A 131,462-nucleotide genomic window follows, 5' to 3' on the forward strand; every position below is an offset into this window, starting at 1 on the left:
TCTCTCCAATTTCTCTCTACTTTGTTCTGCTCTCTCCTCTTCAAACTCGAAACCCATACAATTTCAGCACTTCCTTCCTCTCTATCTCATGTCAATTTGCTATGGATTCTGATGGACTTGTTATGGATTCTGATGGGGTTGCTATGGATTTGTGGGTTTCTATGTTGATCTGGGCGTGAGGGTTATGGGTTGATTTGGGCATGGTGGTGGGCTGGGAGCGGTTGATGGTGGGTTTGGATTAGCGTGGATCGGCGGGCTGCATTTGGATCGGTGGGCTGGGTTTGGATCGGCATGAGGGCTGGGCTTGCTGGTTATTTTTTTTGAATGGGTTTGCTAGTAATGGCTCTGATGGGTTTGAATTGGAGCTTTGATGGCTCCAATAATGATTTTTTTTTTTTTTTTGAATGGGTTGATCGTTGGGTTTGATGGTTTTTTTTTTTTAAATGTAATTTTGGTTTTGGTTTGATGGTGGTGACATTGCTTTAGGGTGGTGGTGTTGTTTGATGGTGGTTTAATTTGGTTTTGGTTTGACAGTGGTGGCGTTAAGCCCATGAGAGACCTTCCTTTTGTAATCTGTGTTTGTTTGAAAAACTGAATTACCCCCAAAAAAAAAACATTGTTATTTTGATATATTTTTTGGAAAAAAAAAATTTATTTAGTAAAAATGTCCAATAATTACACCTAAAAATTAAAATTAATCCATACAAATGCAGAATGGGCTGCATAAGTTCAATAATAAGCACACCCATGGCAACGACATAGACTTTTGTTAGTATGTATTTTTCTAATGACTAAGTTTGGCAACAAAATTAGTTGTAACCTCCTTCTCAAAAAAAAAAAGAAAAAAAAAAACAAACAAACAAAAAACTTAGTTGTAATCTAAGGACTACAAAGCTACTACTTCACTCAATATCTTTTTATTGGATATGAATTTTGGTAAATCAACTATTAGATTTTATTTTTTTTCATATATCCTTCATGCTTGCAAAATTTTCAAGAGATCAAAAATCAATAGTTATGTTATCAATCATATGTTTAAGTTCCAAAATTTTATAGTTTAACATTATACATAAAAAATGAGTTATGGATCAAATAATAAATAACATTTGATTGGCAAATTTGACATGTGTGTTAAGAATAATAATCCAACGATTAGATTTTCAAAATATGTGAAATTGTAGTCTTTGTCCATTTTAAAAATCCCTTGTTTTAATTTATATTTTCCAATTGCTTTTATAATCATTCAAAAACTTCCTCGTGGCGAGGAGAGAAAAAAAAATTGAAGGTAAAACCTCGCTTTTTTTATTTGTTCCCCTATGTAGGAATTTCATTCAATTTGTAGTAATGATAATCTTATCGAATATATATATATATATATATATATATATATATATATATATATGTATGTATGTATGTATGTATTTTGTTGGTGAGATAAACATATTAAGGAGATTCCTTGAATAGTTAATATACCATAGAGAGACGCATTTAACTCAACAGGCTTAAACCCAAAAAAAAACTTCGCCCAATAGGTATGAGTTCAACTATATTGTATTAACTTTTTTTTTTATCATAATTCAATGTGTGACTTCACTCACACGTGTATATCCAACAATATATACTTGCTAAATACAATATGTAAAGATCTACTTAAAATGTAGAAGAATTGAAAAATATTTCCTTTCTCAAAAAAAAAAAAAAAATGAAAAAAATTTCCATTTTTTATATCCCTATATTAAATTTATTTAATATATTATTAATTTTGGATAATAGCTCTTACATGTTCATGCAAATGACATTTAAATCCTTGCGAGTTCAGATCAATAATGCAAATCATCACTAATTCATGACATATTAACTCTCATAGAAGCACATAATCCTAAGAAAGAGACATTAATACAATAAAAAAGCCACTTAGCGGGTATAGATGTTTCAATCAAAAGTAACTATTTTAAACAACTTCCCAATTTTATATATATATATATATATATATATTTTTTTTTTTTTTTTTTTTTTTGAGAAATATTAAACCATATAGAATTTTTCCACCTTCAACTAAATGAATAGATTCATCTTTCTCTGATGTCATATTTTAATAAGATTGAGCAAATTTATTCTATTGGCTTCAAATTAAATGTCTCAACATAATTTGCTTAGTAGTTTATCATCTTCATAATCAAAGGTTTTAATATGCAACTTTCGCTAATAATTAGTCATTGCAAAACCGGTCAAAATTTGCCAACCCGACCCAACCCAAACACAAATTTGTTAAGCTAAACAAAAAACAAGTTGACCCATGATCTGACATGTATTTTAGGTCAACTCGATTCGACATGGCTAACCTGTTACCCAACCCATCTTTTTATAAATCAAAAAAAAAAAAAAATGTTTTGGTAAAAAAGTAATAAAATTAAGACATAGTTGGATTACTTGTTTGTTATGGGCTTTACACTACACAACGTCACAACCTAAACTCAAGGGACAAATATAATGCACATAAATTTTACATGAAAATGATACATATATGTCATATAATATATAATAGTGAGATATAGATCTTAGAAACTCTGGATGCGCCAACTAGCTACTATTTTCACTACTACCAGGTGGTTAAATTCACATTAATTAGGATAGTTCACTTTAGGTAAACTTTATTATCTAAGTTTCAGCACTAAATTTTTATTTCAAAAAAAATTCAAGAATTTTCAAATAAAAATAAAATTTATTTTAATTATTTTGACCATCTATCATTTATTAATATAATGAGTAATACTATAGAAACAAATTATTTTACAACATTTTTACAAAGGGTTTATGTGGCTTTAGCATTTTCTAAATAATTATTAGTAAGTAAAAATATAATATTAGCGGTAGACTTATATTAAAACTAGTAAGAATTTACTATATCAATAATTTGTAAAAATGTTGTAAAATAATTTGTGACCGTAGTATTACTCTAATATAATTAAACATACAAATTACATACTATCCTTACACCAAGAAACTCAATATATGTTTGCCTTTCAATTATTTAACCTCTATTAAAGTTTGAAGTGGCTCAATAAATTTTGAGAATATTTTTTAATATATAAAATTTTTTTTCATATATTATTTTAAATTAATATGAGCATCGCATAGGAATACTACTTATACTATTATTATCAAGAAGAGTATACATAATCACAAGAAGAGCATCGCATTGACAAGTTTTTAATTTTTAGTATTATTATTTTTTTAGAATTATGTATTATTGTTCATAAATAAATATTTATTATTCCTTAACATGTGAGTTGAACATTCATCAACAATTCCTTTTTTTTTTTTTCTTCTTCTTCTTTTTTTGAGAAACAAAAATTAACGTTCTAGATTACAATGGTTTTAGCTTTAGAAGATAGCACTAGGCATTTAAAATATGGGATATGATTATCTCCTTGTCTTTGTCTCTCCAGCAGAAGCTTGAATGGTGAATCTCATCCCACTGTGTAGAATAGCCTAGACTTCAAATCTTTTCCAACAACTTGCCTGCTGTGTTCTTTTCCTCTTCATCAATCACCAAGTATGGATTCCTCTCAATGGGCTTGAAGTTGAAGAAAATAAACACATAGAAAGCCAAGCTCGCAGCCTCTCTTCTCTTGAGGTATCCCTAACCATGCATATCTATAATTCATCAACATAATACCAAACCCCCACCACAGCCATGTAAAATTGCTTGAACAGTGGTAGATTTTCAAGATTCTTAGCTGCCTTGCCATCTTTTTTGGATGCTTCTCGTAAGCTTTTAATTTACCGACTTATTATTGGGAAGAAAAACTGCCCAACAACACAAGACATCAATCAAATAGACAAATATGGATCCATGTAAACCAATCGTTTGTTAATGGACCTTTTTCCTCCTATTTAAACAGCATAAGCTATATACTCCAGAACCTGTAATGGAAGTACAATTATCCAGTTCCTATAAGGACAATGACACTGAAAAGCAGTATACCCTTCAAGAACTAAAAATGCTCAAATGCTACATCCCAACCATGACAAGTACCAGTTTATTTCACGTATATATAGTCGGGGAAAAGCACATATGATCGCAAGTTCCTTGAAGAGAAGTAATGCACTCATAATTATATGGATTTTGTTAATAATTGTTTTTTTTTTCATGCATGTAAATTGTAAAGACCCATATAATGAAAAAACTTGTACATATGAGAAAGAAGAGAAAATAGAGCATTGACAAATTGGTTTCGCCGGTAGAAAGGAACGACTTTTCTTCATATAGTAAATTGTACATCTCAGTGTGGACGTACATTGACACTCAAATTCTGATTGGCAATTACCAAACATCAAAACATGGTCGGCAGGTTAATCAATGGTAGTGGAAACATAAATTTTAAATTTATTGATTCTAGTTCCAGTCAAACTTAAAAATGATTGATTTTACCTTTAGTGAAACTATTTTTTCCACTTATTATCTGTTTTCAAAAATAATTTTCTATTTTTGAGATTAAAAAACTTGTTTGGCAATTCAAAATGGACAGAAACTAAAAACTGTTCTCAAAACTCAATTTGTGAAGGAAACTGAAAATACACATTTAATTTAATGAATTTGTTTCATTTACTGAGTTAGCATTAAAGTTCAAATTCTAATAATAACATATTTTAGCATTTTCTATTTTTTTTTCAAAAAACTATCTTTTTAATTTCAACTAACCAAACATGTTTTTTATTTAAAAAATACAAGAAAATTATTTTTTCTTTATATTCCCAAAAGCAAGTTTTTGAAAATAGAAAACAAAAATTGTTACCAAACATAACCTAAGGTTTAAGGTAGTTTATTTTAGTCTCTATCAAACTTATAGTGATCGCATTTAATCCTCAAGGTGTCTAAGAGTGTGATGGCATGCTAGTTTTTAGTATGGTCATGCCATTGCTTCATGGGAGATACTTTACAAATGTTGGCAAAATGACTAAAAGCGACCACTTTAAATTATTGGGGATTACAAATGATTACTTTAAATTTTAATGACTAAAATCATTCATAGGTTAAATTATAGGAACTAATGATTTATTTTGCCTTTTAAAAAAAGTATGTGTGTGTGTGTGAGAGAGAGAGAGAGAGAGAGAGAAGAGAGAGATGGAAGCATTTCTTATTGGATATGCCCTAGTGCACTGGTATTTTTATTGTAAATAAATTCCTAGGCCAAAAAAGAAAATGGTCAGATGTTTATGACAGAGAAGCCGTGTTGGGCTAATCTTCCAACTTTACTAACAACTTGTAGTTTATAAGCCACTCAATGGATGTAATAGAACAAAAGTACTTGTGTAGCATAAGACGTTATTCAATGGACACCCCAAACACTTTCACAGCTTGAAATAGATACTGGAAAATTCACAGTTTGAGATATCTGGAATACAGGCTGTCTTTAAAAATCTAGCCTAAATTACTAATGAATTGTGTTCGTTCCAACTATATTTCAGAATGTGGAAACATAGTCTAGAACAGTACAAGATGGTTTAATATCTAAAAAAAAAAAAATCGTAATTCTTCAGAAGAATAAATGAGTTTGGGCATTTTTTACCAGTAATCTCCACATGAACAAGTTCCATTCCTAAAATGGTGGAACCTCCTGACATCTCTTAGAATGATCTCCCTGTCTACTATCTTAGATATAAACTTGGTTGCTATATGGCAGTCATTACAAACTCTAAGGTTCTTGGCAACCCTAATGGTAGTTCCAGGAGGGCTGTTAAGGATGCCAAAAGCTATTGCTAGTTTCTCACTGTGCCCACAGAGTATAGTTTCCTTCTCCTCCTCGTCAACGTTATGGAGTACACAAGAGGTATCAGGCACATAACCTACCTTTCGCATCCTTTCTGACAGGGTTTCAAGAAATCCATGGAGCAGCTTACTTTGTGGGTGTAATACATCCCCAGCCAAAAACTTATGAACCTCATCGCCCAACTCAATCCAGCTACACCCAGGTTCTTTTCTTACTCCCATTTCCTTCATCTTTTTTCGAATCTCCATTGCCTTTCCCCAGAGTCCGGCAGAAGAGTAGATATTAGACAGAAGAACATAGTGGCTAGCTACATTTGGCTCCAAGTGGAAGAGATTGTTTGCTGCAATCTCTCCAATTTCTACGTTATGGTGCATCCGACAAGCACCAAGCAAGCTGCTCCAGGCATCTTTTTTGTCAAACTCAGGAGGCATAGTATTGATAAGTTCAAATGCTTCTTCCACCCGACCAGCTCGACCAAGCAAGTCCACAACACAAGCATAGTGGTCTGGTGCAGGTTCAACCTTGTGGTCCTCTTTCATTTGATGGAACAAGTGTAAGCCTTCATTAACCATCCCTGAGTGACTACAAGCTGCAAAAACTGCAATAAATGTAACTTGAGTAGGCCTTAAAATGATGTTCTTTTCTCCTTCTGTGGCCAAATTTTTAAATAATTCAAAGGCTTCCTCCCCTTTCCCATGCATCCCGTAAGCCATGATGAGAACATTCCAGGTAATTACATTCTTGATGGGCATCCGATCAAAAACTCTCCTAGATAAGTTCAAGCAGCCGCATTTTCCATACATGTCAACTAGTGCACTACCAACTGCAACATCAGATGCCAATAAATGTCTGACAGCATAAGCATGGATCTCTTTCCCCTTTGCTAGTGCTGCAAGAACAGAGCAACCTGGCAGAACAGTCATTAGTGTAACTGAATTTGGTTTAAGAATCCTATATTCATCCACACAATCATCATCTCCGTATCTTTCCAGTTCTACCCTTTGCATCTGATTTAGAAGGTTGAGTGCATGATCATGGCGTCCACTAATAACATAACCAGTGATCAATGTGTTCCAAGACACTATATCTCTTTGCTCCATGCAGTTAAATATATATTTTGAAATTTCTATCTTCCCCATCCTGGAGTACATGTCCATAAGTGCATTCTGCACGTACTTATCCCTATCCAAACCCCTCTTTATTACATATCCATGCATACCTTCCGTGTCAGAGAACAGTTCACAGCTTACACAAGCTGGCAACACACTTGACATTGTGGTGGCATTTGGACGAATTCCATCAAGTGCTACCATTTGAAAGAAGAGGTTCAAGGCCTTCTCATCATGCTCATTTTGTGCATAACCGGTAATCATAGCATTAAAAATTGCAATATTCCGCTCTAAGATTCCATCAAAAACTCGGCGACCACTTTCAACTTGTTGACAGTTACAATACATGTCAACCAAAGCACAGCCCACAAAAGAATTCTCAACTAAATCAGTATTTTTCAATGCATAAGCATGAATTTCCTTCCCTCTGTCTAACATCTCCAAATGAGAGCAGGCAGGAAGTACGCTTGCAAAGGTGACCCCATCAGGTACAATTCCTTTGAGAACCATGAGACGCAAGAACAATAATGCCTTTAAAAATTGATCATTTTGAGATAATAAACTTATCATAGTATTCCATGAAACCAAATCACGGTCCTCAAATAACTCAAATAAAGATCTCGAGTAATCAACCTTTCCAAGCTTAGCATACATAGACATCAATGCATTGTTTGTATACGTTCTCCAATTACCCGTTCTCAAACTATAAGCATGAACTTGCTTACCAAGCCGCAAACCATCATGTTTATGCAAATTCGAACAAGCAAGAGCCACACTTACCAATGTAAACGAACTAGGCACCACATTCTCAAACAACATTAACCGAAATGCCTCCAAAGCAAGCTCCCACTCCTGAAACCGACACAAGGCAGAAATGGCAGAGTTCCAAGAAACTTGGTCCCTCTCAGTAATTCTCTCGAACACCTTGTATACGTCCCCGACATCCCCACATTTCCCATACAGATTAACAAGGGAATTGGCCACGGTAACCCAGGAGGAAGCGTACCCAAACTTGAAGACATGGGCATGGATCTGTTTCCCCAAATTCAAGTCCTGAAGACCCACCACGGCTTTGAGGACCGCCGGGAAAGCAAAGTTATCCGGTGGAATACCCAGTTGAGTCATTTGGATGTACGTTAAAATGGCTTCCAGAAAAAGATTGGACCGGGCTTGGAAGCGAAGGGATTCGACCCATGAGTCCTGAGAGCGTGATTCAGACAAGGGTTTTGCAGAGAAAGTGGTGGTGGTGGTGGTGGTGATGGGGGTGAGAGTAGTAGTGGTGAGAGGCTGAGAATGGACAGTGTGGCGGTCAGACTGGAGGGAAGGCAGTGTGAAACTACGTGAAGAGAATGGGAGAGTGAGAGGAGAAAGTGGTTGAATAGTGTAGCAAGACATCTGATTCTGGTACTGGTTGATGGTAGTTATTACAGTTGAGATGTTAACATACTAATTATTTTATGAGATTTTGGGCTTCACTTGAGATGCCATTAGTTTTTATGATGTGCTGGCAGTGTTGCAGTGTAGAGAGTCTAAAAATCATATCCTCTAGTTTGTTTGTTTGTTTGATATATATATAGATATATATACACACACCAATCATGAAGTAACTTTTTTGTTCTTGAAATTTGAAGTTGTTTTTATTATGGTATTTGGTAGGGCAATCATTTTTCAAATTTGATTTCATTATATTTAACTTTCTGTTCCTTTATATTTGAGTTTGTTTTCATATTGATATTGTTATCAATTTTTATTAGTAATTTGATGATTAAGTATCCTTTATGTTTTTTCTATTAAAAAAAATGTCATTTATGTTTGACTATTTCTTGAATTGTTGTAAAATGTTTTGTAAGTAAAAAAAAAAAAAAAAAAAAAAGCGTATTTTGGACAATCAAATTACTAACGAAAATGAAAAACATAGCTAAAATGAAACATAATCAAATATGAAAATTCATAATGAAATTGGCCTCAAACTTTTTCCATATACGTTTTAAGTGGAGGAGTGTCATTTTAATTATAAACTTTTTCCATTAAAAGTATTAGTTAATGTTATTGAGTTACAAGACACTTAACAATCATCTCCTCCATTTGGTTTAAATTGAAAAAAATACATTTCCAGTTGAGTTTTTTCATAAATTTAATGCATTTTATGGTTGGGCTTGATTTTTAAAATTTTCATTCTAATTGTTACGTGGCTATGTACTATGAATTTCCTATATCTCTTATTCTAGATTTACTCTCTGTGTTCTAATTAATTAATTAATTAATATTGTTTTTTTTTTTGGGGGGGGTTGAATTAGGGATTTGACTTTAAATTTTGTCTGCATCCAATAGAATCTTTAGAATTTATCAACTATTCTCTGGCATCGCAGCTTCGCAGTTACATCTTTTGCGTAATCTAGCCTTGTATCAAATTGACATTTGCTCCTCTCCAGCTCAACGATTGTGGGTGCAAGCGCATGTGACACAGCTTTTTTGGGTGCATCACAGTACATGTCATCATATTAACACAGAGGCAGCAACATCATACCGTTAGAGGCATGACATCAATCGAGCACATTTACATCCAAAGCATTGCATACAACCATTCATTATCTAGAGAAACAAGTTATCATGTCAAAAGATGTATATTCATACTCATATGCATGACTTACCTTTGCTTATCTTACTACATCACAGCACCTTGGCACTTACCCCACCATAAATAGCACTAAGCAACAAAAAAAAGCACTAGCTAATAAAAAAAGCTCATACAGTAGCATACCTTTGCATTGATCTTCAAAAGAACTTTGGTAAGATATTGTTCATTAATCCTTGCAGGAGCAATGCACTATGGAGCACCAGGAAGTTTTGATTGTATGTCATCACAACGCGCTAAGAAGTTCACTACATTTCAAAATGACTCCTCTCTCCCTCTTGCCTAATTTTACTACTTGGAATTCATATAGCACACATAATTTTATTTTTTCTTTTTCATTCTGGTTAATCTATATAAGTATTTGGTTATTGTCACCTACACACACACACACACGAACTCCTGGCCTAGTGACGCTTCTTATTGACAGCAACAATCTGCATGGAACTCACTGTTTTAGTTTTGGTCTAGGACCTTGAGTCTGAAGAAGATTCCTTCAAAAGCTTTCCACCTGCTCATACAATCTATCAACCACCTCCAATAGCTTCACTAACAGGCATCATTGGAGAGGTCAAAAGTCAATCTACGATGAGCGGGTTATATCATTAGTTTTTCTGTCAAGAGTTTCCATGCTAGAGTGATCTATATCGTCCAGTTGGAAATCTAACATGGCCATATCTATGAACAATCTCAATTCTCAAAGTGGATGCATGTAAATAAATCTGTCCAAATTGTCAAATATGCTCTCCAAAAATTTGTCAAAGTCAGATGTGCTGTCCAAAAAATACTGTCAAAGTTCTATCCACTAGATGTTATATAACAGTCAATATGTTGTCCAAAAACTGTGCAAAACACAAGGAAAGCAGCCAATATGGCATTTTTCAAAGGTTGTATTGAAACCTGCAAAATATGCCACCAAATATATAATGAGTGTATGGAAAAAATAACTAAAAAATTCCCAGTGGAACTCAAGTATATGAAACTCGAGTTCCATTATGACTGAATTTAATGGGAGTTCCATGAAAAATAAAAATAAAACAATGGAACTCGAGTATATGAAACTCGAGTTCCAAATATAGTACTCGAGTTCTATAGCAGCAAGTACGCAGGCAGAGATTTCAAAATTAATTACGGGGAATGCCATTCAAATGGATCGAACTTGAGTCTTTGACACTCGAGTTACAGTAGATATATTTACAAAATTGCCACTCAAATAGAAATCGAGTCTTTTTCCACTGGAAATTTTTTCCCCCTGTAGAACAATGCATAGCTCCCTGATATTCACAACCAAACATGATATCTTTCCAAAAGGCATTTCCTTATATATCCACTAGAAAAATCCCCCCCCCCCCTCCCCATGCAGGCAAACCAGAAACAGAAATGTATTTTGAGGAACTTGCTAAGAAGCTAAGAAACAAAGTCAAAGAAGCTGAGAATGTAAACCACAAACACTCATTGAGAGCCAGAGAAGCTGAGAATGTAAATGCACTTAAATTACATCAAAAGGCATTCTCAATAGGCACTAAACTATAGAAACTGTTATGCTTTCTGTATAAACATAGCTTTACAATGTAAATGCACTTAAATTACAGCAAAAGGCATTCTCAATATATCAACATTCTAAACATGTCCAACCAAGTTTAATTTGCAATTCTAATCGTACTACTCAAATCAAAAACTTCAAACAAGTACATTGGATAGAGAATAGTTAGATTACAAGTACATTCAACAAAAACCAAAAAGTTAATTGTGCCGAACAACGTAGTCAATTTTCCTAAGATCAGCGATCAGCACAACAAAAACATCATCCATGGAAGCATGCCTGAAAAACGTAGACTAATCATGTTAGGAGACAAGATGGTAAACATTAGGTAAACATAGAATGAACAACAATTATTTAACCGATCCAGAACTTTTTGCCATCTTTCACCTACCTAGTTTGGAACATGACCGCTTGTGGAAGCGCCATGGAACTGCGGACATTTTCTGCGGTTATGCCCGGAAGCATGACACAGTCCACATGTCTACTTAGGTTGACTCTCTATCAAATCTGCGTCCTCCGTCTGCCTTCCCGGTTCTCAATCCTTATTCTTCATTCCATCCATCTCACTCCTTATTCTTAACTTCACTAGTCGACCTTTGGCCCGCAACAATTTTAGATTAGGCAACCACTTTGGCCCCATGGGATCCCTCCACAATAACTCTGAATTAGGAACCACAAATGCGTGTGAATAAGTGTTAAGGGCATACTCCAAACTATAACATGGGTGAATATATGTGGTCGAATCAATGTTTAGCACATCACATACTCTAATTGCATGTGAACACAAGATCTTAATGTTTTGCCATTTCCCACAACTGCATGTTATTTCCAGTAACCGAACTTCATAACTGTGGTTTCCCCCTCTAATGCTATACATGTTGTGTGAAGTAACTACTTAATATATTGCATGTTCATTGATAAATGACCTGACATAGTGTTTCTCAAATTTACACCTATTTTCCAACCACATGGACATGGCATATGTACTCCATCTCTTACCCTCCAACAAATCATGAGTAATTTCTTTGTGCAAGTCGTGGAAATATGCAACAAGTTTGGACCAAGTGAACTCAACCATTGCGGCAATCGGAAGGCCCCGTGCATATTTCAGTACACCATTGAAGCACTCTGATATATTGGTTGTCATTGCCCCAAAACGTCTCCCACCATCATGTGACTGGGTCCACATATCCACAGACTCACTCATTAGGTATGTGTATGAAAGATAATCTTTTTCCCTGCGATCCTTCCCCGTCACCTTCTTGTTCTTCCTGATAGCCTCAATTTTCACCTGCTTAATGGACTCCATTATGTTATCTAATTTAACTGCCTAAGTAGTATATCCCGCTTTCAACCCCATTAACTTTAGAGTCAAGTTCTGAAAATGTGTGTTGAAGTTGCTAGCAACATATCAAAGATAATATCTATGAAATACCCGTGGTCTTCCATCTCTATCTGTAGGCCAGGCTGCAATGGCATTTTTGATACCAAGATGTTGGTTAGAAATTATGCAATTGCCTTCGTCAAGTATCACATCGCCAATCATATCTCTGAGGCATTGTAAAAACCACCTCTAACTGGACCCTGACTCACTATCCATAACAGCAAAGGCGAGAGGGAATACCTTGTTATTAGCATTGGTTGCCATTGCGACCAACAACTTTCCTTGATATTTTCCATACAAATGGATCCCATCAATACTAATAACTGGCTTGCAATATTTGAATCCATCAATGCATGGACCGAAAGACCAAAACACATAATGCAAAAATACAGTGTCATCTACATTGGTGGGTGTGGTACAATAGGACACTTGGGTATTCGAATCCTGATCAATATATGCCATTAACAACTTTTGCAACCTTTGGTAACACTTTTCTCAATTCCCAAATATCTTCCCAATCGCCTTTTGTTTTGCATCTCATACCTTATAGTAAGAAGGCTTATGACCATCATATTTCGACTCTATCATAGATCTGAGATGCTTAATTGGAGCAATGTGATCTTCACATAACTTCTTAAGGATATCTAATGCAATAAAATTAAAATTTATTATTCTACCATCATTTCAAAACCCAATCGGTATACACGTATTAGGACCCACATACACGGTGACCATCCATAGTCCATGGAGATTGGGCTTCATGACTACCACAACATACCACTTGCATGACTCATCGACGCATTTCGCACAAAGTTTGACCTTTGTCGACCTACTTATCATAAAATGTTTGTTTTCCTTGAGGACACAAATTGTTAATGCACGCTTCACTTCCACTTTATTGGCAAAAGTCAACCCTTTGCACAAATTCATCCCCTTTCTCCAAGTAGACACAAATGGTATCTCAATATTTGAAGAATCAACCATATTTGCCCAAGTATTTGCTAAAAATGACAAGGCAGGAGGTGCGTTGTAATACCCTGCATACTTTTATTTGAGGTTATTATTATTTTTGTTATTTTAAAGATAATTGATGGGCCATAGGTATTCTTTTTATTAGTAACTGCAGCCCACTAACCCATTGAGCCCACATCTCTAATAAAAAACTACAGGGTAGAGGAAGAGACGTGAGGGTTTTCATAGAAAGGGTTTTATCAAAGAGGCTAAGAGATTTTCCTTGGAGTTAGAGCACGTACAATTAAAGAGGCGATCAGATTTTTCAAGGTATGACTTCTCACCATTAGAAACAAAGAATTAAAAAAGTTAGAATCTTATCTTGGAATCAGTAGTGATGGGTAGATTGTTTAAAAGGGGGATTGTTTACATTATAAATCTAAATTCGTGTAAATGATTTTACGTTCTTCATTAGGTTATATACATATTAATTCGTAGATTGCAAATCCAAATTCAAGGACAACATGACTTTTACGTTTCCTGGTGGTTATATAGATTAGATTGGCTTAACGTTTTCTTTTACTTTGGGATTATAAAGCCACGGATTACATTTAAGAATAAAGCCACTGCGTGTATCTAGATAAAGCCATGGTTTACAAAACTTGCTAGAGTAAAGCCATGGGTCACACAGTTTGATCATGTACATGGCTTTTACGTTTCTTTGGGTTATATATATATCTATATATATTAAATCCTAGGGTCCCTACAGCTTGTATTCTAGAACAAAAGTCAAGATTAAAGCTTAAATAATGTGTAATGGTTTACTTTCTGTGGGGGCATATATGAAATCCTGAGTTTACAACATATTTTAGTTGCTGCCTCTACGGTTTGATAAAATCAAGGAAACATTTTGGTTAGAGATTCCTTGCTTTAGTGTTATTAATTAGTTCAGCAAAGTATTTACCTAGTGAGTTAGTTTGTATAATTCGATAAGTTTTATATTTTGTGAGGGATATTTAGTAATTTCCATGATTGATTATAGGTCCTATTTAAGAGTGTTTTGAGGCTTTTTGGAGGTTGTTTCGGCTGGACTTTCAGAGTGATTCAAGTACTGTAAGTAATTATGCATAATATGCACAAGTTTTATTCTTTAGGTTCTTAGAAGTCAAAAGTTTTCAAAAGTTATGTTTCTAAAGCTTACGTTTTCTAAAGTTTATCGAAAGCATTATTTTTATGTCATTGAAAGAGAAACTTCAACTTTTAGACAATGTTTTAAAGAGAAACTTCGGATTTTAAATGACGTTTTGAATGTCCCAATCTCTTTTAAAGGATGATTTCTAAACTAAACTATTTTCTAAAAATAATTAAGTGTCAAAGTAAGTTTTCTAAAAAGGTTCTTGTTCTTTAAATTTGTTAAAACCAAGTGATTTTAGTCATATTCCTATTCTCTAAATGGTATTTGAAATGTTTCTTTTAGCAAATTAAATTTTCAGATTTACTCAAGAATTGTAATATATTTATATAAACTCCTCAGTTTCTATTCGTTTCCCAAGAGAGTCAAGAATCCTTTGATTTATGTTCTATTCGATATTGTGATCTTTGAGACGCCTCTATATTTGAAAAGAAATTGTTAATATCAAGTAAATGGTTATATTTTGTATAAACTTTGCTTTGTGATATGTGACTCAAAATAAGTGTTTTTAGAATTGATCAGATATATCAGATATATGTATAAATCCGCTCACAGGATTGTATGTGAGAATATGTGTTGATCCCTCACCAGCAGGGGTTAGATGTTGGTATCCGCTCACAGGATTGTATGTGAGAATATGTGATGTGTGTATGTGAAACTGTGCTCTGATCAATTTTATGAATGTGATTTCAAATGATTTTAAGATGTGATTACAATTGTATTAAGTGATTCATTACATGTTTTGGAATAATTATTTTTGATATCATTGAATGAGTTTGTGAAAAATCAAAATACTCGTGCCTGGCTTGACTCTATTCCATTGTGTATTCTGTATAATTACTTACTGGATGTGTGGCTCACCCCATCAACTACTATTTTTTCAGATTAAAGTTTAGTTGGGTAGCAGAACCTTTGGATTGCTTCATAAGGTGCAAGGTAGAGCGTGGGAGTTTTAGGCAAAGTCAATAATACTGGAAGTCTTAAAAGATTATTAGTTATATTTTTTTTTGTGTTATTCCGCTTTAGATTTCACTGTATTTTGGAGATTATTCAAAATTTGTGGATGTTTGGATTTTGTAAGAGGTTTTATTTAAGAGTATTGTTTCTTTGGAGTTTTTAATTTATTTTGGATTAATTATGTTTAGTAAGTTATATTAGTTCAGCAAGTTTGTCATGTATCTAAATTCATGTTCCATGGATTTGGGTCGTGACAGTGTTGGTATCAGAGCCAGGTTCGGTAATCCCGTGTGGGCTCAGAGACACTACCCCACAAAGTGGGCCCTAACGAGGACGTTAGGGATTTAAGTGAGGGAGATTATGATGCCCCAATTTAATTGATTGTGTGATGTGTGTGGGTGTGTGATGAGTCCCACATCGGGTATTTACTGAGTAGATCTATGCTTTATTAACAACTACAAGGAGTCTCAATTGTGACTAGTCCTTTTGAGGTATAGCGCAGATGTGGCTAGCGCTTTTCCTTGGGTCGTTACATATGGTATCAGAGCCGGCCCGGTAACCCCGTATGGGCTTGGAGACACTACCCCACAAAGTGGGCCCTAACGAGGACGTTAGGGATTTAAATGGGGGAGATTGTGATGCCCCAATTTGATTGATTGTGTGATGTGTGTGGGTGTGTGATGAGTCCCACATCGGGTATTTACTGGGTAGATCTGGGCTTTATTAACAACTACAAGGAGCCTCAATTGTGACTAGTCCTTTTGAGGTATAGCGCAGATGTGGCTAGCGCTTTTCCTTGGGTCGTTACATGCGTAGGCAGGGATTGTATTCGTAATGTTTTGGACACTAATAACATTGTTTGAATCAAGTTCACTACGGTCAAATATCTCATCGTCATCACTGTCTCCCTTAATGTCCCTCTCAAAGTCCCCTTGTTCAATCCTCTCTTCATACTCATCTCTATCAACAAAATCTTCACCGTTAATGGCAATCTCATCAACATAGTCGTCGTCATCATCATTGTCATCATCATCGTCGTCATCATGAACATCATCATCCTCTACATGTATAAAATACTCATGTTGAGCATCCGAAACTGTAACCTGTAAACTTGTGGTTGTTTGTTAGATTTCCTCAATAGCAACTTCTACACGCGGCTCCAACTGTGTGTACAACTCAATACCACTTACTTCGGGCATTCTCTCCAACTTGTTAAACATGATCTTTACATGTTTGTCTACTTATATCATCATATACTTGTAGTTAATCTAGTGCTTCAGGACTTCATGTGGAAGACGGTAATTTGTATGTTGTGCACAGTAGGATTCACACACAATTCTTCCATAACTATCATCTTCAATTCTTCAAGGGTCTTTAACCTACGATCAATTTGGGTATAATAGCACTTTATACCCGGCCTTTCAAATGGCAATCCCTTATTCGCATTGGCATTCTTAAGTGAACTACCATGGTATAAGATTATATCAATTACAATCATTGTGACCCTGTTAGAGTCAAATTACTATGTTAGTTAGAAAATATTTTATGTAGTCAAACAACACAAAATACAAATACCAATTCATTAAAAGGGCATGAATTTCATTACACATTCGTTACACATTTCATACCCAAATCCTTTTTCGGTCATACTAAGACTACACATTTGATACCCAATATAAAAAAATAAATAAATAAAAAGCCAAATCCTTGTAAAAGTATACAACATTTTATCTAATTACATACCCAATAGAAAAAAAAAAGTCATTTCATTACACATTCAAATGGCATGAATTACATACCCATTTCATTACAATTCATTCGAAGGGCATGAATTTCAATACCCATTTCGTACCCAATACAATGATGAATAAAGTCAAAATTCTTGTAAGATCGTGAAGATAAGAGCCTAGAAATGATGAATAAATTTTGATAACAAAAACAATGCAAATAAATACTCAAAAAATTTACACTAAGAAAGCAAAGTTCTATAATTCACAATATTGGTATCATAGCTAAGTTATGTTAACTATCTACCAAATAAATAGTCAAACTCTTTAACCCACACCCAACTACAATGACAATCAAATGCAAACCCTTACCTGAGATGTAAATTTGTTGAGAGGGAGGAGCAGCGACAAAGAGGCAATGTGGTGTGAGATCAAAGGCAATGTAGTATGAGAAGTGTGAGTGTTATGGGTGAGGAGTGTTAGAGGCTGAGTGTTATGGGTGAGAGAGTGTAAGGAGTGTTAGAGGCTGTTATGGGTGAGAGAGTGACTTACTAATGCGTATCTGTGTTTTATAACATTTTGCCCAGCAAAAATCGAGTCTATAAGACTCGAGATCCAAGTATATTTTAATTAAATTTCAAGTCCTATAGACTCGAGATCTATATGGCATAATTGTATTTCCTAAAGGAAATCGAGTCTTAAAGACTCAGTTTTGTTTTGTAGAACTCGAGTCTTTAAGACTCGAGATCTATGTGGCATAATAGTGTCCAACTCAGCAACTAGAAAGCGAGTCTTTAAGCCTTGAGTTTTATATAGAGCTCGAGTTTCTAAAACTCGAGAGTCGAGATGCTAATTTCCAAATACCTTTCAAACGCATGTTATCTTACTATATTCTATCCCCTCACTAAGCTAGTCTCCAAACATCCCCCTCTCTCTCCTCTCTTCTTCCCCTCTCTCTCTTCCACCAAGGTTTTTCTCTCTCTGCCTCCCTCTCCCTGACGCTCCTCTTTGCTCTTTTCTCAACCCCGACTGTGCCTCCAGCACAGCCATTACTCCGCCTTGCCGGTTTTGACAAGAGTGGACTCGGTCTCGTCGGATTATCCCAAAATCCACAAATCTCTTTCCACCTCTACCACCCACACTCTGCTTTGAGCTCTTCTAAAAGCAGTAGAGGGTGTCAATTTCAATGGCTTGTTGTTTGTCTCTGTTGACGTCCGACCGTTAGGTTTTGGTTTGGGGTTTGGTTTGCATCGGTTCTTGGAGCATGCTACTTCGGTTGTTCTAGTCATTTCTCTAAGGTAGTTTTTCTAAAATTCATTTTCAAAAAATCTATTAAGTGGCTTTTTGCGCATATTTTTGGGTAATGGAAAATGTAATGGTTGCGGAATTATGCTTGTTATTGGTTCTAAGTTTGGAATTTTATGAGTTTTAATTAAAATCCAGTTCTTATATTGCCTGCACCTAATAAGATGCTTGGAACATATATATGGGAAAGGCCTAGTCTTCTTGGACAGATGAGGCTTACTTTTTCTGCAAACCATTGTAATTTCATGTAACTTTTGCCATATAGTCTACACCCCTTTGATTTTCTTAGCTCACTGGGTTTTATTTTGTAAGATGCTAGAGGACATTTACATGATAGTATGATACTGATAGAAACTCTTAAATTTCGAACTATACGGACTTAGAAGTTTCATTCCTTTTGCAATTTTTGGTGAAAACATTTCAAACATGCATGAACTATGGCACATTTTCAACCTCAATAAATTCCAACCCAACCCATATGTAGATGAAAGGTACCATATATAAACTGTTTATGAACTTTGCCACTATTTCAATTCAAGCATTGACATGATGTTCATATTGCATGTTTAATAATTTATTAGCATTTTTGTGAATATCATTATCAAGTGAAAGAGAGAGCCAATAATGCATTGGTGGTGTTCTTTCAAATCATAGAACAGATGAGATGATCTAGTCATTTGAAGCCTATAAGACTATAACATCTGAAGGGTAATTTTATTGTTGAATTTTGAAGGGTTATTATTAGGTTCCTAATGATGAAAGATCAAACCCTGTGGAGTTGCCTGTTTGAGTGTTTGACCAAAAAATGAATATTCAACACACTGAAAAATGCTTTTGTGGAAAAATTTTGACAACATATATTTCATCTCAGGTTGTTAAAAAAAGCATGCTTTAGATAGTTAGCAACTACATCCAACAAGAAAAAAGAAGAAACTAAATAGAGTTTTTAACTTGCATTTGGAGGTAATTATGCAAATTTGACTTTAAAGGCTTCTTGTAGACAAGTTGTTAAAAAAAATATGCTTTTATTGTCTTGAATGATCCAGATTGAGTGTCACTTGGTTGTACAAATTTTCAAGTTCAAAATTATACAAAATGGACTTTTTTGGATATTCACTTGTCCTGGCATCCCCAGAAACTACTATAGATGTAGACTATTGGCCATGAAATTTGTTTTTATAATGTCTAAATGAAATTAGTTCTTTAATCTTAGTCTTTATGTAGTTAATTTCTAGGCACTTTGGTTACATGTTTTTTATAACTTGCAGTACTTCCACGACTCGACTGACAACCATCATAGATCATTATTGTGCTTTGAAACTAATTTTCTTATGTTCATGATGGTTAGGACTTAGGAAATTTGTTGTTAATCGTTACCATACTTTAAAGACTTCACTCTTACCTGTTACCAACTTATCAACATAAATACATAATTTTTAGTTTTCATGACTATGAAGCTTTTAACTTGCATTCCTACTTCTCTTGTCCTTCAAAGATGGACAAGTTCTACACAAGCAAGTTTCAGAAATGTACCCTTGCTTCGCTCGGAGTTGAAGTTTCCAACAAGTTGATCTTCAAGCATGCAAGACTTTTTTCTCCCTCTTTTCTAATGGAAATATGTACTGTGATGGTCAAAAAGTTACTTATTATCAGCTATAATATTTTTACGACCTTGTAATCAAATTTTATTCTTCAATAAAATTCTTGTTATTATGGCTGAGCAAAGTGTACAATTCAATATAATTTTGTTTTTGTTTTCTTTTGAATCATTGGATGGTAGGGATGACTTTAAAATTTGATCATTCTCTTCATTCATTAAGAATTAATTTTTCTTTTGGTTTACGAAAGTGTAGTAAAAAATAGAAAAATATGAGAACAGAATTGAAAATTGCTGGCACCATCTATTTTAGGCAAATCTTTGCCTATGGATGTGTATATTTTATTAGAACTCTTGTTATTGTTATTATGTTGTAATCAAAGTTTACATTTCAATAGAATTTTGTTCATTCTTGGATCAAATTCTTTTCTATTGTACTTCCAAGTCAATCTCTAAATTCTATTTACTTGATGTGTTCATTTTGTTCTTTCATTATCACTCCTTGATTTGGTCATGAAATCCCCAACAGTAACAACATTAAGCATTCTATGGCAAAAAAACATAAGTAATTCATAACGAACTTTCTACAACTAATTTCGAAAAAAAAAAAATTTTAAGAGTCCCTTCTTTTCTGTATATAAGGTAATGGTTGCTCACAACCTCACAAATATATTGTTCATGCATAAGTACATTATTTTTTCATTAAAAAAAAGGACATTATTCTCTCTCTCTCTCACACACACAAAGTAAAGATTGACATGCTCTTTGTTATGCTCTTCATGTTATTTTAGGTGCTCTTCGTAACAATTTATGAAACAGATTTCCAAACAAAAAAGTTTTTCATCTCTCTTATTAAGGCATGAAATCATGCACTTTGAAGCGACTTCAACCACCTGGTGGATAACTGGCAACTTTTTCTTCTCCATGCAATAATCAAACATTGGAAAAGCACAAGTTGCAAGTCCATGAGGATGTATATATTCTTTGCTAACTTCATGACACCTCTCAAATGCATATACAAGGCAATCAATAAATTTTATTTTGGCAATATGAAATTCAAGGGGATCATTAAGAGTAGAGCCATGGTCATTAGCGTGTACATCAACAAGAGTGAGGATAACCCATATCATCATTGCCAACATAGATTTTTTCATAAATCTCCTACCCATAAATTTTCCAGTCACAGTAGAAATTTTTTTAACTTTTGAGTAATGACATAAAAATAATTAAGGGTTATACCCTTAGTCCTAAAATTCAATAGAATGATTACACAACATTGAAATAAATTCAATTTAATATATAAATTAATTTATTCTTTTAAAAAAAACCTGTTTACAAGCATATTAAGTGACTTCAAGTATAATTAAGTAATTTCATTTCATAATCATCATAAGGTATTTTTATAATTTTTATATAAACCTGTAATTCTTCACAAATGTCAACTATACTTGTATGGGTGCAAATGTCACAATACTATACTTTCAAGAACGTGATAAACAAATAGTATCAGAGTGTGTCGAGTTCAATTCATCTTACTACTCATTCATGAAAAGACATCATATATGGTAAGAACTATATGTGAAAATATGGGTAATAAAAAATTTATGGACAAGACAGTTGATTGAATAAAAAAATGGATTCTTACATGTTATGTAGAGAAATTCTTGCATACTTGTTTTCCTTAAGGGTCCGTTTGGTTGGAGGAAGGAAAAGTAGTAGGAGGATAGAAAAGTGCGAGAATAGAAAATATTTAGTTTTTTCTCGTGTGTGTTTGGTTGGAGGGATAGAAAAGTGGAAGGATGGAAAACTCTTTTGTTTGGTTGAAAAGAAAAGTGAGAGGATAGAAAAATGTAGTTTATATAAATTGACTATTATACCCTTATTACATAGTAGGTAAAATATAGATTTATTTGTACTCATTAAATAATATAAAATTTACCAACAATTATATTTTTCAATGAGAAGTGTTACGTCCACAATATTTTTCGCAATACTTTCACAACAAAATTTATGTGGAAAGTTGTTACTAGTTCTAATTTGAACCCACCACTGAAATTATTTTTTTATTCACCAATATTAACTAATAACAATCTGTTACTTAAAATTTATTGTGAAAATATTGTGATAACATTTCTCAATTAGGATTTTTTATTCTTCATATTATTTCTCCTTTCTCAGCCTTCATTTCATCCATACGTTTTTCTTTTCTTTCTTTCTTTTTTTTTTTTTTTTTTTCTCCTCCATCCACGTTTGTCCTTATCTCTTTATCTCCCCCTTCTTTTCTTTCTTTTTCTCCCTCATTCAAGAACGTTCCAGCTAGTGCTCTCATTCTCTCTCTCTCTCTCTCTCTCTCTCTCTCTCTCTCTCTCTCTTTTTTTGCTTTTATTGTTATGATTTGATTAATTTTAAAATTACGTTTTTGAGTTTGTATTCTGATAATTTGATTATGCTTGAGTTTAGAGTTATTTGAGAGAAAGATTGTTGTGTTTGTAGCTATGAGAGGAGAGAAAAAGAGGGCATTTGTGTAAAAGTGCTGTGAGAGTACTTTTCTCTCCAGCTTTTTCCTCCCGATTTGGGAGGATGAAAATTGTGGGCCTAGAAGAGAAAACTTTCTCTCGAGTTTTCCTTCCTCCCCATTTTACTTCTTTTGCCAAACAGTGGAAAACATTGTTTTTCACCCTATTTTCCTTCCTCTGTTTTCCATCATTCCTATTTTCACCCCAACCAAACACAGTGTAAGTTTTGCACCAATTAAGAGTGATTTTCCTTCTGGCTTTACATATTCTTGTGGGGTTATATGTCCAATCTAGAGATTGGATTTTATCTATATTATTTTATAAATAATAATAAAATAATAAATAATAAATAAAAAAAAGGATCGCAAGTGTAGTCACTGCCCCACACCACTTAAACCACTGCTTTGCGTTATGGCGTGGTCAGATCACATAGGCACTAATGAGACTTGCTACTACTTGAACACATAACTCTTAATCTAGCAAGTGTAATAGGTTAGAAAAGCTTCCTACCACTAGACAATCTCCCCAAATGATTTTATCTATATCAACATGTGTGTCCTAATTCACCTTATTTCATCTTCTAATAGTGAATTTGATCAAGTTTTTCTCTAGCCCATTTATTGGGAAAATTACGTTTTACCACCCTAAATTATACCTCCAATTACACTTTGGATCCTAAACTTTTCGAATGCACATTTTGCACCCTAAACTATGATTATTGTTACACTTTGCATCCTGATATTAGGTTTGTTGTTAACTTAGATGGAAAAATACGACACCACGTGAAAAGAACTAATTGCCCCTCTTCTCAATCCCTTAAAAATAATGAAAAAATTATACTTTATCACCCTAAATTATATTTCTAATTACACTTTGTACTTTAAACAAAGTGTAGTAAGGGTTATAGCTTATAGTGCGAAACGTGCATTTGAAAGTTTAGAGTGCAAATTGTAATATGAGGTATAGTTTAGGATGGTTTAAGTGTAATTTCTTTCCCATTTATTCTTCCTCTTCTTTTGTTATTGGGGTGTTATCCTATGGCTGCAATTAATCATTTTATTATCATAGACTATAGGATTAGGCCCATTATATATTTAGCCCACTTAGTAAAATATATATATTTTTTAAGAAACAAAAACACACTCTTACATGTAAGGGAACAAGAATGAAATTCTAATACAACGACACACCACAAACTCCACTCAAAAGTCATGGTAACTTTTAAACAAGGATAGGGAAAATTATACACACACTCTCTTAAACAATGTGGAATAATTACCTACCTTAATTTTTTTTAAGGAACAAACACACACAAGTAAAATACATGTATACTTTTTTGTTAAAAAATACACTAACTAAAGCTTATTAGACACACTTACCACACTTTCTTTTTGTGGACATTTCCATTTCTTTGTTCAACTAGATATATCTTAAGCTTTTTTGGTCTGTCTTGATTTGCAATAAACTTTCAAGGGAATGATTTTTCTAAATTTTTGCGTAGGAAGCACATCCTTGTGAAGATTGACACTAGAGTCTAATCTTGTGGGTTGTATGTTGAGTAAACCATTTTCATTGAGTCAAATATACCGTAAACCAGAATAATTTTGGGAAACACAGAAGTACTCGAATCATGAACATATGCTTACTGCTTAGCCAAAGAAAAGAAGAAAATAAAAAGAACCAAAAAGTTCAAGAAATTTTAGACAAGAAAAACCACACAGTGCTATTCTTTTTCTCTTCATCATCATCCATGTACGAACGTCTGGAAAAATCTTACGTACCAACTTGTCAGATGTCAAAAATAGCTGCAAACATACCACATACAAATCTAAAAATAATTCCAAGATCACTCAACGACAAACACCTGATGAGTTGATTGGTTGTTCCTTATCAACCATCAATTTCCCTCTTCTTATATTCAGAAGACTCTGCTTTCTCTCACTAATTCAGTTGACTTCCATAACTTTGTGTGGTATTCATAGTTGTTGAAACAGGTTGATATGGCACGAGAATATTACCAACTTGTAATAAAAAAAATAAAAATAAACTGAGAACAGAACAACACAATAAATGGACACAACAAATTCTTTCCTTTCTTTTCCATCCCAATGGATGTATCTTTTCCTTCCACTCCTTTAATAAAAAACTCACAACTCAGTAATGAAAGTAGTCTGATCAATGGCAAGATCCCCTATGGGCAGGAAAAGGCTGAAGCTTTCTCCAATGCTCTAGTTAATCAACAGAAACCAATTTCAAAATTCTAGAGGAAAAGGGAAATATCACCACCTTCAATTTGAACCAAAAGCTGGATTTTGTTTTCCTGGGTTCTGAATAACTTCTTCTAGAGAACATTGGTGGAAGAAAGCTTTGCTGTTCATTTTTTCCTTGCGAAATTATTTTCGAAGGGCAACAATACTTTTCTGCAGGGGGCACTCCTGATTTCCTGACACTGATGAACATAAAAACAAGAAATTCATACAAACAAGGGACTTGTTTATGATATAATTAAACAAGGTAACACATTTCTTTATAATTTTTTAATCAGAAAAATGAATTCCTGTACTTGTGCATACAAAGCTCCAAATTTATATTCGATTTTTTTTCCAATAGATATAAAACATATAATTGTCCAAAGACGCATTATGATTTTATGATAAGCTAACTATCCTTAAGAGATCAAGACTACATCAAAGACTAAATAAAATCCATGTTATGTAAGTGCCACAATACAAACAAGACTTATTAATTAATTCAACCTGATACCTTCTTCGTCTTGGGTGCATTGGTCACCACTAATGGCATGCAGTGAGAAACCTGGTGTTTCTTGCTTATCCATTTGCTCTAAATCCATAATGACGTCTCCATCTTCTTCTACAGTACAGCCACGATCACAGTGATTTCCCACTTGCTGTCCTCTTCCCTCTGAGCGATTCCTTGAAGCAGCAAGGTGTGCTTCTCTGTCCTTCCGTGTGGAAGAGCGTGCTCGAGCATGGCTTAAATCCCTGTGATTCTCTTAAGCATTTGTCGCCAACTTAGTCATGAGAGAACTAACATTTTGTTAAACTACACTCTTGTCCATCGTCATGCTCTGATACCACTTTGGTACACATTGGACCATGTCCTTGCCAATGGTGGCTAGTTTTGGATAGATTACAAAGACCAAAATAAGATAAGATTAATTTATGACAATCCTGACCTCCAACTACTAAAAAACTAATTATTTATCTATCTGACAATTATTAAAGAGTTACACTACTGGTTTTTATATTATATGCTACAATGTTCAAATTCAAAAAATATACTCATAAGTCAAAACAACCACATTACAGTTTAAGATAGAGTTTAGGATGGATGTATGGTGTAGGAAGGATGGATCAGAAATTGTTAGAAAAAGTTAGGACTGTTTGAAAGAAGTCAAAAGTTTTTTCCTGGTAAATTTATAGCTGAACTGAAATGGGATTGCAATTTTGATTCCTTAAATTTTGCTATTTAGCCGGCCATGGGTTCATATCACCAATTCTTAATGTCCATGATACATAAGATGTCATGTGTTCTTTTATCAATCCATCAGTTATAAAACTAATGAATGTAAAAAATAAATCTCTCTCTAACTCCAAGTTACCATCACATGGTGGAACTAATGTATGACCTCTACCCCCACCTCTTTTTGCTACAGCTTCTCTTATCTTATGACGAAGAAGGAAAGAGATTATTTTTTATTAAAACAAAAAAAAAAGGAATTTATTAAAATAATAATTTTATGTTACTAACCATCGCACTACTGTCATGCATATCCAAAATGCATGACCATAGAAATCAAATCCACACTAAATACATGTTCCATTACATTATTATTTAAATACGATTACTATAGAGAAAAGAAACAGCAAGAATAAAATGAACAAGGTGTACTGTACATAATCAACAATATGCAACAAGACAAAATGAAGTGCAGAAAGCTTCAAGCAAGAGCTTAAAAACCTCACTTGAAATAGCAAAGTCCACAGCAGCAACAAAAAGGCAGTGCAGAAGCCCATTTAAACCACAAGCCAGGTTAACATCAACACAACTGGTTTCCATTACATAATTCAACACACCCTTGCTTCCAAACATGGTAGCAGTCACGAGGGCTGTCTTCCCTTTAAATCCCATCATCTTTGACCCAATTCTCCTCCCATACCACAAGCTTCCCTCATTGATATAATGACATTCTTCTTCCATAGAACTTTTAAAACCAATTAAATCATCAAAGCCCAAGAATTCAAGAAATATTGAAATGATGTTGCTGTCTTGTTTCTCAAATTCACTGCCCATGATGAAACCTGTTTCAGAAGGTTTCCCCTTGGAACCACTGCTCATGGAAATCACACTATTCTCAGATCTTCACAGTCTCTCTCTACAACATTTGTAACAAATATAAGATTCACATATGCTGCTCCTGAATTTACAAAAAAGAGCAAAGAGCATATTAGAAAGAAAAAATTCACTCTTAGAAAATTACACAGAAACAAACAGACAGAGAAAGAGCTCCACTCCTATAAACAAATATTCAGCATTAGCCATATATTCATACAAATATCACCCACATTCAAGTCAATATTGTTATGGCCATGATGCTAACCAATGCTCCCAAAACCTTAAGGTGTTAGGAAGAGTCACATGAAAGTCTTTATTCAATGGCAGCAGAGCAAAACCCCACGTCTGAGTGCAGCGGGCGGGCGTGACCGCATGAGGGGCTTCACAGTGCATTGGTAGACTTGCACCAGTTGGTAGGGCTGTAAAGCATCAATGCCACGTGATCCCCAATAAGGCCACGTGACAACAAAACTTTAGGGTGATTGCTAAAAATTCCAACAGATATGAAACAGAACTTTGTCAAAATCACAACAAACACGACCAAACATTTTCTCATAGGAACCAAAAAATGAGATTCATTTTCTCATAGGAACCAAAACATGAGATTCAAAACATAGCTTACATCCTTTTATTTCATTTTCTTAGCAACCAACCAGGATGCTTTAATTATTAACAAAATAAAATGGAAAGCCCCATATCAAGTTGCTCTTTTCCCCATTAATTAATTCATTCATTATCTTCTTCTTTTTTTTTTTCTTTTTTTTTCTTTTTTTTTTTCTTATATGTTTTAATAGACAAAAATGATATTTAAAAAAAGAATCACTCTTCATAACAAATCAATCAAACAATAAATGCAGTACAGAGATTCCGAAAATAACTTTAAAATTCCCATACCATTAGAAACAATAGGAAAATTAAAGCAAACACAACAAAGCACAAACCATTTAATGTAAACACTATTGCAGTAAGATGTTCATAACTCAGATAATGAAAAGCACACCCCAAAATTAACCAACCAATAGACCATATACTATAATGTAGCATTATAAAAAGATGGAACTTTTAATAAGATAAAAAAATCCTAACAATTTTAAACTAGGAAGCAAACAACTGAAACATATTTGACAACATTAAAGCAGAATGTATCAAGCCAAAATAATGTGATGCAGGTGATTTTCACACCCATTAACCTTGCAGCAGACCAACACCCAACACAAAATCAAAAGGTGAAAGCAGGGTCATTTTCACTCACTAAATTGATAAACCATATGAAGCCAAGGCCATTGAAAAGTTAAAAGGTCAAAAAGTTACAAAAAAAATCATAATATCAAGTCTAGTTTTAAGTTCAGAAACCAAGATTTGAACATATGATTTTTATCTGTAGCAAAGTCCACAGTAGCAACAAAATGGAGTGCAGAAACCCGTCCAAACCAGAAGCCTAGTTAACATCAATATAACTGGTTTCCAGAATATAATTTAACACACCCTTGCTTTCAAACATGGTAGCAATCAGGAGGGCTATCTTCTCTTTAAATCCCATCATCTTTGACCCAATTCTCCTCCTATACCAAAAACTTACTTCATCAATATCATGACATTCTTCTTCCATAGGACTTTTGAAACCAATTAAATCATCAAGGCCCAATAATTCAAGAAAATTTGAAATGATGTTGCTGTCTTGTTTCTCAAATTCATTGCCCACAATGAAACCTGCTTTAGAAGGTTTCCACTTGGAACCACTGCACATGGAAATCACACACTTCTTAGACCTTCACACAGTCTCTCTCTACAAAATTTGTAACAAATATAAGATTCACAAATGCTGCCCCTGAATTTACAAAAAGAGCAAAGAGCATATTAGAAAGAAAAAATGTACACATAGAAAATTACACAAAAAAACACAGACAAAGAAAGAGCTCCACACTGATATTCATCTATAAAATATACTAACAGATAAACAAATATTCAAGTGTTAGCTACATATTCGATAAAAAAGCTTGACAATTTTAAACTAGAAAGCAAACAACAGAAACATATTTGACAACATTAAAGCAGAATGAATCAAGTCAAAATAATGTAATGCAGGCGATTGTCATCCCCATTAACCATGTAGCAGACCCACACGCAACACAAAATCAAATGCTGAAAGCATGGTCTTTTTCGCTCACTACATAACACAACAATGAAACTTTCTTTCAAAAATCCCGCATGAAATGAATTGATAAACTACATAGAGCCACTGCTAATGAGTGGTCAGGTTTTCTAGGTCAGGGGAGAGTGGGAGGCAGTGGAAAAGTGAGAGAGAACCAAACAAAGTATGAACATTTCCATTAAAGAAGAAATGACTTGTTGAAGGAGAAGAAACAATTTTTTTACTTTTCCTTTTCAACCTTTATTGGGAAAATTAAGAGGTCATTCTGGTAAATGACTTTTTATTTTTTGATTCATAGAGGATCCAAATTACCTGCCTTAGATGCAACCAATTTATTTTTCTCTCTCTTAAGACAAAAGTGAAAAGGTACTAAAAAAATCATGAGATCAAGCCTGGTTTTAAGTTCAGAAACCAAGATTTGAGCTTATGATTTCAGAACTCCCATAGACTGCCACATTGTTTGGAAACGATGACAATTTTAGTAACAATTATTTTTATTTTTAATGAAATTAGCAAGAAGACTCCCTCTTCAGCCATGATTGCCATGCTAGTGTAGAAGTATTACATGGAAGAATAAAGTGATTTTAAGCTATAAAACCTTGATTTCCCTATGCTTCATTAGCTGACTTGTTGCACAATTACAGAGCCCTAAAGTTTGAATAAGTACCAATTGGCTCTGTATATGAGATCAACTAAGATATTTGTCATCATAAAAAAACAGTATAGAATAAACAATTAAGCACATACCTAGGATGTGAGAAGTTTTTACCAATCGTCCCCCGTTCTTGCCGACACCCTTTCAAAAGTTTGCTTTGCTCTTCAAAAAATCTCTGCATATAGAAATAGTAATTAAATTTTCCAAAACATCAGAAGAAATAATAATAATAAAACACTATGCAGATGTTTTAAGCAAGTTATGGATAAATAACTAAAAACATCGATAATTAAGAATCTGAAGTGGTTGCACCCTACTGACAATGGAGATTCTAGTAATTATTTTCTAGCTGAAACTCCAAAAAGGCCTCCTTTTGATTCTGAGGCAATCTTATCTCATTTCTCTCTCTCTCTCTCTCTCTCTCTCTCTCTTTTATATTTTTTCTTCCTCTTCTTTTAAACTATCCTTTTTCCATTTGTTCTCCAGAGTTTATAACCATATCCAGCAATTAATTAAGCCCAATCTCAACCTTGAAATCCTTAAACCTAATTATTAGTGCAGTAAGATGCCTGATGTCAGTAATGACCAACTTGCAATCTCTTCTTCAAACAGTACAATCAAGTTTATGATACCCCGAAATCATTAGAAATGGTCTGTGGATTTATAGTGAAACAGATAAGAAAGAAGAAACAAGCAAGTTTAGAACACTAGGGACATTAAAAGAGGAGAAATACCTTTGGATGCTACCTAAAAGACACTGTAACATTAATCTTGCCTTAGATAGTATGCCCCTCCTTAATTCATCAGTTCAATAATTCAAAATATTTTCTTATACCCATATGAACCAAGCTATTACTGTAAACTATAAAATTTTAGTTTTGCCAATAGACACAATAGCTCAATATTTTTCTTCACATGCCAACTCTTGTTAACCAAGAGAAGGCTGAAACTGGGGTATCAACAGTGGTTCTAGCACACTGATGGAGTCAAAAAGCCATAGTTGTAACCCTAATAATGCTACAGCTGATCACACAGGGCAGGAGGAGGTTATTAATAGAAGTACACGGATCAAAAACATATTCTTAGCAACAACAAAAAAAAAAAAGGGACCAGTGCTCCTTTTTTGTCTTTATCATAACTGCAGACATGCCCATAAAATGGAACCCAGCAAGAAAAGAAATGTATATTTTAAATGAAACCCAGAAAAGATTTATAAAAAATTTCATATTTTTACATAAAAACAACTAAAATCAAAACAAATTAATCAAATCCAAAGTTCAAAGAAAATTAAAAAAAAAAAATATGTAGAGTTTTGCTTATATAATACTTACACTTTCTTCTTCCCATTTGAAATCCTGTTGTTCTTTCTGCAATTTCAGCATCAATCACACAATCAGAAACCCATATAATGAGGCCCAGGCTATATCTAGGCGAAGAAAAAGAAAAAGAAAAAGAAAACGTAAAGTTCTGTTATTTATTTATTTGTGTGGAAAAAGAAATTATAGAGTTTTTTAATTTTGGTTTTGCTTGTGCTTTCAAAATCTTGCATCTGGAATTACTGAAATTATAAAAGAAGTTTTTAAAATTTTAAAAATAAATAAATAAAATAAAATCAGAGAAGAGTGAAGAACATACCAGGGAAGCGTATGCAGTAGTTCAATATATTCTAAGATTTGGGATGTGAGAAATCTTATCCCAATCCTCTCCATTTTCATTCTCGCATCTTTGCTTTAATTGGGGACAGCCAGTGATGATATTCAGGGTATGTAAAGAGGTGAGGTGACTCATCCCTTCGGGAAGTGACGTCAGATTGGGACAGTTCCTAATCTGTAATGTCTCAAGAGAAGTTAGGTTTTTAAACCACTCCTCTGGCAGAGACTCCAACTCCTGTATATGCCACAACTCCAATTTCTTTAATTTGGAGAGAGGAGGGGAGAAGGAGGAGGAAGAGGAAGAGGACGGAAATGAAGAAGCCCTTCCTCCCCTATTATTCATCTCTATTGTCTCTTCCAACGCCTTCAAACTGCTATTCCATAAATAAAGCTTCTTTTCAAGATTTGGAAATAGCGGCATGCAAGTCATCTTAGGGCAATTCCAAAGATAAAAACAAGAAAGACGCGGAAAGGAGGGCAAGGGTATGTGATTAGTTGATGATGATGATGATGATATTGTTGATGTCGTTGTTGCCTCATTCCCCTTATCCACACTCCTCCACCATCCCTTTAGATTGAGGCAACCACCGATACGGAGATCCTCAAGGGATGGGAAAAATGTTGATGGTGATGCCAGTGAAGCAGATATCTCATCATTCATATCCCCGTCTGTCATGTACTCCAGACCATCCATATTCGAAATAATTAGTTGTCGGAGAGATGGGAGTTGATACAACGGTGGCAAATATTGGCACTTCTTACAATTGTATATTCTTAATTCAACGAGATTTGTTAAGAATGAAAGCCAACTAGAAAACCTCACACCCATGTACCCGTTCACGTTCAAAGATTTTAAACTTTGATGTGGTTGGAGGCCATCCATGGAATTTTCATCATCACAGGTATCTACGGCATCATCACCCTCCAAATTCCAGCTTAATTCCAACTCACTGAGATGCTGCTTCTCCTTCAAATTTGCAACCTTGAATTCTGAGGAAGCATCTTTCACCCATGCCAAATTTTTAATCTCTAATTTTCCTCTCAAGTCATTTAGCTTCTTTAATCCCGCTAGCCCACCGCAATGCTTGAAAGAACCTACAGAACCCTTACTCACAACAAATAAGGTTAATGTTTGAAGAGAAGTGATTTGCCCTAATCCACATGGCATATGAGTCAAATTCTCACAACCATCTATGTGAAGGTGCTTGAGGCTGACCAATTTCTGAATATCTACGGGTAACTCTCTAAGCTTTTTACATCTAGAGAGCTTTAATGTTTGCAAATTCACCAATTTAATAATACAACTAGGGAGAACCTCAATATCATTAGAGGAAAGATCAAGGTACTTTAGATGCATCAAAGTACCTAGAGTATTTGGCAACATCTTCATATTTAAACCATGTAGGTCTAACACACGCACGTATCTAAAAGTAGAAATAAGTTTTTTGAGAGTTGATTCTTCAATTGTTCCCTGATCATATTCCCACTTGTTATATGCCAATATAAATGTCCGTATCTTGTTTGCTTTAACCAACGTATTTAAATTCTCCTCAAAGAATGAAACATTGTAAAATGGAAACGATAGATGGTGTCCCGTTTCTTTCACATTTTTTGCACTGGTATCAACCAGTGTACAATCAGTCTCTGATACATATTGCGCAAGATCATGGATTAAATCATGCATTTTAAACCTACTAGTCATGCCTTCATCTTCTTCTACTTCTTGGAAGAAGGATCTCCAAAGTAGCTCCTTGAAGTAATCATTGGCAACATCCACTAATAGTAAGTTCTCATCTAGTGATTGGATAAACCCCTGTGCTATCCATAATTGTATCAATGTCAACTTATCAATCAAATAATCTTTGGGAAACAATGAACAATATGCGAAACAACATTTCAAATATGATGGGAGATGATCGTAACTCAATTTTAAAACCGGCATAATACCATCTTTCAACTTAGGTACCTTTGAGAGTTCAATATTCTTGATGTATGACCATTCAGCTTCTGTTTTTTTGTCATTTAAGACCCGTCCTATTATCTTTATAGCAAGAGGCACTCCCTTACATTTTTTTAGTATATCCATACCAATTGCTTTAAAGTTAGTACTGATGGTCTCTTGCTCTTCTTCAAATGCCATTCGCTTCAACAAAGCCCAAGATTGATCATCTGACAGGCCCTCTAGAGGATATTGTGAGATTGAGCTAGTAAGATCTGCAACCAATTTGGCCCGTGTAGTTATCACCACCTTACTTCCCCTTTTACCACCCAACAAAAGAGTTCTCAATTCATCCCATCTATCTTCATTCTCATTCCACACATCATCCAACACAAGTAAATACATCTTTTGATTGAGAATTTCGCGAAGTTTATTTTGCAAATGTTCCATTATAAGGCTTTTAGGTTTTTCATCAGTTGCAGATATAATTATATTTTCAACAATGGTTTTCACATCAAAGACCTCAGAAACACACACCCAGATTTTCAATTCAAAATGTGCCTTGACTGTCTCATCATTGTATACATATTGAGCAAGCGTGGTCTTCCCAAGCCCACCAATTCCTACTATGGATATGAACGAAACATTTTCTTTCGCATCAGAGTCTTGCAATAGACCTATGATGGCCTTCTTATCCTCCTTTCTCCCGATAACTTCTTTGTCACGTACAAACGAGTGAGTTTCCCTCTCCCTACTCACAGCCCGTGTCTCTAAAGGACGCTCTATCAATTGGAAATTGTGCCTATCACTCGCTATATCATTAAACCTCTCCCTCATAGCACTTAGTTTGCCAGCCATCTCATTACCAAAAACCAGTTGATTTGAACTAGAAAAGAAAGTGCGTACCTTCTTTGCAATTTTATGACCATCCATCACCTCTTGCTGCAACACATAAGTGGAGAACTCGCTCAACAAGTCATCCGCATCAAAAGCTGCATCTCTGAGCTTCATGAGCCAGTCCTTGACTTGGTGGTTCTTCACCTGCTGCTCCTCTGCATCTTCAAGTACAGCTTGAATTGTGAGAACAGTGTTGTTCATTTTTTCGAGCTCATCTTGGACACCCCTGATCGATCGAATCTTTTTGAGAGTGGAGGAGCCCAAGCTTTCAATGATCTTCTGGACAACGCCATAGAGGATTGCATCGGCCATTTGTTCTTGTTGGATGAAAGAAAATGTATCAAGCTTAGCTGATGAGTAGTTTGAGATATGAGAGGAGGAAGATTAAAGTGGCTGTGAAGAAGGAAGACTTGGCTAGTTATGTAAAGACGAAAGTCCACTTAAAAATTAACATATAAATGTGAACAACGGCTCCACCGCTCAATTATTACTTTATTTTTTGAAAAGCCGCTCAATTATTACTACTTTAACAGCAGCCCCACTCCTCAATAATGGTTTCTGTGAAGACAAAAGAAAAAAGCAAGAAGGCCCCAGTACTGCTCGATAATTGAGTGTATAGTCACTATCTTTGATCCAACGAAGGAAAATAAGAATGAAATACTGGGACATAAAAGCTAAGGAAAAGTCTTTCCACACCGAAAGTTTCACAGATATGACACCAATTTTATTTAATTCTTAAGTATTTTGGTAGGAATTTGAGAAATTTCAACATCAAAGTTGAATTTATTTCTGAGTCGCTCTTTGATCACATAAATGCAGGGAGTGGTTGGAATAATAATACATGATTTGTGTTTGATAAAATGCCTCAAAATTTTGTATTGTGTGGAATGTTGTGCTAAATGGTTTGTTTACTTATTGTAGGAATAATTTGAAACTGTTTTTTGAAATTAAATTAGTATAGAGAGGAGTAAATGTTTAAGTTGAAAACCCAAAATTGAAGTTTATGGTGTCAGATAAAACACTTTCAACCTCTTTCTATTTTCTCCATTAAATCCTATAAATTCTATCTTCACATATCTCTCTTCCATACTCAAAATAAATAAATACATAATTCACCTTTTTGTACGATCTTGGCCCATCACTCATAAACCAACCTATCATCTAGTTGATAACTAAAGCATAAGCATGGTAGAACTTATGTGTTCCATGATAATTAGGCTATTATGGCTTTGATGAGATAATTTTCTCTTTCCTCACTTACAAACACACAGACATATTCTCATTTTTCTTGGAATTTATTATATATATATATATATATTTGTCGCTAACATTCATTTTGTATTTGTTAGTATGTAATTGGAATTTGAATTAATCTGAACCTTTCAATGTCTTTTCATAATCCTCACTTTCTATCATTTTTAAATTCTAATAATGTCTCAACAAAATCAAGGAGGTGGAAGTGAATTTAAATTGCGGTACTACTATAGTATTATCATATCACTAATCAACTTATAAGTGTCTGTTTTATGACTGATAAAAATGAATTAATAAATTTTTTATACTAAACTCATTATTATCTTAAAAAAGTGATGAACTCAGGTGATACACTGGAAGAAAATCAGGGAAAATTTGTGCTTTCATTACCATTGTCATGTAAGTGGATGTCATTTTCTTTTTTTCTTTTTTTGGATTCGATTTATGTGCATATTTCACTTTAGTATATTTCTTTATGATTAATGCACAAATATGTATGCGTTTTTTTTTTTTTCCCCCTCATTCTCTGTCATTTTTTAGGTTTGAAATATTAGAAATAGGTAATAGGAGCATTTTACTATAAAAAAAGAAATAGCTAAGAGTTCTCTCTTATTATATTTTTCTTTCATGTATATATATATATATATATTTTTTTTTTTTCCTTTTCTTGCTTAAATAGGTAAGAGTTCTCATTCAATGAAAAATGAGTGTTTGTACATTTTATGGTTCTCTTTCTTTTCTTTTTCTTTTTTTGAGAAATCAGACTAGGAACAGGCTGGGGCTTTATTCATAAAACTCAATGAACATCAAATAATACTGAAGGGGCAATATCCTCAGGGACAATGTTTAATTGGCCTTTTTTGCTAGAGCATTAGCCACAATATTACCATTGTGTTTAACATGACAAAAATCTGAAAATTGAAAAACAGAGACTTGATATTGAACATCATCAATGATATTTCCAAATGGCAAAAAATTGGGATCCCCAAAAGTAATGGCTTGGATAACTATAAGTCGCCTTCAAAAGCCGGTTAATCTAATTTTCCAAGCAAATTGAACTGTCTGTTGACAAGCAAGTGCCTTCAATTCAACTACTGATTGAGATCAGGATTGGAAGAGATAAAGCTCCAATTACTTCCCCACTGCTATCTCTAATGATCACGCCAATACCTGCTGAGTTTGTTGCTTTAAAGATTGTACATCAAAGATGGTTTTATAATTTTCAGTTAGTTTAATTGATAAAGTTTTTTATTGTTATGGGTCTGTTTGGATTGAACTTATTTTGCTGAAACTGAAAACTGAAAATTGAAAACACTGTAGCAAAATAATTTTTAAATGTATAAATAGTGCTATGGGACCCATTTTTAATGAAAAAATTGATAAAAAGTAGAGTTTGTGGGACCCGTAAACAGTACACAAGAACACTGTTTATAGAAGACCGGTCAACCATTGTAGGCTGAATCAAAAAAAAAAAAACGCAACATTAGAAATGCAGACTTGAGATAATCTGAATCCAAACTCTCTCTATATGATGAAATTTCAATATATTTATTTTAAAAAAAATAAAGATTTGTTAACAAAAATAGAAGAAGAGGGGGGACTTTGAAAAATTATGAGGGGTCATTAAAAATTGCTCCTAAATTGATTAATTTTGTTAATAAAATAAAAAGGAAAGGTATAGTTTTGAAATACAGGTGCAAGACTGACACAAACATAAAGTCAATAACTCTATTCTACTATACTTAAGGCCCCATTCATTTATCTTTTCAATTGAATGCATTATGATCTCGGACCAAACTCCAGCAAATTCTGTACCAAATTGCTCAACCGACAGATCATTTAATAGTGTGGTCAAGTCAGTATGTGGTCCTCTTCTCATACCTTTCCTCTTTATCTCTTTTCCTTTCAGACTCTCAACGACCTATACGGCAAATAGAAGGAGACTGTTGTTGAATAATATTAGGAATTTTTTTTTTTGGTTAAAGGAAAAATATTTATTACCAATGGTTAAGCGGAGATTATTTAGTGCCGGTTTGGATACAGTTGAAAGTCAAGTCTACGTTTTGCATTTTACCTTTTTTTTTTTTTTTTTTCCTGCATCGTTTCTATTTTTGGGGGACAAGAATACTATTTACATACTGTTAAGCATTGTTTATATACTGTTTGATATTATTTATGGATTAAAAATAGGTCCCACGATACTATTTACACATTTAAAAATAATTTTGCTACAGTGTTTTCAGTTTTCAGTTTCAGCAACAATAAATTCAATCCAAACGGAACTTAAAAGCTAAGGTAAAGTCTTTCCACACCAAAAGTTTCGCAGACATGATGCCAATTTTACTTAATTCTAACTATTTTGGTAGGGATTTGGGAAAATTCTATCAATTTGGTGTGTGATTTTAAATTCATATTTTCACATTTTAAATAATATTATACATATTTTTACATACTTTTTCATTCACACATATTTCAAAAAACACCAAATAATAATATTCAAAACTACTTTACCACGCACTCCATCTCTCATATTTCTATCTTTTTGTCTCTATCTATAGTCTTTTCTTTCTTTTCTTAGTATTGATTCATGATCTTTTTATATAAGTTCAATCATTCATTTTAAGTCATATTTTTTAATCTACAATTATTTTAAGTCATTTTAAGTCATATTTTTTTTCTCAAAAAAAAAAAAAAAGTTATATTTTTTAATCTACTTGATTGATAGGACTACTTGATTGACAGGACGAGCACAACACGCTGAGTTTGGTCTTACACTTGCACAATCTGCGCACACTCCACAGCACTGATGCCACTGCACAGTGACAATGCACACTGCACAAAGCTTGATACTTGATAAAATGACAGGGCTTAGCACTGCATAGTCACAGTGCCGTTGAGTATATAATATTTTATAATTTAAAAAAAGTGGAAAACTATTTTAGGCCCCCACCAACACAGGCTACACAGCTACAAACTCCCTAATCCACCCACATGGGCCACACCCAACGTATACCCACTCAAATTAATAATATATTTTTTTATGCAAATTTTTACTTTATTAATTATTATTAGTTATTATATTAATTAATAATCTGATATATATTATATCAACTTATTTATATATATATTTTTTGTATTTGAACTTATTTATATTTTAGTAATACTAATTTATTAAATCATGTAATAAATAAAAATAAAAATATATTTTCAATAAGAATAAAAAATTAATTAATATTATTTAATTACTATTTAAATATAAAAATATTTCACTTAAAATTTTCACCTAAGTCTCCAAAGTTGTTAAGCCGGCCTTATTTCTTTCTTGATGCCAAATGCAGATAAGCATATATTAAACTTGTTTTCCCCTTTTGTTTTCTCTCTATCTCACACAAGCACTCTCTCACATCACACCCATATCTCAAAACCTATCTCTTTCTCTTTCTATATTCAGACCCATAACTTCAACTCATGCAAGCCGAATCTTGCATTTCGGCCGAAATTAACCGAAACAACCCAGAACACCCGAAACTTACCGAAACAGGTCGAAATTTGATCCGAGGTGGAACAAGGAGGGCAACTATTCCAATTTATATGCCGGTACGAAATTTTCCGGCCATTCCGGCCGGAATGGAACGAAATTAATAACAATAAATTAAACTACTCGTCAACAAGCAATTGCCTTCAATTCAACTACTAATTGAGAGCAAGATTGGAAGAGATAAAGCTCCAATTACTTCCCCTGTGCTATCTCTGATGATCACGTCAATACTTGCTGAGTTTGTTGCTTTAAAGACTACTACATCAAAGGTAGTTTTGTAATTTTTAGTTACTTTAATTGGTAAAGTCTTTTATCGCTATACGGTAAAATTTCAATATATTTATTAAAAAAATAAAGATTTGTTAACAAAAATAAAAGGAGAGGGAGGACTTTGAAAAATTATGAGCGGTCATTGAATTTTGACAAACCCACAATTATATTACATTTTTTTTTATATCCTCCATGCTTGCAAAACTTCAAGAAGATCAAAAATCAATAGCTTATGTCATCAATCAAGTGTTTAAATTTCGAGTTTTTGTAGTCTAAAATTATACACAAAAAATAAGTTTATGAATCAAATAGTAAATAACATCCGATTGACATGAAATTTGACATGCTTTTTAAGAACATAAAGAACATACAATTTAATGGTTAGATTTTCAAAATATGTAGCCAAATTAATTTGTTTAGTGAAAGTTGTAGTTTTCAGCTATAACTAAGTTTGTGGTCAAATTTTGTCCTCAAACTTTGTTCTTCTTAACAATAAATTGAGCCTTTACAAACAAAAAGAAAAATCCAAGAAAATTTTTATTTAACTAAAATTTTGAAAAAGATGTAACTTGCAGTATTGATAGTGAGATTATCATGTAATGAAATTTTTATTTAACTAAAATTTTGAAAAAGATGTAACTTGCAGCATTGATAGTGAGATTATCATGTAATGATTTCAAAATATATATATAACAAAAAAAAAACCGTAGAAGAAAATTGTAAGACTTCATGTATTTGAGTTTTTTTTTATTTTTTTTTGGTGGTTGTCAATATATGAATTTATCTTTTTATTAGATTTTGTTTAATTTAAGTTTCTTTATGACCACCCTGGAAAAAATTTATAAAGCTGCTGTAGGGCTGGGGAGCTTATGATCCGGCCCACGCTCTATCCGGGCTCAGGGCCCGTGTCGAGGAGGTAGTGTGCCGAGGACGAGTAATCAAAGGCCGAGGGGTTAAGGGAAACAGCCGAGGACGACCCTATTCTCGGCACTCCAGGACTTTGATGAGAAGAGCAACATCTTAGTGAAGGCTATCCCCAAACCGCCCCATAAGGGGATGTGAGTGGAATAGGGCCCATGTGGAGGTACGGTGCAAAATTGGTTCAAGGAAAATACGTCCCCTCCGCATTAAATGCACCTGCCAGCGTCCTAATCATGTTAATGAGAAAAGACGCTTGAACAGTGTAACTTCAATTATCGCAACTAACAAAAAGTAAGAGGGGACAGCTGGTGGGACGGTTACAGAAGTAAGCACCTGCCTGACCAACAAGTGGAGGGCTAAGATCAATCAAGAAGGACTATATAATGTAAAAGTTAGTGCACCAAAAGGGGGCTGGGAAAAATGACTAAAAACCAGAGCCTCCTAGCCCGCCTCCAGGAGAAAGACTCTTAGGGCGAAAACGACTTAACCATGTATGTACGTCACGAAGAACCCACCGTTTGATGACCAAGGCCTAGGCTTTCAAACCCACGCTCTATAAATGATATTGTTTGGGCCTTTTTACGTACGAACCCAACACTGTTACGGGTCGTTACAAATTGCGTCCTTACAATTGGCGCCGTCTGTGGGGAAGGCTTGTGTGTTGGCATAGGCGGTAGATCGAGACAGTTCCCTTATCATTTCTAGCGGCCGGTTGTAGTGTTCTAGCGTAAAGTTCCACTAGGGGCTATGTTTCTCCACTAGGGGCAACGCTTCGTAGCGTCAGCCGCACGGATGGTTCCAGGGGCTGGGCCGAGAAGCTAGTTCCCCTAAAACCAAGGTCCCATGCCATAGCTGAGGGGTTATTTCCCCCGACTACTTATGAAAAACTGAGTTTTGGACAGAACCAAGGTATTGCATGGTCCTCGGACTCAAACCTATGGGGAAACCAACTACTTGGACGAAAAACTGAGTTTTGGACAGAATCAAGGTATTGTATGGTCCTCGGACTCAAACCTATGGGGAAACCAATTACTTGGAAGAAAAACTGAGTTTTGGACAGAACCAAGGTATTGCATGGTCCTCGGACTCAAACCTATGGGGAAACCAACTACTTGGACGAAGAACTGAGTTTTGGACAGAACCAAGATATTGCATGGTCCTCGGACTCAAACCTATGGGGAAACCAACTACTTGGACGAAAAACTGAGTTTTGGACAGAATCAAGGTATTGCATGGTCCTCGGACTTAAACCTATGGGGAAACCAACTACTTGGAAGAAAAACTGAGTTTTGGACAGAACCAAGGTATTGCATGGTCCTCGGACTCAAACCTATGGGGAAACCAACTACTTATCAATATCAATCAAGTTTTGGACAGAACCAAGGTATTGCATGGTTCTCGGACTCAATCCTATGGGGAAACCAACTACTTATTAAAATCAAGTTCTGGACAGAACCAAGGTATTGCATGGTTCTCGGACTCAAACCTATGGGGAAACCAACTACTTAAAAAAAAAAACCTGGGCACAAAGCAGGACTTAGCGACTACACGTGACATCTATAATGATGCCTATATTTTCATTGAATGAGGGTTAGAAATGAGTCCAAGGCTCACCAGATGCAGGTAAGCTAGGGTTTTGAAACGTAATGTTAAATGTATTGCATGCACAAATATTTATACGTGTTAAGATAAATTAGCTCAAAATTCATAAACAATAGTAAGTATCGACAAGGGCAACTAAACAAGTAACCAAAAGGAAAGAGGAAGAAAAAGATTTCATATATATACACATGTTCAACAGGTTCAAACTACTAATGGATTACAAAGTTTTCAAAATGAAAAAGAAACAAGTTAATCGTTAAACTAAAAACAAATACGAAGCCTAGCCAGAGTCTCTACTTCTTTAGTTTTGCGTCGGCCACATCCTGGGAAGGCGGAATGGGATCAGCTTTGACGCCCTGGAGGATAGTCCTTTCTGGGGAAGGCTGAACAGGGTCAGTATTGGTACTCTTGGGGACCACAGCAAGGGGAATTGCCTGTGGGACCTGGGCAAGTATGGCTGGCTCCTCAGCATTAGGCAGCTGAGTGCCAACCACGGGCTCAGTAACCTCTTTGGGTGCCTCAGGATCCGTATGCTGAGATATCTCTATCACATCCTGAAGTTCTCCCTCTTTGAGCGTCTTGCTAGGTGAGCCGGCAACCTGTAAGTCTTCCGACTAAGTGACCCTTTCCTCGGGTTGGTCACCCATACCCACGAAGCTGGAGGAAGTGGCCTCATGGATGGCTGTAGGGTAGAATATATTCTCCGCCTTCCACAAATCGGATGAAGCATTCACCCCAGCTTGCTTCAATGCCTCTTCCTAAACCTGGGAGCAGTAAAGCCTACATACTCCGGGAATCTGGGCTTTAAGAATGGCTTGGGTTTCAGCTACCCCCGCATTATAACCATCACCCTCAGCCGTTTCCTTGGCAACCTCAACCTCATTTCTGGCAAACTCAGCCTCCTGCTTGGCCCTTACGGTTTCGTCACGGGCATACTCCGCCACACCTTTGTCATGCTTGACCGCGGCCAGCTTTTTACCTAAATCCTTGATCAGGTCTTTAGCTATTTGCAACTGATCCTCGGCTTCTAGTAGGCGTTTTGTTTGATCCTCAGCCTGTTTTTGGGCGCTAGCTAAGCCCGCCGAGGCGCTCTCCCTTTCACGGATAGCGACTGTTAGGTCAGCTTTGGCCTTGGTGAGGTCATCCTCAGAAGCTTAGAGAGTCTTCGCGGCCGTTAAGCACTTGGTGCGTTCATTCTCGGCCGCCTTACTCTTATTATTCACCTCTTCCTCCATCCTATAGGTGGCCTGGAGCGCCTGGCAAGGGAGATGAATGTATAGTTAATGACAAATCAGGAGCGAGAGTTAATAAAGTTTTAGGTTTCAAGAAACCTTACCATGCCCAAGTACCTCTTAGTACTGAGGAAGACCTCCTGCATCCTCATTTTCCTCAGTCCATCCATGTCAGTGGGAAGTAGCATGGTTCTCCCTAGTGCGTCTGCCACGTAGCCACCCTCGCCATCTCCAAGGTCCCTCATGGATGCAGTTTCCAGTAATGAACCCCCGTGAAGCATTGGGGCAGGAAGCCAGGCGCTTGGCGAGGACTGGGCCTCAATCCCCTTTCCCTTGCCTTGAGAGGATTGGACTTCAGTTTCTTTACCCTTGCTTTGGTGTCCAATCTTCAGTTGTTTTGCGCGCGGAGCCTCCTCCTTCTCCTTAGAAGGTTGGGATTTTCCCCCGTCCATGGTTTCCTTACCCTTGGGGCTCCTCTTTCTCTTTGAATCAGTGCCTTCCGGCCGAGGAGGCAGAGTTGGTTGGGAGGTAGCAGGAAGTTTGGGGCGAGGGGATTGTGGCTGTGACTTGGTGGAAGATGACCTAGTCTAGACAATCTGGGGCTGAGGTGGTGGGGAAGGAGCATTGGGTTGTGGCGTTCCCTGCGTATCCTTCCCAGGTTGACCCTCGAGGAGTTCGAGTAGGGGGGTTGGGGGCTTTCTCTTGAGTCCCATCTCGACTTGAGAAGAGGTGCCTACTGACGACAATTCCGCCTCAGACAAGGCTGGGTCACCTATATCACCAGAAGGATCCTCGGATTGGTGGGTTACGTCAAATACCCCAAAACCTTCCTCGGGCCGGTCTAGCTCGCCTTCGTCCTCTGCTACTTGATGAGACGAGGAGGGGCCCACCGGTGGGATGTTCTCGGGGACAGATGGTTCCTGGGAGATTAAAAATCCTGTCTCGACCACGGTAATTTTCGGAAGCCAAGGACGGCTGGTGCTAATCACGTGCCTTGCGTCCGCAAATGACTTCTGAGTAGGAGGGTACCCTAGTATTTTGTGAGCTGCTCGGACTTGACCATCTCCGTCATTTACAAAAACTGCCGCTTGTAAGACAGTCTCCAAGTTCGCCCGGTTGACTAAGTGAAAATGTCGTTGGTAGGCGTGTGGATCTACAAAAAGAAAAACACGTATGCATGGTTAGTTACCGAACAACATCAAATTAGAATGGTGTAAAGGCTCATCGCCCTTCCATTCCCAGTACCCCACCTGGTTCTCCTTCTACTATGAGGCACGGATCGCCATCGTGCCATTCACCAGAGACGATAAGGAAATCCTTGTTTAATCCCTTGTTGGAGTCAGGAAGGCATTGGATTAATCGAACCCTTTCGTCCCTCATCTTCATGTAGTAGGATTTCCCCTTCAAGTTTTGGAGATTATAGCACCAGTTCACATCATGGTGGGTTAGTCTTAACCCCATCTTCTCATTTAAAGCGTCCACGCAACCCAGAATCCTAAAAACGTTGCCGGCGCACTGGGTGGGGGCTAATCGGAAATGCCTGAGGTAACCCCTCGTTACCGGCCCCATAGGGATTCTCATACCCCCCTCTACAAAGGCAAGGACGGGAATTACTACCGCACCCGTTTCCCTCTTATAGTGCCACTCCCCCATCTTACAATGCCTCAGACTTACGTTGGGAGGAATCCTATAATCGACAATGAACTTATTCATCGCCTCTTCAGTATCAACTAATTTCCTCAGTCTCAATTTAGCCATCTCTATGATTTACTAAACAAACCCAACCCGTGACGGGAGAAGAAAGGGAACCAAAGAAAAATAAACCCAGAAAAGAAAAAGCACGAGTTAATGGAGGTAGGGAACTTACATAAAAGAGGAAAGGCACTTCGGATAGGCTTTTTGTGCTAGAGATAGACTTGAATTTGGACGAAAGTTCAGATGAACCCAGAATATACGCGCTAGAACTCTTAAATGCAAAACTGAAGAGACAGATCCGTTCCAAAAAATCTCTTATACTTTCTAGGGTAACTACCCAAATTTTCCCGCCCATAAAGACCAAGGGATCACCACCGTTCGATCTTCATCATGCCATAGAACGTGGGAAATACAAAGCCGCCCGTATTTAATGAGGCCACGTTTCGCCTTCCAAGAGCTCTAGGAACGTGTCTCGGGCAGATAAAAAGTCTCGGGAACCGATAGGTGACAAGGATGGATAGACATTGGCAGATATCTGATGTCATCAAAACCCTCCTATCCATCCGAAAAGTCGGATAGCAGGATTTTGAGGGGCTATTGTAGGGCCGAGGAGCTTATGATCCGGCTCACACTCTATCCGGGCTCAGGGCCCGTATCGAGGAGGTAGTGTGCCGAGGACGAGTGATCAAAGGCCGAGGGGTTAAGGGGAACAGCCGAGGACGACCCTATTCTCGGCACTCCAGGACTTCGATGAGAAGAGCAACATCTTAGTGAAGGCTATCCCCAAACCGCCCCATGAAGGGGATGTGAGTGGAATAGGGCCCACGTGGAGGTACGGTGCAAAATTGGTTCAAGGAAAATACGTCCCCTTCGCATTAAATGCACCTGCTAGCATCCTGATTATGTTAATGAGAAAAGACGCTTGGACGGTGTAACTTTGATTATCGCAACTAACAGAAAGTAAGAGGGGACAGCTGGTGGGACGGGTACAGAAGTAAGCATCTGCCTGACCAACAAGTGGAGGGCTAAGATCAATCAAGAAGGACTATATAATGTAAAAGTTAGTGCACCAAAAGGGGGCTGGGAAAAATGGCTAAAAACCAGAGCCTCCCAGCCCTCCTCCAGGAGAAAGACTCTTAGGACGAAAACGACTTAACCATGTATGTACGCCACGAAGAACCCACCGTTTGGTGACCAAGGCCTAGCCTTTCAAACCCACGCTCTATAAATGATATTGTTTGAGCATTTTTACGTACGAACCCAACACTGTTACGGGTCGTTACAAATCGCGTCCTTATAGCTGTCATTGTACATATACACTTAGATTAGACTATAGTAGAATTTCTATCTTTATAAAAAAATAATAATTATAAATCATTTAGGGAAAGTTTTTATATCACTTATATGTGAAATTGAATAAGCTATCAAAACATGAATTTTTTTTTTCCCATAAAAATTTTTTTATAAATGGTTCATTAACAAATACCCTTAAGGCATTCGTTAACTTTTCCCTTTATATATAGGGAAATGCTAACGGATGCTTAGAACAATGGTTAACAAACTACTTAAAAGAAGTTTTTATGGGGAAAAAAATAATTAATATTTTGACAATTTTTTTCATTTTCCATAAAAGTAATATCAAAACTTTTCTAAAATAAATTGTTAACCATTACCCTAAATATACCCATTAGTTTAGGGACATTAAATACAATTGTATTGTTAAGGAAGAAGTGCAATTTGCCCAAAAAAATGCTCGGTATTATCAAAACCCCCCTATCCAACCAAGGGGTCGGACAGCATGGTTTTGAGGGGCTATTGTGGGGCCCGACAACAGATGGGCCAGATCCACCTGTTCACAGGAAGACTTAAGGCCTAAGCCGAAGAAGGTAGTAGTCCAAGCCCAATAACGCAAAGCACCAATGGGCCAGAGAAGCCGCCGAGGAGGGTACAGCCCTCGGCTGGCCCAGAGCTACACTAAGAAAATGGGCAAAAGCGGCATAGGGGTAATCTTGTAAGAAATCTAAAATATCTAGGAAAGGCTGCCCATACTACCTACACTAGACAGAGCTTTGCATCTCACAGAGTCGTGTTTCTTTAACTTACTCAACCACTCCCAACAACTCGGGTCTGAAACTGATGGGACAAGTATCAGTCTTGGAAAGTTCGACCCTACACGTGGACGAAGGAAATTGAATGCATGCCAATATAAAAGGAGAATATGCAACCTAAAGGAGGAGGTCCAGTCCTTTCGGAGAAAAGGGCCAAAAGGGTGAATGCCTCTAAATCATGCATGAACAACTTAACAAAACAACTGCCGAGTAATCACGACCTAGCCTTTCGAACCCACTCTCTACAAATGATATTGTCTGGGCCCATTCACGTACGGACCCAACTACGGCTGCGGTCCGTTTCGGAACGTGACCCTACAATTGGCGCCGTTTGTGGGGAGGCTTACGCGTGAGCTCGAGCGGCGATGGAGTTGAGTTTCTGTGGAACAAGGGTCTACGTAGACACCCTCATGACCGGCGACACCTTATCGTTGTTCCGATACAGGTTCTCACCAGGGGCTACGCCTCATAATGCCAGAGGCATGGGAAGTCTAGGGGCTTCAAGCATCAAGATCGCTTCCCCCGCTTTATTCGATGAACTAACACCTCTAAGAAACGAATAAACGAACAACGAAATGCAAGTTTTGGACAGAACCAAGGCCTTGCATGGTCCTCGGACGCAAGCCTCTGGGGAAACCAACTATTTACAAAAAGAATACAAGTTTTGGACAGAACCAAGGCCTTGCATGGTCCTCGGACTCAAGCCTCTGGGGAAACCAACTACTTATAAAAGAATACAAGTTTTGGACAGAACCAAGGCCTTGCATGGTCCTTCGACCCAAGCCTCTGGGGAAACCAACTACTTACAAAAAGAATACAAGTTTTGGACAGAACCAAGGCCTTGCATGGTCCTCGGACCCAAGCCTCTAGGGAAACCAACTACTTACAAAAAGAATACAAGTTTTGGACAGAACCAAGGCCTTGCATGGTCCTCGGACCCAAGCCTCTGGGGAAACCAACTACTTACAAAAAGAATACAAGTTTTGGACAAAACCAAGGCCTTGCATGGTCCTTCGACCCAAGCCTCTGGGGAAACCAACTACTTACAAAAAGAATACAAGTTTGGACAGAACCAAGGCCTTGCATGGTCCTCGGACCCAAGCCTCTGGGGAAACCAACTACTTACAAAAAGAATACAAGTTTTGGACAGAACCAAGGCCTTGCATGGTCCTCGGACCCAAGCCTCTGGGGAAACCAACTACTTACAAAAAGAATACAAGTTTTGGACAGAACCAAGGCCTTGCATGGTCCTCGGACCCAAGCCTCTGGGGAAACCAACTACTTACAAAAAGAATACAAGTTTTGGACAGAACCAAGGCCTTGCATGGTCCTCGGACCCAAGCCTCTGGGGAAACCAACTACTTACAAAAAGAATACAAGTTTTGGACAGAACCAAGGCCTTGCATGGTCCTCGGACCCAAGCCTCTGGGGAAACCAACTACTTACAAAAAGAATACAAGTTTTGGACAGAACCAAGGCCTTGCGTGGTCCTTCGACCCAAGCCTCTGGGGAAACCAACTACTTACAAAAAGAATACAAGTTTTGGACAAAACCAAGGCCTTGCATGGTCCTTCGACCCAAGCCTCTGGGGAAACCAACTACTTACAAAAAGAATACAAGTTTTGGACAGAACCAAGGCCTTGCATGGTCCTCGGACCCAAGCCTCTGGGGAAACCAACTACTTACAAAGAAAACTACGTTACGTGGATCTTAGAACCTCCCCGAGGAAAACTTTCCATTAACAATTGGGTTGACTCCTGATCTGCCCGAACACTCTAGTCTGCCCTTGGACCCTCAACGCCAAAAGGGCCAATACGAAATGGAGTAACATGTTTCCAAAAACATGATCGAAGTCGCTCGATGCTCGGTCACCCCCTCAAGTGAATTATTTGGAGTTCATCGTTTCTCTGACAGCATTCTCGCACATATCACAGGACGTTCAACTGTTACCTCGGTTAGTTTCCTAAATTTAACTTACTATCAATTATTATTATGCCTGGTAGTATAGATAAATTAGAACAAGTTAGAACGAGTTAGAACGAGTTGAATCGTGTCTCAATGGGCTCCTGCCCTAAGTATCACTGAGGTAAAGCACATACAGGGAGTACACTCATTCACGAGGTGGTGTGCCAAAAGAACAATACCCAAAACAAGTATATAAATTTCTATTTTTATTACAACGAAGCAATAGTACAGTGTACGATGAAAAGCTGGAATCAGCCTACATCAGAGCTTACTACATAGGTACTACATAAGCAAGAAAAAGAAAAATACAAGAAAGCTGGAGAAAGCCGAGGAGGTATGTCGGAGGATAGGTTGGCTACAGCTCCGAGACCCTACTCTTCCCCCGCGCTCTTACATGCCCATAACTCAGGCAGCCAAAGAAACCCCACTTGAGCCTGACACCGTTGAAGGAAAGGTGCCGGGAGCGGGAAGCTGAGGGGCTTTCTCTAAATATTCGCCTACTACGTGGTAGAGGCGATAATGGCGGAGAATCTTTCTTCTGACATACTAAAGTTCTGACATGAACAGAACCTGCTTCTGATTTTGGCTAAAAGAGGGAGAGGCACTCTTCCCCCTCGGTCGAGATGGAGTACTCTCCTGAACTTGTGCTTCTTGTGCCCATACCTTACTGATATAAGCCTCATGAGGACACGGCGCTTCTGCGGCGGAGAGAGTTCTTTCTTCCCAACCCTCGCCTTCAACATGTTACGCCAAGAAAGGAGAGCTCCGGATATGGGAAGTGTGATGTGGGAGAAAACTAAAAGGGTTGGTGTATATATATAGCAACCCTCTCTCCCTCCTATTTATTTGAAAAGACAAGATGATGGCAATCAACTTACGCGGCGTCCCAAGGAGCGCTACAGACAAAGTGGTTTTGGCTCAACTTCCAACGTCAACTGCAGCCACGAGACTCAAGGAGCCTCGTAAAGGCGCGTCTCGATCCTTGGGGCGTCAGAGAAGTACTGCATGGCCAGAGGTTGCAGAAATATCTCTTGATTCGCGGATCAATTGAAATTCACGGCCCAGGCCCGCTTTGCGTGAAGGCCCAGGGACACCCTGTCTAGCGCCTCGGGAAATGCTTGATGAAAGGGAGAATCTGAACTCAAAGTCTTGGACAGAACCTAAGGCTTGCCTGGTCCTCGGACTCAAGCTAAAAGGGAAAACCAAGTACTGGTGCAGACATTGGTCTTAGACAGAACCTAAGGCTTGCATGGTCCTCGGACTCAAGCTAAAAGGGAAAACCAAGTACTGATAAGGACACTAGTCTTGGACGGAACCTAAGGCTTGCCTGGTCCTCGGACTCAAGCTAAAAGGGAAAACCAAGTACTGGTGCAGACATTGGTCTTGGACAGAACCTAAGGCTTGCATGGTCCTCGGACTCAAGCTAAAAGGGAAAACCAAGTACTGGTGCAGACATTGGTCTTGGACAGAACCTAAGGCTTGCATGGTCCTCGGACTCAAGCTAAAAGGGAAAACCAAGTACTGATAAGGACACTAGTCTTGGACAGAACCTAAGGCTTGCATGGTCCTCGGACTCAAGCTAAAAGGGAAGACCAAGTACTGATAAAGACACAAGTCTCGGACTCAAGCCTAAGGGAAAAACCAAGTACATAAGGTAAAATGCATAAGTCCTAAACAAAACCCAGGTTTTGCAAAGTCCTCGGACTCAGGCTCCTTGGGAAATCAGCTGCTCGAATGAAGAAATTTCTCGGCTTAAATACTGAAAAGGGTTAAGGCTCGCGTGTCATGGAGATGGCAAAATAACCTAATGATCGTCCACCTACGGAGGCCGTTCATCCGGTGGGTAACATGTCCTCGGATAACTGCTTCTTACACCTTATCGAGCATTTAGTACCCATCACGGCTAATTTTAAGATAAGTCTTATTCCTCACTGGTCGGATTGTTATGTTGAATAATGATTTTGTTAAAGTTATCATGGCATCTTTTTATCAACGATTACTTTGGCCTTAGTTATAATTGATTCAAATGCTATACTATTATGCCGAGCAGCGGTTTCACATTTATTAGAATATATAAACGAGACATACGAAATAGAGTAACAATAACTTTTATTAATATGAAAAATTGTTACAACGTACAAAGAAGGGCTTAAACAAGCCTATACAAAAAAAAAAAAAAAAAAAAAAAAAAAATGAATTGCTAAAGCAGTAACAGCATCCGTAATACAAATAAGTAAATCATCAGGCGTCTTCTGAACTCGCCTTCAAAGTCTCTCTGAAATCTTTGCCTCAGTACTGCTCATATCAGGAGAAGAACCTTATACAAAAATAATGAAGGAGAAGGAAGAAGAATTAGAACACATGGAAGCACTTCAGCAAACTCTTGTCGCTGAAGAATGCAAGGGAAAAAGAAGATGGAGGACATGAGCGGGAAGGAGGAGAAGAAGAGGGAAGCAATGAAAAGAAAGTAAAAGGAGCAAAAGAGGGAAAAGGGGAGCCATATTAGGTATGCTCATGAGAGAGCGGATGGAGATGACAAGGGAGGTTTTCGACTCAGTCACACCAGAAATGGGGTGTGACGAATCCCTGCTTCGGATTTTGGCTAAAAGAATGGGGAGGCAAATCTTGAGCCTCCGTCATCCTTGCCCCGACCGAGCCATCTCAAGTTTTGTTAGGACATGACGTTTCTGGGAAAGGAAGGTTTTGTTCATGGCGGATTACTGTAGGGGATGTATTATTGAATATTAAGTAACCGGATGGAGGAAATGAATTCTGAGAAGAGCCTGAGGGATTCAGATATAAGAGAATCACCTTTTGTCCTCTCTCTTTATATAGGGGAGGGGGACAAGGGTACGTAACGCGTTCTGATATCCCAGGAAATCCCCGAATAAATGTGCGTCCGTTTCGTTCCTCCACGTTATCAGTAACCGTTTGATTTAGGAGGCCTCGTAAAAGGAAGATATTAAAGGCACACTACGAATAACCAAACGGTATAAACGCATCACGCGCAAATCGAGGGAAACATCTCGTAGACCGGCGCATTCCTTGGGGAGGTGAAAAGTCGCCGACGTTGATCAAGGGCCGAATTTAATGAGCCGCTATAAATGCTCGGTATTATCAAAACCCCCCTATCCAACCAAGGGGTCGGACAGCATGGTTTTGAGGGGCTATTGTGGGGCCCGACAACAGATGGGCCAGATCCACCTGTTCACAGGAAGACTTAAGGCCCAAGCCGAAGAAGGTAGTAGTCCAAGCCCAATAACGCAAAGCACCAATGGGCCAGAGAAGCCGCCGAGGAGGGTACAGCCCTCGGCTGGCCCAGAGCTACACTAAGAAAAGGGGCAAAAGCGGCATAGGGGTAATCTTGTAAGAAATCTAAAATATTTAGGAAAGGCTGCCCATACTACCTACCCTAGACAGAGCTTTGCATCTCACAGAGTCGTGTTTCTTTAACTTACTCAACCACTCCCAACAACTTGGGTCTGAAACTGATGGGACAAGTATCAGTCTTGGAAAGTTCGACCCTACACGTGGACGAAGGAAATTGAATGCATGCCAATATAAAAGGAGAATATGCAACCTAAAGGAGGAGGTCTAGTCCTTTCGGAGAAAAGGGCCAAAAGGGTGAATGCCTCTAAATCATGCATGAACAACTTAACAAAACAACTGCCGAGTAATCACGACCTAGCCTTTCGAACCCACTCTCTACAAATGATATTGTCTGGGCCCATTCACGTACGGACCCAACTACGGCTGCGGTCCGTTTCGGAACGTGACCTTACATAAAGATTATATTAGTTTATTTATATTATACATTAAAAATAATATCAATTTCAATAATCATAGTATTATATTATATACATTATTAATATATTTATTAATTTGATGACAAATAATAAAAAACAAGTAGAGGAAGGGTCAAACTTGAGAGTATTTGCTTTTGCTTTTGAAAATAACTTGAAGTGTACTGCAAACCATATAGGTGTGGCACTTGAAGCAAATTGTAATCTCAAAACTGTAATAAAAAAAAAAAAAAAAATGTTAAAATGCAAAACTGATCCTCTAAATTTTGCCTTTTGTTATTTCAGTCATCTAAGTTTGAGTTTTGTCATTTTAGTCCTATAAGTTTCAAGTATAGTCAATGTAGTCCTCCGTTAGTTTTCTGTTAAATGTTACCGTTAACTTACTTTTTTTTTTTTTTTTTTTCAAAAAACTGATATATGTTATTTAAAATTTTTTATCCAACCCACCGAAAATATAAAAAATCATCCCACCCCCACAGTGAAACGTCCATACTAATGGTTGAAATCAATGCCCAGTTTTCACAAATTTCATTTTTGATCTATTTTTAAGCCCTAAGATATAGCAGCAATATCCTTTCCCAAGAAAATTAATTTGCAGCATAGTGCTTACAGAGACAGCTAGCATCTTCAATTGATACATTGATAATAATCCTAACTAAAGAAGGAACAGCAAAGCAATACAAAAGAAAAAATAGTCGGTGGAATGTTGACTCAGTAGAGCAGCAAGAAAATTACAAAGGAAGATAACAGAAACGAAATAACATATGCAAAACTGAGTTTTATTCTTTGGAGGCTGGATTTTCTTGTCTATTCCTATGGCTTGGATGGCCTGCACATTAGTGCTCTCTTCTCCCTCTCAGTCTCTCTTTCTCTCTTTCCCCCTCTGTCCCTCAAATTTCTCAGGTCAAGGGCTGCTAGGGTACGTTGGGGGTGAAGATGATTTTTTATATTCAGTGGGCTAGGGGAACGACGTCGTTCCCTGAGCCCTTTAGTTTTTTTTTTTTTTTTTTTTTTTTTTTTACATAACGTTTTTCAGTGTTTTGAAATTAAAAAAAAAAAATCCAAAACAGTATCGTTTTGGTAAGTTAGCGGCAACACTTTACCGAAGGCTAACGGAGGACTGAATTGACTATTCTTAAAACTTAGAAGACTGAAATGACAAAACTCAAACTTAGAAGATTGAAATGACAAAAGATGAAACTTAGAGGATCAGTTCTGTATTTTGACCAAAAAAAAAAAAATCTTACCTTGGGACTTGGACGGTGGACTTCAAATCTTGCATATTGGGACGGTGGGATGAAGAGTAAAGTAGGAAAAAAATAAAATAGCAAACCAGACCAAAGAATTGAGAGAGGAGAGAGAAAGAGAGTGAAAAACTCATCTATGAGGATGTGATATGGTTGGTGACAGCGTGTTGCCTATTTGCCAAGATGCAAATATGTTGGAGATTCATCTGCAAAGCGGTGGTGTAATTTATTGAGGATGAAGAAAAGACTTTCCCACCGTAAACTCCAAAGTAAGTCAGGGAGGTTTTCCAACAAGTATGGAGCAAAAACTAGAATTTTTTTTCTTCTTTTCTTTCACAATTTTTTTTTGATAGCCACTAATACGATTGTAATCCTATTTATGAATGTAAATACTTTCTTATAAAATCAAATTAATATTATTTATAAATGTGTATAAACACCGAATAGTTGTGACTTTTTCATTTTTTAATAGGTAATTTTTCGATTGATAGGTACATTTTCATCCAATAAGCACATTTTCAATCAATAAACACCTTTTCATTTAATAAATATTTTTTTGGTCATAGCACATTTTCAGTCATTAGGCACATTTTCAATCAATAGACACTTTTTGGCATATATATAAAACACAAATTAAACTAGAGACGCAACATTGCTTTCTTCTACCTAAGTAATAAAACTTTGTGTTATTTCTTTCATGATCATTTTTTTTTTTTTTTAATTTCATGCATTTTTGCTTACTACTCGATTTTTTTTTTTTTTTTTCACTTGAAACTCATTCAGTAGTTATTCCCATGCATCACAAGGTTAGCGATTAATTAGCCTAATATTAAAAATAGGGTCATGCTAACAAGTGCTCTTAGGACATTGGTTAATAATTCATTTTAGGAAAGTTTTGACACCACTTTTATGGGAAATGAAAAAAACTGTCAAAACATTAATTGTTTTTTTCTTTTCCCATAAAAACTTTCTTTAAATAGATTATTAACCAATGCCCTTCGTTAGCATTTCCCTTAAAAATATAACTAAAAAGTAAAATCCCACAAAAAGGCCATGCATCAATCTCAACAAACTAATAAGAAAAAAAAAATTTTAACATTCAATTTTTTTTTTTTTGGGTAGAAGAAATGAAGATCTTATTTACTTATAAACAGTGTTCATACATTAACAGCTATAGCCAGCCGTCGGGCACACAATCAATTACTCCCTAGGCTGAGCATATCCCTTGCATAACATGAATACACAAAAGTAGGGCAAGTGTCATTTATAGTCAAAACTTGCTGTTGGTGGTTTCCCCGTTTCGTGAGACAATCGGCACACTCATTTACTTCACAGTAGATGTGGTGCACCCGAACCTACCATGCTTGCGCCATAAGGCTCCTGAAATCACTACAACCAGCGAGACATATTACTTGTGCTACTACTAATAATTTTTCTTTTTTACTCTCTCTTCTCTCTCTCCTCTCCCCGCTAAATCACTCTTTTCTCACCTGACTCTCTGTCTCTCTCTCCCACATGCATTGATCAACATCAATAGGTGGTGGTGGTACTAAGTTTGGGTCGTGATCTAGTGGTGGTGGGTGTTTGAATTGGCAATGGCAAATCTGGGTGTCTGAAGGTTGATTTTTGTGGGTTTGTGTTGATATTTGTTTGCTTTGTCGGTGGGTGATGAGTTTAGTTTGATTTGTAAGATGGTTACTGGGTTTGTGTTTGTGGTTTGATTTTTGCAGTAGGAGTGGCGGTTTCCCAAGTGGGTGCTATGGTTGCTAGTGCATGGTGGGTTGACGTGCTTCGACATGTTCGCAAATCGAAATTTGTGGGTTGATTCATTGGTCGATTCTTGTGGTCATTCTCGCATATCAAAATTTATGGGTTGATTACTTGGTTTGGGTTAATTCTTTGGTTGATTTTTATGGGTTGATTTGTTTGGTTTGGATTGATTTTTGTGTAGTTGGGGTTGTGTTTGTTATGGGTTGGGCAATGTTTAAGGGAGTTTTAATTAATCTGGGTTTGATTTTTTTTTTTCTTTGAGGCCGAATCTGGGTTTGTTATTTGTTCTTCGTCAGCCTTCTTCTGCACCCCTTTCACCTTAAAGGCCTGCAATTTGGAATAGTTATAGTATGCAACACCCAAGAAAGCAAGCCCATACCCAAAAAAATTAAGGGGTGTTGTGTCCCTACTAATAGACCAAGAAAACGCAATCAATAACCAATCTTTCACCACACCAGCCACATTTATGGTCAAAGCCCAAGTCTTTCCCACAAACAAAAACAATACATCAAGATTCAAAGCAACAGCACATAGAGAATATCAGTATACGATGTTTGTTTAGAGCATTTACAGTAAAAATTTCAACATTCACAGTAAAAATTTAAAATTTTTTAGTAAAACTATTTTATTTATTTTACTGACCCACGTTACAATACACTGCATCAAAACTTCTATTTTTCGCATTATCTAAACACTATTTATTTTTTATACATTTCTCTCTTTCCCTTTCATTTTTTTTTTCTCTATTTCTTCTTCTCTTTCGTCTGAAGCAAACCCACAGCACAGCCCCACATCCATAATCCCAAACCCACAGCCCCACCTCCACAAACCCACAACCAACCACCACCATGCTCCGACCGGCCATCCTCCACAAACCCACAACCCCACACTTACCACACCTCCACAAACCCACGCTCCGGCCATCCTTTCTCGGCAGCCATTGTTCCGGCCATCTTCATCTCTTTTGATTTTTACTCAGACCCAAACCCAAAATCTCAAGGTTTTCCTCTTGGGGTGAAAGAAAAAAGTGACAGAAAGCAAGCTGGTGAAAGAAAAAGAGAGAAGAAAATGAGACCGGTGAAACCCACTGAAACCAGACCACCAAAACCCACGAATTCCTGCAACTGGTGCCCACGCAGAACGCAACCATGCCTTGTTGCGCCACCATCTCAGCATTTGGCGGAGCGAGACCAAGATCAAAGAGAGAGGGAGAGTCAGAAAGAGGAGAGAGTGTCTGAGTAGCGAGAGAGACCAAGATCAAAAAGAAAGGGAGAGGAGAGAGAAGATAGAAGAGACTTGAGATAAAAGAGACGTTGGGAATAAAAAAATGTTTTTAATGTTTACCTTCATGCTACAGTGAGCTGTTATCTATAACAGCTCACTGTAGCTAAAAGCAAAAGTATAACATTGCAACTTTGTTGTAGGCATGTTTTTATAGTTTGAGATGTTAAATTAGCTTTTTAGCAATTTTAACAGCTTGCTGTAAGTGCTCTTATAGAATTTTAGAGAGATAAAATATAATATTTAAATAAAATAAAAAATAAAGTATTAAGTTTGATGTGTGTGCATACAAAATATAGACCATTAGATTAGAAAAAATAGAGTTTTTTGGGTTACTTTAACTGAAAGCTGATGTGAATGCTTTTAAAGTGGCATTAAATCAACTTTCAAATATAGCATATTCACATGATTCTATTGCACTACAATATTGTTCATCATCCAAATGTGGTTGTTCATAAACAATGGCAAAGCATCAAGATTTGACTTGAAAGGGGGCAAAATTTATGCATGACACGCATTTTTCTTTCTTTTTACCCCTAATATTTTTTTTATAGGCTACGAACCAAGACATTGATAAAATTTATTCATTTATATTATTTTAAATGAAATTTAAAAAATAAGAGAAATAATATGTATTAAATATGTCTATAAGAAAAAATTTGACCAAAGAAAAGGAGGAAAACTCAATTTATATGTCAATTATAAAGGAAAAGTCTAAGACCGCATAATTTTTCACAACTTCTTACCACAACTATAACGCGGCAGAGTGTGATTGGTAAAAAAAAGTAGTTTCAAGTGTAAGTAATGGTTAATCATTCACAATCTGCCACGTCAAAGTTGCAGTTGTGACAAAAAAATTGTAAAATAATTTATAATCTTAAAACTACTCTAATTATAAACGAGGGGTAAACTTTTTTTGGTGGGCCCAGAGGATAATTTCCCCCCTACCCTCAACACGATAAGAACACAATAGAGGTTTGGGCCGTGTGATAATGTGTGGAAAGTTTTTACAAAAAAATTTGGCGATTTTGGCCCTTTAGCATTTATTTTTAAAATATTTAGGCTCGAAACACTGTTTGGGAAATATATAGCAATATACCACTTTTTTAGGTACTCGAGCTTGCCACGCTCGAGTACCATGTTTTTTTAATCCACTATTGCCCCATATTCAAGGAGCCCTATAGTGGCGTTTTTAAGCCCTATAGTGACGTTTTCGGGCCCTATAGCGGCGTTTTTAAGCCCCCATACCAGGTTTAGGGGCCCTATAGTGACGTTTTCGGGCCCTATAGCGGCGTTTTCCTGCAAAATTTTTTTTATAAGTCCCCATAACAGGTTCAAGGGGCCCTATAGTGGCGTTTTTAAGCCTATAGCGACGTTTTCCTGCAAAATTTTTTTATAAGTCCCCATAACAGGTTCAAGGGGCCCTATAGTGACGTTTTTAAGCCCTATAGTGACGTTTTTGGTCCCTATAGCGGCGTTTTCCTGCAAATTTTTTTTATAAGGCCCCATAACAGGTTCAAGGGGCCCTATAGTGGTGTTTTTTGGCCCGAAAACGTCACTATAGGGCTTAAAAACGCCACTATAGGGTTCCTTGAATATGGGGCGATAGTGGATTAAAAAAACATGGTACTCGAGCTTGGCAAGCTCGAGTACCTAAAAAAGTGGTATATTGCTATATATTTCCCAAACAGTGTTTCGGGCCTAAATATTTTAAAAATGAATGCTAATGGGCCAAAATCGCCAAAAAATTTACCATAAAATGCTATACAACTTTTTTCACTTCATTTTCTTAATCAATCGAAAATAATTTTAGTTTGGCCAAGTTTTTACAACGAAGTTAGCACCCAAAAATGCTAAAAAAATATTTTACAACAAAAAAATAGAGTTGTAAATTCACCATAGATTTGTTAGAAAATATTCATTTTCTAGTATTAGTAAAATTCTCTATAAAAACTTATCCCTATCATTCTAGGAAACACAAAAAAGATTACCTGACCTTATACATGAAAAGATACCAAACGCTCTATTGTTCGTAGTGGTTTATGTTTTTTATGCTGTCAAATGCAATATCGCTCTTTACTTTTGCAACATGAAAAATTATCTTATGAGATAGTCTTAAAAGACATCTCTCTTACAATATTACACGTTGTTAGCGAGCTTTAAGTTTGCTTTGAAATGCAAGATTTGGGAATTTTTTTATACGGATTTAATTAATTGAAGAAAATGTACAGGCTGTGCTCATATATACAAGAAACAAAGTATATGGAAAGGAAAAATAACTGAATAACTAATCTTCCTAACAGACTAACAACCATAACCGTAAACCCGACTATCTACAAGACTACAAAGGCTCAATCATATATTTTACACTAGATAATCCACTTATGTGAGACAAATGATAATTCAATCTAAGGTGCATGTAGTTTACTAATATTTTGTAACACAAGTAATGCTAAGGACACATAAAAATGTACAACTTTGTGTCACAACTCGCTATATGGCGAGTTGTAAGTGGTGGGAGTATGTCCCCACATGACCCATCATCACACATTCACCAATCACAACTCATCACGTGGCAAGTTGTAGCAAAAAGTTGTGCATTTCTATGTCCCTAACATTACTCTTTTGTAACACCCCACTAAAAAAAAAAAGTCTCCTCGGGTAATCAACTTCCTTCCTCCGGTCATTGTTCTCCTGCCAGCTCATCTATATCAAATCCTGTGATTTATAAGTCATTGTTTTCAAGGTAAAAATGCAACCATTCTTCCAATTACATCTATGGGATCCTTTGGATGTTGTCATTTCTTGATTATTATTGTAAGTACTTCAAGAATTTGGTGACTGATGAAACATTGGGGGGTCTGGGTTTTGTTCAATTTATTTGGGGGCTTTTGCTTTGATGAGATGATTTGATTGTCTAATTTACTGACAGCTATTTGAGGCAGGGATGGACCCAGGATTTTAACTAGCGGGGGCTAGAGTATAAAGAAGAAAAAAAACTCCAAATAGGCATCTATATAGTATTAAAAAATTATAAATACTCAAAATCATTGTCTCTAAACACATTAAGATGCAATTATTTACCAACGAAGACAAACAAAAATAAAATAATGTTTTTTCTAATACTAGGCTGGCTAAGATTTCTTTTTTTGCTTGAAGTTAAGAGTATTCACAGTGGTGGTACTAAAATTTTTAGTTTTTAGCACCTCCAAAAGCTACTTTATCTATTTTACTACCTCACTTTACAATACACCCAATATCAAATGTTCTATTTTTTTACCACTTCATTTAAAATAATATAAACAACTCATTAAAATAATAAAGGAAGCGAGAGAATTTGAGTTTTTTGATTGAAGGAAGAGATAAAATCGTATTAAAATATTATATTTTATTTTTAATGACTTGCTACAATTAATTGGTATTTATACCAGTTTACTATAATTGCAAAAAATTAGTTTTAGCTTCTCCAATAACACATGATTTTTTAGTTCTTTGGTGGTAAAATAGTTTTTTTTTTTTTTTTTTTTTGCTAAAATAAAAGCACCATTGTGAATGTTTTTATTGTTTTTGTTATGTTTTTTTATTGGATAGTTGCTATTTAGGTGAGGCTAGTTAGGCTTATTGAGGAGAAGGAGAGCCTAAGGTTTTGGAAAGGGGCCCAACTATAAAAATAAAACATATTATAACTATAAGAAAATGGACCCAGGGGGGGCCCGAGCCCCCACCTAGGTCCATCCCTAATTTAAGGGTTGCTTTCCTAGAGCAACCATATGAGTTTTGTTGTTTCATGTGTTGAGATGAGTTGGTTTTAAAGTGTGTTCCTTTGCATTTGAGATGGTTTTGACATACATGGATGTGAGCATGCGCTTGTTGTATGTCAAGTGTTTTATAAAGTACTTCCATGAGTTATGTGGTTGGATTGCTTGACTTGTTGTTGTAATAATTGTCATATGAGGTTATGGGTCGCATTCCTAGTTTTCAATATGTTCTAACACCATTTTATGATTAGGATAACACTTGATCATGTGGTATGGTTTTGAATGTAGCTAAACTATAGTATTTGCATATTTGTTGGTTTATCCACTAGCCTAAACTTCTGGTATTTATATTTAATACCATTGATGAAATGGTTTGTTTAGGATCAATACATAACATGCCTAGAATACAAGGAATGATTTTTCATGTCAAAATACTATTGTTTGGTCATATTTGACTATTTTACAAGATTATTGTACAATGCTATCATTATTTTAAAGTTCTACACAAGTAGTGCTTAATAATCTATATCTATATATATCTAAAAGTTGAAGCGTAGCATTTATTGTTGCTACGCTCCTGTTGAGCCATATCAATAACCACATCATCCATCCATTTCCAACGTTCTCTCTCTATTTCTTCTTTTTTAATTCTTTTTTTTTCTCTTATTAATTTCTCAACTTAATGTTATACTTTCACCAACATTTCCCCTCCCTTTTATCTTTTCATCCCTCCACTACTATCTATCTTAATATCACTTTTCCTCAATCTCTTTATCTTCCTTTATTTTTTACTTTTCTTATTCCACTCTTACTATAAATTTACAATTCTCAATTTCATTCTATACATAGTTTTCCTACTCTCTTAAGGTTATTTCTCTCTCTTAATTTTTTTTTTAAATTTTTTGGTGGATTTTTTTTATTATTTTTCTTGCATCTCTACTTTAAGTTTATAAGTTTTTGTATTATTTGAAACTCTACTTTGCGTTGATGTGATTAAGTTATGTTTTTAAGTTGTTATCTTTTTTCTTCTCTTTGATTTCATAGATATTATCCTATTGCATTATATATATAAAGATAGTATATAAGAATATAATGATATTTTATTACATAACATAACTTGACTTGGATAATTTGGTATTTATTTTAATATTTTTGCTTTTTTCTTTTTTTTCTTCTCATATTATTTTCTCACATTCTCTCTTGAGACGTGGTTATTCTCTCTCTCTCTCTCTCTCTTCATTTTTTTTTAAATTCTTTCTTACAACTCTTCTTTATTGAAGAATCATTGTAATTTTTAAAACTTTATATTGGGTTCATACATTTTGGTGTTACACTTTTTAGTTTCCCATTACAAGTAGCATATTTTTCTCTCTTATAGTTTTGGTTTGATTTTTGTTTGAGTGAATACTTGATTATTTTGGAAGTAAGAATTTGAATTTATATCAAAACACAATCTTGGCTATGTTAATAACAGATTGGCATTCGGTCCACTTCATCAATTCGGTTCGATTCGATCTACTTCAGTCCACTTTTGTTAATGTTGGTCCAATTCGGTCTACTTCAGTCTACTTCAATTCAATTAGGTCCATTCAGACTACTTCAGTCAATTCAGTCCAATTCGGTCTATTTAGTCCAATTCAGTCTATATTGGTCAATTCGGTCCTGTTCGGTCAATTCGGTCCAATACGGTCCATTCAGTCCACTTCGATCTATTCGGTCCATACGGTCAACCTAGGTCTATTTGGTCCAATTTGACCAATTCGGTCCAGTTAGGTCTATTAGGTCCAATTTGGTCCATACTGTCCACTTAGGTCTATTCGGTCCAATTTGGTCCATTTCGTCTATTTAGTTCTTTTTTTTTTTTTTTTTGATAAGAAACTTGGATAACTTTTCAATTGACCGAAACAGAGAACATGTTTGTTACATCTTTGAGCACTTGGTCAACAATATTAGGTGGAATGTCTTCCACCCAAATCTTACACGTTGATAGAGTTTTGGCCATTTTAGCCATCAAATGAGCTGCTTCATTTCCACACCTACGAACATGAGAAGCAGACCACGCCTTAAAATAACTAAGACTATGCAAAGATCCCTCAACAACTTTCTGCACAGGCCACGGGCAAGACTCAAAATTCTGCAGAGCTTTTATGACTACTTGAGAATCCCCTTCAATTATGATTTCCCTTAAGCCCAACTCCCCTGCTAATTGGATACCTTCCTGTACAGCCAAAGCCTCTGCCTCCAAAGCCTTCAGCGGCAGCTCCACCCGCTTGCTCATTGCACCCATCAACAGCCCCTCTTCATTCCTTATGACCACCCCCACTCCGCAACTTCCAGACTCCTTAAAAACAGCCCCATCCACATTTATTTTATACCAGCCACACCTAGGAGGAGACCAATGAGACTTTGGTAATTTAGAAGGCTCTTTCAGGCAGAGATTTTCCTGCCTAAATTCCTTTATATATTCTGCTACGTCTTTTATAATTCGGCCTGCATCTTTACATTGCCCCCCATGTTTGAGAGCATTTCTGTGGTTCCATATGCTCCAAGCTGTGACTGCAAAAGTCTCCCAGTCAATATCGGGTTTCCTCTCTCTAATTTCCCACACTAAATCAAGGAACACTTGTGTCTGGTTGGGTATTGCAGGGAGCTTAAGTCTTGAAGCACCCCAAACATCAGCAGCCACCTTACACCCCCATAAGACATGCCCCACAGATTCACACATCCCACACTGTTCACAGTCATCCTCAATGAGAATTCCCTTAGCTCTCAATCGATGTTTTGTTGGAAGTATGTCTCTACAGGATCTCCACATAAATTGCTTTATTTTGTTTGGGCATTTTAACTTCCAAATCAAATTCCATAAGGATCTCATCTTATCACTTTTTGAGGCACTTCCTGCATTCGCATTGTGGCCACTCACCTTCAAGCATTTTTGAGCAACCTTGTATGCACTTTTAACTGAAAACCTCCCATTGGCTGTCCATGCCCAAATTAAAGAGTCCTTCAACAAGCGCGGACTGATGGAAATTCCAAGGATTGTATCGGCTTCATGAGGGAGGAAAGAGCTTCTTACTTTGCTTATATCCCACGATCTAGTCTCCTTATCCAGCAGCCAGGCAACCTTGCATGATTCCAAGCTGATCCTCGGGCTAATAACTTTAAAGGAATCCGGAGTGGGCAACCACCTATCCTTCCAAATATCAATTTGCTCACCATTCCCAACCACCCACCTTGATCCTGAAAGCACAACATCCTTCGCTGCAAAAATGCTACGCCAAGCATATGATGGGCGTTTTCCTAGTACAGCCTCCTTAAAAGGCCTATCCGCAAAATATCTTGCTTTGAATACCCGGTGCACTAAGGAGTTAGAATTCTGTTGGATTCTCCATCCTTGCTTTGCGAGAAGAGCAAGGTTGAAAGCTCTTAAATCTCTAAAACCCATGCCCCCTTCTTCTTTGGGAATACAGAGCTTCTCCCATGCTATCCACGCCAGTTTTCTCTCCTTATCTTTCTGCCCCCACCAAAAGCTGCTCATCATAGAATTTAACTCCCTACAAAGTGAATCCGTCAACTTGAAACAACTCATCGTGTATGTGGGGGTGGCTTGGGCGACGGCTTTGATTAAGATCTCCCTTCCGGCACTTGATAGCAATTTCCCTTTCCATCCCGCTATTTTCTTGCCCACTTGATCCTTAATGCGGTTAAAAGCCTTCCGCTTTCCCTTTCCCACTAGTGGTGGCAAACCGAGATACTTTTCATGATGTTGGATGATTTGGGCCCCAAAAATCTGCTTAATTTGTTCTTGCACCTCTCTCTTTGTGTTCTTGTTGAAAAATAAGGAAGTTTTGTCCTTATTTAGTTTTTGCCCCGACTCACCCTCATAATCCTCCAAGACTTTAAGGATTCTTCTACCCTCCTCTACATTTGCCCTACAAAAGACAATACTGTCGTCCGCAAAGAATAGATGGGATATTTGGGGCGCTCCTCTGCAAACTGAGATTCCCCGAATGTTTCCATGCTCTTCCTCCTTTCTTAGCATTGCAGACAATCCCTCCGCACACAACAAGAACAAATACGGAGAAATTGGATCCCCTTGTCGAAGCCCTCTTGAAGGAACAATGTTTCCTTTTGCTTCCCCATTAATTAGCACTGAGTAAGAAACTGTACTAATACACATCAGCACCAAAGAAATCCATCTCTCATTAAAACCCAATTTTCGCATAATCACCTCCAGGTACCGCCATTCCACCCTATCATATGCTTTGCTCATATCGAGCTTCAGTGCCATCAGAGCCTCCTTGCCTTTCCTCTTTCCATTGATACAGTGCATCGTTTCAAACGCCACAAGGACATTGTCCGTTATTTGCCTCCCTGGAACAAAAGCACTCTGAGATTCATTAATAACCTCGGCAAGAATTTTCTTTAGCCGATTAGCTAGCACCTTGGAAATTATCTTATAGCTAACATTGCATAAGCTAATAGGGCGAAATTCAGAAATTTTTTGGGGGGACTTAACTTTAGGGATGAGACAAATAAAAGTTTCATTCAGACCAGGGGGCATCACCCCCGTATTAAGAGTATGCAACACACAATCAATGACATTTGTACCAACTACATCCCAGTATTTTTGATAAAAAATTGGGGACATACCGTCTGGGCCAGGAGACTTAGTAGGGTGCATTTGCTGAAGTGCATTCCAAACCTCCTCTGCTCTGAAGTTGGCTGTCAACGTTGCATTCATTACCGGGGTCACTTTGGGCTGGATAGCACTTAGGCTTGCTTCAAAATCAACAGGCTCGTTTGACTTGAAAATGGAACCAAAATACTCCAGAATGATGCCCTCAATGTTTCCTGGGTCAACCTGCCATCTCCCATCCGTGTCCATCAGCCCCACAATACCGTTTCTTTTACGTCTCTGACTTGCAGTGGCATGGAAAAATTTTGTGTTTCGATCCCCCCACTTCATCCACATAGTCCTAGACCTTTGGTTCCACATTATTTCCTCCCTTGTCAATATTTCATTAATCTCCCCTTTTAGCTGCTGAGTTTCCTCTGCCTTTTCGTGAAGGTTGTTCATAGATTCCAAGTGTTGGAGTTGTTCTCTCTTTTGCCTCAGTAATTGGTTCACATTGCCAAATTCTCTCCAATTCCAACTCTTTAACCTTTCCTTACAATTCCTCAATCTATCAACCAGATGAGCATTAGTCAAATTCCCCCCAAAGTCCCACGACGACTCCACAACTTCCCGGCATCTAGTATCTCTCGTCCACATGGCTTCAAACATAAACCTCTTTTTTTGAGGTCTCCTAATCTGATCCCTTTTCAAGCTTAACTTAATGAGGCAATGATCCGATATAGACATCGAAGAGTGAAACACTCTTGCATCCGGGAATCTCAGCATCCACCCCTCATTGGCTACAGCCCTGTCTAGCCTAAGTTTGGTCCTATCTCCCCCAAAACGTCCGTTACACCATGTGTATTTCTGCCCAATAAAACCAAGATCAATTAAGCCGCATCTATTCAAACAATCCCTGAAATCCGCCATTTGTTTTGCCTCTCTCACAGTACCACCCAACTTCTCATTAGAATATAGAATCTCATTAAAATCTCCCAAAACCACCCAAGGCAAATTGCATTGTATACTAAGTGAATCGAGTAAGTGCCAAGAGATGTACCTTTTATTGGTTTCCGGATGACCATAGAAGCCAGTGACACGCCATGGCTCAGAGGATGGTGACTCACGGACAACCACATCAATATGCGAATTCGAGCAGCTCTTAAAATCAATCATAGAACCTTCCTTCCACAATAAAGCCAAGCCGCCGCTTCTTCCGTCACTGGGAACAATAATCCCCTGAGTATAATTAAGTTTACGTTGCACACCTTTTATTCGATTGACGCCAGCCTTTGTTTCTGCTAGAAAGACCAACGTTGGGTCAGTTGCCTTCACTTTGTCGGTGAGGATTCGAACCGCCAGGTTTGACCCTAAGCCCCGGCAGTTCCAAGCTAAGAGCGTCATTTGGCTCGGCGGTGCTGCCTCGCAGCCACCGCCACACCGCCATCCATTGTGTTTTCATCTTCTGAGACAACAAGTTTATTTTTCCCCTTTCTCCGTTTCAGTTCCAGAGCATTTGGGTCTAACTCTATTAATGGTGTTGGGCACTCCCTTTTTTGTTTTGTTGGGCTTTTATTTTTCTTTGGAGCATCAGACTTAATCTCTCTTGCCAACCTTTTCCAATGCTTGGATATTGGGCCCATTTTTTCAGCAACCCAGCCCACATTTTCTTCAAAGCTCATTGCCATAGGGCCCATTTCGCTCTCAGATATCACCTCCTCCAAACCGGGTTGAGTGGGAATTTTGTTTGGCGCCAGATTGAATTTAAAGGGAGGCATAGTCTTGTCCGCATCAGCTTTTTCCCACTGCATTGCCATCTTCATGTCAGGTTGAGTTGATTGGATTCCTAGGCTATCATCCCCTAACTTAGCTTCCTTTTCCTCTGCTTTCTCTAGACTCCCATTGACCTTTCCCAAATCGTGTACAACACTCCCCAACCCCTTTGGGCTGTCAGAACATTGGGAAATCTCCCTTTGGGCATTGTGATTCACGCCTGGAACTGAACGCTCCAGCTCACCAATCTGCCCCTGTTCAGCTCCGGCCATCCTTCTATGCTCCACTACCTTAACCGCTGCATTATCGGCATACTTCTGCCGGTGTACCTGACCTCTCCCCTGACCGGAATGGGCCGTGTCCCCTCCATACTTCTTCCATGGATCACCCCTTAACCAAGTCCCATACTGTAGGCTTCCTTCCTCTTTCCCTTCATTTACCAATTGCTCCTTTGGACATTCCTTTATGGCATGGTCAAGCCTTCCACACCTGTAACAAAAATTTGGTAACCTTTCATACTTGAAGATTACCCATCTGTTCTCACCTCCTTCAATTTTTATCTTCTTCCCACGGATGAGTTTCTTTGTGATATCAACATTCACACGTACCCTCAAGCATCTCCCCCATTGGACACCTGAATCCGATACATCAACATCCAGCACTTCCCCTATTGTAGACCCGATTGCCCAACCCGTTTCCTTTGTTCTGCTCTTGAGAGGCAGATTGAAAATCTGCACCCAAAACGGACAATGCTTCATCTCAATATCCCTTGGAACGAGCTCCCCCTCGAATTCCTTCATGACAATCAGCTGTTTTTCAAAGCTCCAGGGACACATTTCAAGTACCTTTTGTTTATCCTTTCCATCACCGAACTCCACAAGGAAAATTTCTTCATCTATTTCCGAAATTTGCAATCCCCTGTTCGGCTTCCAGAGCATTCTCAAGTTCTTCCTCAGTGTGTCTAGATTTAAACTCCTCATGGTCAGAATCTTCATAACTATACAGTTTTTTCCCACTGCTTTCGCTGCCTCTGTACAACTACTCCCTAGTTCTATACCCTCATCTTCCTCTTCTGTAACCTTAAGTTTACTCCACAGTTGTTCCAGCTCATCAGCCATTTGATCTGCTATCACGCACAGTAACGAACACTACACCAAACACAACTAGAAGACTTACAGACACGAGACCAGACCTCACGTTGGGAGGTCACTAAACTCCTGTAAGAGAAATACTACAGGACGAACTCTGCTACCAAATATCCAGAGAACATGAGAGCACCTTTACTTTTTCTTTTTCTATTTTTTAGAAATCAGGTTTCAAAAAGACTTTTTTCGTCTATTTAGTTCTATTCGGTCCAATATGGTGCATTCGGTCCACCTAGGTCTATTCAGTCCAATTTGGTTAATTCGGTTCAGTTACGTCTATTCAGTCCAATTTGGTCCATACGGTCCACTTGGCCAATTCGGTCCAGTTAGGTCTATTCAGTCCATTTTGGTCCATACGGTCCACTTAGGTCTATTCGGTCCAATTTGGTTCATTTGGTCCACCTAGGTCTATTCCGTCCAACTTGGCCAATTCAGTCCAGTTAGGTCTATTCGGTCCAATTTGGTCCATACGGTCCACTTGGCCAATTTGGTCCAGTTAGGTCTATTCAGTCAATTCAGTTCAATTTGGTCTACTTTGGTCAATTCAGTTCTATTCAATTCATTCGGTCCAATCCGGTCCATACGGTCCATTCGGTCCACTTCGATCTATTCGGTCCAATTTGGTCAATTCAGTCCAGTTAGAGCATCTCCAACAGTCACTCTATCTCTATTTTTAGCAGAGAAAATGCTACTGTTCACACTCCAACAGCTTCTCTAAACACACAGATTCTCCAAAAAAAATTTTGAAGTTGCTACAGTACTTCTCTTAATTTAGAGAACACTGTAGCAACTCCAAATCAATTTTTCAGCTTAAAAAATTATCCCAGCTACTATTATATTAATTCTTTCTCTCTCCTCAGAATTTCTCTTTTTCTCATTCTCTCCGTTTCTCACATAATCCAAACACAAAATACAAAACAAAATCCAATTCTTAAAATAAAGTTGAATCAAAAGAAGCAAATATGAAAAAAGAAAAAAAGAAAAAAAGAACAAGTCGATCTGACCAGCCTGGTGGTGGGGAGGACGACAAGCGGCGGTGGGGCAGCGGACGTGGTAGTGTTGCATGTGAATGCTGATCTCCACTGGCTTTGTCCTTTCGGCGGCCTCGATCTCCACCGGCGATGGGGCAGCGGACGAGCTTTCTTTCTTTTTCCCGATTTGACCCAGCCTGGTGGTGGGGAGGACAACGAGCGGCGGTGGGACGACGAGCTTTCTTTCTTTCTTTTCTACCGATCTGACCCAACCTCTCTCTCTCTCTCTCTCTCTGATGTGAAGCAAATGTGAGATGCTAGAATGTTCTTGAGGTGAAAACGAAAATAAAAGAAGGGGAGCTGGACACTTGTGTGGAGGAGAAAAACAAGAAAAAGGAAAAAGAAAAAAAAAAAGAAGAAAAGAAACGTGTCTGGATGAAACTGAAATGAAAGGAAGAAAAATAAAATAAAAAATTCTAACATAATATTTTCACAATATTTTTACAATAAATTTTAAGTAACAGATTGTTATTAGTTAATATTGAAAAGTAAAAAAAAAAAAATTCTGTGGTGGGTTCAAATTAGAACTAGTAACAACTTTCCACATAAATTTTGTTGTAAACGTATTCTGTAAAATGTTGTGAACATAACACTTTTCATTGAAAAATATAATTGTTAAAAAAAGAATAAATGATGATTAAAAAATGAATAAACAATGTATGAAGAAATAATATTTAAATGAGATAGAGAATGGGATAGAGAATCTGTTGGAAAGTGTATTTGAAAAAGTAGGTAGATAAAAGTTAAATGTCACTGTTCATTTTTCAAATAATACAAAAATTTGGAGAAGCTACTAGAGATGCCCTTACACACACATATTTGTTTATTTATTTATTTCATTATTTTTTACTTGAATGTATAATCAACCTCTGCAATTCATGTAAAAGTAATGATGTCAAAATAAATGAGTAACTACCATAAATATTAGATTCGTGTATGTAAATATATATATATATATATATATATATATATATATATATATATTTATATAGATAATATTTGGATTTAAAATAGGTACTCTCAACTTAAACATGTCTTTTCTTTGTATGCAAGTGTACAAAAATGAACCGAAGTGGACCAAAATGAATCGAAGTGGTCTAAATGGATCGAAGTGAACACAAATGGACCAAATGGAACAAAGTGGACCGAATGGACAAAATAGAACCGAATGGGAACAAGGAGGATGGAATAGGACCAAAAGTGAACTGAATAGGTTAGAGTGGACTAATGTGGACCAAGTAGGAACAAATAGGACCGAATAGGACCATAGTGGACCCAATAGGACTAATGTCGATTAAATTGGACCAAGTGGACAAATTGGACGGAATAGGACCAATTTGAATTGAATAGAACCAAAGTGGGCAGAATGGACCAACGTGGACCGAAAAGGACCGATGTGGACCGAATAATACTTTTGAATATTTACCTCTCTTTTTTTTTTCTTTTTCTTTTTTTTTTTTGCTTTTTTAGTGCTCATATTTATAATTTCTAATGTTTATATTTTTTATATTTTTTTAATTCAAAACTTAAGGGTTTAGCCCAGATATAATAAAATCTCATACTTTTCAACCCAAAAATTAAGAATTTTTTTTTTTTTGAGCTAAACTTGAAAAGACAACCTACAAAAGAATCAATTTAAGTCCCAATTTGTCCAAAATGGACCGAAATTGACCGAGTAGACCAAATTGGACCGAATGGGACCAAAGTGGACTGAAGTGGACCTAATTGAACTGAATAACAATTGTTTAATTTTTAGGGAGAAAAAAATTATACATCATATTACAATTACAATTAAAAAATAATTATTTATTCCCACACATCGCGTGGGTCTGCTACTGGTTCATGATAATTACCATAGATTGAATCTAGAACTCTAACATGGTTAGAATGAAAGCTAACACATGTAGATGTAAGGCTAATCAAGTCTCAATACATTTGGGTTAGTATTAAAATTATAATGATTTTCTTTTTGGGATCCTAAATCTGTCAAAGAGAAATTCAAGTCAGCCACAATATATAAAATTTATTTTGAGCTGGTACATATTATACATACATTATCTTATCCCTATTTAGTTTCAAGCTAATTGGAAAACTCTACGTGAGCCAAATGAGTTTTGCAAAAGACCTGACTTGTTGCATAGTGAATCTTAAAGTATGATGAAATTTTGAGCTTTTTTGGAATTTATTCCAAGCTTTGGTTGAGTGGATTGGCTTGTAATTTCGCATGTACTATATTCTTTGATTTGTGTATTATTTGGTTGATTTTTATTATGGCTTGGTTTGATCATCTAGTACCAAAAATAAATTCATGAGACTTGCTACCTCCATTTTAAGGTGATGTGTTTTGTGTTTATTCTATTAAATGCACATTGCTTGCCATGAGGCATTTACATTCTTTGGTAGCCTTATGATCCTTTGGATCCCTTGTATGCTTGTTTGATATCCTCTGGGAATAGATGCCTTGGCATACTTAAGTTAGGCTTTAGGGCCTCAATTTGATCTTAGAGATCTTTCCAATTTATGGAGACAATGTGGTGGTGTTCTTGTGTTTCTAGGTTTCAAGATTCATGGTGATGGTGTTCTTGCCTCCTTTTCGTCTTCAACAATCTTAAAGTATGGATTCCCTTCAATTGGCTTAAAGTTATAGAAAATAAACACATAGAAAGCCAAGCTCGCAGCCTCATTTGCGGCATCCCTAACCCATGCATATCTATAATTCATCATCAGTTCAATTGCCAGAACTCCAATCCTCGTAAAATACAAAGTACCCCACCACAGCCGTGTAGAACTGCTTGAATAGTATTAGTTTTTCAAGATTCTTAGCTGCATTGCCATCTTTTTTGGATGCTTCTCGTAAGCTTTTAGTTGAAGAACTTATTGGGAAAAATACCGCACAACAACACAAGATATCAATCAAATAGATAAATAGGATCCATGTAAACCAATCCTTTGTAATGGGACCTATTTCCACCAAAACAAACATAAGCTATATTCTCCAAAACTTGTAATGGAAGTACAATCATTAAAACCTTCTTATCGCGCTCTTGTATGTAAGGTTTCAACAAGAACCATCCATTGCCTATGAGGACAATAACAGTGAAAAGCAAGAATATCCTTGAAGAACTGAAAATTGTCAAATGCTACATCCCAACCATGAGAAGTACCAGTTTTTTTCACATCCACATCGTCTTGGAAAGCACATATGATTGCAAGCGCCTTGAAGAGAAGTAATGCACCCATAATTATATGGATTTTAATAATAATTGATCTTTGTTTGATGCATGTGAAGACCCATATAATGAAAAAACTTGTATATATGAGAAAGAAGAGAAAATAGAGCATTGGTAAATTGGTTTCGCCGGCAGAAAGGAAATCCTTTTCACCATGTTTCAAATTGTACATCTCAATATGGATATCCATTGAAAGTTCAAACTCTGTTTGGCAATTACCAAACATCAAAACATAGTCGCTAGGTTCGTAATGGAGGTGGCAAAATTATAAGTTGATGAGTTGGTGGTGAGCTTTTCAAATGTGAATAAAACTTTCCCATAATTACCCGACAAATTGCAGAAATCTTTGTTGAACAAGGACTCGTTGAAGATTGTGGACCGGGATGATCTTTCGGAAACTAAAAATCCGATGGAAGAAGGGTTCAGTTGTGCTGTGTGATTCTTTGATTTCCAAGAGATATCTTTTAGTGAAATGGAGGTGTGGCCATCTTGAAAGAAACCGAATTCATGAATCCAGATAAATTTTCTGTAGTCATTGATAATGTGTGCGTTCATGATGTCAGAGACCGCAAAGGGAATGCTTGAAATTATGAGTAATGCATATGAGAGTTGAAGCAAAGTATGATGGTTTAGAGGAAAGAAGTTGAAGTTTTCCATAGAGTGGATATGGGATTGAAACTTCAAATGTGAAAATTGGTATCCAAAGCAAGAGATCGAATTTCTTATGCTGCATGCATAAGTTGGTTCAAACTTAAAGCAATAATTTGCAAAGGGCTGTGTGTGGTTGGATATGAATGGCTCATAATTGTTGTAACTTGTAACAGCAAAAGAGAAAAATGGTTTGCCATAGATTTAGAAGAGTGCTGTAACTTGTAACAGAAAAAGAGAAAAATGGTTTGCCTTAGATTTAGAAGAGTGACAGAACAAACTTAGGACATCGATCAATTGTCCTCAGTGAAAGTTAGTGTAATTTACATTTTTTTTTTGCTTTTATTTTCTTGATAAGTAACATTTTGTTTTTGGTTTTATAAGGTCTAACAAAATTACAACACCTTAATGGTTGAGTTGGATTAGAAATTTCTTAATCTAGATTGACTGGAATGAAAAATACTCCAAACTAACCCAACTTGACCTACGCATACCACTACCTCATTATATCTCTATCTTTATCTTACCTAATTACCGATGACAAAATATGATAACGAATGGGGTAAATTACGAAAATCACTATTTCAGTTTCATGGAATGACACTCTTCCAAACTTTACTTTTCATAAGATGTTAACATATCATGTTTATTTTTCATTTACCAAATTTTAAATCCCAAATCAATCCTATATATATAGCACATGTCATTTCTTTTTCAATAAAAACTTCATAAACATTAATATAAACATATACATATACATATACATTAAATTTTTTATATGCTAAATTGAAATTACACCATCTAACTTTAATTTTAATACTGCTCCAAACGCAATTGAGATTTTGAATAGAGTAATGCTGCAGTCACAAACTATTTCACAATATTTTTACAAACTGTTGATGTGGAAAGCTTTTTATTGGTTTTGAACTAGGCCCACCATTAACATCATCTTTTTATAAAAAGAAATAATGGAGTAGTCAACGTTAACATTGAATGAGAAACAACTGTCATTATTGGAGAGTCCCCAATAATGGACATGATCCATAGGGCGTCGGTAGTAATTATGCAAGTCCAAGTCCCTAATATCTCGATTATAAGACCTACAATGATCAAACCAATGACATTCAAAATAAAAAAACATATTTTTTAGATCTTTTTTTTTTTTTTTTTTTTTTTTGAGTTTGTCAATTTCAAAGTCATCAAGGCAATGGCCATGCCATTGAGGATGGTCATTACCACCGTCACTAAAGAGTCCCCAATAATAGACGTTGTCTATAGGACGTCATCAGTAACTATGCAAGTCCAAGTCCCTAAAATCTCGATTATAAGATCTGCAATGATCGAACCAATGACATTCAAAATCACAATCTTTTTTTTGAGTCTATCAATTTCAAAGTCATCAAGGCAAAGGCCATGCCACTATGGATGGCCATTACCACCATCATTGTACCTTTTATATTTTCTTTTCATATAGAAATGATCAAATTCAAGTGAAGAGAAGAAATAATTTTTTATTTGTTTTTCTCTCTTTGTATAAAATTAGTAGTGGAAAATTATATACATAATAGATATATTTACAAGTCTTTTTTTTTTTTTTAATTCTTGACTCTCTTGTTAATGATATCAATCCAAGGCCATTAACTTTGAACCAAAAACAAAAAACACAAAACGTCCCAACTTACTAAAAATTAGTAATTGAGGTTCTTAATTACCCATTTTACTGTCATACATACATACACACACACGAATTTGACCCATTATATATAATAGATATATTTAAATTTTTAGCTTTATTCAATTCCATTATGAAAAATATAAAGTGACAAAAGAACTCTATCAATCCAAATTCAAGCGATATTATCACTAGCCAACATTATTCAAAGATTATGTGTAGTAATGAATTGAATAATATAACCCTTCTTCTACCCTTATAGATCATATAAATATTAATAATATAACTTGAAATAGTTGTTCTTCAATCTATTGCAAAGTTATCCATAGTTATAGAGTCAAATAATAATTTTAATCACACTAGAACTAATTTGAATAATTACTGTTAGCAAAGCGCTATGGTTTGCGCGTGATTAATCATTACAATTTGAAGGTGAGCTAACAAATTGTAGGTAATATATTATTTTTTATAAAAGATTTATACACATAACCTAATCTAATCTATAATATTTATAAAACCGAAAACATTTGACTTTGGGTTGACCTAAAAATATTTTGTCATATAAGATTTTATGTGCTCACAATTTTACATGTAAATATTTAACATATATTTTTCCATTAGACTTAAATTTTATTTTATATTTAAACTCTCAATTAAATGATAAAATAAATAGTTCAATGTATAAATACAATCATAATAAATATCTATTAATATATATATATATATATATATATATATAATAGCTTTACATAAAAGAACAATAACAATAAATTCCATAATTATCTTTTCTCAATTCCCAAATATCTTCCCAATCGCCCTTTTGTTTTGCATCTCATACATTATAGTAAGAAGGCTTATGGCCATCATATTTCGACTCTATCATAGATCTGAGATGCTTAATTGGGGCAGTGTGATCCTCACATAACTTCTTAAGGATGTCTAATGCAATAAAATTAAAATTCATTATTCTACCATCATTTCACAACCCAATCGGTATACACGTATGAGGACCCACATACACGGTGACCATCCATAGTCCATGGAGATTGGGCTTCATAACTACCACAACATACCACTTGCATGACTCATCGATGCATTTCACACAAAGTTTGACCTTTGTCGACCTACTTATCATAAAATGTTTGTTTTCCTTAAGGGCACAAATTGTTAATGCACGATTCACTTCCACTTTATTAGCAAAAGTCAACCCTTTGCACAAATTTATCCCCTTTCTCCAAGTAGACAAATGGTATCTCAATATTTGAAGGATCAACCATATTTGCCCAAGTATTTGCTAAAAATGACAAGGCAGGAGGTGCGTAGGCAGGGATTGTATTCGTAATGTTTTGGACACTAATAACATTGTTTGCATCAAGTTCACTACGGTCAAATATCTCATCATCATCATTGTCTCCCTCAATGTCCCTCTCAAAGTCCCCTTGTTCAATCCTCTCTTCATACTCATCTCTATCAACAAAATCTTCACGGTTAATGGCAGTCTCATCAACATAGTCATCGTCATCATCGTCGTCATCATCATCATCGTCATCATGAACATCATCATCCTCTACATGTATAAAATACTCATGTTGAGCATCCGAAACTGTAACCTGAAAACTTGTGGTTGTTTGTTGGATTTCCTCAATAGCAACTTCTGCACGCGGCTCCAACTATATGTATAACTCAATACCACTTACTTCGGGCATTCTCTCCAACTTGTTAAACATATATTTACATGTTTGTCTACTTATATCACCATATACTTGTAGTTAATCTAGTGCTTCAGGACTTCATGTGGAAGACAGTAATTTGTATGTTGTGCACAGCAGGATTCATACAGAATTCTTCCATAACTATCATCTTCAATTCATCAAGGGTTTTTAACCTACGATCAATTTGGGTATAATAGCACTTTATACCTGGCCTTTCAAATGGCAATCCCTTGTTCGCATTGGCATTCTTAAGCGAACCACCGTGGTATAAGATTATATCAATTACAATCATTATGAACCTATTAGAGTCAAGTTACTATGTTAGTTAGAAAATATTTTATCTAGTCAAACAACACAAAATACAAATACCAATTCATTAAAAGGGCATGAATTTCATTACACATTCGTTACACATTTCATACCCAAATCCTTTTTCGATCATACTAAGACTACACATTTGATACCCAATATAAAAAAATAAAAAAATAAAAAGCCAAAATCCTTGTAAAAGTATACAACATTTTATCTAATTATATACCCAATAGAAAAAAAAGTCATTTCATTGCACATTCAAATGGCATGAATTACATACCCATTTCATTACAATTCATTCAAAGGGCATGAATTTCAATACCCATTTCGTACCCAATACAATGATGAATAAAGTCAAAATTCTTGTAAGATCGTGATAAAGATAAGAGCCTAGAAATGATGAATAAATTTTGATAACAAAATCCATGCAAATAAATACTCAAAAAATTTACACTAAGAAAACGAAGTTCTATAATTCACAATATTGGTATCATAACTAAGTTATTTTAACTATCTACCAAATAAATAGTCAAACCCTTTAACCCACACCCAACTACAATGACAATCAAATGCAAACCCTTACCTAAGTTGTAAATTTGTTGAGAGGGAGGAGCAGTGACAGAGAGGCAATGTGGTGTGAGATCAGAGACAATGTAGTATGAGAAGTGTGAGTGTTATGGGTGAGGAGTGTTAGAGGCTGAGTGTTATGGGTGAGAGAGTGTGAGGAGTGTTAGAGGCTGTTATGGGTGAGAGAGTGACTTACTAATGCGTATCTATGTTTTATAAAATTTTTCCCAGCAAAAATCGAGTCTATAAGACTCAAGATCCAAGTATATTTTAATTAAATTTTGAGTCTTATAGACTCGAGATCTATGTGGCATAATTGTATTTCCTGAAAGAAATCGAGTCTTAAAGACTCAGTTTTGTTTTGTAGAACTCGAGTCTTTAAGACTCGAGATCTATGTGGCATAATAGTGTCTAACTCAGCAACTAGAAAGCGAGTCTTTAAGCCTCGAGTTTTATATAGAGCTCGAGTTTCTAAAACTCGAGAGTCGAGATGCTAATTTCCAAATACCTTTCAAACGCATGTTAACTTACTATATTCTATCCCCTCACTATGCTAGTCTCCAAACATCCCCTTCTCTCTCCTCTCTTCTTCCCCTCTCTCACTTCCACCTAGGTTTTTCTCTCTCTGCCTCCCTCTCCCTGACGCTCCTCTTTGCTCTTTTCTCAACCCCAATTGTTACTCCAGCACAGCCATTACTCCGCCTTGCTGGTTTTGACAAGAGTGGGCTCGGTCTCGTCGGATTACCCCAAAATCCACAAATCTCTTTCCACCTCTACCACCCACACTCTGCTCTGAGCTCTTCTAAAAGCAGCAGAGGGTGTCAATTTGAATGGCTTGTTGTTTGTCTCTGTTGAGGTCCGACCGTTAGGTTTTGGTTTGGGGTTTGGTTTGGATCGGTTCTTGGAGAAAACTACTTCGGTTGTTCCAGTCATTTCTCTAACGTAGTTTTTCTAAAATTCATTTTCAAAAAATCTATTAAGTGGCTTTTTGCGTGTATTTTTGGGTAATGGAAAATGTAATGGTTGCGAAATTATGCTTATTATTAGTTCTAAGTTTGGAATTTTATGAGTTTTAATTAAAATCCAGTTCTTATATTGCCTGCACCTAATAAGATGCTTGGAACATATATATGGGAAAGGCCTAGTCTTCTTGGACAGATGAGGCTTACTTTTTCTGCAAACCATTGTAATTTCATGTAACTTTTGCCATATAGTCTACACCCCCTCTGATTTTCTTAGCTCACTGGGTTTTATTTTGTAAGATGCTAGTGGACATTTACATGATAGTATGATACTAATAGAAGCTCTTAAATTTCGAACTATACGGACTTAGAAGTCTCATTCCTTTTGCAATTTTTAGTGAAAACATTTCAAACATGCATGAACTATGCCACATTTTAACCCTCAATAAATTCCAACCCGCCCCATATGTAGATGAAAGGTACCATATATAAACAGTTTATGAACTTTGTCACTATTTCAATTCAAGCATTGACATGATGTTCATATTGCATGTTTAATCATTTATTAGCATTTTTGTGAATATCATTATCAAGTGAAAGAGAGAGCCAATAAAGCATTGGTGGTGTTCTTTCAAATCATAGAACAGATGAGATGATCCAGTCGTTTGAAGCCTATAAGGCTATAACATCTGAAGGGTAATTTTATTGTTGAATTTCGAAGGGTTATTATTAGGTTCCTAATGATGAAAGATCGAACCTTGTGGAGCTACCTGTTTGAGTGTTTGACCAAGAAATGAATATTCAACACACTGAAAAATGGTTTTGTGGAAAAATTTTGACAACAAATATTTCATCTCAGGTTGTTAAAAAAAGCATGCTTTAGATAGTTAGCAGCTGCATCCAACAAGAAAAAAGAAGAAACTAAATAGAGTTTTTAACTTGCATTTGGAGGTAATTATGCAAATTTGACTTTAAAGGCTTCTTGTAGACAGGTTGTTAAAAAAAAAAAAATGCTTTTATTGTCTTGAATGATCCATATTGAGTGTCACTTGGTTGTACAAATTTTCAAGTTCAAAATTATACAAAATGGACTTTTTTGGATTTTCACTTGTCCTGGCATCCCCACAAACTACAATAGATGTAGACTATTGGCCAGGAAATTTGTTGATAATCTTAGTCTTTATGTAGTTAATTTCTAGGCACTTTGGTTACATGTTTTTTATAACTTGCAGTACTTCCACAACTCGACTGACAACCATCATAGATCATTATTGTGCTTTGAAACTAATTTTCTTATGTTCATGATGGTTAGGACTTAGGAAATTTGTTGTTAATCGTTACCATACTTTAAAGACTTCACTCTTACCTGTTACCAACTTATCAACATAAATACATAATTTTTAGTTTTTGTGACTATGAAGCTTTTAACTTGCATTCCTACTTCTCTTGTCCTTCAAAGATGGATAAGTTCTACACAGGCAAATTTTAGAAATGTACCCTTGCTTCGCTCGGAGTTGAAGTTTCCAACAAGTTGATCTTCAAGCATGCAAGACTTTTTTCTCCCTCTTTTCTAATGGAAATATGTACTGTGATAGTCAAAAAAGTTACTTATTATTAGCTATAATATTTTTACAACCTTGTAATCAAAGTTTACTCTTCAATAAAATTCTTGTTATTATGGCTGAGCAAAGTGTACAATTCAATATAATTTTGTTTTTGTTTTCTTTTGAATCATTGGATGGTAGGGATGACTTTAAAATTTGACAATTCTCTTCATTCATTAAGAATTAATTCTTCTTTTGGTTTACGAAAGTGTAGTAGAAAACAGAAAAATATGAGAACAGAATTGAAAATTGCTAGCACCATCTATTTTAGGCAAATCTTTGCCTATGGATGTGTATATTTTATTAGAACTCTTGTTATTATTATTTTGTTGTAATCAAAGTTTACATTTCAATAGAATTTTGTTCATTCTTGGATCAAATTCTTTTCTATTGTGCTTCCAAGTCAATCTCTAAATTCTATTTACTTGATGTGTTCAATTTGTTCTTTCATTATCACTCCTTGATTTGGTCATGAAATCCCCAACAGTAACAACATTAAGCATTCTATGGCAAAAAAACATAAGTAATTCATAACGAACTTTCTACAACTAATTTAGAAAAAAACCCAAAATTTTAAGAGTCCCTTCTTTTCTGTATATAAGGTAATGGTTGCTCACAGCCTCACAAATATATTGTTCATGCATAAGTACATTATTTTTTCATTAAAAAAAAGGACATTATTCTCTCTCTCTCTCTCTCACACACACAGAGTAAAGATTGACATGCTCTTTGTTATGCTTTTCATGTTATTTTAGGTGCTCTTCGTAACAATTTATGAAACAGATTTCCAAACAAAATTTTTTTTCATCTCTCTTATTAAGGCATGAAATCATGCACTTTGAAGCAACTCCAACCACCTGGTGGTTAATTGGCGACTTTTTCTTCTCCATGCAGTAATCAAACATTGGAAAAGCACAAGCTGCAAGTACATGAGGATGTATATATTCTTTGCTAACTTCATGACACCTCTCAAATGCATATACAAGGCAATCAATAAATTTTATTTTGGCAATACGAAATTCAAGAGGATCATTAACAGTAGAGCCATGGTCATTAGCGTGTACATCAACAAGAGTGAGGATAACCCATATCATCATTGCCAACATAGATTTTTTCATAAATCTCCTACCCATAAATTTTCCAGTCACAATAGAAATTTTTTTAACTTTTGAGTAATGACATAAAAATAATTAAAGGTTATACCCTTAGACCTAAAATTCAATAGAATGATTACACAACATTGAAATAAATTCAATTTAATATATAAATTAATTTATTCTTTTAAAAAAACCTGTTTACAAGCATATTAAGTGACTTCAAGTATAATTAAGTAATTTCATTTCATAATCATCATAAGGTATCTTTATAATTTTTATATAAACCTGTAATTCTTCACAAATGTCAACTATACTTGTATGGGTGCAAATGTCACAATACTATACTTTCAAGAACGTGATAAACAAATAGTATCAGAGTGTGTCGAGTTCAATTCATCTTACTACTCATTCATGAAAAGACATCATATATGGTAAGAACTATATGTGAAAATACAGGTAATAAAAAATTTATGGACAAGATAGTTGATTGAATAAAAAAATGGATTCTTACATGTTATGTATAGAAATTCTTGCATACTTGTTTTCCTTAAGGGTTCGTTTGGTTGGAGGAGTGGAAAAGTGGGAGGATGGAAAAGTAGTAGGAGGATAGAAAAGTGCGAGGATAGAAAATATTTAGTTTTCTCTCGTGTGTGTTTGGTTGGAGGGATAGAAAAGTGGAAGGATGGAAAACTCTTTTGTTTGGTTGAAAAGAAGAGTGAGAGGACAGAAAATGTAGTTTATATAAATTGACTATTATACCCTTATTACATAATAAGTAAAAAATATATTTATTTGTACTCATTAAATAATATAAAATTTACCAACAATAATATTTTTCAAAGAGAAGTGTTACGTCCACTATATTTTTCACAATACTTTCACAACAAAATTTATGTGGAAAGTTGTTACTAGTTCTAATTTGAACCCACCACTGAAATTATTTTTTTACTCACCAATATTAACTAATAACAATCTATTACTTAAAATTTATTACGAAAATATTGTGATAACATTTCTCAATTTGGATTTTTTATTCTTCATATTATTTCTCCTTTCTCAGCCTTCATTTCATCCATACGTTTTTCTTTTCTTTCTTTCTTATTTTTTTCTTCTTCTTTTTTTTCTCCTCTATCCACGTTTGTCCTTATCTCTTTATCTCCCCCTTCTTTTCTTTCTTTTTCTCCCTCATTCAAGAACGTTCCAGCTAGTGCTCTCATTCTCTCTTTTTTTCTGCAACTCTCGCTCTTTTTTTTTTTTTTTTTTTGCTTTTATTGTTATGATTTGATTAATTTTAAAATTGTGTTTTTGAGTTTGTATTCTAATAATTTGATTATGCTTGAGTTTAGAGTTATTTGAGGGAAAGATTGTTGTGTTTATAACTGTGAGAGGAGAGAAAAAGAGGGCATTTGTGTAAAAGTGCTGTGAAAGCGCTTTTCTCTCCAGCCTTTTCCTCCCGATTTGGGAGGATGAAAATTGTGGGCCCAAAAGAGAAAACTTTCTCCCGGGTTTTCCTTCCTCCCCATTTTCTTTCTTTTGCCAAACAGTGGAAAACATTGTTTTTCACCCTATTTCCCTCCCTTTGTTTTCCATCATTCCTATTTTCACCCCAACCAAATACGGTGTAAGTTTTGCACCAATTAAGAGTGATTTTCCTTCTGGCTTTACATATTCTTGTGGGGTTATATGTCCAATCTAGAGATTCGATTTTATCTATATTATTTTATAAATAATATTAAAAAAGATCGCAAGCGTAGTCACTACCCCACACCACTTAAACCACTGCTTTGCGTTACGGCGTGGTCAGATCACATAGGCACTAATGAGGCTTGCTATTACTTGAACATATGACTCTTAATCTAGCAAGTGTAATAGGTTAGAAAAGCTTCCTACCACTAGACAATCTCCCCAAATGATTTTATCTATATCAACATGTGTCCTAATTCACCTTATTTCATCTTCTAATAGTGAATTTGATCAAGTTTTTCTCTAGCCCATTTATTGGGAAAATTACATTTTATCACCCTAAATTATACCTCTAATTACACTTTGGACCCTAAACTTTTTGAATGCACATTTTGCACCCTAAACTATGCTTATTGTTACACTTTGCATCTTGATATCAGGTTTGTTGTTAACTTAGATGGAAAAATACAACATCACGTGAAAAGAACTAATTGCCCCTCTTCTCAATCCCTTAAAAACAATGAAAAAATTATACTTTATCACCTTAAATTATATTTCTAATTACACTTTGTACTTTAAACAACGTGTAGTAAGGGTTATAGCTTATGGTGCAAAACGTGCATTCGAAAGTTTAGAGTGCAAAGTGTAATATGAGGTATAGTTTAGGATGGTTAAGTGTAATTTCTTCCCATTTATTCTTCCTCTTCTTTTGTTATTGGGGTGTTATCCTATGGCTGCAATTAATCATTTTATTATCATAGACTACAGGATTAGGCCCATTACATATTTAGCCCACTTAGTAAAATATATATTTTTTTAAGAAACAAAAACACACTCTTACACGTAAGGGAACAAGAATGAAATTCTAATACAAAGACACACCACAAACTCCACTCAAAAGTTATGATAACTTTTAAACAAGGATAGGGAAAATTATACACACACTCTCTTAAACAATGTGGAATAATTACCTACCTTAATTTTTTTTAAGGAACAAACACACACAAGTAAAATACATGTATACTTTTTTGTTAAAAAATACACTAACTAAAGCTTATTAGACACACTTACCACACTTTCTTTTTGTGGACATTTCCATTTCTTTGTTCAACTTGATATATCTTAAGCTTTTTTGGTCTGTCTTGATTTGCAATAAACTTTCAAGGGAATGATTTTTCTAAATTTTTGCGTAGGAAGCACATCCTTGTGAAGATTGACACTATAGTCTAATCTTGTGGGTTGTATGTTGAGTAAACCATTTTCATTGAGTCAAATATACCGTAAACCAGAATAATTTTGGGAAGCACAGAAGTACTCGAATCATGAACATATGCTTAGCCAAAGAAAAGAAGAAAATAAAAAGAACCAAAAATATTAAGAAATTTTAGACAAGAAAAACCACACAGTGCTATTCTTTTTCTCTTCATCATCATCCATGTACGAACGTCTGGAAAAATCTTACGTACCAACTTGTCAGATGTCAAAAATAGCTGCAAACATACCACATACAAATCTAAAAATAATTCCAAGATCACTCAACGACAAACACCTGATGAGTTGATTGGTTGTTCCTCATCAATCATCAATTTCCCTCTTCTTATATTCAGAAGACTCTGATTTCTCTCACTAATTCAGTTGACTTCCATAACTTTGTGTGGTATTCATAGTTGTTGAAACAGGTTGATATGGCACGAGAATATTACCAACTTGAAATAAAAAAAATATAAATAAATTGAGAACAGAACAACACAATAAATGGACACTACAAATTCTTTCCTTTCTTTTCCATCCCAATGGATGTATCTTTTCCTTCCACTCCTTTAATAAAAAACTCACAACTCAGTCATGAAAGTAGTCTGATCAATGGCAAGATCCCCTATGGGCAGGAAAAGGCTGAAGCTTTCTCCAATGCTCTAGTTAATCAACAGAAACCAATTTCAAAATTCTAGAGGAAAAGGGAAATATCACCACCTTCAATTTGAACCAAATGCTGGATTTTGTTTTCCTGGGTTCTGAATAACTTCTTCTAGAGAACATTGGTGGAAGAAAGCTTTGCTGTTCATTTTTTCCTTGCGAAATTATTTTCGAAGGGCAACAATACTTTTCTGCAGGGGCACTCCTGATTTCCTGACACTGATGAACATAAAAACAAGAAATTCATACAAACAAGGGACTTGTGTACGATATAATTAAACAAGGTAACACATTTCTTTATAATTTTTTAATCAGAAAAATGAATTCCTGTACTTGTGCATACAAAGCTCCAAATTTATATTCGATTTTTTTTCCAATAGATATAAAACATATAATTGTCCAAAGACACATTATGATTTTATGATAAGCTAACTATCCTTAAGATATCAAGACTACATCAAAGACTAAATAAAATCCATGTTATGTAAGTGCCACAATACAAACAAGACTTATTAATTAACTCAACCTGATACCTTCTTCGTCTTGGGTGCATTGGTCACCACTAATGGCATGCAGTGAGAAACCTGGTGTTTCTTGCTTATCCATTTGCTCTAAATCCATAATGACGTCTCCATCTTCTTCTACAGTACAGCCACGATCACAGTGATTTCCCACTTGCTGTCCTCTTCCCTCTGAGCGATTCCTTGAAGCAGCAAGGTGTGCTTCGCTGTCCTTCCGTGTGGAAGAGCGTGCTCGAGCATGGCTTAAATCCCTGTGATTCTCTCAAGCATTTGTTGCCAACTTAGTCATGAGAGAACTAACATTTTGTTAAACTACACTCTTGTCCATCGTCATGCTCTGATACCACTTTGGTACACATTGGACCATCTCCTTGCCAATGGTGGCTAGTTTTGGATAGATTACAAAGACCAAAATAAGATAAGATTAATTTATGACAATCCTGACCTCCAACTACTAAAAAACTAATTATTTATCTATCTGACAATTATTAAAGAGTTACACTACTGGTTTTTATATTATATGCTACAATGTTCAAATTCAAAAAATATGCTCATAAGTCAAAACAACCACATTACAGTTTAAGATAGAGTTTAGGATGGATGTATGGTGTAGGAAGGATGGATCAGAAATTGTTAGAAAAAGTTAGGACTGTTTGAAAGAAGTCAAAAGTTTTTTCCTGGTAAATTTATAGCTGAACTGAAATGGGATTGCAATTTTGATTCCTTAAAAATTTTGCTATTTAGCCGGCCATGGGTTCATATCACCAATTCTTAATGTCCATGATACATAAGATGTCATGTGTTCTTTTATCAATCCATCAGTTATAAAACTAATGAATGTAAAAAATAAATCTCTCTCTAACTCCAAGTTACCATCACATGGTGGAACTAATGTATGACCTCTACCCCCACCTCTTTTTGCTGCAGCTTCTCTTATCTTATGAGGAAGAAGGAAAGAGATTATTTTTTATTAAAACAAAAAAAAGGAATTTATTAAAATAATAATTTTATGTTACTAACCATCGCACTACTGTCATGCATATCCAGAATGCATGACTATAGAAATCAAATCCACACCAAATACATGTTCCATTACATTATTATTTAAATACGATTACTATAGAGAAAAGAAACAGCAAGAATAAAATGAACAAGGTGTACTGTACATAATCAACAATATGCAACAAGACAAGATGAAGTGCAGAAAGCTTCAAGCAAGAGCTTAAAAACCTCACTTGAAATAGCAAAGTCCACAGCAGCAACAAAAAGGCAGTGCAGAAGCCCATTTAAACCACAAGCCAGGTTAACATCAACACAACTGGTTTCCAGTACATAATTCAACACACCCTTGCTTCCAAACGTGGTAGCAGTCACGAGGGCTGTCTTCCCTTTAGATCCCATCATCTTTGACCCAATTCTCCTCCCATACCACAAGCTTCCCTCATTGATATAATGACGTTCTTCTTCCATAGAACTTTTAAAACCAATTAAATCATCAAAGCCCAAGAATTCAAGAAATATTGAAATGATGTTGCTGTCTTGTTTCTCAAATTCACTGCCCATGATGAAACCTGTTTCAGAAGGTTTCCCCTTGGAACCACTGCTCATGGAAATCACACTATTCTCAGATCTTCACAGTCTCTCTCTACAACATTTGTAACAAATATAAGATTCACATATGCTGCTCCTGAATTTACAAAAAAGAGCAAAGAGCATATTAGAAAGAAAAAATGCACTCATAGAAGATTACACAGAAACAAACAGACAGAGAAAGAGCTCCACTCCTATAAACAAATATTCAGCATTAGCCATATATTCATACAAATATCATCCGCATTCAAATCAATATTGTTATGGCCATGATGCTAACCAATGCTCCCAAAACCTTAAGGTGTTAGGAAGAGTCACATGAAAGTCTTTATTCAATGGCAGCAGAGCAAAACCCCACGTCTGAGTGCAGCGGGTGGGCATGACCGCATGAGGGGCTTCACAGTGCATTGGTAGACTTGCACCAGTTGGTAGGGGTGTAAAGCACTGATGCCACGTGATCCCCCATAAGACCACGTGACAACAAAACTTTAGGGTGATTGCTAAAAATTCCAACAGATATGAAACAGAACTTTGTCACAATCACAACAAACACGACCAAACATTTTCTCATAGGAACCAAAACATGAGACTCATTTTCTCATAGGAACCAAAACATGAGATTCAACAAAACCATGAGATTCAAAACATAGCTTACATCCTTTTATTGCATTTTCTTAGCAACCAACCAGGATGCTTTAATTATTAACAAAATAAAATGGAAAGCCCCATATCAAGTTGCTCTTTTCCCCATTAATTAATTCATTCATTATCTTTTTTCTTTTTTCTTTTTTTTTCTTATATGTTTTAACAGACAAAAATGATATTTAAAAAAAGAATCACTCTTCATAACAAATCAATCAAACAATAAATGCAGTACAGAGATTCCGAAAATAACTTTAAAATTCCCATACCATCAGAAACAATGGGAAAATTAAAGCAAACACAACAAAGCACAAACCATTTAATGTAAACACTATTGCAGTAAGATGTTCAAAACTCAGATAATGAAAAGCACAACCCAAAATTAACCAACCAATAGACCATATACTATAATGTAGCATTATAAAAAGATGGAACTTTTAATAAGATAAAAAATCCTAACAATTTTTTAAACTAGGAAGCAAACAACTGAAACATATTTGACAACATTAAAGCAGAATGTATCAAGCCAAAATAATGTGATGCAGGTGATTTTCACACCCATTAACCTTGCAGCAGACCAACACCCAACACAAAATCAAAAGGTGAAAGCAGAGTCTTTTTCACTCACTAAATTGATAAACCATATGAAGCCAAGGCCACTGAAAAGTTAAAAGGTCAAAAAGTTACAAAAAAAATCATCATATCAAGTCCAGTTTTAAGTTCAGAAACCAAGATTTGAACATATGATTTTTATCTGTAGCAAAGTCCACAGTAGCAACAAAATGGAGTGCAGAAACCCGTCCAAACCAGAAGCCTAGTTAACATCAATAAAACTGGTTTCGAGAATATAATTTAACACACCCTTGCTTTCAAACATGGTAGCAATCATGAGGGCTGTCTTCTCTTTAAATCCCATCATCTTTGACCCAATTCTCCTCCTATACCAAAAACTTGCTTCATCAATATCATGACATTCTTCTTCCATAGGACTTTTGAAACCAATTAAATCATCAAGGCCCAATAATTCAAGAAAATTTGAAATGATGTTGCTGTCTTGTTTCTCAAATTCATTGCCCACAATGAAACCTGCTTTAGCAGGTTTCCACTTGGAACCACTGCACATGGAAATCACACACTTCTTAGACCTTCACACAGTCTCTCTCTACAAAATTTGTAACAAATATAAGATTCACAAATGCTGCCCCTGAATTTACAAAAAGAGCAAAGAGCATATTAGAAAGAAAAAATGTACACATAGAAAATTACACAAAAAAACACAGACAAAGAAAGAGCTCCACTCTGATATTCATCTATAAAATATACTAACAGATAAACAAATATTCAAGTGTTAGCTACATATTCGATAAAAAAAGCTTGACAATTTTAAACTAGAAAGCAAGCAACAGAAACATATTTGACAACATTAAAGCAGAATGAATCAAGTCAAAATAATGTAATGCAGGCGATTGTCATCCCCATTAACCATGTAGCAGACCCACACCCAACACAAAATCAAATACTGAAAGCATGGTCTTTTTCGCTCACTACATAACACAACAATGAAACTTTCTTTCAAAAATCCCGCATGAAATGAATTGATAAACTACATAGAGACACTGCTAATGAGTGGTCAGGTTTTCTAGGTCAGGGGAGAGTGGGAGACAGTGGAAAAGTGAGAGAGAACCAAACAAAGTATGAACATTTCCATTAAAGAAGAAATGACTTGTTGAAGGAGAAGAAACAATTTTTTTACTTTTCCTTTTCAACCTTTATTGGGAAAATTAAGAGGTCATTCTGGTAAATGACTTTTTATTTTTTGATTCATAGAGGATCCAAATTACCTGCCTTAGATGCAACCAAATTTTTTTTTCTCTCTCTTAAGACAAAGTGAAAAGGTACTAAAAAAATCATGAGATCAAGCCTGGTTTTAAGTTTAGAAACCAAGATTTGAGCTTATGATTTCAGAACACCCATAGACTGCCACATTGTTTGGAAATGATGACAATTTTAGTAACAATTATTTTTATTTTTAATAAAATTAGCAAGAAGACTCCCTCTTCAGCCATGATTGCCATGCTAGTGTAGAAGTATTACATGGAAGAATAAAGTGATTTTAAGCTATAAAACCTTGATTTCCCTATGCTTCATTAGCTGACTTGTTGCACAATTACAGAGCCCTAAAGTTTGAATAAGTACCAATTGGTTCTGTATATGAGATCAACTAAGATATTTGTCATCATAAAAAAACAGTATAGAATAAACAATTAAGCACATACCTAGGATGTGAGAAGTTTTTACCAATCGTCCCCTGTTCTTGCTGACACCCTTTCAAAAGTTTGCTTTGCTCTTCAAAAAATCTCTGCATATAGAAATAGTAATTAAATTTTCCAAAACATCAGAAGAAATAATAATAATAAAACACTATGCAGATGTTTTAAGCAAGTTATGGATAAATAACTAAAAACATCGATAATTAAGAATCTGAAGTGGTTGCACCCTACTGACAATAGAGATTCTAGTAATTATTTTCTAGCTGAAACTCCAAAAAGGCCTTCTTTTGATTCTGAGGCAATCTTATCTCGTTTCTCTCTCTCTCTCTCTCTCTCTCTCTTATATTTTTTCTTCCTCTTCTTTTAAACCATCCTTTTTGCATTTGTTCTCCAGAGTTTATAACCATATCCAGCAATTATTTAAGCCCAATCTCAACCTTGAAATCCTTAAACCTAATTATTAGTGCAGTAAGATGCCTGATGTCAGTAATGACCAACTTGCAATCTCTTCTTCAAACAGTACAATCAAGTTTATGATACCCCGAAATCATTAGAAATGGTCTGTGGATTTATAGTGAAACAGATAAGAAAGAAGAAACAAGCAAGTTTAGAACACTAGGGACATTAAAAGAGGAGAAATACCTTTGGATGCTACCTAAAAGACACTGTAACATTAATCTTGCCTTAGATAGTATGCCCCTCCTTAATTCATCAGTTCAATAATTCAAAATATTTTCTTATACCCATATGAACCAAGCTATTACTGTAAACTATAAAATTTTAGTTTTGCCAATAGACACAATAGCTCAATATTTTTCTTCACATGCCAACTCTTGTTAACCAAGAGAAGGCTGAAACTGGGGTATCAACAGTGGTTCTAGCACACTGATGGAGTCAAAAAGCCATAGTTGTAACCCTAATAATGCTACAGCTGATCACACAGGGCAGGAGGAGGTTATTAATAGAAGTACATGGATCAAAAACATATTCTTAGCAACAACAACAAAAAAAAAAAAAAAAAAAAGGACCAGTGCTCCTTTTTTGTCTTTATCATAACTGCAGACATGCCCATAAAATGGAACCCAGCAAGAAAAGAAAGGTATATTTTAAATGAAACCCAGAAAAGATTTATATAAAATTTCATATTTTTACATAAAAACAACAAAAATCAAAACAAATTAAAAAAATGTAGAGTTTTGCTTATATAATACTTACGCTTTCTTCTTCCCATTTGAAATCCTGTTGTTCTTTCTGCAATTTCAGCATCAATCACACAATCAGAAACCCATATAATGAGGCCCAGGCTATATCTAGGCGAAGAAAAAGAAAAAGAAAAAGAAAACGTAAAGTTCTGTTATTTATTTATTTGTGTGTGGAAAAAGAAATTATAGAGTTTTTTTAATTTTGGTTTTGCTTGTGCTTTCAAAATCTTGCATCTGGAATTACTGAAATTATAAAAGAAGTTTTTAAAATTTTTAAAATAAAAAAAAAAAAAAAAAAAAAAAAATCAGAGAAGAGTGAAGAACATACCAGGGAAGCGTATGCAGTAGTTCAATATATGTAAAGATTTGGGATGTGAGAAATCTTATCCCAATCCTCTCCATTTTCCTTCTCGCATCTTTGCTTTAATTGGGGACAGCACTGAATTTCCAACCTCTGTAAAGAGGTGAGGTGACTCACCCCTTCGGGAAGTGACGTCAGATTGGGACACTCCCAAATGTGTAATGTCTCAAGAGAAGTTAGGTTTTTAAACCACTCCTCTGGCAGAGACTCCAACTCCTCTGGAATCTGTTCCAAATAAAGTTCCTTTAATTTGGAGAGAGGAGGGGAGAAGGAGGAGGAAGAGGACGGAAATGAAGAAGCCCTTCCTCCCCTATTATTCATCTCTATTGTCTCTTCCAACGGCTTCAAACTACTATTAGTCAACCAAAGCTTTTTTTCAAGATTTGGAAATAGCGGCATCCAAGTCATCTTAGGGCAATAATCCAACGATAAAAAAGAAAGACGCGGAAAGTACGGCATGTGTTGGTGATAGTGATTAGTTGATGATGATGATGATATTGTTGATGTCGTTGTTGCCTCATTCCCCTTATCCACACTCCTCCACCATCCCTTTAGATTTCCGCAACCAAAGAGCCAGAGATCCTCAAGGGATGGGAAAAATGTTGATGGTGATGCCAGTGAAGCAGATATCTCATCATTCATATCCCCGTCTGCCATGTACTCCAAACCATCCATTCCCACAATAGCTAGTTCTCGTAGAGATGAGAGCTGATACAATGGTGGCAAATATTGACACTTCTTACAATGGCCTATTCTTAATTCAACAAGATTTGTTAAGACTGAAAGCCAACTTGAAACTCTCACGCCCATGTAGCTGTCCACTTCCAAATATTTTAAATGCTTGTGTGGTTGGAGGCTATCCATGGCATCTACACCATCATCGCCCTCTGGATTCCACCTTAATATCAACTTACTGAGACGTTGCTTGTCCTTCAAATTTGCAGCCTTGTATTCTGGGGTGGCATCTTTCAATTGTGGCAAATTTTTAATCTCTAATTTTCCTCTCAAGTCATTTAGCTTGTTTAATTCTGCTAGCCCACCGCAATGCTTGGAAGAACCTACAGGACCCTCACTCAAAACAAATAAGCTTAATTCCGCTAGCCCACCGCAATGCTTGGAAGAACCTACAGGACCCTCACTCAAAACAAATAAGTTTAATGTTTGAAGAGAAGTCAATTGCCCTAATCCATGTGGCATATGAGTCAAATTCTCACAATCTTCTAAGTCAAGATGCTTAAGGCTGACCAATTTTTGAATATCTACCGGTAACTTCCTAAGCTTTTTACACAAGCAGAGCTTTAATGTTTGCAAATTCACCAATTTTGTAATAGAACTAGGGAGAACCTCAATATCATTAGAGGAAAGGTCAAGGTACTTTAGATGCATCAAAGTATCTATGGTATTTGGCAACATCTTCATATTTAAACCATGTAGGTCTAATGCACGCAAATATCTAAAACTAGAAATAAGTTTTTTGAGAGTTGATTCTTCAATTGTTCCCTGATAATAGTTCCAATTATTGTATGCCAATATAAATGTTCGTATCTTGTTCGCTCTAACCAATGTGCTTAAATTCTCCTCAAAGAATGAAACATTGTAAAATGGAAACGATAGATGACGTCTTTTTTCATTCACTTTTTTTGCATTGGAATCAACCAATGTACAATCAATCCTTGATACATATTGTGCAAGATCATGCATTAAATCATGCATTTTAAACCCCCCAGTCATGCCTTCATCTTTTTCTACTTCTTGGAAGAAGGATCTCCAAAGTAGCTCCTTGAAGTAATCATCGGCAACATCCACTAGTAGTAAATTCTCATCTGGTGATTGGATAAATCCTTGTGCTATCCATAATTGTATCAATGTCAACTTATTAATCAAATAATCTTTGGGAAACAATGAACAATATGCGAAACAACATTTCAAATATGGTGGGAGATAATCGTAACTCAATTTTAAAACTGGCATGATACCATCTTTCAACTCAGTTACATTAGTGAGTTCAATATTCTTGATGTCTGACCATTCAGCTTCTGTTTTTTTTTTACTTAAGACCCGTCCTATTGTCTTTATAGCAAGAGGCACTCCCTTACATTTTTTTACCATATCCATACCAATTGCTTTAAAGTTAGTACTAATGGTCTCTTGCTCTTCTTTAAATGCCATTCGCTTCAACAAAGCCCAAGATTGATCATCTGACAGGCCCTTTAGAGGATATCCTTGTGAGATTGGGCTGGTAATATTTGCAACCAATTCAATCCGTGTAGTTATCACCACCTTGCTTCCCCTTTTACCATCCAACAAAAGAGTTTTCAATTTCTCCCATTCTTCTTCATTTTCATTCCACACATCATCCAACACAAGTAAATACATCTTTTGATTGAGAATTTTGTTAAGTTCATTTGCCAAATGTTCAATTATACAGCTTTCAGGTTTTTTACCACTTGCGGATATAATTATATTTTCAACAATGGTATTCACGTCAAAGACATCCGAAACACACACCCAAATTTTCAATTCAAAATGAGCATTGACAATCTCATCATTGTATACATATTGAGCAAGTGTGGTTTTCCCTAGCCCACCAATTCCTACTATGGATATGAACGAAACATTCTCTTTCACAGCAGAGTCTTGCAATAGACCTATGACGGCCTTCTTATCCTCCTCTCTCCCGATAACTTCTTCACGTACAATTGAGTAAGTGTCCCTCCCCCTAGTCACATCCTGTGTCTTTAAAGGACGCACTACCAACTCCAAGTGAAAATTTTTCCAATCAGTTGCTATATCATTAAGCTTCTCCCTCGTAGCCTTTATTTTGCAAGCCATCTTATAACTAAAAACAAGTTGGTTTGATCTTGAAAAGAAAATACGTACCTTCTTTGCCATTTTATCACCACCCATCACCTTACGCTGAAGCACATGAGTGGAGAACTCGCTCAGCAAGTCATCTGCATCAAAAACTACATCTCTGAGCCTGTTGAGCCAGTGCTCGACTTGTTTGTTCTGGACCTGCTGCTCCTCTGCATCCTGAAGTACAGTTTGAATAGCGAGAACAGTGTTGTTCATTTTTTCGAGATCATCTTTGACACCCCAGATCGATCCAATCTGTCTGAGAGTGGAGGAGCCCAAGCTTTCAATAATCTTCTGTACAACGCCATAGAGGATTGCATCGGCCATTTGTTCTTGTTGGATGAAAGAAAACGTAGCAAGCTTAGCTGATAGAGAGTAGTTTGAGATATGAGAGGAGGAAGATTAAAGTGGCTGTGAAGAAGGAAGACTTGGCTAGTTATGTAAAGTCAGGAGTCCACTTAGAAATAAACCGATAAATGTGAACAACGGCTCCACTGCTCAATAATTACTACTTTAACAGCAGCCCCACTCCTCAATAATGGTTTCTATGAAGACAAAAGAAAAAGGCAAGAAGGCCCCAGTCCTGCTCAATAATTGAGTGTATAGTCACTATGTTTGATCCAACGAAGGAAAATAAGGATGAAATGCTGGGACATAAAAGCTAAGGAGAAGTCTTTCCACGCCGAAAGTTTCACAGACATGACGCCAATTTTACTTAATTCTAAGTATTTTGGTAGGAATTTGAGAAATTTCAACATCAAAGTTGAATTTATTTCTGGGTCGCTTTTTGATCACATAAATGCAGGGAGTGGTTGGAACAATAATACATGATTTATGTTTGATTAAATGCCTCAAAATTTTGTATTGTATGGAATGTTGTGCTAAATGATTTACTTATTCTAGGAATAATTTGGAATTGTTTTTCGAAATTAAATTAATATTGAGAGAAGTAAATGTTTAAATTTTTTTTTTTTTTTTGCTGAATGAAGTAAATGTTTAAGTTGAACACCTAAAATTGAAGTTTATGGTGTCAGATAAAATACTTTCAACCTATTTCTATTTTCTCCATTAAATCCTATAAATTCTATCTTCAAATATCTTTCTTCCCTTACTGGCAATACTCGAAATAAAATATTTCACCTTTTTGTATAATTTTGGTCATGGCTCATAAACCAACTTATCATCTGGTTGATAACTAAAGCATAAGTATGGTAGAATTTTTTTTATTTCTTCCCGTTATTTTATTGACTAGCATGTAAAAAAAATTATTATTTTATTGATCCGTCAATTTTCTCGTTAATTTGATGATGGAATGGTGCTTCAAAAACTCAAATAAAAGACGTTAATTGATTTAGAAATTAAAAATAATAAAAATAAAATATAAAGATTAAAATAAATAAATAAGGTTAAAATATAAAGATTAAAAGTGTTTATGTTTAAATAATTACTACTTTAACAGCAGCCCCATTCCTCAATAATGGTTTATGTGAAGACAAAAGAAAAAGGCATGAAGGACCCAGTATTGCTCAATAAAAAATTACTACTTAAACAGCAGCCCCGCTCCTCAATAATGGTTTATGTGAAGACAAAAGAAAAAGGCAAGAAGGACCCGGTATTGCTCAATAAAAAATTACTACTTTAACAGCAGCCCCACTCCTCAATAATGGTTTCTGTGAAAGACCCAAAAAAAAAAAAAAAAACCCCCTAGTACTGCTCAATAATTGAGTGTATAGTCACTTTGATCCAACGAAGGAAAATAAGTATGATATACTGGGACATAAAAGCTAAGGAAAAGTCTTTCAACACCGAAAGTTTCACTGACATGATGCCAATTTTACTTAATTCTAACTATTTTTGGTAGGAATTTGAGAAATTTCAACATCAAAGTTGAATTTATTTCTGAGTCGCTCTTTGATCAAATAAATGCAGGGAGTGGTTGGAACAATAATACATGATTTTTTTTTTTTTAAGAAATAATTACAACATGTTGCTAACTTTGAAACTCGAACTATTTTTCCTCTAGATCCCAAGCACTTTATACATGGAGATATGTCAATTCAGTTACTAGGCTTTTGGCTTATAATACATGATTTGCGTTTGATAAAATGCCTCAAAATTTTGTATTGTATGGAATGTTGTGCTAAATGGTTTGTTTACTTATTGTAGGAATAATTTGGAACTGTTTTTCAAAATTAAATTAGCATAGAGAGGAGTAAATGTTTAAGTTGAAAACCCAAAATTGAAGTTTATGGTGTCAGAGAAAACACTTTCAACCTATTTCTATTTTCTCCATTAAATCCTATAAATTCTATCTTCACATATCTCTCTTCCCTTACTGGCAATACTCAAAATAAAATAAAAATTCACCTTTTTGTATAATCTTGGCCATGACTCATAAACCAACCTATCATCTGGTTGATAAAATAAAAATTCACTTATTCAGGCATTGATGAGATAATTTTCTCTTTCCTCACTTGCATACACAAACATATTCTCATTTTTCTTGGAGTTGATATTTTTCTTGTCACTAACATTCATTTTGTATTTGTTAGTATGTAATTGGAATTTGAATTAATCTGAACCTTTCAATGTCTTCATAATCCTCACCTTCTATCATTTTTAAATTCTAATAATGTCTCAACAAAATGAAGGAGGTGAAAGCGAAATTAAATTGTGGTACTATTATAGTATTATCAAATCACTAATCAACTTATTAGTGTCTGTTTTATGACTGATAAAAATGAATTAATAAATTTTTTATACTAAACCCATTATTATCTTAACAAAGTGATGAACTCATGTGGCATACTGGAAGAAAATCAGGGAAAATTTTGCCTTCATTACCATTGTCATGTAAGTGTATGTCATTTTCTTTTCTTTCTTTTTTGGATTCAATTTATGTGCATATTTCACTTTAGTGTATTTTTTATTTTCTCTTTTGCTTATATTTCTTTATGATTAATGCACAAATATGTGTGTGCGTGTTTTTTTTCTTCTTTTTTTTTTTTTTTTCTTTTTCCTAACCTTCATTCTCTGTCATATTTTGGGAAGCTACTAAACAGCATGTGAGATTTCGCAGAGTAGTGGCAGTGTGTGCTACGGACTGATTTTTAGGTTTGGAATATTAGAAATAGGTAATAGGAGCCTTTTACTAAAAAAAAAAAAAAAAATAGCTAAGAGTTCTCTCTTATTATATTTTTCTTTCATGTACATTACTTATTTTTTCCTTTTCCTGCTTAAATAGGTAAGAGTTCTCATTCATTGAAAAATGAGTGATTGTACATTTTATGGGTTTTTTTTTTTTTTTTTTTGGGAGAAACCAGACTAGGAATAGTCTGGGTCTTTATTCATAAAACTCAATGAACATCAAATAATACTAAAGGGACAATATCCTCAGGCAGCCCCATACAATGTTTAATTAGCCTTTTTTTGCTAGAGCATCAGCCACAATATTACAATTGTGTTTAACACGACAAAAATCTGAAAATTGAAAAGCAGAGACTTGATACTTAGTGTGTGTTCGACAAAAATTATTTTTGTCAACTTATTTTACAATCTAGCTTATTTTTGCTACTATTCATAGCCTCACTGCATTTTTTAGTACTATTCATTAGTCTCGCTATATTATTTCAGCTAACTTTTACCTTTATCTACAATATTTTCAGTAAAAAAATTTCAGTTTCAGCAAAATTAACGGATCTTAAACAGACTCTTAATATCATCAATGATATTTCCAAACGGTAGAAAATCTGAATCCTCACAAGTAATGGCTTGGATAACTATTGCCAAGTTGCCTTCAAAAGTCACCATCCTTAATCCAATTTTTCAAGCAAATTGAACCAATGTTATGAATACCGTTTCAGACTCCGTTTTGATTTGTTCAGTAGAATGAAATATTTCGGTATCGGCCTATTTCGATGTACCATTTTAAGGTGTTTTGGGTTGCCTATATATATATATATATATATTGAAAGCTCAAAAAGTGTGAAAACACAAGAGCTTATTTAGACCCCCAATTCAAATTACGGCTTGGTTGATTTTACACTAACTTAATACTAAGTGCGGAATAGTGTAAACACAAGCATACAAACACGATAGCTACTCTAATCCATATTTGAAGCAACATACCAGTAAAATGAAATGAACAAGAGTAGGGAAGAGAGATGCAAACACAGATAACATCGAGACGTGTTATCGAAGAGGAAACCAAAGAACTCGGCGAAAAACCTCTCCGCCGCCCTCCAAGTGGTAATCGATCCACTAGACAATCAGTTGGGATACATAGGTAAGCAAGAGACCCTCCAAGCCTAATCTACTTGTTGTACCTAAGCCCTCCAAGCTCCTACTCCAACAAGGTTTCTTGGAACCGTGTCTTGTCTAGCTCTCCGGATCCCACAACAAGCTCCATGTTGCATCTGCCATCCTTGGCTTCTTCCAATGTTTCCCAGCAACACCAAAATCTCACTGGACACTCTCAAAAGATATGGTAAGTGTTTGGGTTATTGACCTCTTAATGGTAAGGAAATAGAGAGGTAGGAGATGAGGAAATTCCACAAACAAATGTGTAGAGAATTGTTGATATAACAATTTCTAACTCTTAAGTGTTTTAGCTAGGGTTTTCTCTCAAAAGCTCTCCTTCACATTTGTGGGTAATATAAGTATATATAGTGAGGGTACAGAAAGTGTGTATTAGACAGTACAGACTGGCAGAACAGAATGTCTCGCGGGTGTCTCGCGGGAAGGCCTTACCTGCGAGATACTCGTGAGACACAGCTGTCTCCATCTGTACAGACTCTTCGCATTCCAGTCATGTGCAAGACATATGCTTCACTTTGCGGGAAGCTTAGTCGCGAGACACCCGCGAGAAGTCTTCTGTCTTCACTTGCTTAAGTCTTCACACTCTCTCTCTCTCTAGCACACAAACCTTACAATCAAATCCCACAATAAATACAAGGTACACAAGATTGAAAATAATTACAATCAAATTTGACACGGAATAAAAGCCAACAAAATACAAATTTGTAAATCACAACTTTACAAATATATATATATATATATATATATATATGTATATATATATATATATATATATATTCCTATACAACATAAAATTAACAATTCACAGAAGTAAATAACTAACGGCCCGTTTGATAGAATTGTTAAACAACTTATTTTCAGTTTTTAAACAACATTACACACATTTTCACACTTTTCACCTACACATATTTCAAAAAATTACAAACAACATTATTCAAACTCCTCTACCAAACGGGCTCTAAATATCAAATAATACAAATTATTTAGTCTTAAGTCTTAACATCAAAAAAATGTATTACATATTTATATTTTTATTTAGTTAAATAATAATACAAGTTAATGAAATAAATATTAAAAAAAAAAAGCATAATTAACTTATCAGCATCATTATATTAGTTTTTTTTTCTTATCCTTCTCTCTTTTTTCTTATTTACTTTTTTTTTCCTCTGAATAACCCACTAGTACTACATTCATCAGATTGTGTGAAACATAGGCTACCTACCACGTATGCAATACATATCCTAATAATATAATTAAAAAAATAGATAAAAGCCCTTGAAGTAACAAATAGTTGAATAAAAAAATAATAAATTTGTTTAAATATCTTCTCCCATTTATTGCCCTACCTACCCCACAACCCATTTTGCATATCTCTGCTTCTCTCTCTTTATTTCAAGTTCAAAATATTGTCTCTCTCAAAACTTTGAAGAACAATGGAGAACTGACCAGCTCTCCTTCTGCTCGTTGCTTCTTTTTATGGTCGGCTGAACGATAGATATAATTGATGCAATTGTTTAAGATCCCTAAATTAAAAAATAAAAATAAAAAATAGGCTCCACTTGAAAAAAATATATGTGTGTGTCATATTTATCTATATATTTTAATTAAAAAAATATTTTAGTCCTTTTACTGGCCAGTAAAATACATAAAAAAATCTTCATTGTATCCTAAAATGCAGAAGATTAAATAGAGAAAAAATAAAAATAGCCAAACTTTGACTAACAAAATTAAATTTTAAAAGACAAATTTATTAACTCATTCTTAAAATATACTAAAATCAAAATTAATACTAAACAAATTTATTAATAATACAACTTAATTATCTTAAAATATACTAAAATAGAGATTATAAATTTCTAAATCAAAAAAAAAAAAAAAAATCTCTCGTATTTTTATCTCTCTATCTATATTCTTTTCTTTCTTTTCTTCGTCCTGATTGATGATCTTTTTATATAAGCTCAGTCATTCATTTTAAGTTATATTTTTTAATCTACTTGATTGATAAGACTACTTGATTGACAGAACAAGGACAACATGCTGAGTTTGCTCTTACACTTGCACAATCTGCTCACACTCCACAGCACTGATGCCACTGCACAGTGACAATGCACACTGCACAAAGCTTGATACTTGATAAAATGATAGGACTTAGCACTGTATAGATACAGTGCTGTTGAGAGGTGAAAGTTCAATAAGTGTATAAAACATTATGAACGTTTAGACCCTCAATTTTCAAATTATCAATTCAAGCTTATAATCAAACAATTAATGTGCAGAATATGAACATAAGCATATAACAGAATTGATAAACAATCTAAACCAAATAAAATCACATTCACAAAAGAAATTAAATGGCAAAGATTAAGGGAAGAGAAATGCAAACATAAGGACAACACATCTATGTGTTATTGAAGAGGAAACCAAAACTCTCAGCGTAAAACCTCCCTGCTGCCTTCCAAGTGGTAAATAATCCACTAAAGAACGTAGTTGGGATACATGAACAGTAGAAGATCCTCCAAGCCTAATCTACCCAGTTTACCTAAACCCTCCAAGCTCCTACTTCAACGAGGTTACGCAGAACCTATTTCTTCTTTAACTTACCAAATTCCGCTATAAACCATAGTATCAACCAATATGAAATTGGTCCCTTCCTAACTGCTTTCCAAGCACCAAATGGCCTTCTCACAGATGTGGGTATGGTGAGAAAAGGTTTTGGTAATGAACCTCTCAAGGATGTAACAATAGAGATGGTGAGAGTAGAGGAATTTGAAGAGTCACTATGTGAAAATTGGGGATGAGTCAATCTTGTTTTTCTCTAGGGTTTTTCTCTCAAAATTCTCTCTAGAAGCTCTCTTCATTTCGTGGGTATAAGGGGTATATATACTAGGGTGAGAGTGGAATGCGAAGAGTCAGTTTTTTCAAAACAGAACTGGCTGGCGACTTGATTAAGCCGCGAGTTCCAACCGCGAGGAAACTGAATGGCCAAACTGGACTTTTTGTCCTGTAGTACTACAGCTGGCATGACGGTTCAGCTTCTCTGCATACTTGGCACGTGTGCAACTTCTGGCAGCCTGCAAGTCGCGAGCTACCCACGAGATCCAGTCACGAGTCGTTGCTTCTTTGCACAATCTTGAGCATTTCTGCACAATCTTGAGCATTTCTTCACACTCTCTCACACACTACCCTTACATGATTCCCACCTAAATACAGGGTTACTAATTGCTAAAATACAAGCAAATTTGGTATGGAATAAAGCCAACAAAATGGTTGATAAAATTCAACCTTACAATCTCCCCCTTTGGCTATTCCGTGACAAAACCCTAAAACAAACTTTAGACTTAACATGTGAGTTGGGAATAGTTAAACAAAACTCACTCACACCTAACTCTAGAATCTATGTAGTTCTTGAATCATATGACCAAGTATCTCCTGAAACACAACAACACAATATGATCATTGTATGTAGAAAAACTTGTAATGCATATGAGGCAAGCACAATGCGATCAAGCAAAATGGAATAAAGTAATAAATCATGGCTTGACCATACAAGCAATCACTATAAAATAGTGACCATAATGCTCATTCACACTTGGAATGAACATCCGGACATACAAGCTAATAAGCTTGATGCAAATCACTTGCATATCCAACACTCAACCAATGCACAATACATGAAGTATATGCATCTAGGAACAAGATTCTACTAGGGCATAAGAGTGAGAGTACTTAAAGAAAATGCATAACATTTAGTTAGAAGTACTAGGCTACAAAGCAAAAAGGTTGCATAAGCATAGTACAAACCATAAAAGCCTACAAACCTCATGGAAACAAACCCTAAAAGCTTACAAAAGCAACATGGGTACAAATCACAAAATACTGAATATAAACTTAAACAATATAAACTAAAAGTGCTTAAAGTTTCTCACCCTTCAAAATGATGAGAAGCTGTGATGCACTTAGAACATATATACTTGTAACCTGAAACACTTGCACAAAACACATTAGACCCTCAAGATAAAGCAAGTAATAGAATGACAAGTATAATGTAACAAGTAAATTGCAATCAAGTAAACATGATATGAAACATGTGAGCAACTTGATCATACACCAAAATAATCATATAGAAATGACTACAATGATCACATAGCAAAGCAAATGATCATCCGAACATGCATTCAATGAAGCACAATAGCATAGGGATATATGCATGTCCAAAACACAAAGATGAGAACAACAAAGCATAACTCAAAGCACCATAAAGCCAACAAGAAAACAAACAGAACAAAATTTTCTAATTGACACAATGTCTTTTCTCCCTTGGTATATGCATTTTCTCTATGGAATATCTCTCTCCCTACAAATGTACACGAGAAATAGAATTTCTCCCCCTAAAGATGTGCACAAGAGTCATAAAGAAATGACAAAACTCTTTGGTATACTACTTTAGAGTATACTCTCCTCCTTTTTTACACGAATAGACAAAAGAGTCAAGGAAAAAAGAGGGCAAGAGATGAAGGTACGAACAATGATAATGATGCATGAGGAGTGCGAGATGAATGAGAAAATGAAGCTCAAACCTAAGACAAATCAAAATGCTACAAAGCATAAGGTAAACATGACATGCTAGGATGAAGAAAGTATAGACCAATGCATAATAAAAGTAGCAAAGATGTGTGCAAGAGGTGACTATGTGCAATGCATAAACAATGCATGGAAAATGCACATGTGCGGCAAGGTGTGTTAAATACACAACCAATGAACCAAACATGATCCTAGCAAGGAAACATGAGAAACTCAAATGTTTGGCACTCATCGAAGTCCAAACAAGTGAGAAGGCATTTTATCAAATACCTAAGAGGCATTTTATCAAATACCTAACGTGCACACTATGAACAACAAAGTAAAACAATGCATGAACATCATAAAATCCACACTTAATACAAGTTCTTTATGCCACAAGGGGCCAACATCCAATGCAAATCAACAAAAGAAACTAATCCCATGAAAAAATTTGACAAAAATTAAGTTTTCCCAACGCCTATGATGAAAATCCCAACCAAGAGCACAAAACTATCCAAAACATAATCTAAGAATCAAAATTAATGAAAAGAGTTTATAATTACCTTAGAGATGTTAATAGAATGAAAAACCATTCAAATTAATTAAGTTTCGATGTAAAAATATTGAAAGAGGGGTTTACAAGAGGATAAGAGAGGTTTAAAAGAAGTTTCCCACGAAAAAGCTCTTTAAAAACCTGACTCTGGGCATATCGCGACTAGCGAGTCGCGAGTGAGTCGCCAAGACATTCTGTGTGACCTTGTGACTGGGTCTCGCGGCTTGCAAGTCGTCAAAATGAGTAGCCAAAACTCGTGACTGGGTCTCGCGACTTGCAAGTCGCCATAATGAGTAGCCAAAAATTCTGATACTTGTTTTTCAACACAAAACATGCTTAAACAATGAGAAACAAAGTAAACACTAAACATGGACACAAAGAATGATAAAAATCACTTCCAAAAACATATAAAATGATCAAAAATCTTTTTGGATTGATCCATACATAGTTGAGCACACACACATCACATTTAAAGAAGTACAATCGAACAAATGAATAAGGCATTCATTGAACATTAGGCATGTGTGTTGTGTGTGTGTATCAAGTGTGGAATAGTCCTTAGTCTAGAATGAAGTTTCAATGATCAATTTAATCAAGTCATACACAACTAGTACTAAGTCAAGTGGTCTATCTCAATTATAGAAATGAACATATATGACCTCCTATAAGAGAATGATTATATATCTTTGAAGCTTTTCATTTGATTTCTTTACAATTCATAACATTTGATCATTTTGAAGCAATACATCTCATTTTGAGATTGATGCCTGAAATTTTTTGATATTTCAATTTGATGAACAAGCCTTTGGCTTTTGGACATCATACATTTTCAATACAAGTCGTTTTCTCTTTTTCCTAGTCAAATACTAGTATGTGCGATGACTTTTGCAGCTCAATATCTCTTTTCATTTGGAGATTTACATTTGGTGAGCTCTTTAAACAAAAACAATAAAAAGTGTGGGGAGATATATAAGCGCAAGTCCACGCATGTATCAAAACCAACATGACTATTAATTAATCATTCATGACAAGGTTGAAGATCGATTTACAACAATCACGCATAGATGTCAAGATTTTTCCCATAAAGATAGATGTGCATATATAACAAGCTAAGCTCGTAAATGCACTACGCCATTAGTACGAAGGTACTAGCCCAAACTCATATATGGAATATGCTCAAACATATACGATCAAACTTTTTGAATTTTTCACTTTTTATGTGTTTTTGGATTTTTACACACACAAAAACAAAAGCATAAAAGTAATATCAAATGCAAAAACAATCAAAACAATGCATATAAAGAGATGCATGATGCACAAATGCATGACAATGAAGCATTTAATGCATGAAGAGTCCTACAAAGATCGAAAAAATTAAATCAATGACCAAAAGAGTAAAAGCTTAACTATAGGAACCCTTCCTCATTCAAATGAAATGATTTTTTGGAATGAGTGTCTCATGAGAAGAGAGACGAGGGTTGGAAGAATAAGAACTGGAGATGCACATAGACAATGAGTTAAGAGCATTGAACACTTTCTTTAACAACATGCTATCTTCACTCAAAACCGGTTTACCATGTTTAGCATGACATCTAAGAAGCTCAAGTTTCTCTTTTCTTTTAATTATTTTAAAAGCATGAAACTTAGAGCATTGAGGTCTTAGATGATCAAGGGCACCATAATGGTGACAAATAAAGTGTTTAGATCCATTAGGCTTTTTGAGAAGGGATCTAGCAACATGGTTTTGTTCTCTCTTCAACTTATGACATTGAGGTCTTATATGACCAATCACACCACAATGGTAGCAAGTTGGAACAAACTTAGATCCATCCAAAGTCTTAGGTTAAGACTTAAACGGAGGCTTTGACTTAACAGTCTTTCTCTCCACTTTTTAATTTCTTTTATGCAGAGGAATGTACACCGATTTGTCCTTTGAGGTAGATCATACAATAGGCACAAAATCGAGTACCATAACATGATTATAACAAATATTTTCATCATTTTTAGAAATAGGTTCAGCAATCAAACACTTGGCATGCATCTTAAGAGATTCATTTTCACATTTAAGATCATCAACTAGTTTGTTAGACAAAACAAGTTTAGCATCCAAGTTCATATTCAAGCATTCAAACTCTTTCAACTTTTAAAGAGAATTTTTAGCAAGTTTCTTATATTTTTCAACCAATTTGTTGGATTTATTAAGCTTAGCTATCAAATCATCATTTTCACAAAATAACTTGCTCAAACTCTTTTGAAACTTCTTAGCCTTTTTCTTGAAGATTTTGTCATTTGGAATATTAACAACACCTATAGATTCAAGTAACATGTCATCATAATTATGAAGATTAGCACTCATAGATGCATTATCACGAACACATGGCATGTTACACTCGACAACATTCAAAACATCCATAGAAGCATACAAAGCATTATCCATGACAAAACACACAAGGGGTTAAGGATCACACTTAGGTATTTAAACCACAGCAAGTGTACCCGCTTTGATACCAATTGAGAGTTCAATAAGTGTATAAAACACTATAAACGTTTAGATCCCCAATTTCCAAATTATCAATTCAAGCTTATAATCAAACAATTAATGTGCGAAATATGAAAATAAGCATATAATAGAATTGATAAGCGATCTAAACCAAATAAAATCACATCCACAACAAAAATTAAATGGCAAAGATTAAGGGAAGAGATATGCAAATATAATGACAACACAGCGATGTGTTATCGAAGAGGAAAGCGAAACCCTCGGTGTAAAACCTCTCCGCCGCCCTCCAAGTGGTAAATAATCCAATAAAGAATATAGTTAGGATACATGAACAACAAAAGACCCTCCAAGCCTAATCTACCCAGTGTACCTAAGCCCTCCAAGTTCCTACTCCAACGAGGTTACGCCGAACCTATTTCTTCTTTAACTTACTAGATTCCGCTATAAACCATAGCATCAACCAATATGAAATTGGTCCCTTCCTAACTGCTTCCCAAGCACCAACTGGCCATCTCACAGATGTGGATATAATGAGAAAAGGTTTTGGTAATGAACCTCTCAAGGATGTAACAATGGAAAGGGTGGGAATAGAGGAATTTGAAGAGTCACTATGTGAAGATTGGGGATGAGTCAATCTTATTTTTCTTTAGGGTTTTTCTCTCAAAATTTTCTCTGGAAGCTCTCTTCATTTCGTGGGTATAAAGGGTATATATATTAGGGTGAGAGTGGAATGCGAAGAGTTAGTTTTTTAAAAACAGAGCTGGCTGGCGACTTGATTGAGCCGCGAGTTCCAGCCGTGAGGTAACTGAATGGCCAGACTAGACTTTTTGTCCTGTAGTGCTACAGCTGGCATGACAGTTCAGTTTCTTTGCATGCTTGGCATGTGTGCAATTTTTGGCGGCTTGCAAGCCGCAAGCTATCCACGAGATCCAGTCGCAAGTCCCTGCTTCTTTGCATAATCTTGAGCATTTCTTCACACTCTCTCACACATTACCCTTACATGATTCTCACCTAAATATAGGGTTACTAATTGCTAAAATAAAAGCAAATTTGGTACGGAATAAAGCCAACAAGATGATTGATAAAATTCAACCTTACAAGAGGTAAGAGTTGGAATTTAAGTCTCCAAGAAGAATCTTCACATACATATGCACCGGAAACTCCACATTAAAGTCTCTTGGAAAAAAAAATCATTATTATATATATAATTTAAAAATTTATGATTTTTTTACCCTTAAAAAAAACGTGTGACCACCCTAATTTTTTTTAAGCTTAATATAATTAAACTTTGGACAAAATTTAGCAACAAATTAACTTGGTTGTAGACTAAGACTACAACTCCAATCGATATATATATTTTTTTAATGGATATGAATTTTGACAAATCGACAATTAGATTACTTTTTCTTTTCTTATATCCTCCATACTTTCAAAATTTCAAGAAGATTTAAGATCAATAGCTTATGTCATCAATCAAGTGTTTAAATTTCGAGTTTTTGTAGTCTAAAATTATACACAAAAAATAAATTTATGGATCAAATAGTAATTAACATCCGATCGACATGAAATTTGACATGCTTTTTAAGAACATAAAGAACATACAATTTAATAGTTAGATTTTTAAAATATGTAGCCAAGTTAATTTGTTTAGTGAAAATTGTAGTTTTAAGCTATAACTAAGTTTGTGGTCAAAATTTTTCCTCAAATTTTGTTCCTCTTAACAAGAAATTGAGCCCTACCAAACAAAAAGAAAAACCCAAAAAAAAAATTATTTAACTAAAATTTTGAAAAATATGTAGCTTGTAATATTGATAGTGAGATTATCATGTAACGATTTCAAAATAAAAAAATAGTAGAAGAAAATTGTAAGACTTCATGTATTTGAGTTTTTTTTTTTGCTTTTATTTTTGGTTGTTGTCAATATATGAATTTATCTTTTTATTAGATTTTGTTTAATTTAAGTTTCTTTATGACCACCTTGGAAAAAATTCCTAGAGCTGCCACTGTACATATACACTTAGATTAGGCTGTAGTAGAATTTTTATCTTTATAAAAATAAAATAAAAATAATAAATCATTTAGAGAAAATTTTTATATCACTTATATGGGAAATTGAAAAAGCTGTCAAAACATGAATTGCTTTTTTTTTTTTTTCCCATAAAAACTTTCTTGTAAATGGTTCATTAACAAATACACTTAAGGCATTCATTAATTTTTCCCTTTATATATAAGGAAATGCTAAACGGATGCCCTTAGAATAACGGTTAACAATTTACTTAAAAGAAGTTTTTATGGGAAAAGAAAAAAAAAATATTTTGACAATTTTTTTCATTTTTCATAAAAGTTGTAGGGACACGATTCTCAAACGGCCAAACAATGACGTTGGGCTCGCGCATGATGGATCCCTCACAATAAAATTTGTAGAGAGTGGGCTTGAAAGGCTAGCGTTGGGTCACGGGGAGTTGGTTCAAGCCGGACGTTAGGTGAGCCGAGACAAGAAAAGGTTTTGGTCTGGATATTCAGGCCTAACATCCGTGTAACTTTGAGGGATTTGGCTCCTCGGATCATGTCCGAGGAGCACTAGTGTTTCTCTCCAGTTACCCGCCGATGGATTTTCCATGGTGGAGCACCAATATTATCCGGGAATTCTCATTTCTGGCGTTTTTCTCTAGGAAGTGAGATGGGAGCCTCTTCCTTATTAGTTTACCTTTCCTTTTATACTAGCCTACGTTTGTTGTCCCTCGTCCACGTGTAGGGTCGATCTTTCCAGGACAGATATCTGTCCCATCAATCTAATCCCGAAATTGTTGGAGATGATCAATAAAACCTAAAAATCCGGCTCTGTTAGGTGCAGTGTCATATCAGTGAAGGGTATTAAGGACAATTGCCCCAAGATATTTTCTGATCTCTCAAGTTAGCTTGTAGGCCACTCTCATCCATGAGACTTCGGGCCTGCCGAGGACTAAGCTGTCCTCGGCTGTATCTTTGGGCCACTTTGGGCTTCCTATTTTTGAGCTTGGGCCCTGGCCTCCTTCAGTGTGGACCTGTAGACTCCCCATAAGCGAGCGGGCCGGGCCCATAAACTATTGGGCCCCACAATAGCCCCTCAAAACCCTTCTGTCCAACGTTTTGGTTGGACAGGTGGGTTTTGGTAATACCGAGCCTTTATTGCGGCTCATTTAATTCGGCCCTTGATCAACGTTGGCGACTCTTCACCTCCCCGAGGAATGCGCCGGTCTACAAGATGTTTCCCTCGGTTTACGCGTGATGCGCTTATACTGTTTGGTTATCCGTAGCACGCCTTTAATATCTTCCTTTTACGAGACCTCCCAAATCTAACGGTTACTGATAGCGTGGGGGAACGAAATGGATGCACATTTATTCGCAGATTTCCTTGGGGATCAGAACGTGTTACGTGCCATTGTCTTACTCCCTTATATAAAGAGAGAAGACCAGAGGTGATTCTTTCATATCTGAATCCCTTAGGCCCTTCTCATAGTTCACTTCTTCCGTCTAGTTATTCCTTATCCAATAATACATCCACCATAGTAGTCGGCCATGAATAAATCCTTCCTTTTCCAGAAACGCCATGCCCTAACAAAACTTGAGATGGCTCGATCGGGGCAAGGATGGCGGAGACTCAAGATTTGCCTCCCCCCTCTTTTAGCCAAAATCCGAAGCAGGGACTCGTCACAACCCACTTCCGATGTGACTGAGTCGAAAACCTCCCTTGTCATCTCCATCCGCTCTCTTATGAGCATACCTAATATGGCTCCCCTTTTCCCTCTTTTGCTCCTTTTACTTTCTTTTCATTGCTTCCCTCTTCTTCTCCTCCTTCCTGCTCATGTCTTCCATCTTCTTTTTCCTTTGCACTCCTCAGCGACAAGAGCTTGCTGAAGTGCTTCCATGTGTTCCAATTCTTCTTCCTTCCCCTTCTCCCTTTCTATACAAAGTTCTTCTTCTGATATGAACAGTACTGAGGCAGAGATTTTAGAGAGATTTTGAAGGCGAGTTTAAAGGACACCTAGCGGTTTACTTATCTGTATTACGGATGTTATTACTGCTTCAACAGTTCATTTTTTGTATAGGCTTGCTTAAGCCCTTCCTTGTACGTTGTAATAATTTTTTATATTAATAAAAGTTACCGTTATTCTATTTCGCATGTTCTGTTTATATGTTCTAATAAATTTGCAAGTTCTACTCGGCACAGTAGTATAGCATTTGAACCAATGACAACTAAGGCCAAAATACTTGCTAATAAAAAGACGCCATAATAACTTTAACAAAATTATTATTCGACATAACAATCCGACCAGTGAGGAACGAGACTTACCTTAAAATTAATCGCGATGGGGATTAAGTGCTTGATAAGGTGCAAGAAGTAATTATCCGAGGACATGTCACCCTTTCAATGAGCAATTTCTTTAGGCTAACGATCATTAGTTCGTTTCGCCATCTTCTTAACACACTGGCCTTAACCTTTTCCAGTATTTAAGCCGAGAAACTTCTCCATCCGAGTAGTTGATTTCCCAAAAGGCCTGAGTCCGAGGACTCCGCACAGCCAGGGTTTTGTTTAGGACTTATACCTTTTCTTTTAGGTGCTCGGTTTCCCCATAGGCTTGAGTCCGAGGGCCATGCAAGTCCTAGGTTCTGTCCAAGACTTATAAGATATCTTTTTTATGTTCCTGGTTTCCCTCTAGGCTTGAGTCCGAGGACCATGCAAGTCCTAGGTTCTGTCCAAGACTTATAAGATATCTTTTTCGTACTTGGTTTTCCCATAGGCTTGAGTCCGAGGACCATGCAAGTCCTAGGTTCTGTCCAAGACTCTTTGAGTTCAGATTCTCCCTTTCATAAGGCATTTCCCAAAGCGCCGAGCATGGGTTGTCCTCGGCCACGGCCATTGCTCGGCGTGGGCCACAGTACCTGGGCCCTCACGCAAAGCGGGCCTGGGCCGCGAATCCACTTAGCCCATGAATTAAGAGATATTTCTGCAACCTCTGGCCACGCGGTACTCTCTGATGTCACAGTGACCGAGGTGCGCCTTTACAAGACTCTTTAATCTTGTGGTTGCAGTTGATGTTGGAAGTTGAGCCAGAACTGTTTTGTCTATAGCGTTCCTTGGGACGCCGCATGAGTTGACTGCCATCACCTTGTCTTTTCAAATAAATGGGAGGGAGAGAAAGTCGCTTTATATATACGCACAAATTCTTCAGTTTTCTCCCACATCACAGCTTCCATATCCGGAGCTCTCCTCCCTTAGCATAACATGTTTAAGGCAAGGGCTGGGAAGAAAGAACTTTCTCCGCCGCAGATACGCCGTGCCTTCATGAGACTCAGAATAATACGGTATGGGCACAGGAAGCATAAGTTCAGGAGAGTACTCCATTTTGTCCGGGGGGGGAAAGGTGTCTCTCCCTCTTTCAGTCAAAATCCGAAGCAGGTTCTGTCCCTGCCAGAATTTTGGTGTGGCAGAAGAAAGGTTTTCCGCCATCAGCGCCTCTGCTTTACGGCAGGCGTATATTTAGAGAAAGCCCCTCAACATCCGACTCCCTGCACCTTTCCTCCAACGGTGTCAGGCTCAAGTTGGGTCTCTTTTACTGTTTGAGTTGTGGGCATGTGAAAGCATTGAGGAAGAACAAGGTCTTGGGGCTGTAGCCAACCTCTCCTCTGACCTACTTCCTCAGCTTCATTTTATTCCTCTTGTATCTTCCTTTCCTTTCGGTTATGTAATGAGCTTTGACGCAAACTGATTCCAGCTTTTCATTATACGCTGTACTATTTCTTTGTTTTAGTGATAATGAAAATTTCTTCACTTGTTTTGGATGCTGTTCCTTTGACTACACTACTCTGTGAGTGAGTGTGCCCCATGCGTGTGTTTCTTTCAGAATATTTAGAGCAAAATAGCTTGAAACATAATTTAACTAACTCCAATTTATCAATACTACCAGGCATTATATCGATAATTCATAGTAAATCAAACTTGGGAAACTAACCGGGATAGCAGTTGAATATTCTGTGATAAGCGCATGAATACCGTCCAAGGCTGATAATCTCCAAATAATCCATCCGAGCAATCGACTGGGAAGTAGGGAACTCCGATGGTGCTTTTGTGTACTTAGTTTCCCCATAGGCTTGGGTCCGAGGACCATGCAAGGCCTTGGTTCTGTCCAAAACTTGTAAGATGTCTTGTTTGTACTTGGTTTCCCCATAGGCTTGGGGCCGAAGACCATGCAAGGCCTTGGTTCTGTCCAAAACTTGTAAGATGTCTTGTTTGTACTTGGTTTCCCCATAGGCTTGGGTCCGAGGACCATGCAATGCCTTGGTTCTGTCCAAAACTTTTAAGATTTCTTTTTTGTACTTGGTTTCCCCATAGGCTTGGGTCCGAGGACCATGCAATGCCTTGGTTCTGTCCAAAACTTTTAAGATTTCTTGTTTGTACTTGGTTTCCCCATAGGCTTGGGTCCGAGGACCATGCAAGGCCTTGGTTCTGCCCAAAACTTTTAGGATTTCTTTTTTGTACTTGGTTTCCCCATAGGCTTGGGTCCGAGGACCATGCAAGGCCTTGGTTCTGTCCAAAACTTTTAAGATCTCCTGTTTGTACTTGGTTTACCCATAGGCTTGGGTCCGGGGACCATGCAATGCCTTGGTTCTGTCCAAAACTTGTAGGATTTCTTTTTTGTACTTGGTTTCCCCATAGGCTTGGGTCCGAGGACCATGCAAGGCCTTGGTTCTGTCCAAAACTTTTAAGATTTTCTGTTTGTACTTGGTTTCCCCATAGGCTTGGGTCCGAGGACCATGCAATGCCTTGGTTCTGTCCAAAACTTTTAAGATTTCTTATTTGTACTTGGTTTCCCCATAGGCTTGGGTCCGAGGGCCATGCAAGGCCTTGGTTCTGTCCAAAACTTGTAAGATTTCTTGTTTGTACTTGGTTTCCCCATAGGCTTGGGTCCGAGGACCATGCAAGGCCTTGGTTCTGTCCAAAACTTGTAAGATTTCTTGTTGAGTAGTCTTTTCTCTATACTTATTTATTTTTCGCAGGTTAGCCCCTAGGCCAGGGAGGGGAGAGCTGGTTTGAGTCCGGAAGCCCCTAGAGCTGCCCGCGCCGTTAGCAGTACAAGGCGTAGCCCCTAGCAGAAGCTTATGGCGGAGCAACAGCTGCACGTCGCCGGAGGTGGGAAAAACTCGTGAATCTCTGCTTACGAGAGAGCTGACTCATGCGCCACTCGTGCCAACGCGCAAGCCTTTCCCACAGACGGCGCCAATTGTAGGGACACGATTCTCAAACGGCCCAACAATGACATTGGGCTCGCACGTGATGGATCCCTCACAATAAAATTTGTAGAGAGTGGGCTTGAAAGGCTAGCGTTGGGTCACGGGGAGTTGGTTCAAGCCGGACGTTAGGTGAGCCGAGACAAGAAAAGGTTTTGGTCTGGATATTCAGGCCTAACATCCGTGTAACTTTGAGGGATTTGGCTCCTCGGATCATGTCCGAGGAGCACTAGTGTTTCTCTCCAGTTACCCGCCGATGGGTTTTCCATGGTGGAGCACCAATATTATCCGGGAATTCTCATTTCTGGCGTTTTTCTCTAGGAAGTGAGATGGGAGCCTCTTCCTTATTAGTTTACCTTTCCTTTTATACTAGCCTACGTTTGTTGTCCCTCGTCCACGTGTAGGGTCGATCTTTCCAAGACAGATATCTGTCCCATCAATCTAATCCCGAAATTGTTGGAGATGATCAATAAAGCCTAAAAATCCGGCTCTGTTAGGTGCAGTGTCATATCAGTGAAGGGTATTAAGGACAATTGCCCCAAGATATTTTCTGATCTCTCAAGTTAGCTTGTAGGCCACTCTCATCCATGAGACTTCGGGCCTGCCGAGGACTAAGCTGTCCTCGGCTTTATCTTCGGGCCACTTTGGGCTTCCTATTTTTGAGCTTGGGCTCTGGCCTCCTTCAGTGTGGACCTGTAGACTCCCCATAAGCGAGCGGGCCGGGCCCATAAACTATTGGGCCCCACAAAAGTAATGTCAAAACTTTTCTAAAATGAATTATTAACCATTGTCCTAAAAGTACCCGTTAGTTTAAGGACATTAAATACAATTGTATTGTTAAGGGAGAAGTGCAATTTGCCCAAAAAAAAATTATAATTAGCGAAGTTAAATAAAATCAAAGTAGGCTAAATTTTGAATTAAGAATCACTAAATTAAAATTTACTAAAATATATGCCTTGGAGAGACTGTTTCCTCCTTTGTACTAAATGCTAACTGCAAGTACATGCTAAATTGCCAATAAATGATCAAAAGGGTTGTATTTACTAGAGAATTGAGATCTTATCCTTCTGCATGTATAATTGACGAGTTAAATAAAGGGTAGCTACATTTGCATTAATCCCTAAGAACTAGTTGCAATTGCAATTGATATTCCCCATAATAGTTTATATGGCCTAATTTGACTTGGTATAATCTTAATGCTAAACTTAACATATGTCCATATATATCTTCCCAGTAAAATTCTACATACATAACTATAGAATTTGAGATATCCTGCCAAGTAATGATGCTTAGAGCATTCACATCAGTCTCAATAAATCTATACATAATTTAAAAGCAAAACATTTAACTTTTTGTTGGCTACTTTTCATTGTGCCACATTATCACATATATTAATGCCACATATACATTTAAGAAAGCCAAAAAGTTGTGCCTTTTCATTTTTTAATAGTCACATTTTCGATAAATAGGCATTTTTACATTCAATAGGTACCTTTTCGTAGTGACGGAGCCAAAAATTTGACTTTGGGGACTGAAAAATAATAAGATGATTAAAAAAAATATATGTAATATATCTATACTATGGGTCCGTTTGGATTGAGCTTATTTTTGCTGAAACTGAAAACTGAAACTGAAAACACTGTAGCAAAATATTTTTTAAATGTGTGAATAGTACCGTGGGACCCATTTTTAATAAAAAAATTGTGAAAAGTGGAATTTGTGGGTCCGTGAACAGTGCATTTGTGCACTGTTCACAGTTGAAAAGTCAACATATACGGCTGAACAGTAGTGAAACGCGAGAAAACAAAAAAAAAAAAAAAAAAAAAAGGGGACGCGTTTACTGTGTTACTGTAGCATGGGTCCCATGCCCAAAACGCAGACGCACTTCAGCAACAAAACGTCCAAAGCAAACGGGCACTATGTACCATAGTTAAATTAGTAACAGTTCTATCTTTTTTTATTTTGAAAAATGAATCAACAATTTTTAAATTACTTATAAACCTAGATTTTAAAATTAAATTTTAACTCTTCTATATAATGAGTTAATGACTACGATACAACTAAATTCCTAATAAACTAGTACACAGTCTAGCTAGATTTTCTATTCATGTTTCTAATTATACAGCATGGATGGAGGAAGTTCCTCATTCTTTACTCTCTGTAGCAGAACATGATGTAGCCAATTTGGCAATTCAAGTTTAATAAAGTTCCTCAAGTTCTTTCTCAAAAAAAAAAAAAAAAAAATCCTAATAGACTAAAAAGTAAAGATTATATTAGTTTATTTATATTATACATTAAAAATAATATCAATTTCAATAATCATAGTATTATATTATATACATTATTAATATATTTACAATTTGATGACAAATAAGAAAAAACAAGTAGAGGAAGGGTCAAACTTGAGAGTATTTGCTTTTGCTTTTGAAGATAACTTGAAGTGTACTGTAAACCATTAACCATATAGGTGTGGCACTTGAAGCAAGTTGTAATCTCAAAACTGTAAAAAAAAAAAAAAAAAAAAAAAAAAAAAAAAAATCTTGTCTTGGGACTTGGACAGTGGACTTCAAATCTTGTATATTGACGAGAAAGTATATCATGTTTCGGTAATACCAACTCAGCATCTGTTTTGGTATTTCTTATCTAATAAATGAATGACACCTATTTCAAAAAACCACATCAGACTACTCTAATAAATTAATCACAATCTTCTATAGTATCAAGAAGATAAACTAATAATTTATTGGAGTAGTCTGATGTGGTCTTTTTTTAAACAGATGTCATTCATTTATTAAGTAGGAAATACTAAAACAGATATTGAGTTGGTATTACCGAAACATGGTATACTTTCTCCATATTGGAAGGGTGGGATGAAGAGTAAAGTAGGAAAAAAAATTAAGTAGCAAACAAGACCAAAGAATTGAGAGAGGAGAGAGAAAGAGAGTGAAAAACTCATCTATAAGAATGTGATGTGGTTGGTGACAGCGTGTTGCGTGTTGCCTATTTGCCAAGATGCAAATATGTTGGAGATTCATCTGCAAAGCGGTGGTGTAAATTATTGTGGATGAAGAAAAGACTTTCCCATCGTAAACTCTAAAGTAATTCAGAGAGGTTTTCCAACAAGGATGGAGCAAAAACTAGAATTTTTTTTCTTCTTTTCTTTCACAAATTTTTTTTTTTTTTTGGATAGCCACTAATATGATTGTAATCCTATTTATGAATGTAAATACTTTATTATAAAATCAAATTAATATTATTTTACAAATGTGTATAATCAACGAACAGTCGTGACTTTTCATTTTTTAATAGGTAACTTTTCAGTTGATAGACACATTTTCATTCAATAAACACATTTTCAATCAATAAGCACATTTTCATTTAATAAACATTTTTTCGGTCATAGGCACCTTTTCAGTCAATAGGTACATTTTTGACCAATAGACACTTTTTGGCATATATATAAAATACAAACTAAACTAGAGACGCAACATTGCTTTCTTCTACCTAACTAATACTTTCAGTATCAAATTTTTTTTTTTTTTTAATTTCATGCATTTTTTCTTACTACTCAAAAAAAAAAAAAAAAAAAATCTCTTGAAACTCATTCAATTGTTATTCCCATGCATCACAAGGTTAGTGATTAGTTAGCCTAATATAAAAAATAAGGTCATGCTAACGAGTGTCCTTAGAACATTTGTTAATAATCCATTTTAGGAAAGTTTTAACACCACTTTTATGGAAAATGAAAAAGCTGTTAAAACATTAATTGCTTTTTTTCCCCATAAAAACTTTCTTCAAATAGATTATTAACCAATACCCTAAAGGCATTCGTTAGCATTTCCCTTAAAAATATAACTAAAAAGTAAAAATCCACAAAAAGGCCACGCACAATCTCAACAAACTAATAAAAAAAAAAAAAAAAAATTAACATTCAAAATTTTTTTTTTTGGAAGAAAAGAAGATCTTATTTACTTATAAACAATGTTCATACATTAACAGCTATAGCTTGCCATCGGGCACACAGTCTATTACTCCCTAGGCCAAGTTTGTCCCTTGCATAACATGAATACACAAAAGTAGGGCAAGTGTCATATATAGTCAAAACTTGCTGTTGGTGGTTTCCCCGTTTCGCGAGACAATCGACGCACTCATTTGATTCACTGTAGATGTGGTGCACCTGAACCTTCCATGCCTGCGCCATAAGGCTCCTGCAATCACTACAACCAGCGAGACATATTACTCACTACTACTAATAATTTTTTTTTTTTTTTTAATTCTCTCTTCTCTCTCTCCTCTCCCCACTGAATCACACTCATTTCTCACCTGACTCTCTGTCTCTCTCTTCCACATGCACTGATCAACATCAATAGGTGGTGGTGGTGGTACTAAGTTTGGTTCGTGATCTAGTGGTAGTGATGTCTGAATTGGCAGTGGCAAATCTGAGTGTCTGAAGGTTGATTTTTGTGGGTTTGTGTTTGATATTTGTTTGCTTTGTCGGAGGTGATGGGTTTAGTTTGATTTGTAAGATGGTTACTGGGTTTTTGATTATTTGTGGTTTGATTTTTGCAATGGGTGTGGTGGTTTCCCAAGTGGGCGCAGTGGTTGCTAGTGCATGGTGGGTTGACATGCTTCAACATGTTCGCAAATTGAAATTTGTGGGTTGATTCATTGGTCGATTTTTGTGGTCGTTCTCGCATATCAGAATTTGTGGGTTGATTACTTGGTTTGGGTTAGTTCTTTGGTTGATTTTTATGGGTTGATTTGTTTGGTTTGGATTGATTTTTGTGTAGTTGGGGTTGTGTTTGTTATGGGTTGGGGAATGTTTGAGGGAGTTTTAATTAATCTGGGTTTGATTTTTTTTTTTTTTTTTCTTTGAGACCGAATCTGGGTTTGTTATTTGTTCTTCGTCAGCCTTTGACGCCTTCTTCTGCACCTCTTTCACCTTAAAGGCCTGCAATTTGGAATAGTTATAGGAGTAGTTATGCAACAGCCAAGAAAGCAAGCCCATACCCAAACAAATTAAGGGGTGTTGTGTCCTTACTATTAGACCAAGAAAACGCAATCAATAACCAATCTTTCACCACACCAGCCACATTCATGGTCAAAGCCCAAGTCTTTCCCACAAGCAAAAACAATACGTCAAGATTCAAAGCAAAAGCACATAGAGAATATCAGTATACGATGTTTGTTTAGAGCATTCTCAGTAACGATTGTGAAAATCTTATCATTTAATAATTAACAAAAAAAAAAAAAAACTACTCCATTTATTTTAATAATCTACTTTACAATATACCTATATCAAAACTTCTATTTTTCACATTATCTAAACACTATTTATTTTTTACTCATTTCTCTCTCTCCCTTTCTTTTTTTTTTTTTTTTTAATTCATTTCTCTATTTCTTCTTCTCTTTCGTCTGAAGCAAACCCACAGCACAGCCCCACATCCACAAACTCGCAACCAACCACCACCATGCTCCGACCAGCCATCCTCCAAAAACCCACAACCCCACACTTACCACACCTCCACAAACCCACGCTCCGGCCATCCTTTCTCGGCAGCCATTGTTCCGGCCATCTTCATCTCTTTTGATTTTTACTCAGACCCAAACCCAAAATCTCAAGGTTTTCCTCTTGGGGTGAAAGAAAAAATTGACAGAAAGCAAGCTGGTGAAAGAAAAAGAGAGAAGAAAATGAGACCGGGGAAACCCACTGAAACCAGACCACCAAAACCCACGAATTCCTGCAACTGGTGCCCACGCAGAACGCAACCATGCCTTGTTGCGCCACCATCTCAGCATTTGGCGGAGCGAGACCAAGATCAAAGAGAGAGGGAGAGTCAGAAAGAGGAGAGAGTGTCTGAGTAGCGAGAGAGACCAAGATCAAAGAGAAAGGGAGAGGAGAGAGAAGATAGAAGAGACTTGAGATAAAGAGACGTTGGGAATAAAAAAATGTTTTTATGTTTACCTTCATGCTACAGTGAGCTGTTATCTATAACAGCTCACTGTAGCTAAAAGCAAAAGTATAACATAGCAACTTTGTTGTAGGCATGTTTTTATGGTTTGAGATGTTAAATTAGCTTTTTAGCCCCCCTTCTTTTCCAGGGGTGTTTCTCAAAAAAAAAAAATTAGCTTTTTAGCAATTTTAACAGCCTTGCTGTAAGTGCTCTTATAGAATTTTAGAGAGATAAAATATAATATTTAAATAAGATAAAAAATAAAGTATTGAAATTGACATGTGTGCATAAAAAATATAGACCATTAGATTAGAAAAAATAGAGTTTTTTGGGTTACTTTAACTGAAAGCTGATATGAATGCTTTTAAAGTGGCATTAAATCAACTTCCAAATATAGCGTATTCACATGATTCTATTGCACTACAATATTGTTCATCATCCAAATGTGGTTGTTCATAAACAATGGCAAAGCATCAAGATTTGACTTGAAAGGGGGCAAAATTTATGCATGACACGCATTTTTCTTTCTTTTTCCCCCTAATATTTTTTTTATAGGCTATGAACCAAGACATTGATCAAATTTATTCATTTATATTATTTTAAATGAAATTTAAAAAATAAGAGAAATAATATGTATTAAATATGTCTATAAGAAAAAATTTGACCAAAGAAAAGGAGGAAAACTCAATTTATATGTCAATTATAAAGGAAAAGTCTAAGACTACATAATTTTTCACAACTTCTTGCCACAACTGTAACATGGCAAAGTGTGATTGGTAAAAAAAATAGTAGTTTCAAGTGTAAGTAATGGTTAATCATTCACAATCTGCCACGTCAAAGTTGTAGTTGTGACAAAAATATTGTAAAATAATTTATGATCTTAGAACTATTTTTTTTTTTTTAAGAAACCATCTTAGAACTACTCTAGTTATAAATGAGGGGTAAACTTTTTTTGGTGGGCCCAGAGGATAATTTCCCCCCTACCCTCAACACGATAAGAACACAATAGAGGTTTGGGCCGTGTGATAATGTGTGGAAAGTTTTTACAAAAACATTTACCATAAAATGCTATACAACTTTTTTCACTTCATTTTCTTAATCAATCGAAAATAATTTTAGTTTGGCCAAGTTTTTACAATGAAGTTAGCACCCAAAAATGCTAAAAAAATATTTTCCAACAAAAAAACAGAGCTGTAAATTCACCATAGATTTGTTAGAAAATATTCATTTTCTAGTATTAGTAAAATTCTCTATAAAAACTTATCCCTATCATTCTAGGAAACACAAAAAAGATTACCTGACCTTATACATGAAAAGATACCAAACGCTCTATTGTTCGTAGTGGTTTATGTTTTTTATGCTGTCAAATGCAATATCGCTCTTTACTTTTGCAACATGAAAAATTATCTTATGAGATAGTCTTAAAAGACATCTCTCTTACAATATTACACGTTGTTAGCGAGCTTTAAGTTTGCTTTGAAATGCAAGATTTGGGAATTTTTTTATACGGATTTAATTAATTGAAGAAAATGTACAGGCTGTGCTCATATATACAAGAAACAAAGTATATGGAAAGGAAAAATAACTGAATAACTAATCTTCCTAACAGACTAACAACCATAACCGTAAACCCGACTATCTACAAGACTACAAAGGCTCAATCATATATTTTACACTAGATAATCCACTTATGTGAGACAAATGATAATTCAATCTAAGGTGCATGTAGTTTACTAATATTTTGTAACACAAGTAATGCTAAGGACACATAAAAATGTACAACTTTGTGTCACAACTCGCTATATGACGAGTTGTAAGTGGTGGGAGTATGTCCCCACATGACCCACCATCACACATTCACCAATCACAACTCATCACGTGGCAAGTTATAGCAAAAAGTTGTGCATTTCTATGTCCCTAACATTACTCTTTTGTAACACCCCACTAAAAAAAAAAAAAGTCTCCTCGGGTAATCAACTTCCTTCCTCCGGTCATTGTTCTCCTGCCAGCTCATCTATATCAAATCCTGTGATTTATAAGTCATTGTTTTCAAGGTAAAAATGCAACCATTCTTCCAATTACATCTATGGGATCCTTTGGATGTTGTCATTTCTTGATTATTTTTGTAAGTACTTCAAGAATTTGGTGACTGATTAAACATTGGGGGGTTTGGGTTTTGTTCAATTCATTTGGGGGCTTTTGCTTTGATGAGATGATTTGATTGTCTAATTTACTGACAACTATTTGAGGCAAGGATGGACCCAAGATTTTAGCTAGCGGGGGCCAGAGTATAAAGAAAAAAAAAACTCCAAATAGGCATCTATATAGTATTAAAAAATTATAAATACTCAAAATCGTTGTTTCTAAACACATTAAGATGCAATCATTTACCAATGAAGACAAACAAAAATAAAATTATGTTTTTTCTAATACTAGGTTGTCTATGATTTCTTTTTTTGCTTGAAGTTAAGAGTATTCACAATGGTGGTGCTAATACTAGGCTGGCTATATTGCATTTGAGATGGTTTTGACATATATGGATGTGAGCATGTGCTTGTTGTATGTCAAGTGTTTTTTAAAGTACTTCCATGAGTTATGTGGTTGGCAGGGGCGGCTCAACATAATTTGGGGCCTAAGGCGAAAAATTTATGCGGGGCATTTAATATGTAAATATTAATTAAACAAAATTATTTAATACTAATCAAATTAAGGTTAATTTGATACATTAAATACATAAATAATACCAACTGGACTAATGTTAATTTCATATAGTGAATTGAATATCGTAGTTGAATTATAAATATTAATAAAAAGAAATAAAAATATATTGCGATTGAAAAAGATACTTTATTTTGGATATAAGACGATGCATAGTTAAATAAAGTTGTAATCTAATTTTTAATTTTATATTTTGATTTTAAGAGAGAGAGAGAGATAGATATTATTTGGTGTATGGTTTTGTAGGATATTAATTTACAAAAATCAAAGTCTCAAACTATTAGGGGAAATTAATCTATAATTGATGATTTAACACATTTGCAACATCTTTTTGAAATATTTTAGGATTTTAATTGAGTTAAGGTTCTATTGGTCTTATACTTTGAGAGTCTTAATAGAAATGAAAAAGAAAAATGCGCTAATTAAAAGCACTATAAAATGTTCAAAATATAATGTGATATTGTCTCTCATTAATGAACTTCATCAATTTAACTAATGAATGTTTATATCACATTTTTTGTGATTAATAACATGGCAATTTGTAAGCCAATAGTAAAATTTGTACATCACTAATAAAAAAATGTAAAACCTTTAGAAAATATATATAATTTTATAAAAATTTGGGCATTTAACTATGAAAAGTGGGGCCTTTTTTTCCAAGGAATTTTTATTTTTTTTGGTGGGGCCTTAGGCCTAGGCCTAACTTGCCTAGGCCTTGAGCCGGCCCTGGTGGTTGGATTGCTTGACTTGTTGTTGTAATAATTGTCATATGAGGTTATGGGTCGCATTCCTAGTTTTCAATATGTTCTAACACCATTTTATGATTAGGATAACACTTGATCATGTGGTATGGTTTTGAATGTAGCTAAACTATAGTATTTGCATATTTGTTGGTTTATCCACTAGCCTACACTTCTGGTATTTATATTTAATACCATTGATGAAATGGTTTGTTTAGGATTAATACATAACATGTCTAGAATACAAGGAATGATTTTCATGTCAAAATACTATCGTTTGGTCATATTCGACCATTTTACAAGATTATTGTACAATGCTGTCATTATTTTAAAGTTCTACACAAGTAGTGCTTAATAATCTATATCTATATATATCTAAAAGCTGAAATATAGCATTTATTGTTGTTACACTCCTGTTGAGCCATATCAATAGCCACATCATCCATCCATTTCCAACGTTCTCTCTCTTCTTCTTCTTCTTTTTTGATTCTTTTTTTTTTCTCTTATTAATTTCTCAACTTAATGTTATACTTTCACCAACTTTTCCCCTCCCTTTTATCTTTTTATCCCTCCACTACTATCTATCTTAATATCACTTTTCCTCAATATCTTTATCTTCCTTTATTTTTTACTTTTCTTATTCCCCTCTTACTATAAATTTACAATTCTCAATTTCATTCTATACATAGTTTTCCTACTCTCTTAAGGTTATTTCTCTCTCTCAAATTTTTTTTTTTAAATTTTTTGGTGGATTTTTTTTATTATTTTTCTTGCATCTCTACTTTAAGTTTATAAGTTTTTGTATTATTTGAAACTCTACTTTGCGTTCATGTGATTAAGTTATGTTTTTAAGTTGTTATCTTTTTTCTTCTCTTTGATTTCATAGATATTATCCTATTGCATTATATATATAAAGATAGTATATAAGAATATAATGATATTTTATTACATAACATAACTTGACTTGGATAATTTGGTATTTATTTTAATATTTTTTCTTTTTTCTTTTTTTTCTTCTCATATTATTTTCTCACATTCTCTCTTGAGACGTGGTTATTCTCTCTCTCTCTCTCTCTTCATTTTTTTTTTATTCTTTCTTACAACTCTTCTTTATTGAAGAATCATTGTAATTTTTAAAACTTTATTTTGGGTTCATACATTTTGGTGTTGTACTTTTTAGTTTCCCATTACAAGTAGCATATTTTTCTCTCTTATAGTTTTGGTTGGATTTTTGTTTGAGTGAATACTTGATTATTTTGGAAGTAAGAATTTGAATTTATATCAAAACACAATCTTGGCTATGTTAATAACAGATTGGCATTCGGTCCACTTCATCAATTCGGTTCGATTCGATCTACTTCAGTCCACTTTTGTTAATGTTGGTCCAATTCGGTCTACTTCAATTCAATTAGGTCCATTCAGTCTACTTCAGTCAATTCAGTCTAATTCGGTCTATTTGGTCCAATTCGGTCTATTTTGGTCAATTAGGTCCTGTTCTATCAATTCAGTCCAATACGGTCCATTCAGTCCACTTCGATCTATTCGGTCCATACGGTCAACCTAGGTCCATTTGGTCCAATTTGGCCAATTCGGTCCAGTTAGGCCTATTAGGTCCAATTTGGTCCATACTGTCCACTTAGGTCTATTCGGTCCAATTTGGTCCATTTCGTCTATTTAGTTCTATTCGGTCCAATATGGTGCATTCAGTCCACCTAGGTCTATTCAGTCCAATTTGGTTAATTCGGTTCAGTTAGGTCTATTCAGTCCAATTTGGTCCATACGGTCCACTTAGATCTACTCGGTCCAATTTGGTCCATTCGGTCCACCTAGGTCTATTCCATCCAACTTGGCCAATTCAGTCCAGTTAGGTCTATTCGGTCCAATTTAGTCCATACGGTCCACTTGGCCAATTCGGTCCAGTTAGGTCTATTCAGTCAATTCAGTTCAATTTGGTCTACTTTGGTCAATTCAGTCCTATTCAATTCATTCCGTCCAATCCGGTCCATTCAGTCCACTTCGATCTATTCGGTCCAAATTGGTCAATTCGGTCCAGTTAGAGCATCTCCAACAGTCACTTTATCTCTATTTTTAGCAGAGAAAATGCTACTGTTCACACTCCAACAGCTTCTCTAAACACATAGATTCTCCTAAAAAATTTTTGAAGTTGCTACAGTACTTCTCTTAATTTGGAGAACACTGTAACAACTCCAAATCAATTTTTCAGCTTAAAAAATTATCCCAGCTACTATTATATTAATTCTTTCTCTCTCCTTCGAATTTCTTTTTTTTTTTCTCATTCTCTTCGTTTCTCACATAATCCAAACACAAAACACAAAACACAAAACACAAAACACAAAACACAAAACACAAAACACAAAACAAAATCCAATTCTTAAAATAAAGTTGAATCAAAAGAAGCAAATATGAAAAAAGAAAAAAAGAAAAAAAGAACAAGTCGATTTGACCAGCCTAGTGGTGGGGAGGACGACAAGTGGTGGTGGGGCAGCGGACATGGTAGTGCTACATGTGAACTCCAATCTCCACCGGTTTTGTCCTTTCGGTGGCCTCGATCTCCACCAGCGATGGGGCGGCGGATGAGCTTTCTTTCTTTTTCTCGATCTGACCCAGCCTGGTGGTGGGGAGGACGACGAGCGGTGTTGGGACGATGAGCTCTCTCTCTCTCTCTGTGATGTGAAGCAAATGTGAGATGCTAGAATGTTCTTGAGGTGGAAAAGAAAATAAAAGAAGGGGGGCTGGACACTTGTGTGGAGGAGAAAAACAAGAAAAAGAAAAAAGAAAAAAAAGAAAAGAAACGTGTCTGGATGAAATTGAAATGAAAGGAAGAAAAATAAAATAAAAAATAAAAAATTCTACTTGAAAAATACTAACACAATATTTTCACAATATTTTTACAATAAATTTTAAGTAACAGATTGTTATTAGTTAATATTGGTGAATAAAAAAATAATTTCAGTGGTGGGTTCAAATTAGAACTAGTAACAACTTTCCACATAAATTTTGTTGTAAAAGTATTACGTAAAATGTTGTGAACATAACACTTTTCATTGAAAAATATAATTGTTAAAAAAAGAATAAATGATAATTAAAAAAAGAATAAACAATGAATGAAAAAATAATATTTAAATGAGATAGAGAATGAGATAGAGAATCTGTTGGAAAGTGTATTTGAAAAAGTGGGTAGATAATAGTTAAATGTCACTGTTCATTCTTCAAACAGTACAAAAATTTGGAGAAGCTGCTAGAGATGCCCTTACACACACATATTTATTTATTTATTTATTTATTTCATTATTTTTTACTTGAATGTATAATCAACCTCTGCAATTCATTTAAAAGTAATGATGTCAAAATAAATGAGTAACTGCCATAAATATTAGATTTGTGTATATATATATATAATATTTGGATTTAAAATAGGTACTCTCAACTTAAACATGTTTTTTCCTTGTATGCAAGTGTACAAAAATGAACCGAAGTGGACCAAAATGAATCGAAGTGGTCTAACTGGATCGAAATGAACACAAATGGACCAAATGGAACAAAGTGGACCGAATGGACAAAATAGAACCGAATGGGAACAAGGAGGACGGAATAGGACCAAAGTGAACTGAATAGGATAGAGTGGACTAATGTGGACCAAGTAGGAACAAATAGGACCATGGTGGACCCAATAGGACCAATATCGATTAAATTGGACCAAGTGGACAAATTGGACGGAATAGGACTAATTTGGATTGAATAGAACCAAAGTGGGCAGAATGGACCAACGTGGACCGAAAAGGACCGATGTGGACCGAATAATACTTTTGAATATTTACCTCTTTTTTTTTTTTTTTTTTTTTTTTTTTTTGCATTTTTAGGGCTCATATTTATAATTTCTAATGTTTATATTGTTTATATTTTTTTAATTCAAAACTTAAGAGTTTAGCCTAGATATAATAAAATCTCATACTTTTCAACTTGAAAATTAAGAATTTTTTTTTTTTGGAGCTAAACTTGAAAAGACAACCTACAAAAGAATCAATTTAATTCCCAATTTGTCCAAAATGGACCGAAATTGACTGAGTAGACCAAATTGGACCAAAGTGGACTAAAGTGGACCTAATTGAACCGAATAACAATTGTTTAATTTTTAGGGAGAAAAAAATTATACATCATATTACAATTACAATTAAAAAATAATTATTTATTCCCACACATCGCGTGGGTCTGCGACTAGTTCATGATAATTACCATAGATTGAATCTAGAACTCTAACATGGTTAGAATGAAAGCTAACACATGTAGATGTAAGGCTAATCAAGTCTCAAAGCATTTGGCTTAGTATTAAAATTATAATGATTTTCTTTTTGGGATCCTAAATCTGTCAAAGAGAAATTCAAGTCAGCCACAATATAGAAAATTTATTTTGAGCTGGTACATATTATACATATATTATCTTATCCCTATTTAGTTTCAAGCTAATTGGAAAACTCTACGTGGGCCAAATGAGTTTTGCAAAAGAGCTGATTTGTTGCATAGTGAATCTTAAAGTATGATGAAATTTTGAGCTTTTTTGGAATTTATTCCAAGCTTTGGTTGAGTGGATTGGCTTGTAATTTCGCATGTACTATATTCTTTGATTTGTGTATTATTTGGTTGATTTTTATTATGGCTTGGTTTGATCATCTAGTACCAAAAATAAATTCATGAGACTTGCTACCTCCATTTTAAGGTGATGTGTTTTGTGTTTATTCTATTAAATGCACATTGCTTGCCATGAGGCATTTACATTCTTTGGTAGCCTTATGATCCTTTGGATCCCTTGTATGCTTGTTTGATATCCTCTGGGAATAGATGCCTTGGCATACTTAAGTTAGGCTTTAGGGCCTCAATTTGATCTTAGAGATCTTTCCAATTTATGGAGACAATGTGATGGTGTTCTTGTGTTTCTAGGTTTCGAGATTCATGGTGATGGTGTTCTTGCCTCCTTTTCGTCTTCAACAATCTTAAAGTATGGATTCCCTTCAATTGGCTTAAAGTTATAGAAAATAAACACATAGAAAGCCAAGCTCGCAGCCTCATTTGCGGCATCCCTAACCCATGCATATCTATAATTCATCATCAGTTCAATTGCCAGAGCTCCAATCCTCGTAAAATACAAGTACCCCACCACAGCCGTGTAGAACTGCTTGAATAGTATTAGTTTTTCAAGATTCTTAGCTGCATTGCCATCTTTTTTGGATGCTTCTCGTAAGCTTTTAGTTGAAGAACTTATTGGGAAAAATACCGCACAACAACACAAGATATCAATCAAATAGATAATAGGATCCATGTAAACCAATCCCTTGTAATGGGACCTATTTCCACCAAAACAACATAAGCTATATTCTCCAAAACTTGTAATGGAAGTACAATCATTAAAACCTTCTTATCGCGCTCTTGAATGTAAGGTTTCAACAAGAACCATCCATTGCCTATGAGGACAATAACAGTGAAAAGCAAGAATATTATCCTTGAAGAACTGAAAATTGTCAAATGCTACATCCCAACCATGAGAAGTACCAGTTTTTTTCACATCCACATAGTCTTGGAAAGCACATATGATTGCAAGCGCATTGAAGAGAAGTAATGCACCCATAATTATATGGATTTTAATAATAATTGATCTTTGTTTGATGCATGTGAAGACCCATATAATGAAAAAACTTGTATATATGAGAAAGAAGAGAAAATAGAGCATTGGTAAATTGGTTTCGCCTGCAGAAAGGAAATCCTTTTCACCATGTTTCAAATTGTACATCTCAATATGGATATCCATTGAAAGTTCAAACTCTGTTTGGCAATTACCAAACATCAAAACATAGTCGCTAGGCAGTGGCGACTCCAGGAATTTTTTTCAGGGTGTTCTTTAAGAAGTATAATTTTTCCTTGTAGCAGCTCCAGGAATTTTTCCTAAATGTATTGTTGTTTAGTTGTTTCATTAATTTGTTTATCTTTTATAAACTATAATTTGTTATATTTTTGTTTTATTAATTGTTGTTTAGCCTAACATAATTTAATTTGTTTGTCTTTTATAATGTATTGGTTAATTTAATTATTAATTATTGTTTATTAGTTGCTTTTTTCAATTAATTATTGGTTAATTAATATCTCAAACAAATAAAATTAATTAGTTCAACTAATTACTATGGTTGTTTGATACTTGAAATATCACACTATTACTTAACAAAAAAAAGAAAAGTCAATAAATTGTGCAGCACAAAAATATATAGACCATTAGTGTGATTTATTACATATATAGCTTAAGTCCAAGTCTAAAAAAGTGTGATCTATTACATATTTTAAGACCGTTAGTTGAACTAATAAACTTGTATAGCATGTAGCCATATTTAAGTCCAAGTCTAAAAGTATTTTTCATATTATAGTTTTCATAAAATAAATAAGAAATACTAAAATTTAAGCAAACATAATAAATAAACAAATATATAAGTATATAGCAATATTATAGTAGTTTTTTTTTTTTTTTTTTGGAATAACAATATCATAGTTGATTTACTTATTATAAAAATTAGTTAATTTATTAGGATCAGTACTGAAATACTAAATAAAAAAAATAAATAGATAATTCAAAAAAAGTAACTAATATAAAACATTAAAAAATATTTTAAACATTAAAAAAGAGACTTGATGAAGCCTAAAGCTCTTAAAGCTACAGCCTACTGTGGCTGTAGTGGCACACTGGTACTATAATACACGTGTGATATATATCAACCAAGTTAAAAACTAAATATAATAAATTAAATTAAAAGAAAGAGATTTGACAGGTACACTAGCTATAAACAAATTATGTGGCCAAAACAGAGATTGGTACAATGGTATATAGTGGGTGAGAAGATAGACTTGACTGCTGTTATTTACTACAAATGGCTTTACCAAACAGAAAAAGACTTCATCAACCCAAAGAAATCTCAGCAAAAGAAAAGAAAACACAACAGTCCGAGTAAGGAGAAAGGGAGAAAGAGTCTTAGTGCCACTGTGCACTGATTTGGAGAAATCTGATCGCCGGTCATCGACTGGAGGCTGCCGCGAACGATAAGGACCAAAGTTTCGGATCTGATTTGGTGATTTGCTCTGTATTGGTTTTTTTTTTGTGAGAATCCGTGGGTTTGTTGCCTCTGTAATCTGTTGGGCTTGCTTGGCTCTATTACAAATTATTATTATTATTATTATTTTTTTTTCAGATTTTAGTTCAAATTTTTTTTGGCTTGAAAGTGGAATAAATAATTTTTTTTTTAATTAATTTGAGGGTGTTCCTAATTTTGTGATGGACGGTGTCCCTAGTACGGAGCAAATATAAAAAAAAATTTAATTATTATATATAATTTTTTTTTCAGCTCAGGGTGTTCCTGGGAACACCCTGAGCTGCACGTGGCATCGCCATTGTCGCTAGGTTCATAATGGAGGTGGCAAAATTATAAGTTGATGAGTTGGTGGTGAGCTTTTCAAATGTGAATAAAACTTTCCCATAATTACCCGACAAATTGCAGAAATCTTTGTTGAACATGGACTCGTTGTAGATTGTGGACAGGGATGATCTTTCGGAAACTAAAAATCCGATGGAAGAAGGGTTCAGTTGTGCTGTGTGATTCTTTGATTTCCAAGAGATATCTTTTATTGAAATGGAGGTGTGACCATCTTGTAAGTAACCGAATTTATGAATCTAGATAAATTTTCGGTAGTCATTGATAATGTGTTTGTTCATGATTTCTAGGACAGCAAAGGGAATGCTTGAAATTATGAGTAATGCATATGAGAGTTGAAGCAAAGGATGATTGTTTAGAGGAAAGAAGTTGAAGTTTTCCATAGAGTGGATATGAGATTGAAATTTCAAATGTGAATATTGGTATCCAAAGCTAGAGATCGAATTTCTTATGCTGCATGCATAAGTTGGTTCAAACTGAAAGCAATAATTTGCAAAGGGCTGTGTTTGGTTGGATATGAATGGCTCCTAATTTTTGTAACTTGTAACAGCAAAAGAGAAAAATGGTTTGCCATAGATTTAGAAGAGTGACTGAACAAACTTATGACATTGATCAATTGTGTACTTCATAGTTTTTTTTTTCCTTCTTGAAACCATTGTGAACATATAGTTCAAATTGTTAGTACTTAGTATTAGCAAAGAAGTTTGGGCCATTCACGGTATCTCTCTATGTCGTTCGTTTGCATTTTGGCTTAATAAGGACTTTGTTCTCAACAATGCCTGTAATAGCATTACTATTTATGGTTTTAGCTCGGGTGGTATCCAATCAACAATATATACACATTAAAAAGTTCACTGGGTCCTATTAGGCTATTAGGATTAGGACTTTTTTTTATAACGCGCGGTTCCTTAACGTTTTCTTTTCTCACCATGGCCAAGGGTTAATTTGTTTTGACAATGTTGGCCTTGGCTGCGTTGAAACATTAACACTCCATTTGTCAATTAAACTTTGAAGGTTATATTGTTTTTCTCTAAAATATTATCATTATTATTATTATTATTATTATTATCTCTTTTTTTTCCTTTTCTCTCTTTTTTCTATATATCCTACATCATATTATTTTCTTCTTTAAACTTTACCATAACTTTTCCAATCCTCTATCATATATTATAAAC

General features: G+C 35.6%; 3 protein-coding genes and 1 long non-coding RNA gene across 14 annotated transcripts; all 4 read right to left on the minus strand.

Annotated features, from left to right (window-relative positions):
- Positions 1-5,329: 5,329 nt before the first annotated feature.
- On the minus strand, positions 5,330-8,415 carry LOC126706844 (pentatricopeptide repeat-containing protein At3g57430, chloroplastic). Its single transcript, XM_050406407.1, has one exon. It carries the CDS (start codon positions 8,276-8,278, stop codon positions 5,570-5,572), a length of 2,709 nt encoding a protein of 902 aa, XP_050262364.1. The 5' UTR covers positions 8,279-8,415; the 3' UTR covers positions 5,330-5,569.
- A 16,341-nt stretch (positions 8,416-24,756) lies between these two features.
- On the minus strand, positions 24,757-34,708 carry LOC126706843 (putative disease resistance protein RGA4). Of its 9 annotated transcripts, none has more exons than XM_050406402.1 (8): positions 31,486-34,707; positions 31,182-31,217; positions 29,943-30,025; positions 28,529-28,871; positions 27,309-27,462; positions 26,674-27,125; positions 25,451-25,822; positions 24,757-25,136 (listed from the first exon to the last, which is right to left on the minus strand). In XM_050406402.1, the coding sequence occupies exon 1, from the start codon at positions 34,648-34,650 to the stop codon at positions 31,507-31,509; it is 3,144 nt and encodes a 1,047-aa protein (XP_050262359.1). In that variant the 5' UTR covers positions 34,651-34,707; the 3' UTR covers positions 24,757-25,136; positions 25,451-25,822; positions 26,674-27,125; positions 27,309-27,462; positions 28,529-28,871; positions 29,943-30,025; positions 31,182-31,217; positions 31,486-31,506. The 9 variants fall into 9 exon arrangements, with proteins under 9 accessions (XP_050262359.1, XP_050262357.1, XP_050262356.1 ...); XM_050406400.1 differs by having other exon boundaries at positions 27,274-27,462; XM_050406399.1 differs by lacking the exon at positions 27,309-27,462 and having other exon boundaries at positions 31,182-31,276; positions 31,486-34,708.
- On the minus strand, positions 24,757-85,262 carry LOC126706850 (uncharacterized). Its single transcript, XR_007648722.1, has 2 exons — positions 85,019-85,262; positions 24,757-25,176 (listed from the first exon to the last, which is right to left on the minus strand). It is a non-coding gene; the product is annotated as an uncharacterized LOC126706850 (long non-coding RNA).
- Positions 85,263-91,303: 6,041 nt separating this feature from the next.
- On the minus strand, positions 91,304-94,363 carry LOC126706845 (putative disease resistance protein RGA3). 3 transcript variants are annotated; one of them, XM_050406410.1, is made up of 3 exons: positions 94,217-94,359; positions 92,461-94,086; positions 91,304-92,394 (listed from the first exon to the last, which is right to left on the minus strand). In XM_050406410.1, exons 2-3 carry the CDS (start codon positions 93,710-93,712, stop codon positions 91,325-91,327), a joined length of 2,322 nt encoding a protein of 773 aa, XP_050262367.1. In that variant the 5' UTR covers positions 93,713-94,086; positions 94,217-94,359; the 3' UTR covers positions 91,304-91,324. The 3 variants fall into 3 exon arrangements, with proteins under 3 accessions (XP_050262367.1, XP_050262365.1, XP_050262366.1); XM_050406408.1 differs by having other exon boundaries at positions 91,304-94,023; positions 94,217-94,363; XM_050406409.1 differs by having other exon boundaries at positions 91,304-94,086.
- Between the last annotated feature and the right edge of the window lie 37,099 nt (positions 94,364-131,462).

Source organism: Quercus robur, chromosome 11, assembly GCF_932294415.1.
Source record: "Quercus robur chromosome 11, dhQueRobu3.1, whole genome shotgun sequence".
NCBI lineage: Eukaryota > Viridiplantae > Streptophyta > Magnoliopsida > Fagales > Fagaceae > Quercus > Quercus robur.

Excerpts from the sequence above, each read along its gene's own strand:
- LOC126706844 (XM_050406407.1), bottom strand. The coding sequence starts at position 8,278 with ATGTCTTGCTACACTATTCAACCACTTTCTCCTCTCACTCTCCCATTC.
- LOC126706843 (XM_050406406.1), bottom strand. The coding sequence starts at position 34,650 with ATGGCCGATGCAATCCTCTATGGCGTTGTCCAGAAGATCATTGAAAGC.
- LOC126706845 (XM_050406408.1), bottom strand. The coding sequence starts at position 93,712 with ATGTATTTACTTGTGTTGGATGATGTGTGGAATGAAAATGAAGAAGAA.